Here is a 144,179-nt window from a genome sequence, read left to right as displayed (position 1 = left end):
TATTGTTATGGGGTTGCACAAGGTTTCTGCCGTGCTATTGTTACTATTGATATTTGCACATGCGGCGTGACAAGGTGGGATATATATATATATATATATATATATATATATATATATATATATATATATATATATGTGTGGGTTGCGCATGTGGCGAGACAAGGTAGGAATATTATTATGCATGTGTGGCGAGACAAGGCGGGCATTTATGTTACTATTACACATGTGGCGAGACTAGGTGGGTTGTGTCAGGGATTGATTTGTGATGGTTTATGGCCTGGGGGCATTCTTGTTGTTGATATTTGTGTAGTGGTATACGTACCTGTGTGAGCTTTGTCTTGTGAAAGCTGTGAGAAAATATTCTACGTGTTGTCCGTCCTTCTTCTTCTTTATGCTTATTTGCTGGTATGGACTATGTTAGGACACTTGCACAAGCATACACATAGTTAAGCACTCTTATCGGATAAGAAGTGTTCTTGATATTGTTGAGCATGTATGCTCACCCTTGTTTACTTGTCTTCTATGTGAGAATGGCTCAATTGGCACGTGAGTCGTCAGTGTGGTTATGAGGTGTTATGAGGGCATAGGATGCCAAGTGTTAGGGTTCAGGCATTGAGACCCGTGAGTTGTGAATTGTCCGAGGTTCGGCACCTCATGGAGTTGTTGACTAAAATCTGATGTAAAAGCGGTTATAATTACTGAGTTATTACTTGTCCTTGTTGTATTCGTGATTTCGGATTTAGGTTGTGTTCCATTTACTTTGTCTGCGTCATTTTCATGATATTTCGTTGATACTTGTTATTCCTTGCTTTAATGTCATTACTGTATTGTGAGCCATATTGCATAGTCTTTATGTAGACATTATACTTCTGTTATTCATGTGCTTATATCTGTTCAGTTTATTAGACCACTGGGTGTCTTGACTGTTCCTCGTCACTACTCCACCGATGTTAGTCTTGATACTTACTGGACACCGTTGTGGTGTACTCATGCTACTCTTCTGCACATTTTTGTGCAGATCCAGGTACTTATTCGTTAACTAGCTGTGTGGACTGTTGCTGTGGAGACTCAAGATAAACCTGTTGCTGCGTTCGCAGGCTTCGGAGTCACCTTCCAGTTTTTATTTTGCACTGTTTATCATTATTTCTGGACAATCGTATTTAGAAGTTTCCTAGCAAATACTCTGTAGAGCTTATGACTTGTCCCACCGGTTTTGAAAATTTTAAGAGATTCTATTTAAATAATGATGTTGTTTTAATTATTGTTAGGCTTACCTAGTCCCTAAGACTAGGTGTAATCACGACACCCAACGGAGGAAAAATTGGGTCGTGACACTTTAACAGATTAAACAGCTTGTGGGTTAGAACAGAAAATTATGAAGCAGTATGCTACTTTAAATATTTCAGCAACAACAAACTAAGTTAAATCCCAAGAATGGAATGAAAGGAAGATGCTCAATTACCTATTAGTCTTTTACTCTAATCATCGTTTTCCACACCTGTTTATCAAAGGTTATGTCCTCGATAAGTTGAATATGTGACATATCTTGCCTAATTAATCACTTCTTCCAAATAATCATTTATAATACAGTAGTGTCGTATTAATTTGAACATATCTCGATAAATTTATCGGGTGAGTGTAACCTTCCATTTGTACAAGTACAAAATAAGGTTGCCCGGCATGAATCAGATAAATGGGAAGAACTTATGTAGAATTACTTGAACCATAGTGTCACTGTTATTACTCTAAGAGGTGGTTTGATAGGAGGTATTAAAAAAAATAATGCAAGCATTAGCTCTATGCATTACTAATACCTTGTTTGGTATATTTTTTTAATATGTGTATAATTAATATTTGTGTTAGTTATACATCATACTTGGTATTATCCTATGTATAAGTAATGCATAGAAAACCATGGCATTAGTAATACCAAGGCTACTAATGCATGCATTAGGTTGGTTAAAGACAAAATTATTCTTAAAGTCCCTAAAAGCTTGAGAATATGGAGGGCATTTTTGTAAACAACTATTTTTCTTAAAAATTATGCAATGCATTATAATTTTAATACATCACACCAAATAGTAAACAAAAAATAATCTCTGCATAACTAATACTTGCATTATTAACTCATGTATTACTAATACACATTATTTCGCACTATTCTTATACACCCTACCAACCAAAAGACCCTAATTGTTTGATCGTTGGACCACCCTCTTAGGGACCTCTTTCTAGTATACCATTAAGGGTATAAAATGGAATATCACTTAATTAAGAAAAAAATACTTTTCTCGTCTCGTTATCCGTGATTTCATTTTTCCAAGAGAAAACCCAATATTTATACCAAGTTAAGCTCGAAATTGTTGTCTCCACCATGAATACTATTAAATGACTAGATGCTAGCTCCCACACAGTCGTGAAAAACGACTAGTTGATAGCTTTGAGTCTCATAAAACGGGAGATACTTAACCACATATTTTAAATAAAGCACTGTTCTTTTGCAAAAACAATAGATAATTATAAGCTTTTTTAGCAATGTATGCTAGGACCCCAGGAGTATCTTTTATTTCTTTGTTTTGTTACACTCCCTTTGGAGTTGTTTCTGGGCCTATATTATTGGACAAAGAAAAAGAAAAAGAAAAAGAAAAAGAAAAGAAAGAGGCAAGACTTAAAAGATGCGATTGGAGTTCCTGCCTATTTGTCGTAAAAATGAAATCAGGTAATCACTCTATAAGGTTGCTATGTAGAAATTAGTCACTACTTTATGAATTTTATTTTTTTAGGATAAAAATATCATGAATTATAGTTAAGATTTTAAGTTTAAATTTTATGACAAAATAAGTATTGGCTAATCTCTAAATAGCATTATTGAGAATACTATTTGTGCACTTGCCCCTATTTGTTCCAATTCTTATTGAATCATTCAAGTGGAGGGTCTAAATCTCATTAAAGATTATCCATTCTCCTTCCTATTTACAGGCCCCCACCTTAGAAAAGGCTTTTAATTTAAGGAGAAAAAGAGAGAAGAAAACGAGAAGATAAGATTTTTTTAAATTATTCGGTATTATGTTTATTGGTTTAATTCATTTGAATTCACTCCTATAAGTCATTTTGAGAAGTAAAATGTTCACATATTGATAAATTCTTTATTACTAAATTTGAACCTGAAACCTTTAATTAAAAATAAAGTAATCTCAATCATCACATTATATATGACACTGTGATAGAAGATAAAACTTAAAGAAAGAGGGAATGCATGGAATTAGGGGCAATGCTCCAAAAAAGTATAACCCGAAATTTAAGAAGCTTACTCACGTGGGAATGCCCATTTGTTTTGGACAAACTTGTTTGTGACAACTCTCACCATTTCTTGGCTCTTCTCCACTCTGTCGGTTCTCTCCTTTTCGATAGGTACAAAACCTCTCTTCTATTCCCTCTTTTAATGCTTTAGCAGTACAAGAATCTCACTCTCTGTTCACCTTTCTTATTATTTGTTAGCTCTTCTTTCACAAAATAGCAGGGGCCATTCGTCAAACATCCCATAATAATTGAACGCCCCCTTGTTCTTATAATCTACATTATTAAATTCTTGATTCTTTCACACCTAGGTGAGGGTTACCTTTCTCCCATTTCTTTATTCTTTTTTCTGTTTTTCCTCTCTGGGATTTAAAAATTGTTTCAGATATCACTACCAGCAATACCTTTTGTTCACACTCTGTAACCAAAGATTCACACTATTCAGCTGCTTTACTGAAGCTTTGAGCACCAGAACAAAAGTTGATATAAAATAGAGATAAAAAAGCTCAACTCTCTGCATTAGTTTAAAGGGTAAGCTTCATTTAATACATTTGCTCTAAAAGTTGAAACTTTTTTGTGCTTTTGCTGCTTCCCTTTCTCCCTTCCTCTTTAGGATGCACTTTTTCCTTTTTAACTTTTTATATAGAGGTACATAAGTGGCAATTGGAATAACCAACTTTCTTCCTGATTGGTTCTTTTTACCTCTTGTTCTGAACTTCTGAGGGCGGGAGAGTACCGTTAATGAAATATAGGGGGATTGAAAATCGACTTCTCTGTAAAGTTTTGTCGAGTTTGTTCCATTACTGGCAGTATTTGGCCTTTACAACTCTTCCAGTGGTCCTGACTTTTGAAGTGACCTATTGATTAATTGCCACAGACTACAAAAAATTGACCACAATTTCAAGATATATCTTTTTTTTTGTTAAGAAAAGACTATCTTTATGTTGTTCAAGACAACTTTACTTTTCCTGAGTAGGCAAAATGAATGTGGTGGCTATGCCTTAATGTGAGAATAAGGAACTGAAACTAGTTCAGATTTATGGTCTCTAATTTCTTGCGCACTTGGATAGGATCATTGTTTACAAGATTCAACCAGGGGAACAAGAATGTGACTTGCATTTTGCCACTGTTGAAAATCATGAAGAAGAACTCTACTTTGTTGAGGAATTCGGGTTTATATACAAGCCCACCAACACCAGAATATGGAGATAATCAGAAAGGGTGGAGCTCGGAACGAGCCCCATTGCCGACTCACAGCAGCAGGAGGCATATTAGTGCCACTGCATTGATGCCTTTCAATAGTGGAAGGACAGTGCCTTCAAAATGGGATGATGCTGAAAGATGGATTACTAGCCCAGTGTCTAGTTATGGGGTTTGGAAGACTTCAACCGCGCAAATCCACAGGCGCCCCAAGTCGAAAAGTGGACCTCTTGGGGCTCCTGGCCTTATGTACTTACCAAATTATTCACCCTCCGTGCCGGTCCTAGAAGGTGGAACTTTAAGTAACTATATTGCAAATTCACCATTTACAACAGGTGTGCTAGTGCCTGGTGGTGTATCCCTTCATTATGGTGCTGGTGCAAATCCTGGTGCTCTATATGCTGAGAATAGTATGGCTCGAACAACTAGTGTTCCCAGTCTGTCAGATTTGTGCAGTGAATCTTCGGTGCCAAGCTCCCAAGGTATGCATTTTATCCCAATTGCAGAAATATGTTCTAACATAGAGTAGAATTGAACGGGAGCCTTGGAGCAACGGTAAAGTTGTAGGTCACGGGTTCGAGCCGTGGAAGCAGCCACTAATGCTTGCATTAGGGTACGTTGTCTACATCACACCTCTTGGGATGCGGCCCTTCCCCGGACCCTGCGACCCTACGTGAACGTGGGATACCTTCTGTACCGGACTGCCCTTTATAAAGTAGAATTGAACATGAAAGAGATTCATTGGCAAAAATTCCTGCTTTATACTGATTATCATTTGCCCCTTCCCTTTTATCTTTCCTCTTTCCTGAGCCGAGGGTCTACCGGAAACAGCCTCTCTAAAAGGTAGAAGTAAATTTTGCGTACACATTACACTCCCCAAACCCCACTCGTGGGAATATACTGGGTTTGTTGTTGTTATTGTATATTGATTATCATAGCACAATTCTTCTACATTAGCCTATGCAAAGTGGATGCATATGAAATGACTGAGTATCATTTGAGGCATTTTGCCAGGAGAAGAAAAAGAGATACATGCATCTGTGGTATGACATAATTAAACCTTTTCATTTGCCGAATGTTCGTTATTATCCAATAGATTTAGAAATACTTTCCTAAGTTTTTTCCATTATTACCTAAACCAATCATCATATCGGTCCCTAGGCCCCATTGCTGGAAAGAACAAGGGTTAGCTCCGCAGCAGGTCTACGGGCGAGTGACTTTAGGGTTCCACAGGTTCCGTCGATACGAAAAGCAAATTGTTGTGTGAATGAATCAATATCTATACATAAGCCTCTGGTCACGTAGATCTTCTATTTCGCCGGAATTCGTTGATTGCTCCGTACGAATTTACAATGGAAAAACTGCACTGCGTGGTAACAAATTTCATTGATTGATCGGATTTCGATCAGAAAGGAAGGGAATCACCGTTGCGCCTTCCCTTCTGCTTACACCATTTCTTTGTGAATGCTCCGCTTTGCTCTTTGTCCTTTTCCCCCAAATCAATGAAGAAGGGAGACGTAAGTTGATTCTTCCGAAGAACCGGGAGTGGCTCCGGGTATAGATAGGGTTAAATCTGCAGGGGTCATGCAAATACATAGGCCCCTTCCCTTCCCTTTTGGGCGAAGGGTTGTGAGGCTGGACCAGGTACGAAGAATGAATCTATATCTGTGCACGGAAGTTGCTGGCCGGCGGTCTTTTTGCCTCATACAGCTCGGGCCGAAGACTTCAACTCTTGAATCTTGATTCTTATCACATAGCATTGGCAATAGTTTTTTTTAATGACGGTGGTTCCATCAGGTGTCTGCTACCTCTCACCCGTACATGTAGCATTAGCAATAGTATTCCTAACTTTTGGAGAAATTCTTAGAACCTTTTGACATTAATCAAGCTTCTTAACTACTTTCGAAGTTCCTTCCTGATTCCAGCCCTTGTTTGAGGCTTCTTAAACATTATCAGGTTGACAAGCAAAAGGTTAATTATAGAACATATTGTGAAATCAATGAGACATGAGGTGTTGGAAGAAAAATTTGTCTTTAGAAAAGTACATCACTATAAATTAATGATTTTTTATTGCTGATGAATCCTATGGCCAGATGATGGGACCAAGGAGCCAGATTCTGTTAGCTGCGTAGTTTCAAGGAGAGACATGGCAACACAGATGAGCCCTGATAGCAGTACCCATGCCTCTCCCAAAGAAAGGTCATCTGGAGTGGAGCAGAACAAGCAGCATTCTGCTAAAGTCGAGATTAGGGATGTGCAGGTGGACAAAGGAGCCCCCATTTCCGGGCACTCTCAGAAAAGCCGGGTGAGGAAACCGAGTAAAGAAACACCAGATGTGACTGGCTCAATTTCACCCTGGGATGTTGCTAATGCAGCAGAGAACATGTCAAAGTATGCCACTATGCCATTCATTTCAAGTTTTTGTTTTTGCTTCTTATGCTTTGCAAGGGCATCTGTTATCCTCATTTTCAAGTGAACCTGTATGCTTATGCCCTTAACGCCTACTTCTCCACAAGTTTGTAGAAACTATTTAGACAAGTAGCAGCAATACTTAGCCTTCACAACACTGGTAATGGTGGTAAGATAGATGGACATTCTTTGGGGAATATGTATGTCACTAAGCAACAAATATTTACTATGGTATAGGTTTATTTATCAAGGGGAGAGAATTACTATTTAAGGGATAACGGTTGTCTTTCCTCATTTTGTGAAGGTCACAAAGAGAGGAAGCAAGGATTACTGCTTGGGAGAACTTGCAGACGGCTAAAGCGGAAGCAGCAATCCAAAAGCTTGAGGTCCGTTGGACATAAAGATTGATATCTGAGTACATCTAATGATTAGTATACATATCTATCCTCTTAAAGAATAGGACAAGCATCAAAGGGCTTAACTATTGTTTGCATTTCAGATGAAACTAGAAAAGAGGAGGTCAGCATCCATGGATAAGATTCTGAACAAGCTTAGATATGCTCAGTTGAAGGCCCAAGATATGAGACGTGCAATCTCAGAAAGTCACTCTCATCAGCCTCGAAGGAATTCCCAGAGAATCATTCCGTTTCGGAACTATTTTCAGATTGCCTCATTTAGCAGTTGCTATGTTTGCCGTATCCGTTAGGTTCTCGTCAGAGCTTAGAGTTGGAGCGTCTTTTATTATTGTTGATCAAAGGAAGCAACTATTTAATCCAGTTTCTGACCTACCTATTCGCTACGTAATTCAAGCCTTGCCACCATCTGTGACTGAATTCTGTACAGCTGATTTCTGCTGGTCCAAAACCTTTACTCAAGAAAAAACTGGAAAATTTTCACTGTAAAATCCTACTCAACAAAAAGTAGAAATCATCTATCCGAGGCAGCGAGCGATTAAATACTACTTGCAATAACCAATTTACTAACTTAATCATGGGGAAAGCATGGGAAAATAGACTCCCAAAACACGAATCATGTCCACGACCACTCAGTCTCTCAGACGATTTCACAAATACTCCAGCTGTAATAATGTAAAATATTACCCCAATTGATTATGTTGCTTAACTATTTTAATACTTTCGGATATGAAAAAAACAAAACAATTCTCATCTCCGTTTCTATTGCACTTCCAATTCAATGGGTCGAGCAGGAAGTGAATTACACAATCCATCAATACAGATCCTTGATTCAAATCAAGGAAATACCAGTAGCACATATATCATAATGTCGCATAATAAGCTGAGTCAAATATGACATAGTATATAAGTTGACACCCAACACCTATCATTTAGAAATTCAGACAGCTTCCAACTTCATGCCACACAAGCTACTGGGCACACCCGCTAGTAGGGCCTGTATCTCATATCTGCTCTTGAAGGTCGCCCTCCACCCAGGCCGTAACCCCACTGTCGAAAACAGAGAAGTCACATATGTAAAGGTTATATCATCAGAATTATCATCTGTTGAATTAAGGACAACCGAGAAATAGACAAGTCATAAGCCTAAGGTTGAGTATATCTGTTATCAGTAGTTATGCTATACATGTGAAACAAACCTAAAAAAAATCAAAGAGGTATGAACAAATAATCAAATAAACTACGCCTAAAGTAAAAATCATTGCACCAAAGCAATAGAAAGATGCAGTCAACAGGAGAGAGAGATCTCTTTCATTCACAAGAAAAGCATGACGTTGCATTGTCATATCCAGGTCAAACAGATAAGCGGAACAAATTTCACCAACGGGATTGTTTCCAGGCAGACCAGCTGAAAGATGCAGGACAAATGCCCAGTAATTGACCATTTCTTGGAAGGGGGAGGGAGGGTTGAAAAATTAAAATCACCCGGATGAAAAAGGATGTGATTAGATAATGTTAACAATGAGAAAGCAATTATATCACGGATGTAATAAGCTGAAGATAACAGACAGAAGTTTATCAAAGTAAGGTTCAAATACTTACATCATCATAGTCTAGGCCCCCATACATCCTACCATAGGAACGCATAGGACCACCATATCCCCCATACGGTTCAGGAGGAGGAGGAGGAGGAGGATCCATCATGTACTGACTACTTGGACCAGCATCATCAAGGGGAGTGGCAGAATCTATTGCAACCTAAAAAGCAAGGTAGAACTAGGAATAAGGATCCTCATAGCGAAACAGAAAAATCATTTATATTAGTGAGAAGCCAAAAGGGATACCCCAAGCAACTTCTAGGAGGATAAAAAAATTCAATAGGTAAATGTTCAAACTCCCCAAAAGGCTAACTTCACATCAATGTATGTTATAGGTGTTGCAAAAAAAGCAGTTACAACTTTATCGTCTTTAAGAACAATCTTTTCGTGCTACTCGCGTTGCAGAACATCCCAAGTAATGGCCAGGTCAGAGTTAAGGTACTTTACACCAATATATGTTTTAAGTTTTGCCAAAAAAAAAAATCTTCCAGTGCCCTCCTTCTGTCGCAGGACATCCTAGGTAACGGCCAGGGAATTTTAAGATATCCCACACCAAGTGTGCTCAGCAGACAGGAATTTCCCCCACATCTGGTCCTCCGTTCTTGGTTATCCATGATGATCTAGTTAATTTATTCCCTTCTATAATTCTTTGGGGAAGAAGGGGTCTCCTCACCATGGTCTCATACAAAACTTGATCAACTGATAGTTCAGTGTACAGTTTTCTTGGGGTATTGAGTTAGAAAAATAAAGGTAGATCTTGGAATTCCAACAAATACCTGCTGTCCACATATCTCGTGAGGCCTCCGAGAAACACGATCTGCGACACCATCGTCAGCAAATGTGACAAAACCAAACCCTCTGTGTCCTGGTCTCTTGGGATCCTACACCAAATAAGCATTCTCATTTTAACAGAAATAAGCAATTACTAAGTTATATAAGACAAGATCTGTTATCAGAAGGCGATAAAATAAAAGAGCTCTTACCTTTGGAACATAAACATCTAAAATACGGCCAAATCTACCAAAATACTGGCGAAGATCTTCAGCTGTTGCCTCTTGAGGTAGTCGACCAACAAAGATCTTCTTGCCCATGCCACGAGAAGGATATCCTCCTCCTCCTGGTTTATTTAATTAAGTTTCTTTTAGTATATGAATTATGTTAAATGCGAGGCATGATTTCATAATGTTGCAGGATGTTGTATCATGTTAAAGATAAATTTTTCATTATTTACTTACGTCCATACATAGAGCCTGGATGATCATATAATGTGGGAGCACCAAGCGCAGCATATCTAGTTGCACTAATATATGCATTATATGCACCATATCCTCCTCCACCCTGAGGCATCCGACTAACAGGTCTGGAATCTTCTTCCTGGAATCATCAGCAGAAAATGTAAAGGTTAATGAATCATCAGAAGCAAATGTGTAAGTTCAATGACATGTCCTTGAACAGCAGATACATCAAAGTTTGGTTATGCAGAGCTTGCCTTGGGCGTTGCTCGGTCGACCACAATTGTGGAACCTCCCAGTTCGTGTGTGTCACCCATCAGATCATCAACTGATTCTGGGCAAAGAAACCAAGAGTGACTCAATTTAAAGGAAAAGAAGACAAGATAAGCATGCATGTTGGAGACTGGCCCTGTCTTCCCTGGGTACATAAATAAAAACAAGGTGGTAGCTACCACATCCCTACAGCAATTAACAAAACTGAAGTAGGCAGAATTCTTAGGGACGAAGCACAATTACAGGACCATTAAAAGGTGTTAAGATGCATATGCAGCTCAAAATACCTAGAATATATAACTAGACTGCCAGCAGGAACAGTTGCGAATTACGAAATTGACAGAAAAAAACTAGAGGACGAATCAAGGCTGAGATTAAATCAGAACCTCTGTCGAGCAACAATAAAAAACTCTTCAAATGTCATCAAATTACTTCCGGTCATTCCCAGATCAGGTTTAGAAGTAAGCACCTCGAAAGGAAATATATCCAAGTGTAGAATTAAAGAGAAAGGTGTTGTTCCCAGATCGTTTTTCGTTTTCCTGTTTGGGTGACAGGTTAAAACTTATATTTTATGCTAACTACTGAGCTATTTACTCCAAAAATGAGGGAATTATCAACCACTTATATCTAAAAGCAAAATGCACTTTCCTATAGTGAAGCTGGTGAATTTTCTAGGAGTACTGAATGAATGCAGAAAGGGAAGAAAATCTTCATATCTACAGTAATTACTAGAATTTATACCGAATCAAGGTAAATTGTGATCCAGTTTTAAGGAATTAACTGCACTAAAGTGATTACATCCTGGAAGCACTGCAGACAGATTTAGACAAATGCAGGTCTCAGTCACTGCCTCTCATACTAGAGAGAAGAAAAGATGTATCTGCAACTAAGAACACTTCATGTTTCTCCTCCCTGAAATATAAGAACAGTGTCTAAACAAATCTACATATAAAGCATAGAAATGGGTACAAGAAATTCTCACAGATACAGTTCGTATTGAAAACAGAGTTCCTATCAGATACAATTCCTGCCAAATAAGTTACCTATTTTTTTAAAAATTGTTCCTAAAAACAGCTCGATGTTAAGCCGAGGAATAACTAAAGTTGGCCAAGGCACCTGGATAATAGAGAAAAGGTAACAGCAAAAAAAGAAAAACAAAGATGGGACACATACCAGCATTTGCAAAAGTAATAAACCCAATTCCACGATGTCCCTTTGTAGTTGGATCCTGCAGATTGGGAATAGATTAGTTAATTCATGAATCCTGTAATTTAGAGTCAGAACAAGATACCTCAAAATATGTTCTAATAATGAGGTCACAGAGAGATATATGAACCTTTGGCATGTATAGATCTGTTATTTCACCGTACTTCTCAAAATAACTGCAAAAGAAATTCAAATAAGGATATTAAGTTCTAATAGTGAAACAACCGACCAGCTAGAAACAATCTTAATTAAGCAATTCTTCACAAATACCTTCTGAAAGTAGCTTCAGACACCGACGGTGGAATTCTAGCAACAAAAACCCGGGTAACTTTCTTTGCAGGATGCCTCATCTCCTCCTGCAAAAAGAATGAGTAGCATCTGTATTAGACCTTAACTAAGACCTTTAGAGGCAAAATGGCTAGAAAAATAGGACTTTACTTGATGAAAATCATGGTTCTTTCCAAATTAAATTGCAACAAAGAAAGAGAATATGTTTTAAAAAAAAGATTTAGACAGCAATAATAAAAGTTAAATGCAAATTCTAAAAAATAAAAATGATAGAATCCATAAGGAATGCTGGATACTGGATTATAAAATCTTTTAAACACATACCATCATAAACTCCAAAGCCAATTATCAAGCTAAATAATCAAGAAACAATGCGTTTAAGAGCAAGCATATAATGACTAATGAACTTGGCAGACATCCTGGGAGAACTAAAGTTTAAAACATCTGTCGAACAAATAACTGGACAGTAAAGACAATGAAGAGGACAATAACTTTAGGAGAGCAATGTTACTACAAATATTTTGGGCAAGAATCCCTAGAAAAATAACCAAAAAACAAAGGGGAAAAGAAAGTGAAATAGAAACATTTCATATGCAGAACACAACTCATTCCAATCATCCAATGCTCATGTTCAACCAAATAAAGAGATCAATAATAAGATGTTGTCAACCATTCCATTCTAATCAAACATTGTCACAAAAGTGTAAAAAAAGTGCACCTTTGGTGTCGCCACTTTCACTTCCAGCATTCTGTTTCCAAGGAAGTGCTCCTTAGACAATGCATTCTACATCATAATAACACAAAAATACGAATATCATGACAAGAAAATACAATGAGAAAAGTTAGCATCAAAACCACAAGGCACAAGACGGTAACATGTAAACAGAAGGTTTTACTCAAGAGCGGTAAATAAATATGCTCGCGAGAATGGCATGAAAATCAACAAATAAAACCAAGTATCACCTTAGCATCTTCAACTGTAGCAAATGTTACATATCCGAATCCACGAGAACGACCAGTAGCACGCTCCTAGTTGAAACTATACACATTAGTCTTCTTCATATTAAGATGCTAAGAAACTTTGCGCACAAAAAAGAGACATTGACTGTCAGAAGCACTATAATGCAAACATACTATAACTAAATAAACAACACAACACACTTCTGGGAAGTTAGTAAATTAGTAAAAGAGATCAATCTCCAGAGACAAGTGGACCTCCCATCACTAAAGTTTGCACACAATTTTTGGAAAGCAATGGCAACTTATTGTGGTCTCTTAACCCCCCCCCCCCGAAAAAAAACAAGTGTTGGAATTTAAGGTTCTCGGTCTGGATATACACTGATTTCAAGCTTATACTTGTCAAAAAAAAAAACAATCACCATACTATCACAGTGATACGAAAACACACCAGAAATCAAGGGGACAAACATATGACCAAGCTTGGTATAAGTTAAGGCAGTTAACCTATTATTATTATAAACAAATAGTACTGCAGAATCAGTTAACATAAGGAAAGAAAGATGGACAATAAAGAATATGTTGGAGACGAACACAATCCTGTAAAGTAGGAGCCATCCAAATAGTGGCTTCTAGTCCTAACTGAAACTATTGGTATTTGGCCCTTGGCCCTTCAAAAATCCAATGCAATCTACTAGACAAGATTTTCTTTTTAGACCCGGTTTTCATTTGCCAGTATAGTCTACAAGGGATTAGCCTGTTTAAGACATGTTGTTGGTTGAGTCCCAAAGCTGACAACTTTTAAGTGGGATAGTGCTGCTATATTTTCCAAGTAGAGGAAACAACAACCTTTTCCTGACAACAAGTAGGACAAAGAGTTTAGGGGCAATCCGAACGAAATTTCTTAAGTTTTTGTTTCACCATACGACAGCCCTAATTTTTTGTAAGCTTTCCAGCAGATAATAAATGCTTCTGATATAAGGCAAAAAATTCACAGAAAAAAATAAAAAACATTTTCAACACAGTAAACAAGATTGCACCAATTTGTCTATATGTAGCTGAAATAATAGATATCATAAAATTCAAGGTAGCTGTGGGGCTGACCTTCATGACAATACAGTCCTCCAAGTCTCCAAATTTAATCATATATTCCCTTAGACCTTCTGTATCCACGTCCCATGGGATACCTAAAACCTAAAATCACCAAATAATCACATTAATTAAGATGTAATAAAAGGCTCAAATATGCAATGAAAAATCAACGAAGAAGCCAAAACTTACCACCAGCTTCCTCTCCGACATGGTAATGAAGGCTGATTTGATAAATCGATTAGCGGAGAGGGGAAATCGTTGGATGTACACTCAAATGGCTCACGCGATCTCACCAAACCTCTCTCTAGAAATGAATCGCTCACACTCGACGATTCTTCCTGCACGTAACAGACACACAACACCTCTTTCTCACACACAAATATCATCGTTACCATCATATTTTCATAACAAACTCACCGATTTTTCTCTAGAGCTTCAGATGCCAAGGAAATTAAAATTACACAAGTACTCAAAAGATTATCTACACTCAACTGACCTTCGTGATTCCGATTAACAAAACCCTAACTCGCTCTCTCACTCCGCTCGGCTCGCTCGCTCGCTCTTCCTCGCGCCGCTCAGCTCAGCTCCTTCAAACCCCAAAGACACCGCTCCTATCTGTACCGTGCTTTCTAATCCCTTCAGACCCACGCCCCACAAAATATATATTTACCTATATTACAAATTTACAATTATAACCCCTATCGAATTGCATAAACAACAAAATGTCAAAAATATCCTTTATGTTTGGGGTAGATTTTAGAAGATCCTATAACTTCTCGTTTCTCGTTATAACTGGTGTTAACAAACTTAAATAAATCTTATGAAATTATGAGTTGATATATCATATTATTTTAATAAATTTTAGTTATTGTTTTATTTTTTAATAATTAAAGGATACACATCATATGGTAATTAAATAAATTATTTATTTTTTATTTTATTTTTTATTAAATTAGTAAGTATTTAGTACTAAATATTTATTAATGTGATTTTTTATTAACTTGTCAATTGGCTTAGTATTTTATCGCTATTTTTCTATAAGATAACATAGATATATATTTTCTTACTCTAAAAATATTTTTATTATTTTTACTATTTACAATTCTTTAATTGTCTAAATTTATCAATATTTTTTGAGTATTATTTACTTACCTCTTATTTTTATTAATTAATATAAATTATAAATATTCTAATGTTATTTTTATCCCTCTCTTTTCATATATTCTTTTCTACTGCAATATTTGATTTTTTTTCTCATTTTGCATTCTACTTGTAATTAAAATTATGTAATATCTTTTTGGGGTTATAAAAATTAAAATTATTTTTTGAATTCATAAAAAATATAAAAAGATAAGCCTTTTAATTTTATTTTTTTAAAATATACTAATTTTTTTAATAATTGTTATTTATTAAACCATTTTAATAATTGTTAGCTCTGATACCATTTTAATAGGATCAAGTGGCGGGCGGTAATCCGCACGGCCTTCTTGACTGAGCTAAAACAGAGATCACCGAGTTATCGGGAACTGAAATTATTTCACACCTCTGCTGACTTTTAAATGTCCACCGAGGTTTCCACCAGTTAAAGATCTCTTATTTTAACACGATAAAAAATTCTCAATCTAGCTAATTCAGTACCCTTATATTTAAAAACTGGCGGTAATCCGCACAATCAGTAAGGATATAAGAATTGAAATATACTTGAATTTTATATATAGTTTAATGACTATATGGAAGGTTAAAACCTTTACTTAAGCAAGGGGTCTGTCTTAATATAATACATAATTTTATTGAGCTCATGTGTCTAGCAGTTCTAACCGTGAAAGAAGATGCCCTTTTTAATTCCTTTATCGGGCTGAGGTTCACGGCTGGCTAGACGAAGCCACTAAGGCAAAGCCAATAAGAGCAGTGTTATATTAGACTGTACCAACCATCTTGACACCAAGTCAAAACTCTATATATAAAGTTCATTTATATTTAAATAGATGTCGTATCTTTCATGGTTTATATATGATAGAAGTTAGATACTCAACATAGATATGAAGTCTCTTAGCCGGACATCGTCACGGCCAGAGAGGAGAGACTAGAAGAAAAACTAACTAAGAAAGAAATCAGTATCTTTTGGCCGGGATGCAAGGCCTGAAGATGAAGAACTGAAAACTTTATTTATTTTGTTCTTCTGTTACAAACTACAAACTCTTAATTACACTTGAAGAGAGAGAGAGAGAGAGAGGGTCTCGCTTCCCTCCTCTTCTTCTGAACGAATGAAACGTATAAATAGAAAAGAAAAGAATCTATGAACAGTAAAAGTGGGTCCCTATTACAGTATTTTTACTATACAAAACAGTATTTCTACTGTTGATGAACAATGTATCTACTGTTGATGAACAGTGTATCTATTGTTTGAGTGGGGCCTGGCGGCTTCACTGTATTGTGGGTCCGACGGCTTCACTGTGCTTGTGGGGTCCAACTGTTTCACGGTGCTGGTCTTTTGTCTGATTCTTTCATTTTGCGGAGGAATTCTTTCGCATTCTGCAAATCTTCATTAGATAGTATTTTCTCTGATTCAAAGGGTTGAGAATCTTCAGCGATATCATCGTTGCTGGTTTCACTCTGCATAGAAGTGTCTGATTTCTCATATTGATTAATGGAACGAAGTAAATTTCTTTTGACTTCTTCCAAGTAGTTGTTAACCATTTCTTCTTTATCTCCTTCCTGAAAGGAGATCTTTCTGGCAATATGCCGTACTGAGCTGTCATCAATCACCTCTTTCTGAGGTTTGCTGGAATATTCTTGGATTTTTGTCTTGATGGAATCCAAGAGTTCTTGACCGTATAATATCTTCGTTTTGGGATCCTTTTTCATTAGTTTATCCCAAAAATTATTGTAAAAGGTCATGTATAAGCACGGGGCTTGTTCTTCGGTGAATCTAACTTCTGGAGTCCATTTATGAATCCAGGGAATAGAGAATTCCAAAAAGAAATAAATCTGGTCAATTTTTTCTGGGTAACAAATATGATCTGTGTGATATAAATCGTTTATAAATGGAGAAATTTTTATCCATTCTTTGTATAACATGAGAAATGGATCAGGTAAAATTTTTACTGTCGGACCGTGGTATGACCACCAGTTTAGAAACCAATTAGGAATAGTCTCTGCAAATATCTTTACGCATACTTTAATAAACCAAGTATATTTGTGTCGATCATTATTGTAGTATAACACTTTATCAAATGCCTGGATATAATCCCAATAGGTAAAACACATTCGAGATTTGTTAAGGCTTATCTGTCTTTCTTTCATTATGGATATACCCCAGTCTTCAACAGATATAATCTGTTTAATTATAATCTTTGAGAAGTTATAAACGTTCTCGTCAAAGCTATAACCAGAAAAGTACTGAAACTCTGCATTGCCAGTACTGGTGAGTATTGTTTCATAATAAGAGCGGGTTTTGTATGACTCACCCGTATTATATAACCCATTTATCAAATACCTTTGGAATATCTTCCACGGCTCTTCTTTTCTCTGAATATCAGAATTTTCTAAAAGAAATATCATTTTTTTTAGACACTTTCTCATATGACTTGATATCATCATTGTCATCTTTGGTAATGGAAGCAAAAGTATCACTCTGCTTAGCAAAGGTATCCTTTTGTTTTTGAGCAGTCATATATGCCTGTAAGTGTGCGTATAACGGACTATCTTCTGGAATATCTTCCAGATGGACGGATGGTCCGATCGATGATTCTTCTCTGAGAGATATCCTCTCATTGATTAAATTCTTTCTTCCCATTTGTATAACTGGGGAGTTTGATGTGGATCCGTATGACGATCCTGAAGGTGATGATCTTCCTCTGGACTGTGGGGATGATCTTCCCCAACCTCTACCTCTTCCCCTACCCCAGGGGGGTTCTATCCTGTAAATATTCACGAGATAAGAAATCTGGTAGAGAATTATCAATTCCCTTTTTGTATTGTATTTCAAAATCAAAAGGGGCTAATTGAGCCTGTCATCTTGCAAATATCATTTTTGAGGTATCATGTTTAAAGTCTTTGTTAAACATATATTTAACAGATTGTGCGTCAGTTTTTATCAAAAACTTTTGATTGTATAAATCATCTTAAAATTTTAAAACACATTTTACTATGGTTAATATTTTATGTGCCACAGTAGCGTATTTTCTCTGGGCTTCAGACCATTTACCAGAGTAGAATCTAATCAGATATTCATGCTTATTATTGGGATTTATTTGTTTCAAAATCCCTCCGTAACCAATATTAGATGCATCAGTCTCGATAATCTTTTGCCATGCAGGATTAGCAAGGGTCAAGCAAGGTAAAAATTTAACACGTTGCTTAATTCTTAACCAAAGTAGTATGACTATTAGTCCAAGGGTTTTTATAATTCTTTTTTAGCCTATCATATAAGGGGGCTAAATCACGCGACAAATCTTTATAAAAAGGCGATATATAACTTAAACTTTCCAAAAATATTTGTAACTGAGTTCTATCAGTAATAACATCGGAAAATTTTGAAGCAAAATCGATCGATCTTTGAATAGGAGTAATCTTTCCTTGACAAATATAATGTCCTAAAAATCGAATGTTAGTTTGGAATAAACTCATTTTTTATTTTGAGATAAACAAACCATTTTGTATAACAATTCTTTTAAAAATATCTAAATGTTTAATATGCATTTCAAATGTTTTGAAAAATACCAAAATGTCATCGATATAAACAATGATAAAGTCTAGATAGGGGTTGAAAATATCATTCATAATTTTTTGGAATTCAGAAGGGGCATTCTTCAAACCAAAAGGCATAACATTCCATTCATATTGCCCAAATGGAACATTAAAAGCAGTTCTATAAGTATGTTCTTTAAATATTTGAATCTGCCAATATCCAGATTTTAAATCAAATTTTAAAAATATATTGACATCATATAATCTTGACAATAAATCTCTTTTATTGGGAATAGGATACCTAACCCACTTCAAATATTTATTCAAGGGTTTATAATTAATGACCAATCTAGGAATACCACTTTCTTTTTCAGCTGTGTTATTAACATAAAAAGTTGTGCAAGACCAAGGAGATTTTGAGGGTTTTATCAAGCCCTTTTGTAACAAATTATCAATCTCTTTTTTGCAGAATTCCACTTATTCCGCGTTCATCTGACAAGGTCGAGATTTAGTAGGAATATTATCCTCAGAGAAATTATCTTCATAAGGCAGAGTGACAATATGCTTTTTTCTATTCCAAAAAGCACTGGGATGTTCTGCACAAATATAAATAGCAATATTTTCGGAAATCAATTGGATCTTTTCCTGTAATTTAGTAGAATTCAAAGTATCAAATATATTCATACTAAACAATTTTAACTGCAAAGAATCAACATGTTTCTGCTTCATATCAATTAAAACATTAATATCTCTAGTTACTGGATCTGTAATAAAAGTATAACTTATCTCTTTATCCTTATAAGTAGCAGTAAAACCTTTCGAGTCTATGCTGGTAAAAAGATAAATAGCATTAATAAACGGTGTTCCAAGTATAATAGGAGGGTATAACTGGTTTTTAACCAAGAAAAAAAAGTGAGAAATTCAGACTTTATTCTGACAAATACCCGTATTAGACAATTTATACTTTATATCTAAAGCATGTCCGGATGCAGATCTAACCATATGAGTAGTTTTTTGAAAATATTTCGTAGGTATTAAACCTTCTTGAATGCAGCTAACATCTGCTCCACTATCAATCATGGCAATGTTTGTAATAGAAGAACTATTATCAATGAGAATAGTACATTTGATATACCATTTATGAGCAGTAATAATTTGCATCATTCCTAAAAACATATCATGTTTAGGATCAAAACTAATAGGTTTTTCTTCAATATCATTTTTAGAAATACCTTTGATTTTATCATTAGATTTCTCAGCTGGAGAATTGATTTTCTCAATCTGAGTAATCCTATGATCATAAATCATTTGATTTTGTTTAAGAGATTTGATCTCTCGTTTCAAGTTTTCAACTTCAACCTTTAAATCATCGAAAGAAGAATCTCTTGCTGGAGTTGTATTTTTATTTAAAAGACGGTTATTAACCTCTAGCAAAGAATAAGGCGGGGAATATTCAAATTCTTTTTCAATGATACTTAATGATTTTTAATATTTTTAATAATTGTTATTTTGTGTTATATATATATATATATATATATATATATATATATATATAATACTCTTATGTTATTTATAAATATCCTAATATTATGAGTTATATACTTCTATTCAATAATTAAAACTTCCTATATGAAAAATTAAATAAGATATACATTTTACATTATCGCTTAAAATTCTTTCTTTCTTTAATATTCTTCCTTCAATTATTTATTATTTTATTTTATTTTTTACATTACTCAAAGTATAAATTTTCTCACACTATCTCCACCCCCTCTTTCTATATTATTTCACGTACTATAAAATTCGATATAATTATTTCATCTAGTATTTGTCACGATCCAAATTCCACTAAAGGTCGTGATGGGATCTAACGTCGCCGTCAGGCAAGCCAACGGTGATTGGTCAACTTAATTACTCATTTTATTACTTTCAAAAACATAATCTCCATTAATTAAATAGCAAAAATATAATTTATAGGGTAAAATGATAATAATTACGTGAACTGCAATAACGAACAACCAGTAGAAACCCCCAAAATCCGGTGTCACAAGTGCATGAGCATTAACTAGAAAATAGAATAAAATACAACATCTGTCTGGAATACAAGTAAGACATGATTATATAAATAACTCTGATGGAGACTCGATTTATTGGGGATCGTAACATGGAATGCAGCTCATCGTAAAGTCCCCCGCAAATGTTGCACCTCTACGCCCAGAGGAACACAGAAACATATATATAGCTGCACAATAAATACAACAAGTATAGCATGAGTACGTAAATCAGCGCGTACTCGATAAGTGAAGATTTTGACTGCTTATTAGCGTCTTTTAGCTTTTGTTTTAGTCTAAAAGCGTTTAATTGTGTTTTCAAAACTGATGAAATGTGCAAAATTGCAGAAATATTAAAAGTTGGACTCCGAGATGAAATCCGACTCTATAAGGAGTAATCAAAACACAAGGCAACAAAAGGCACAAGAGCTTGCAAAGTGCGGACCGCAGAATTCCATCTGCGGCCGCAAACAATAAAGAAAATCCCAACAATTATTCTAGCAAACTGCGGACTGCACAGGAATTGTGCGGCCGCAAATGAAGAACTGGAGACGAACTTCAGAGGATGTGCAAAATTTTCAAAGTCCAAGTCCCTCAAGATTGCGGATCGCACAAGAATTGTGCGGCCGCAGAAGTAAAGATGCAGACCGCAAAAGACCAGGTTGCGGCCGTAGTGATAAATCTACGGACCGCAGAAACAATGCCTCGCGACCGCAGTGGAAAATTATGCGGTCGCAGAATCACAACTCCTGCAAGATGAAGACTTATGCGGACCGCACATGGAATTGTGCGGCCGTTGAACCTCTTGAAGGGCATTTTTGTCCGAAATTTCCAACCTTGTATAAATAGACGAGTTTTACCAAATTAGGTTAACTTTTGACATTAGCCAGTCCTGTAGCCATTTTTTTTTCTTCTTTTAGTAGTTTTTTATATTTTGGGATATTTGAACATAGATTTTAGCATTTTGACTTTACAATATGATTTTAATTAGTATTTCTTCTTCTATTTCTTCAATTTCAAGCATGAGTAGCTAGATATTTACTAGGGTTGTGACCCAACCCTAGTATGTAAATATTATGGGTATCTAATTTAGTACTTGTTTATGATTGAGTATTAATTATTTAGCCTTGTTCATGCTTTAATTTATGAAATTAATGGTTGCAAACATTAGTTCATGCCTATTTGACTTGGTCTCTACTTGAGAAAGAGAGACTTAGTCTAGAAAAACTTGGTTAATAAGAAATTGTGTCAATCGAGAGACTGATTAACCTAATTAAAGGGCTCAACCTAGAGATAGTAATAACCCGACTTGAGCTTTTATCAACCGTTTTGTGCAATACCTATTTGGTCTTGAGAAAGCCAAATTGGGCAAAACCACTCTATGACCGATAGGTATTGAGTGGGTAATTGAGAGTTGATAGTTATAATATACCCCGATCAACAAAATAAGCATTAAGGTTTATATCCCATTAGGCAAATACCTAGGTGATGGTCATAGCCCTAGGCTTTTTACAAACTTGAAAAACAAAAAAAATAATTATCTTAGTTTTAATTCTTAACTTTGCAATCTTAGTTTTAAAAATATAAATAAAAACAAAACTAATTTGTGAAAGTGTAAATTAAGATAGTTCAAACTCACGTACTAGAATATATACTCCGAACTCCCATATAAACTTCATGTGGATTCGATCCTGACTCTTTGTTGGGTTACTATTATTGCAATCGACTGTATCATATCCTTGTTTTGAGGTGTGATTTGGACGAGATTAATTTTTGGCACCGTTGCCGGGTAGCTAAAAACGGTGTTAGCTATATATTTGAGAATGTTTTTGGAATATCTTCTTCTCCTTCCATGTTACTAACGTGTTGGGAAATTGTAGGTGCAACCATGGCAAATAATGAGTTCGGAAACATTGCTTTAGGGGATGTGGACGTTGAGGATGATCAAATGGATGAGGTTTCTCTTGAACCTCAAGCCAATAGACGAGGTCGAGTGCCTCAAGACAATGTGCCCGCTCCACCCCCACATTCACCAAGAGCGGCTCCACACCAGGTGTTGCCGAATGAAGGATATGCAAGTGCAATAGTCCCTCCCCGTATTAGGGCGGGCAACTTTCAAATAACCAACGTGATGCTCACCTTGCTCGAGCAACGAGGGTTCTTCACCGGTGCTCCGGGTCAAAATGCATATAAATATTAAGGGTTCGTGGATACGTGTTGGGGGAGTAAACAAACAAATATCTCAGAGGATGCTTTGAGGCTAATGTTTTTTCCCTTCTCTCTATAGGGGAAAGTCTTAGATTAGTTGGAACGTTTCCCAAACTATTCCATTCATACTTGAGATGAATTGGCAGAGAAATTTATTTCTAAGTACTTCTCTCCCGTGCACATGGCTATACTTCGGGATTAAATTCTAGTATTCAAGCAAAAGCCCAATGAACCACTACACGAGATATGGGAACGATATAGAACAATGGTTAAAGAGTGTACCAACAATGATATGACGGAGAACATGATTCAACAAACCCTCTATCGGGGGATCAACACAACCGACCAATGTGTAGTGAATCAACTTGCCGGTGGGAACTTCATGACTACGCCTTATGCGGAGGCGTGTGATATTTTGGATGAGACAAAGGACACTTCTTCGACGTGGCAATCCCAGGCTAATGTTCCACAAGGTGATCCCAATGCGATCACCTTCACAAAGAATTGCATGACCATGGGCAAGCCATAGCCGAATTGACTACCACCACGAACCAATTGGCAAAGGCTCAACTTCAACAAGTGTAAAACACGAGGCAAGTCAATGCAATGGAAGGATTAACATGATGGTGAACAAACGGAGACCAAAGGGTCCACAAGTACAACAAAGAGTGGACTATTTTATGCAAGAAGATAGTGGGTTTAATCAAGATGAATCTTATAATGACCAAGAAGAAGAGGTACAATATGTGAACAACTTTCAAGGGCAAAGAAACAACTTTCAAGGCACAAGCCAATAACAATGGCGACCTCAAAACAATCAAGAAAATTGGAATTCTCACAACCAAGGTAATTGGAGTGGTGGAAACAATCAAAGCAATTGGAATAACAACAACAATCAAGGAAGTTGGAGTGGCGGTAATAATCAAGGGAATTGGCATAACAACAATAACCAAGGCAATTGGGGAGGCAACAATCAAGGCGGTTAGAGTAGCAATCAAGGAAATCAGGGGTAGCTCTTCCAACAATAAAATGGGATGTATTGAGAACATGTTCAAGCAAATGATGGAGAAGAATGCTGATTCTGATGCCCAAATTGCCTCACACAACACATCGATCCGCAACTTAGAAGTGCAAATGGGGCAAATCTCTCAAGCTCTAAATTCTTGTCCTAAGAGGGCACTACCAAGTGACATGGTGGTGAACCCAAAGGGTGGGAACAACACGGGGCATGTCATGGACGTTACTACAAGAAGTGGAAAATGTGGGAATGCACCAACCTCAAGTCAAAAGGTAATTTGTGGATGATAAGCAAGTGGTACAAGAAGAAGAGACCCCGAGCAATGTGATGCAATCAAATGATGAAGTTCGGATTGATATTAATGATAATGTGGAAGAGACTCACGGGGAAGTGAACCCGTCTAGGGATCATGTTATTGACATACCAGAACTGGTAGTGCAAAAGGCTAAGGCACCCTTGCCTAAGCCTCCTCCTCCGTATCCTCAAAGGCTTGCCAAGAAAAATGGTGAGAATCAATTCAAAAAGTTCATTGACATGATGAAGAGTTTCTCGATAAATGTGTCATTAGTTAAAGCTTTGGAACAAATGTCCGGTTATGCAAAGTTTATGAAAAATTTGGTGACAAAGAAGCTGTCGATGAATTTTGAAACAATCAAGGCCACTCATCAAGTGAGTGAAATTGTGCATTCAATGGCCCCTAAATTGGAAGATCTCGGTGCTTTCACAATCCCTTGTACCATTGGAAGTGTCGAGTTTGCTAAAGCTCTTTATGATCTTGGGGCAAGTATTAATTGGATGCCATATTCGATTTTCAAGACTTTGGAAATTGGGCAACCAAGACCCACATCTATGACATTACAAATGGCCGATCGTACCATGAAGAGACCGTTGGGAGTGATTGAAGATGTATTGGTTCGTGTTGATAAATTAATTCTTCCGGCGAATTTTGTCATTCTTGATTGTGAAGTGGACTATAAGGTGCCGATTATTCTTGGAAGACCTTTCCTTGCTACGAGGAAGGCTCTTGTTGATGTGGAAGCCAGAGAACTCACTTTCCGGGTGGATGATGAAAAAGTGGTATTCCACGTGTGCAAATCAATGAGGCAATGGTGACCGATGTGATTGTTGATGACACAAATGCCACGATTAATGTGGGTGATATGTTGGAGGATGTCTTGCTCAACTTTGATGATGACGAGATGGATGGCTTTATGGAATGTGTGAACTCATTGCAAGGGATGGGGTCGTACAACTATGCACCCCGAAAACTTTCCTTGGATCTTGAAAATAGGAAAACTCCTCCTACAAAGCCTTCAATTGAAGAGCCTCGTATGTTGGAGTTGAAGCCATTGCCTCTACATCTTCGGTATGAATTTCTTGGCCCTTGTTCTACTTTACCAGTTATTCTTTCCTCTTGTTTGACTAACGTGCAGGTTGACTCTACATTGGTGGTGCTCCACAAGAGGAAGAAGGCTATTGGGCAAACTTTGGCGGATATTCGGGGAATAAGCCCCGCATTTTGCATGCACAAGATTAACTTAGAGAAATATGCCAAACCATATATTGAACATCAAATGAGACTCAATGAGGCTATGCAAGACATGGTCAAAAAAGAGATTATCAAGTGGTTGGATGCGGGGATTATCTACCCCATCCCAAAGAAGGGGGCATGACGGTGGTCACCAATGACAAGAATGTGTTGATTCCTACAAGAACGGTGACCGGGTGGAGAGTGTGTATGAACTATCGCAAGCTAAACAAAGTCACAAGGAAAGATCATTTTTCACTTCCCTTCCTTGACCAAATGCTTGATAGGTTGGCCGGACGTGCTTTCTATTACTTTCTGTATGGATATACGGGATACAACCAAATCCTTGTTGCTCCGGAGGATCAAGAGAAAATAACTTTTACATGTCCCTATGGTACTTTCGCCTTCAAGTGGATGGCATTTGGTCTGTGTAATGCACCGTCAACTTTTCAAAGGTGTATGATGGCGATCTTCACGGACATGGTAGAAGACTACCTTGAAGTTTTCATGGATGACTTCTCAGTGGTTGGGGATTCCTTTGATGATTGCTTGGCAAATTTAGATAGAGTATTAGCAAGGTGTGAAGAAACGAACTTTGTGCTAAATTGGGAGAAGTGACATTTCATGGTCGAGGAAGGCATTGTCCTTGGCTAGAAGATCTCAAAGAATGGAATATAAGCCGACAAGGCAAAGATTGAGGTGATTTCCAAACTTCCACCTCCGACTTCGGTGAAAGGCATGCGGAGTTTCTTGAGTCACGCGGGGTTTTACCGGTGCTTCATCAAGGATTTTTCTAAAGTGGTAAACCAGTTGTGCAAGCTCTTAGAGAAAGATGCAAAGTTTCAATTCAATGATTATTGCATGAGAGCCTTTAAATTGCTAAAGTTCAAGTTGACAACCACTCCCATTATCACCGCTCCTAATTGGAGTATCCCTTTTGAGCTCATGTGCGATGCTAGTGATGTAGCGGTTGGGGCCGTTTTGGGGCAACGCATCAACAAGATTTTTTCATCCAGTCTACTATGCTAGTAAGACCATGAATGGTGCCTAAGTCAACTACACCGTTACGGAGAAAGAGCTCCTTGCCATTGTGTTTGCAATTGAGAAGTTCCGCCCGTACTTGATGGCTGCAAAGTTTATTGTTCATACGGATCATGCGGAACTTCGCTATCTTATGATCAAGAAGGATTCAAAAGCGCGGTTGATGAGATGGGTGCTATTGTTGCAAGAGTTTGATATTGACATCTAAGATCGAAAAGTGAGTGAAAATCAAGTGGCAGACCACTTGTCTCGTTTCTAGGAGGAGGGGAGGCCGCATAATGGCCTTGAAATCAATTACTCCTTCCCCGATGAGCAACTCCTGGCTATCTCAATGAAGGAGATGCAATGATTTGCTGATCTAGCAAACTTCCTTATGTGAGGAATCATCCCGGATGAGTTCTTTTCAAATCAAAGAAAGAAGCTCAAATGGGATTGTTAAGATTATTATTGGGATGAGGCATACCTTTTCCGGATTTACACAGATGGGGTAATTAGAAGATGTGTACCGGAAGAAGAGCAAAGTATTCTTGAGGCTTGCCATTCTTTGCCTTATGGTGGTCACCATGGAGGAGCATGAACGACGTCCAAAGTGCTAAGTTGCGGTTTTTATTGGCCCACTCTTTACAAAGATGCAAGCGATGTGGTGAAAAGATGTGATGAATGTCAACAGGTCGGTGGAATCTCGAAGAAGAATGAAATGCCTCTCACTACCATTTTGGAGATTAATATCTTTGATGTGCGAGGTATTGACTTCATGGGTCCTTTGTGTGTTCTTGTGGAAACACCTACATCTTGGTCGCGATTGATTATATATCTAAATAGGTTGAGGCCATTTCTCTACCCAATAATGAAGCGAGGAGTGTGGTGGTGTTCTTGAAGAAGAATATTTTCACAAGGTTTGGTACTCCGCGGGTTATCATAAGCGATGGGGGTCGTATTTTTGCAACAAGGCTTTTGACACTTTATTTAGCAAGTATGGTGTCACTCATAAAGTTACGACTCCCTATCATCCATAAGCTAGTGGTCAAGTGGAAGTCTCCAACCGGAAAATAAAGAGTATCTTGTCCAAAACAGTGAATGCTAACCGAACGGATTGGTCAAAGAAACTTGATGATGCATTATGGGCTTATCAGACTGCTTTCAAAACTCCTATCAAAATGTCTTCATACCGGTTGGTGTTCGTCAAAGCTTGTCATCTTCCGGTGGAACTTGAGCACAAAGCCATGTGGGCTTTAAAGAAGTTGAATCTTGATTGGGATGTAGCTACTAACTTGAGAGTTGCACATTTGAATGAATTGAATGAGTTCCGATACCATGCCTACGCAAGTTCGTCCTTGTACAAATAGAAGATGAAGTACCTTAATGACAAATACATTCGGAACAAGGAGTTCAAGGTGGGCGATCATGTGTTGTTATTCAACTCATGGTTGAGGATGTTTCTCGGAAAGCTGAAATCTAAATGGAGTGGTCCCTTTGACATTGTGGGTGTGACACATTTTGGTGCATTGGACTTGAAGAACAAAAACAATGAAGTATTCCGAGTTAATGGTCACCGGGTGAAGCACTATTTGGGAAAGGTTGATGATGGTCACGTTATGGCAGTGATTCATTTCAAATGATGGTAATTTGCGTCGTGCCGCGACGTTAAATCAGACGCTTCTTAGGAGGCAACCCATGTTTCCTTTTATTTTATTTTCTTCTTTTGTAGATAGGTATTATTTTTATGCTAACTGGATTTTAAGTATGTTGCAGGGATAAGTGTACTTTACAAAATTATGCAAAAATTGGCTAAGTATGGAAAGAATTACAGGCCGCACAATTTTGGTTGCTCAAGCAAAAGGTTCTTTGCAGCCGCACAAATACACTACTGACCACACAAGTTGAAGGTGGAAAATGTCAACTCTCTGAAGTTAGTCCATCAGAGAAATGGTCGATCTACGGCCGCGACACGAATTATGCTGTCCACAACAAAACCTGTGGCCAAACAACTAATTTTGCGGATTGCAAAATGCTAGGGAAACTGGGGCCCTCAGGTAACAGAGTGCAGACCGCAATGGGAATTGTGCGGCCGCACTCAAGCCCTCTTACTTTGCCAGAACCCGTTCACTATAAATAGCAGAAGCTAGAGCGTTGTTTCCCTTTTCCCTCTTTGAGCTCACAAAGTGCACAATTTGAAATTTCATGTTAAATTAGCTGCTCACAAGCTTAACAATTGTGATCACTCATCTCTTGCACAAATTCATATCTGGTATGCATCATCATCTTGATTAATTCCACTGAAATTTTAGATTTTTAGTAAAATTTTGGACTATTTGTCTGATTGAATCTATTTGAACAACCATATGGGGTAAATATATAGTGGGTAGACTGGTAAATGCTCTAAGGAGAATGGGTAAATTAATTTTCATGCTTAGATGTTGTTTCCATGTCAAAATTGTGCAAACACTTGAAGTCCTAGGTGAAAAATGATCTTTTGTTCATAATTGTTAGAATCTATGACTACACAAGAAATTGTGCGGTCCGTAGAAGTTAAAGATTAGGGCACTATAGTAAGGCATGGTTCTGCGGCTGCAATGAAAAATGTGTGGACCGCAGGAATCCCATTGCAGCCACAGAACAGCTTAATCCCTGTGATCAGAGAGTTGTCAATTTGGTGACTCTCAAGTGCGGTCGCAAAGCAAATTGTGTGGACCGCAAAAAATTGAGTGCGGCCGCAAAACAACCAATTATCTATCATGAGAGAGTTGGCATTTTGGTGACATCTCAAGTGCGTCCGCAAAGCAAATTGTGCAGACCGCAACCCAGTTATGCGTCTGCACTAGAAAATTATGCGGTCCGCACTGCCCATTATGCAGCCGCAATAACAATTCTGCGGACCGCACTTCCCTAACCTGCAAGCATGTGTCTACAATGTTTTTCACTGCAATCTCTAGTGTGTCCTTGCATTCTTTTTGTATCTGAAATTGAATGGCAACTAACAATCACCCTTGCTTGGTACAGAACATGGTTCGATCTAGAGGACAAGGTGATACTTCAAAAGGAAGGGGTGACCCTTCCCGAGGACGAGGGAAGAGACCCTTGCCTAGTACCCAACAACTTGAAGTTAAAAGAAGATAGCAGCTGGCAAAGGGAGAGGTATAGACCTTTTCGAGACCAGTTCTTATGCCCCATCTCGGGAAGCATCAGAGGGCAACTCAGCCTCTGTACATGAGCATCCAGCTATCCAATCAAGGCCATAAGGGAGATATCAGCTCAGGGATGAGCCGTCTTCATCACATAGCACCTCCGAGGGTTCGGAGAGTGCCTGTCAGGCTTCAGAGCCTTCCACTACACCTACCCCCCAGGCACCAGAGACTTCAGTTCGGGACATCCCAGATGATGGCCGAAGTGGAGATACTACAGTTGCTGACCTTGAGTGGTCGAAGAAGAAAGAGGTATGGGAGGACATGTTCGTCAGTTTGGCTGCCTTCTCTAGCTTCCGTGGATGGTGGCCAGTGAGGTCGCTCACTCTTGAGCGACAATTCCAATTGAAAGATCTAGAAAATTACAACCCTACAGCCTTGAGGCAGTTCCAAGAGCGTAAGGGATAGATGTGGTTCACCCAGAGTGTGGTGGATGCAAAGGAATACCTTGTCCGGGAGTTCTATGCCAATGTGGTGCATATTAAGAAAGGGACAAAGGTAACTAAAGTGAGGAACCTCAAGGTGCGCTTTGACCAACACACATTGAATACCTACTTGGGGTTTGATGATGTCGAGCCCATAGAGTATTTTGGAGAAGTTGGCACTTGGGGATGCAGCTCGCCCGTGGCTAGCTGAAATTCTAGTAGCTCCTGGGGCACCACCACCATGGATCACAGCAGGGGTGGCTATTCACATAAACACTTTGAGTTTTGAGGCAAAGAGGTGACAGACCTTTGTATGCAGCCGACTAGACCCGTGTCAGAATGAGACAAATCTTCCAATCTCGCGGGAAGTTCTAGTCGCCTCCATCATGGCCGGGTACCCGATCAATGTGGGTGCCGTGATGTCGGCCAACATCTTTGTGGTTGCCAGGCAAGCTGACACATCCTATCCTTATCCCAATACCATTACTGAGTATCTTACGGATACGAGGGTGGATCTGAGATATTTTGATATGAAGGTGTGGGTAAAGAAGCCCTTTTCATGGTACTCGTTGATGGATGCACAAAACCCTAAGAAAAAAAATCAGTCGTTTACCACCACAGGCCAGTCTGATAAACCATCGGTGGTAGCTGCAGAGGCAATTGACATGCCATCCACTTCAGTCGAGCGTTCAGCTAGTACAACAGCTATGCCTCTACCTCCAGCCTTAGTGCCTACAATTGTCCCTGCCACAGGTTCCCTCTCGACTTTGAAGCCGGTGCCGATGCCTACTGCTCTACTCTCTGCGCTGAGAGTCTCCCAGACATTGGCAAGCCTTAACAACTGGATGCAGACAACCACTACAAAGCCGTCTGACATATCCAGTACTGTTGCAGCAAAGTCCTCCATTCCGGCACCTCAGATGCCCCAACAGTGAAAGAAACTTTGAAGAAGCTCCTGGACAACCAAAACACTATCATGGCTATACTGGTACAACATAGGTCAGTGATAGAAGAACTGGGCAAGGAAGTGGAAAAGATGAGAAAGTCCCAGGCATCCAAGAAGTTAGTGGACAAGCTCTAGAGACAGGTTACCAAGCTTGCGGCAACCAAAGATATTCCATTTGATATGCTGATTGACCCACACCATCCAGGCCCAGATCTTACAACACCAGTTGGCCAGTTTGAGGAGCCAGACTCTACTAAGGCAGTGCGTCAGATGTTCACCAACCGAGTCACTCCCAGAGTTGAGGACGATGAGATCCAGTTGAAGGAGACTGAGGGTGGTGATGCTGTTGTGGACACAGAGATGGCAAAGGAGTCATAGGGAGTTCTCTTTACTCTTACCCTTCTGTTACTCTTATTTTGTTAAGCATTATGGACAATGCTTATTTTTATTCGAAGGGATGGAGTTTATTTGATCTGATTTGATGATTTTGAGACAGTTGGTTTGTAATAACTGGCAGTATTTTCTTCTTTTTCCTTAGTCTGTATATATTCTCTCTTTTATTCTCTCATTATGTATATATCTTCTCTCGTTATGTATATTCGTGTTGCATTCGATAGTTTTTGTTTGTAGCTTCTTTATGTTTGGTTCTATTACTAGTTAGTGTTTAATTTAATAGCTTCTTTTCTATTTAGTAACTTTCTTTTTTTGAATTAGTAGCTTCTTTTCGATTTAGTAGCTTCTTTTCAGTGAATAATAAGCCTTTGGTTTTTTTAATGCCACATTTTTTTTCAAAGCTAGTTTTTGTATGAACCGGGTGACTCTTCTAACGATGGATGTCGTGATAACTTTCTTGAGGGATTGAGTCTATTTTTGGTTTTTAGGTAATAATAGTAGTAGTAATGAATAAAAAGACCTAATTAAGTGATGCTCGAAGAATCAAACATGCTTCACTTGGTACCAACATACTTAACTACGTGCTTATGGTTAGAAACAAGTTTTTTTGAAAGAAATAACTCTAGTTAGTGACTTTGTGACTCTTATGTTGACTTAGGCAATCTTCGAGTGGTTTAATCGAACCATAATGATTTTCTATCTTGAATGTGGTCATTGTAGGCCCTCGAATCTATCCTCATCAATAATCCAGTTGCGTAAGGGGTGAGATGTTTTGTGGCTAGTCCAAGTACTCGTGCGAATGGTCTATAACTTTCCCTGAATGTGTTTCAAGGCAAAATCTTAAGTTTTGCTTGGCTTGAGAAGTGATTTTAGGCTTTCCTTGACCCGGTTGAATTTTTCTATTGCCTACCAATGTTGTTATCTCTAGTCAACCCAATTGAGCCTCAAGCCTGTCTCATTCGATAACCATGTTAAAAGCCTTTACCCATTTTGTCGTGACCCTCTCTTGGCACCCGAGCTTTCCTTAACACTCTTGTGAGACAATTGGCTAAAAACGTAAGTTTGGGGGAAGACGAGGAGCTTGAAAGAGGTATCAAGGCACAAAAAAAGAGAGAAGAAATGATGAGAAGGAAATGCAAGAAAAGGAAAGAACAAAAAGAAAAATACAAAAGAAAGTGAATAAGTGGAGGAGTTGAAGGGATTCAAAGAAAAGTAATGATACAAATCATGGAGAAATCAAAGAGGGTGATAATGAATGCAATGATCAAGAAAGAGTAATGTTAAGTCGGTCTAGTTTCCCAAGAAAAAAAAGTGCTTTAAGGAATTGGCAAAGCATGAGCCGAGAATAAAGAAAAAATAAAAAATAAAAAAATGGAGTGCTTAAGGAAAGGTGAACCCACTCAACCATAGTGTATCCAACCTTGGTCCAAAAGCTTTCATTACATCCCGAAAAAGTCCTACGTGATTTCAACCCGAGTGAGCTTACATTAGTGGAGATCTACATGAGGGGCAAGCCTATGGTACTTGAAGTCGTACTTGCGACATTCTCCTGAGAGAGATGAGTGAACCTTTCACAAATCTTTGGATTGTGTGCTAAAATTCTTAAGTGAGCTAGGCAAATGGAGAGTAGAGGAGAGGAGTTTGAGATCCACAATGACCTATAAGAAAGAATGAGCTTCTTTGATGAATAAAGTCAACTCCTAATTCTCAAGTGTCACATTAGAACTATATATGCATAAAAGTTTAACTTGTCGCCTTGTTGATAATACATAAGTAGTTTGGGTAATTATTGGTCCCAATTAATGTGTGAATGGCTGACTTTTGATTGGTTGGAATGGCCCTTAACTTGTGGAGGTGAAAACTATTTTATTTGCTCGAGGACTAGTAAAAAAACTTAAGTTTGGGGGAGTTGATAAGTGGAAATTTTGACTGTTTATTAGCGCCTTTTAACTTTTGTTTTAGTCTAAAAGCGTTTAATCGTATTCCCAAAATTGATGAAATGTGCAAAATTGTAGGAATGTTGGAAGTTGGACTCCTGAGATGAATTCCGACTCAACAAGGAATAATCAAAACACAAGGCAACAAAAGGCACAAAAGCTTGCAAAAAGCGGACCGCAAAATTCCATCTGCGGCCGCAAATAATGAAGAAAATCCCAACAGTTTTCCTAGCAAATTGCGGACCGCACAGGAATTGTGCGGCCACAAATGAAGAACTGGAGATGAACTTCAGAAGATGTGCAAAATTTCCAAAGTCCAAGTCCCTCAAGATTGCGGACTGCACAAGAATTGTGCGACCGCAGATGCGAACCGCAAAAGACCAGGTTGCGGCCGTAGTGATAAATCTGCGGACCGCAGAAACAATGCTTCGAGGCCGCAGTGGAGAATTATGCGGTCGCAGAATCGCAGCTCCTGCAAGATGAAGACTTTTGCGGACCGCACATGGAATTGTGCGGCCGCAGAACCTCCCGAAGGGCATTTCATGTGCGGTCCGCAGAACCTCCCGAAGGGTATTTTTATCCGAAATTTCTAACCTTATATAAATAGATAAGTTTCACAAAATTAGGTTAACTTTTGACATCAGCAAGTCATGTAGCCGTTTTTCTTTGCTTCTTTTAGTAGTTTTCTATATTTTGGGATATTTGAACATAGATTTTATCATTTTGACTTAACAATATGAGTTTAATTAGTATTTCTTCTTCTATTTCTTTAATTTCAAGCATGAGTAGCTAGATTTTTACTAGGGTTGTGACCCAACCCTAGTGTGTAAACCTTATGAGTATCTAATTTAGTACTTGTTTATGATTGAGTATTTATTATTTAGCCTTCTTTATGCTTTAATTTGTGAAATTAATGATTGCAAAATTAATTCATGCCTATTTGACTTGGTCTCTACGTGAGAAAAAGAGACTTAGTCTAGGAAAACTTTGTTAACAAGAAATTGGGTCTATCGAGAGATTGATTAACTTAATTAAAGGGTTCAACCTATAGATAGTAATAACCCGACTTGAGCTTTTATCAATCGTTTTGTGCAATACCCATTTGGTCTTGAGAAAGCCAAATTGGGCAAAACCACTCTCTGACCGAGAGGTATTGACTGGGTAATTGAGAGTTGATAGCTATATTACACTCCGATCAACAAAACAAGCATTAAGGTTTATATCCCATTAGGCAAATACCTAGGTGATGGTCATAGCCCTAGTCTTTTTACAAACTTGAAAAATAACAAAAACAATTATCTTAGTTTTAATTCTTAACTTTGTAATCTTAGTTTTAAAAATAAAAATAGAATCAAAACTAATTTGTGGAAGTGTAAATTAAGATAGTTCAAACTCACGTACTAGAATATATACTCCCTTTGGATTCGATCCCGGCTCTTTATTGGGTTACTATTATTGCAATCGACCGTATCATATCCTTGTTTTGAGGTATGATTTGGACAAGATCAGTACCCAGTAAGTATCTAGCCTAACCCCAAAGAAGTAGTAACGAGGGGTCGACATTGACACTTACTAGTGGTCCAATAAGACAGGCACAACAAGAAGTAAATAAATATGGGACATAGAAGATAAACAGTATGAACAAATATAAATACGAGGTACAATCCTTCTCTGAACGATAAACTCAAGCTCTCACTAAGCAGTTACCTCCTCAAGCGGAGTGTATATATAATGGACCTACCAGATAGGTCGTCACATTTCAAATCAGGAAAAATCACATATACACTGTCTTTTTGTCAAATAATATGCACGATTCCCTAAGAGTATTTTATAGAAATGTCGAGGCGTACGACCCGATCCCATCAAAATGTGTGCACTGCCGAGGGTCGAAAGACACGAACCATAGATACATCTATTATATTGCCGAGGCGAATGACTGTAATATCCCATAATTTTAAACAAGGATATAGTAGTCATTTAGCAAACTAACTAAGTAAAAAAAAAAGCAAACAAAAAAAAGTGAAATGCACAAAAAGGGCTGAAGCCCACCAGATGAAAATCTGGCAGAAAGGAAAAGGAAGAAAAGGGCTAAGGGGAAAGGGTACGCAGTAGACAAATAGAGAAAGGGAATTTGGGTGAAATCATAATCAAATTAAAAGGGATTAAGGGAAGGGGAAATCCACGGCAGAAAGATAAACAAAGGAAGGGTTAGGTATTGAAGCATATCAAGCTTCGGCGGAAGCTATTCAACACAGTAGAAGGAAAAAGAAAGGAAGGTTCTATCTATTCTCGTTGAAGGAATTTATAAAGTGGGGAAGAACAAGGTAAGTAAATTTTACTCAACCTAGCGTATTTAACGTTTGTTTCGTTAACTAGAAACAAGAAAAGGTAAGTTACTTATAATTTAGCACAAATATGAATTTTAAATTAGATGAATAGGTATTTTATTAATTTCATAACAAACAATCTAGCCTAGTGAAGAACCACTAGTGCTTGTAAAGCACTACGTAAGAACAGGAATACAATCCTTTTAAAACAAATCAATTCCTTTTACCTTATTTCTGTATATAGAAGTATCATAGTATCAATCTAAAATAAATAAATAAATAAATAAATAAGAATAAGCAGAAAACTGTAGTTCCTATTGATTTAGGTACTACTAAATTGATTAACAAAGAATCAGTAGCTATATTTTCGAGGATAAAAAAATAAGAGGGAATTAACTAGATGTGTCATGATAAGACCAATTATGCCGATTGTTCACAAAGCTGATATATAGACCGGTTTTTTGATAATATAGGTAGTTGAATGAGTCTTATGGACTGCTCGAGGTGACACGTTTGGTATTTCGACACGAGTACTATGAGTAGTAATCTTACTACAATTTGTGTTTTCATAACCTGCATGGTTTATATGTTATTTTGAAAATAAAATATGTTATCGAATGTTTGAAATTTGCATGTGGGACAAGTCCTTTACTCGATATGCTACTGAATAGTTTACTGGAGATGTTTACCGTTATTTAAAATATTTTCACTGTTACTAGACATGTTTTACTGTTACTTGAGATATGGTTACCATTACTGAAATAGATTTACATGATTTGATAAGAATTGATATGCCCTTTATTATTTTGAAAATACTGTCTTATGAATATTTATCGGTTACAAGAAAAAGTATAAATGGGAGGAGACTTTGAAGGATACCGTAGCTAACAGCGGGTTCGTTAGACCTAGTGCACCTTGTATTTACAGATTACCGATTACAGTTATAGTCCTCGCTAGTGGGAAGGTAGAACTAGCATGCAGGTTTTCCTCGAGTAGGGACCTACAAGTTATATTTGACTTCTTTTATGAATGGGTCTACACAGTGACACAAATTGCATGATCCTTTCTTGGAAACCTCCCAAACATAAGTATTTGCTATGAGACAGTGTTTACCGAGTTTATTACCGATTTGCTAAATTGATTTCTGTTACAGAAAGCACATGAATAGACTAATTATATTTACCGTTTTTGAGAGGGCAATTTATTTTTATGATAACTTATGATTATTATTATAAAGTCATATTTTCTGACTTGTCCCCATTAAAAATGATTGTGGTTAAGTATTATTACTCATTGAGCTAGCGGCTCACTCCCCGTTATTGTTTTTACAGAGACAGCAGTAGAAGCAAGCGAGGATTCCGTTATTTAGAGTACATGAGTTGACAGTTTTTGGTGAGCCCCGTATTTATTCGCGTGGGCAAAGATTGTTATTTATTTGTTATAGTCTCTTTCTCAAAACTCTTAGAGTCGCTCCATAGTCATTTTTATTAGAGTCATGAGTATTCATTCATTGTATTGGATTATTTACTAGTATTGCACTTTCTTTCCGTATTTGTTTCTTACATGGGTTTAGTGTTATAATGTTGGTAAGGTTGGTAATGTTTGTGAAAACTCGTTATTTTGTTAGTTGATGAAGATTATGACAATTTTAGGTGAATATTGGTTGGTTGTTATTTGTTTATGAGACATAAAAGTTTTTTAGATAGTCCTAAAATAGGGAAAACTCTGTCCGATTTTCTATAAAATACCGAGGAGGCTTATTTGGGGGCACTTGCTCCCAGACGCCGGTCATGATCCTAAATTGGGTTGTGACAAAGTTGGTATTAGAGCCCTATGTTATTCTTGTGAATAATGGAGCACATGTCGGTAGTAGAATCTCAATTATGGTTATGTAGCCATCCATTCCCATAATCGTGATTCTGCGAGGGCGTGATAGGATATTTCTTGTCTTTCTTATTCCTCCGTGCATTTGTGGCGATTAGGGTCAAATAACTGAATGTCACCTTTTATCTTGTTCCTGTATAGTGCAGACCAGTCATTCAATAATAACGTTTGACTAGAGGTATAAGGACGTTAAAATGCTATCATTGGACAACAATTGTCTCCTAACAAGAAAAGGAATAGAAGTAGTAAACAAGGCCAATGAAAAGATTATTGTGCCACAATGAGGAGCTTTCATACCGCTAAGATATATAATAAAATTCACTCTTAGAATTAAGTACTAGACCACCACCATGGCTAGGAGATTATTATCATTGAGGTGCTTACCTCCATGTAGAGAATAATTGAGAGCTTGATAGATATAATTGGTAGACATGACCAAAAAAAATGGATAATAGATTAGGGATATAAAAGCTTTAGGCATCTGGTACTAAGATCGTCTGGAGCAAAGATGTATTCTTAATAGAGTTCCAAAAATTTAAACCACAAAGTTTGTTGTTTTTTCTTTTTATATTTAATCATCCTTAGAGGTTTTTGGCGAAACACTTAAAGCATTATGAGCTCTATAATGTTCCAACGAGAGGCTTGTGGATCTAGCAACTTATTGACTTGAGTACATGATGAATATATGGAATAAAACCTTATTGTTAAGGATGCGGTTAGGAGTGACACAACTGACTTAAAAATAAGTTTAGTGAACTTTTTATGAATCGTTTACTTCTCGATAGTCGAAAGCGCAAACTAATATGTGCTTAAGAAATTAATTTAGACGATGGATGTACTTACATGTGACACCATGCTTTATCAACTTGCTAGGTACGCGACGCCTTAGGTTTAGAGGCCTGTCTAAGGGTTGGTTAACCGTTTAAACAAGGAAATACTCTCACATACGAAGACTCTGATCTATTATGTGGAAGTTGAACTTGCTAGACAAAAGAATTTGAGAATTAGATGTGATTGACATGCAACTAAGAATTCATTTAAGAAGGTAGAGACTAGAAAATCTCGCAGTATTAATTTATTTTTCTTATATGGGACGGAGAGAGATAAATAACATCTTGAGATATTATGAGATCCTTTAATAGTTGCTACTTTTATGAAAGATTCTAGTACAGTTGAAACTTTGTATTAAGCTTATCAGCTTCAAGTTGAGAGAGAATATACCATATCTAGCCAAATTGTACTTGACCTTTATAATTTTGACGTGCTTACAGGTGTGATTGGTTAATATCTCATTACATTACTTTTTATTACCATGCAAAGGTAGTTAGAGTGATATATCTAGCAAACCTAGTTGTAAAAAAAAAGAATCATATACCAGTGATAGTCGAGGTTATACCATTTAAGAAGGCTCTAAAATTATTGAATAAGAGTGGTTAGGGTCTCGTAATTTCTATAAAGAGATCCAAGAGATATTGAAAAATAAAAGTATCATCCCTAAGGATTTACCGGGACTACCTCCAATATGAGAAATAAACTTCGATATTGATTTGACACCTGACACATAAACCATATTATGTAGCATCAACGAAGTTGAGAGAGCTAATGAACGATTTCGAGACCTACTGGATACGAGTTTTATCATATATAGTGTTGCGCTATGAGGTACACCAATATTATTATTTTTTTAAAAAAAGAGAGGGGATAAGTCCTTAAGAATGTGCATCTACAAATAATTAAATAAAATAATAATACACAATAAATGCTCATTATTTGTATTGATAACTTGTTTGATCCGTTACAAGGAGCCATTGATCTTTAATTCGGTTATCATCAGCTTAGAATAAGAAAAAAATATATTTTGGTGTCCACCTCTAGAAACCGATACATACGTTAGGAGTTACTTATGATGCTTTTTACATTGGCCAATGCTCCAGCTGCATTAATGTATATAATGTATATGGTGTTCAAGTTATTTTTGGGAAAAATAAATTCTTAGTTTTACTTACGATATTCTGGTATATTTTCGTAGCCAAAAAGAACACGAGGATCACTTGAATAATGTATTAAAGACACCAGAGGAAAATAAGGTGTTTACTAAGTTCTCGAAGCATGAATTTTGGCTAGTCTTCGTGGCATTCAGGTTGATCAGAACAAATAGATATAGCAAATAAATGGAATTGGATGCTATGTCAATTCCTCGGGTATATTGTAACTAAGGATGGTATTACGGAAGATTCTAATAGGATAGAAGTAGTTCAAAAGTGGAAAGGATCAACTATTTCTATGGAGATTCACAACTTCTTGGGCTAATGAGGCTACTAGAAGCTATTTTCTATAGAATTTCTCCATAGTAGAGGCACCATTTACCAAGTTAACATAAAAAATAAAGAAGATAATTCAAAGTTTCAGTGGACGAAGAAATATGAGTAGAGCTTTTAGAAGCTCAAGACATGTTTGACCACTATCGGTATTAGCTTTACCATCAAGTTCTAGTGGATTCACGATATTATGTAATGCTTCAAAAGTCGAATTGGGATGTGTTATCATGTAGAATAATTGAGATATATTGTGATTTAATACAACTTGAAAAATAAATATGGCAGAGCTATTCTACTTATGATTTGGAGATGGCCGCAATGGTATTTGCTCTAAATATCTAGAGACACTACTCATACGATAAAACTTGCGAGATTTATATTGACCGTAATAGCTTGAAGTAAATTTTTAGCAGAGAGATTTGAATCTTCGATAGTGTCGATGTATTGAACTTCTCAAGGACTAAGATTATTCTATTTTATATCATCTTGGGAAAGCGTATGTTGTGGCTGATGCATTGAGCAGAAAATCTATAGATAGTTTGGACATATAGCTGGAGACATTTAGCTAATGATATGCGTAAACTAGAGGGTACCAGTATCAAATGTAGTATGGGGAATTCAGAGGCATTGATGGCTTGTGTTAAAGCCAAGTCTTCACTAGTAGAGTATATATAGGCCACTCAATATAAAGATGAATGACTATGTAACGTGATGAGGTCCTGGGTAGTTAAAGTAAGGATATGATTATTAGTAGTGATGGTATTCTTTGACTATATGTCTGGTCACGTGTACCAGGCGTAGATGGGTTAAGACAAGTTATTCGTGAGGAGCTTATAACTCTTGATACACTATACATTCAGTGTCTAATAAGATGTACCATGACTAGAAGAAAATTGTATTTCTGAGAAAAGAAAGAACAAATTTCAAATTTTCTTAATTTGTTTCTAATTATTTGACTTGTTGGCATGTCAAGGCAAGCATTTGCAACTTGCAGGACCACTACAACAACTAGAGATTTTAAAATGGAGATGAAATATAATTATAGCAAAATTTTATGACGTAACTACCTTAAACAATAAGAAGTTATGATTATAGGTTGGAAATTTTAAATAGGCTTTCATAGTAAACATACTTCTTACTTGTCAATACTTTTATAGTAAGGTGATATATGCACAAATATACATAAATTGAATAATTGTCCGACTCCATATGATTTTATTGTCCATCATTTCTGAAATAGGATCACAATTTACTTCACGCTTTTGGAAATCTTTTCAAGAATTATCGAGTACACGGGTAGATCTTTGTAATGCATTTTATCCACAGACAGACAAGCAGTCTAAAATTACTATACAAATCTAGGAGGACATGTTAAGAGCTTGAATATTTTCTCTTGAAGGTAGTTGGGATGATTCCCAACGTTACGCTAAATTTACCTACAATGATAGCTTTCAGTTAGAATATTAAGATGGCATTGTATGAAACTCTATGACGATGACGCTCCTTTATTAGATGATTAAAAACAATGAGGCTAAGGTATTAGGTTCAAACTTGATAGTATAAGAAGCTATTGATAAGGTCCAGTCAATCAGGCAGATATTACTTACATCACAAAGCAGACAAAACTCTTGTGCAGACGAGAAAATTAGACTTAGAATTTACAGTTATAGACCGAGTGATCATACGAGTCTCTCTTGTAAAAGGTGTGGTGCAATTTGAAAAAAGAGGAAAGATGAATCCAAGGTTTATAAGATTAGAAGAGATACTTGAAGGAATGGGAGTCGTCGCTTGCCGTTTAGTCCTGAGTTATTATTTTTATTATCTAGTATTCCATATCTTTATTCTATATATAAAAAAGGTATATTGGACTCCTCCCATATGCGTGAAGCACCAATTACACAACATGATGAGATATTAACTTATGACGAAGAGTCGATCACAACTGCTGACAGACACAAGAAAGTTACGATCAAAAGAAATTTTGTTCGTTAAAGTCTTATGGAGAAATCATACCATTAAAAAAACTACTTGGGAGTAGAAGATGATATGCGCGTCAAATATCCTCATTTATTTCAGTCTACAGGTGCGTACTTGAGTTAAATTCGGGGATCGAATTTTATAAGGTGGGAAGGATGTAATATCCCATAATTTTAAACAAGGATATATTAGTCATTTAGCAAACTAACTAAGGTAAAAAAAAAAACAAGCAAACAAAAAAAAAGTGAAATGTACAAAAAGGGCCGAAGCCCACAAGATAAAAATCTGGCAGAAAGGAAAAAGAAGAAAAGGGCTAAGGGGAAAGGGTACGCACTAGACAAATAGAGAAAGGGAATTTGGGTGGAATCATAATCAAATTAAAAAGGGATTAAGGGAAGGGAAAATCCACGGCAGCAAGATAAACAAAGGAAGGATTAGGTATTGAAGCATATCAAGCTTCGGCAGAAGCTATTCAACACAGTAGAAGAAAAAAGAAAGAAAGGTTCTATCTATTCTCGTTGAAGGAATTTATAAAGTGGGGAAGAATAAGGTAAGTAAAATTTACTCAACCTAGCTCATTTAACGGTTGTTTCGTTAACTAGAAACAAGAAAAGGTAAGTTACTTTTGATTTAGCACAAATATGAATTTTAAATTAGATGAATAAGTATTTTATTAATTTCATAATAAACAATCTAGCCTAGTGAAGAACCACTAGTGCTTGTAAAGCACTACGTAAGAATAGAAATACAATCCTTTTAAAACAAATCAATTCCTTTTACCTTGTTTCTGTATATAGAAGTATCATAGTATCAATCCAAAATAAATAAATAAATAAAAATAAGCAGAAAACTATAGTTCCTATTAATTTAGGTACTACTAAATTGATTAACAAAGAATCAGTAGCTATATTTTCGAGGATTAAAAAAAAGGGAATTAACTAGATGTGTCATGATAAGACCAGTTATGTTGATTGTTCACAAAGCTGATATATAGACCGATTTTCTGATAATATAGGTAGTTGAACGAGTCTTATGGACTGTTCGAGGTGACACGTTTGATATTTCGACAGGAGTAGTGTGAGTAGTAATCTTACTACAATTTGTATTTTCATAACCTGCATGGTTTATATATTATTTTAAAAATAAAATGTGTTATCAAATGTTTTGAAATTTGCATGTGGGACAAGTCCTTTACTCGATATGCTACTGAATAGTTTACTGGAGATATTTACCGTTATTTAAAATATTTTTACTGTTACTAGACATGTTTTACTGTTACTTGAGATATGGTTACCATTACTGAAATAGATTTACATCATTTGATAAGAATTGATATGCCCTTTATTATTTTGAAAATGCTTTCTTATGAATATTTATTGGTTACAAGAAAAAGTATAAATGGGAGGAGATTTTGAAGGATACCGTAGCTAACAACGGGTTCGTAAGACCTGGTGCACCTTGTATTTATAGATTACCGATTACAGTTATAGTCCTCGCTAGTGGGAAGGTAGAACTAGCATACAATTTTTCCTCGAGTAGGAACCTACAAGTTATATTTGACTCCTTTTACGAAGGGGGTCACACAATGATACATATTGCATGATCCTTTCTTGGAAACCTCCCAAACATAAGTATTTGCTATGAGACAGTGTTTACCGAGTTTATTACCGATTTGCTAAATTGATTTCTGTTACAGGAAGCACATGAATAGACTAATTATATTTACCGTTTTTGAGAGGGCAATTTATTTTTATGATAACTTATGATTATTATTATAAAAGCATATTTTCTGACTTGTCCCCATTAAAAACGATTGTGGTTAAGTATTATTACTCACTGAGCTAGCGACTCACTCCCCGCTATTATTTTTATAGAGACAGCAGTAGACGCAAGCGAGTATTTCGTTATTTAGAGTACATGAGTTGACAGTTTCTGGTGAGCCCCGCATTTATTCGCGTGGGCAAAGATTGTTATTTATTTGTTATAGTCTCTTTCTCGAAACTCTTAGAGTCGCTCCATAGTCGTTTTTATTAGAGTCATGAGTATTCATTCGTTGTATTGGATTATTTACTAGTATTGTACTTTCTTTCCGTATTTGTTTCTTACATGGGTTTAGTATTATAATATTGGTAAGGTTGGTAATGTTTGTGAAAACTCGTTATTTTGTTAGTTGATGAAGATTATGACAGGTTTAGGTGAATATTGGTTGACTGTTATTTGTTTATGAGACATAAAGATTTTTTGGTTAGTCCTAAAATAGGGAAAACTCTGTCCGATTTTCTATAAAATACCGATGAGACTTACTTGGGGGCACTTGCTCCTAGGCGCCGGTCATGATCCTAAATTGGATCGTGATAATGACTCATTTCCATAAAAGTGTGATACATAATCCCGCCGAGACGAACGATCCGATTCTATCATAATGTACGCACCGTCGAGGGTCGAACGGTACGAACCAGCAAGGCGGTGATTGAGAAGGACAAACCCACACGCAATGAAGAGAGTTTGTGTGATTTCAAACCAAACGAAAAATAGAGAATTTGTGAAGGAGTAGAAAAATAATAGTGGAAGACACATGTCCTACAAAAAATACAAAGAGCGTTTCATAAAATGAGTATGATGTAAGTTTGTGAAATTGAAGATTAAAATATAAAAATACCCTTGACAAACAATTGTAATTTTGATTTTACCCTAGTTCGTCCACCCATGTTCGTCCTTTTTAAGTGTCATTTCTATATAATAGTAAAGTAAAGTAAAGTAATATTTATATCATGATATAATCTTGGTTATGTTGACATTTGGTTGATAAACCTTTATAGTGCTGCTACGACAGCTGGTTGGTGCCTTTTGAAAGGATGTGGCATTAAAATGCATTTTTTTTTTTGTAAAGACACGATCATTCATAAACGCGCGTGTCTACTAGCAGAATTGTTGATTTATTACTTAAAAAGTTAAAATACATTAATTTGTGGTATTTGTACGGAATATGCAAATATACCAAAAAACAAAACTCATTATAAGAGAACTAGAGAATTCTTCAACATTGTTAGTTGACTTGAGACTAATAACTTTCTAAATATAGCGACTACATCATGCCTTGAAAAAGATGCTCTTATTTTGTATCTATCAAACATCTTCTGCCGAACATTTTGGTTAACAATGTCAATGGTGATTATAAAAGCATTTAATGAATCTTTGTGCATAGGTCTCACTTCTCAGTGGAACTATTTTAAAAACGCGAAATACCTTCACAAATACTTTCGTATTTTTTACTCTTTTAAAATATATTTCATATTTGACAGAATAGTCTTTTACATAATAATTTTTTAATAGTTAGGAGATTAAAATCTACTAAAATTTAACTTCTTAAATCATTCCTATGTAAATTACACAGGAAATCTAAATATTTAGGACTACGAGACTAATTAAATTTTTACCTAATAAGTTATTAAAAAATCAGTTGTTTGAAACGTTACTCCAAATTTTTTATATGAAGGTATTGAAGTTAGACATCAAATAGAACTCTGACAGATTCCGTCGCGTTTTATCTATTCTTTGAAAACAAAATCCACAACTACCTTGTGACTATGTGACACATAAATATTTTTTAATAAATTACAATCACCCAAAGTTTAGGTAATAATTACAGCTCTAATTAAGTTGTCGCTCCTATTTTCTGCTCTTAAACGTTGTATCTTACATGCTTGTGCTATTTTTTAGACAAATATCTAAAATTTTAATAGTTTATCTGTAATTATTATTTTATCTAACATATAGCATATTTTTGAAGGATATAAAATAGTCGTCTATTTAATTTGAAACGTTTTTTGGTCAATGCTTTCTTTAAAAAAAGTACTTTTCAAGAGTAGTAGTTTGTGTTTGACCAATAAATTTAAAATATAATTTTACCAATATTAGATAAGAAATTCGTGCTTGAGCGAACTTCTAATTAATTTTTCAGCTCCTGCTACTACCCAAAAAAATTGTATATTTCTCCCTTTTAAGGTTTGTACAAACACCTTAACTCTCAAAAATAAGAATTTTAGGAAGGATATAAAAACTAAATTGACAGAATTATTATCACTTAGAAATTCTTATTTGAATACTTTGTAGGCATTTAAAATTTATTAGAATTAAATCCGTAAAATAATTTGGACTATATTTTAAATTCAAGATATATTAGTTCAAATAAATTTATTGGGCTAATATAATTAGATTAGTTATATAAGTCCAACAAGTATGGATTAAATAAATAAGTCTTAGTCCATTAGGCTAGCCTATTTTATTGGGCTAAAAGTGATGAGCCCACTCTATTAAGCCCAACATGTCATCTTCTTAGAGGCCCAATTTGTTGCCACATGTCAAATGACGTGGCACGCCAAGTCAAACGAAAGAGCCAATAGGATCGTGCCACGTGTCAAAATGACAAGGCATGCCAAGTCAAATTAAAGGGCCAATGAAACCGCGCCACGTATGCAAGTGACATGTTCTGGCCAATCAAATACGGCCTTGTCATACTTCAATTTGATTGGACGGAAACAGTTTGTTCTTATCATAATTCTTCCCTTCCACAACTATAAATAGGGGTCTTCATAACCCAGAAAAGACACCAGAAGTTATAACAAGAAGCAAGAAAGAGCTCGTGGATCAAACGCCACAAATTTACAAGTTTCAAGCTTCAAGTAATCAAGTTCAAGTTCAAGCTCAAGAACGAAGAACAAGTCAAGATTCAAAGAGTACGAGTTCAAATCAAAGTTCGTGCTAGTTGAATTCAAGATCATCGTTCGTGGAAACAAATATAGATTCAAGATCAAGCTCAAAGGCCCTTGAATTTATTTACTATTGGAAAGAAGAATCAGAGGATTCATAGAGATTGCACACTCAAATATTTAAAATAAAATACTACGATTGTTGCAATATTTTTCAGTCTCAGATTATTTTCCTGACGCAAATTTATTGTCTGTGGCACGCCTAGTGGGACAATCTCTAACTCTCATCTCAACTTTTCAATCACCAAAGTTCAAGAACATTGAAATGGCTTCAAAGAAAATTAACTCCAGTTCAACTTCCACCAAGGCTGCTAATTCCAAGTTCTATGCTGATGTGGAAAGCATCCTCGATGTTACCTTTAGAAGCTTTGGACCAGTTACGAGGAGCAAAGCAAGCTCGTTAGGACAACAAGCATCCCAAGTGCCGTCTGTATCAACCCCTATTTTCGGATCTTCATCCTCAAAAGGAGAAAGATCTTCCACAAACGTACCCGAAGGAGGAAGCGATGTTGATGAAAAGATCAAGAAAACTCTTGCTCTGCTTGACCTCTCCGGATCCAAGAACTCGGCTATGAAGGAAGATGATGATGCTTCAAGTGATAGATCCTCCCCACTTACACAGCATAGCGTGAGCCATTCGAGAATCAATCTGTGTGACAATCCATGATACTCCCCATTATCTACAACAATCATGCAAGCTATGGTGACAAACACTTCATCTGTGGAAGAGCAATTGGCGAACTTGACGGAAGCAATCACTGGCTTGACCAAGTGCATACAAAATCAAGATGCTAGAATTGACAAGCTAACAGACAGGGTGGGAATCTTGATGGAAGAAGAATTCACCCATGCACCTGGCAAGCTTCTAGAAGTTTCAGAGATTGATTCTCCCCCGATACGAGTAGCATCCGCTAAGGCTATCCCTGTCTCATCTGAAGGGATGATTCCCATCGATTAACTGAAGGATTTCATTGAAGGAACTATTAAGAATAAATACGAAGTTGTTGCCAAGTCCTCCCTTACATACGCAAAGCCGTACACTACAAGGATCGATATGTTGAAGATGCCTGCTAACTATCAACCTCCAAAGTTTCAACAGTTTGATGGTAAAGGCAATCCAAAGCAACACGTGACGCACTTCGTTGAGACATGCAACAACGCTGGGACTTATGTAGATTACCTTGTCAAATAGTTTGTCTGCTCGCTAAAAGGAAATGCTTTTGATTGATATACAGACCTCGAGGCGAGATCTATTGATAGCTGGGATTAACTAGAGCAAGAGTTCCTCAATCGCTTTTATAGCACAAGGCGTACTGTGAGCATGGCGGAACTCACAAATACTCGTCAACGGAAGGGTGAACTAGTTATCGACTTTATCAATCGTTAGAGGAACGCAAACCTCAACTGTAAAGACAGGCTTAGTGAAGCTCCTGGCATAGAAATGTGCATCCAAGGCATGCATTGGGGATTGCGCTACATCTTGCAAGGTATCAAGCGTAGCATATTTGAAGAACTTGCAACTTGTGCCCATGACATGGAATTGAGCATGGCCTCCACTGGAAATTACAGGTTGTCCATCTATGAACCTCGCAAAGGGAACGACAAGCAAAAAGTCAGAAAATGGAGCAAGTTTGTACTAAGATCTGAAAACAAAGAAGCTATGAATGTCAACACATCACTTGTGAAGTTCACGACGAAGGTGAGCAAGAAGTAGAGTATGAAATCCACTTTGTTTCAAGATAAGCCAAGTGGAAAGTTGACTCTAAAAGAAAGAAATGCAAGAGAAAGAGTACCCATTTCTGGATTCTGATGTGCTAGCCATTTTCGAAGAATTCCTCGAGTTAAATCTCATTGAGCTTCCGGAGATGAAGCGGCCAAATGAAGCTGGGAAAACTGACGACCCAAATTACTGCAAATATCATCGACTTGTGAGCCACTCTATGGAGAATTGCTTTGTCTTCAAGGACAGAGTTATGGACTTGGCTCATGAAAAGAAGATCGTGCTTGAAGATGAGAAAGCAAGCGCAAATCAAGTCTCTATCATATTTGGCTCATTCAGTCCGACGAATTATGCAGTTTTAAAGAAAGTAAAGATGAAGAATTACTGGAGAACAACAAAGTTGAAGACGATCAACCTGAGGATGATGAAGGTTGGACGTTGGTGACTCATCGTAGGCACCACAGAAGGAGCCCATGAAAAGAATCAGTAGAACAACCAACAAGGAAAATGATGGTAAAAAGACCAAGGAGATGGAATCCAGTTAAGCACTTAAAGAAAGAAAAAGTGGAGGTACACCACCCTCAAAAGCCACGACATCCAGTGACCTTGGAGCATTTTTATACCAAGTTGGTTCCGCACGAAAATTTCCCATGGGGGTATTGATGCCTTCTGTTTCCATGCTGACGAAGGGGAAGAAAAGAGTGATGACCTACCGTTGGCACCATATTCAGAAAAAGCTCATCGAGTCCACTTCTCAAGAAGTTAATGCTTGTGAGGAAAAAGTCACTTTCACAAATGACGATTTTCTTCTAGGTGACACTCTTCATAACCGCACATTGTACCTGGTTGGCTATATGCGTGATGAAAGGGTAAATCGAATTTTGGTTGATGGAGGATCCTCAATGAACATTTTGCCAATTCGTACTGTGAAAGAACTTGGTATTCCCATGAACGAACTCTCAGAAAGTCGTGTGATGATCCAAGGATTCAACCAAGGGGGCAAAGAGCCATATGCGTGATCAGGCTTGGAATCACCATTGAAGATATGCAATAAAGTGCATGGATGCATGTGATTGATGCAAAGACTTCATACAATATCTTGATTAGAAGGCCTTGGATACATGAGAATAAAGTGGTTCCATCTATGTACCATCAATGTTTGAAATACTACGAAGGTGAAGTCGAGAAGAAGATAATTGCTGATGACGAGCCATTCACCGAAGCTGAGTCACACTTCGCCGATGCAAAGTTCTACTTGAAGAACCGCATTGTGAAGGAGCTAAAAGCTGATGATGTCATGAATGAAAAGGATGACGAGTCCACGGCTAAGAGAGTTGAGGTGGTTGCCGACAAAATCAAAGTTGTTGCTGAGAAGGTACACCCTAACTCAAATAAGTCTCATAAAGGGAACATTGTGTCTCACGGCAAGAAAGTAACTCCTCAGCTCCAATACATCCCTAAAAAGAATAAAGATGAAGATGAATCATCTAATCTCCAAACTAACATGCTAAGGGGTTAACTCTTCCAGTCAAACAAATTGAGGCAGTAAAGTCGTCCTCAATACCGCTTGCAGGGTTTGTGGCTCAAAATCGTTTGCAGAATGTGGTACTCCTTACAAAGCGAACAGATGAAGGTTTTGATCCTAACGCTTACAGGCTATTTGCAAAAGCTGGATACAATCCTAATGAGCTATCAAAGTTAGGGAAGCTACCATCAGAAGCTGCGACGAGACAACCACGTGAAGGTTTGGGATACAAGCAATCGTCACCAGTGCGCATCCTCATAAGAAGGGTGAGCAGCAATTATATCACTGTAGAAGATGAATCTGCCGCTTCTAACAAGCCTTCTATCTTTGATCGACTTGGAAAATTAACTGTGAGGACTTCTGTGTTTGAGAGATTGTGTCCATTAAAGAAGGGAAACAAGTTCCAGAGAAACTTTCAAAGCATAAGAACACCTGTTTCGCCCAAAATCCAGAAGATCTCTAAGGATTTCCAAAGTTTGGTTCCTTTTAGAATAAGGCGATAAACAAAACTTGTGGTTTCATGCAAAGAAGTACTAAAGGTAAAGCCATATACTGTAGTCTACACTAAGGAACGTGACGAAGATGAAGAAAGTGTGGGTTCTTCATATCATGTTACTGTACAAGGCGAGAATGGTGTTCCATCTTCAATGGAGGATAATGCAGAATTGGAGGATGTTTCACCGTGTTATCACATATCCTTTAACTATGGGGACTCTCAAGAAGATGAAGATGCAGAAGATGCTCCACCTGAACTTGAAGAAGGAGTGAAGACTATAGTTGATGCCTTAAAAGAAGTTAACCTTGGCACCGATGAAGAACCAAGACCCACCTACCTAAGTGCTTTACTAGAAGTTGATGAAGAAAGCACTAATATTGAGTTACTCAAAGAGTTCAGCGATGTCTTTGCTTGGAGCTACAATGAGATGCCTGGCTTGGACCCGAAAGTAGCAGTCCATCACCTTGCCGTCAAGAATGGTGCTCACCCTGTTAAACAAGCCCAAAGGCACTTTAGGTCGGACTTGGTACTCATCGAAGCTGGCTTTATTCGTGAAGTTAAATACCCAACATGTGTTTCAAGTATTGTCCCTGTAAGGAAGAAAAATGGCCAGATTCGAGTGTGCGTTGACTTTAGGGATCTCAACAATGCGTGCCCGAAAGATGAATTTCCGCTTCCTATTCCAGAGCTGATAATAGATGCTACTACTGGTTATGAGGCAATGTCGTTTATGGGTGGTTCATCAGGCTATAACCAAATTCGCATGGCACCAAAAGATGAAGAGCTTACTGCATTCTGCACCCCAATGGTATTTATTGCTATAGGGTAATGTCTTTTGGCTTGAAGAACGCTGGTGCTACTTATCAAAGGGCTATGCAGAATATTTTTGACGACCTCTCCACAAAAATGTCGAATGCTATGTGGACAACTTGGTGGTAAAATCAAGAAAGAGGGGCGACCACTTGAGAGACTTGAGAATGGTGTTTGAGTTGCTCCGGAGGTACTAACTTAGGATGAATCCATTGAAATGCGCCTTTGGAGTTACTTCCAGAAAGTTCCTTGGTTTTATTGTCCGACATCGAGGGATTGAAATTGATCAAGCCAAAGTAGATGCAATTTTAAAAATGCCTGAGCCTCGGGGTATTCACGAATTGAAAACTCTGCAAGGAAAGTTAGCGTACCTTAGGAGATTCATCTCAAACCTAGTTGGGAGGTGCCACCATTCAGCCGCCTTATGAAGAAAGGTGTCTCTTTCAAATGGGACCAAGCGTGTAGCAATGCCTTTGAGAGCATTAAATCCTACTTGATGAAGCCTCCAGTTTTGGCAGCCCCTAAACTTGGAAAGTCGCTGATACTATACATTTGAGCACAAGAAAGGTCTGTTGGAGCGTTGTTGGCCCAAAAAAATAGTGAAGGGAAAGAAAATTCCCTTTACTACTTGAGCAGGATGATGACACCAAATGAGCTGAATTATTCGCCAATTAAAAAGTTATGTTTGGCGCTAGTCTTCTCAATCCAAAAGTTGAAGCACTACTTTCAAGCTCATGTTGTTCGTTTGGTTTCTAGAGCAAATCCCATCAAGTTCATGATGTCAAAACCTGTCCTTAGTGATCGACTAGCAAGGTGGTACCTCTAGTTTCAATAATTTGAAATCGTGTACATCCCTCAAAAGGCTATAAAAGGACAAACGTTAGCAGACTTCTTGGTAGATCACCCTATACCTGATGATTGGGAGTTAACTGACGAACTACCTGATGAGGACGCAATGGTTATTGAAGTTCAGCCTCCATAGAAGATGTACTTTGATGGTGCTGCATATCGCGAAGGAGCTGGTGCTGGTGTAGTATTTGTCACTTCTCAAGGTGAAGTTCTGCCCTACTCTTTTACATTGACGCAACTCTGTCTACTAACGTTGCTGAGTATCAAGCACTAATACTTGGGCTTGAAATGGTTGTCGAAATGAAGCGGTTGCAATTGCAAGTCTTTGGTGACTCTCAGTTAGTGGTCAATCAGCTTTTAGGTAGTTACGAGGTCAAGAAACCTGAACTACGCCCATATCATGATTATGCTAAAAAATTAATGGGATGGGTCGGTGACGTGACTATTCAACATGTGCCAAGGAAAGAAAATAAGAAAGCTGATGCTTTAGCTGCCCTAGCTTCATCGTTAACCCTGCCTGATTAAGCGCAAGTTACTGTCTGCCAAAAATGGGTAGTACCGCCGCCAAATAAGGTTGGAAGTGAAGGAAATGAACTCAAGCATCTTGTCGCTATTTCTGAAGCTGAGAAAGAAGAATGGCGACAACCCATTATCGACTACTTAAGCTATGGTATACTTCTAGAAAATTCGAGGAGAAGGACTGAAATCCGTTGTCGTGCACCTCGCTTCCTTTACTACAAAGATACTCTATATAGAAGGTCATTCGAGGGAGTACTCTTACGATGCTTAGGGGAAGAAGAAGCATTCCAAGCTTTGCTAGAGGCACATTCTGGGGTATGTGGGTGTAACGACCCGGCTGGTCGTTTTGAGAGTTATAGCCCTGTTTCCCTCATTTCTGCTTCCTTTTGTGCTTTTCATCTATATTATGATATACCAGGTTAGTTGATTCGAGTTCGGAGTGGTTTCGGAGTGGATTGAGACACTTAGTCTCTAAAGTAGAAGCTTAAGTTGGAAAAGTCAACTAAATGTTGACTTATGTGTAAATGATCTCAGATTTGAATTCTGATGATTCCATTAGCTTTGTTAGGTGATTTTGGACTTAGGAGCACGTCCAGAATGTGATTTGGAGGTCCGTAGTGGAATTAGGCTTGAATTGGTGAAAGTTAGAAATTTGGCGATTTTGATCGGCAGTGAAAAATTTGATATCGGGGTCGAAATGGATTTACGGAAGTTGGAGTAGGTTTTTGGTGTCATTTGTGATGTGTGTGTAAAATGTGAGGTCATTCGGACGTGGTTTGGTTTGTTTCGGCATCGGTTGTCGAATTTGGAAGTTTAGAAGTTCTTAGGCTTGAATCCAAGGGTAATTTAGTGTTTTGATGTTGTTTTGAGTGTTTCGAAGGTTCGACTAAGTTTGTATGTTGATATATGACTTGTTGGTATGTTTAGTTGAGGTCCCGAGGGGCTTGGGGTGATTCCGGGTGGTTAACAGATTGTTTGAAGTTGGAAAATACAGCTGAAACTGCTGCTACTGGTATTTCTGCACCTGCCGAAGGGGAGCCACAGGTGCGAGGTCGCAGGTGCGCGTGGGAGTTCGCAGGTGCGGACAATATTGAGGTAGGCTGGGTCCACAGGTATGTAGGAGAGGTCGCATCTGCGAGTCTGCAGATGCGGATAGATGCCCGCAGAAGCGGAATTAAAGAGGTCAGGCAGTGGCCGCAAGTGTGAGGTCTTTTCCACACCTGCGTGGTCGCAGATGCAGATATGGAGTGCAGGTGCAAAGTTTTGGGCTTTAATGATTTTCCGCAGGTGCGCATATTTGGCCGCAGGTGCGAAAGACCTGGGCAGAAACTATAAATTGAACACTTTGCGAATTTTGGTTTATTTCCACCATTTTCGAGTCGATTTTTGGAGTTTTTGGAGTGACTTTTGAAGTGGATTCAAGGGTATTCACTGAGGTAAGTTTCTTGAGCTCTATTATCATTAGCTATGCTAAGGGTAAGGTTTGCTTTCCTTTACCCCGGCCTCGGGAGGATTCTACACTCCCCTTTGAAGTGTCTCCTCCCCCACGAGAATGCACCATTTTCTGCAACACACAAGTAGTGAAAGCCAGTTAGCATTGGGGTTCAATCATGTATTAAAGCAGTACATATGAAATGAAAAACAATGCTTCTCAGAACAGGGCATCGCGGACTGCATAAAAATGAGTGCGGCCACGAACTGCCCGTCGCGGACCGCGTAAAAGTGAACGCGGCTGCGAAGAGGCCAGGCTCAGACTACTAGCTCTCTGAACTTGATCAACCGCGGACCCCACAAAAATGAGTGTGGCCGTGAAAGACCAATCGCGGACAGCATAAAAATGAACGCGGCCGCGAATTCTAAATAACCATCAGTGCCTTGAAGCTAGGGTATCATGGACCGCGTAATTTTGGACGCGACCGCATACCCTATCGCGGACCGCGGCCCCGGAATTAAAAATAAATCGGCACTGATGAACACTTAAAACTAAGGTTTTCACTAATTACCCAAGAATTGTAGCAATTAAACATGCAATGTTACTAACCCCAACCCCCATTATGCATACAAACACTACCCATATGTTGTTAATAAAAAATTAAGCATTAATTTGATAATTTTGCATGATTCTAACCCCATCTAAAAAGAAAAATTAAAACAAAGAGAAAAGAAAAGAAAAAGATAAAATCAAATTATTGAAATGAACATACCAGTTGTAAGGATAAGTTTAAAACCAAGTAAGGATGCACAATGCTTTAGGTGAGTTTGAGAGGTTAGGGTTCGTAAAGTGTGAAAAGTTTCAAGAACTCATATTTATACTCAGAACCCAGTGACCCCACCGCCTAACCTGAGTGCGGCCACAAAATTTTGTCGCGATACGCACTTTTTACCTTTCTGTAGATCTGCCTCAGATGCACGGGCGCGGTCCGCGAAAAACTGGCCGCGACCGCACTTTTTGTGCGGACCGCAAAAATTTGAACGCGGCCGCGAACTCTGAAGGTATTTTGACAGGCCAACTTCAAAAAGTTGGCATTTTGCCCATTTTAGCTATGCGACCGCGCGCAAAATTGTGTGGCCGCGAAGTGCTCATGCGGTCCGCAAAATTTTGAGCGCGGTCCGCGAAAGTTCACCACTTAGCTAAATTTTTTCCTTGTCAATTTCTTGCACTGCATAACCAATACCTACATACACTTCACAACTGGTTAGTCCAAAACAATGTCTAATCTACGAAGAAAATCAAAAGAAAGAAAAACACATGGGTTGCCTCCCAAGAAGCGCTTGATTTAACGTCGTGGCACGATGCATGGTACCATCATCATTTGAGATGGATCAATTCCACAATGTGGCTATCATCAATCTTGCCAAGGTAGTGCTTCACTCAGTGCCCATTGACTCAAAAGATCTCACAATTCTTGTATTTCAAATCTAGAGCACCGAAAGGAGTCACATGTACCACTTCGAAAGGACCCCTCCACTTCGACTTGAGCTTTCACGGAAACATCCGTAACCGAGAGTTGAATAGAAGAACTAAGTTACCTTCCTTGAATTCTTTCTTTCGAATATACTTATCATGTAAGTACTTCATCTTGTCCTTATACAAGGACGAGCTGGAATAAGCATGGAATCGGAACTCATCAAGTTCGTTTAGTTGCTCTACCCGTAGATTGGCAGCTACATCCCATTCAAGGTTCAATTTCTTCAGCGCCCACATGGCTTTGTGCTCTAATTCAATTGGAAGATGACATGCTTTCCCAATTACCAACCGGTATGGAGATATACCAATTGGAGTCTTGTAAGCTGTTCTATAGGCCCATAAAGCATCGTCAAGTTTCATTGACCAATCAGTCCGGTTTGCATTGACATTCTTAGATAGAATGCTCTTGATCTCCCTATTGGAGACTTCAACCTGTCCACTTGCCTAGGGATGATAGGGGGTTGACACCTTATGATTGACACCATACTTGGAAAGTAAAGTGTCAAAGGTTTTGTTGCAAAAATGAGAACCCCCATCACTAATGATAGCCCTTGGGGTGCCAAGCCTTGTGAAGATATTTTTATTTAAGAAAGCCACCACACTTCGTGCCTCATTGTTGGGCAAAGCCACAACTTCAACCCATTTGGAAACATAATCCACAACAACAAGAATATAAGTGTTCCCACATAAACTCATAAATGGTCCCATAAAGTCGATGTCCCACACATCGAAAATATCAATCTTAAGGATGGTGGTGAGTGGCATTTCATTCTTCTTGAAAATTCCACCGGCTCTTTGGCACTCATCACAATACCTAACGAGCTCACTAGCATCTTCGTACAAGGTAGGCCAATAGAATCCATAACTTAGGACCTTTGTAGTGGTTCTCGCCCCACCAAGGTGACCACCATAGGGCAAGGAATGGCAAGCTTCAAGAATACTCAATTGCTCTTCTTCCCGAACACATCTCCGGATAACACCATCATTGCAACTTTTGAAAAGATATGGCTCATCCCAATAATAATCCAAGCAATCGCGTTTGAGATTCTTCCTTTGGTTAGAAGAGAGCTCATTCGGGACAATGCCGGTCACAAGAAAGTTAGCCACATCAGCAAACCAAGGTATCCCAGTTAAAGACACGGAGAAGAGTTGTTCATCCGAAAACGAATCATTAACCTCGAGGCCATCATGGGGCCTCCCCTCCTCTTCCAAGCAGGACAAGTGGTCCGCCACATGATTCCCACTCCCTTTTTGGTCTATGATTTCAAGGTCAAACTCTTGTAGAAGAAGAACTCATCTCATCAACCTAGCCTTAGAGTCCTTTTTACTCATCAAATAACGAAGTGCCGGGTGATCGTTGTGCACAATCACTTTGGTACCCATGAGGTACGGGCGGAACTTTTCCATGGCGAAGACAATGGCTAATAGCTCTTTCTCAGTCACCGTGTAGTTGACTTGGGAGTCGTTCATTGTTTTGCTTGTATAAAAGACCGGATGAAATATCTTGTTGATTCTTTGCCCCAATATCGCTCCTACCGCAACGTTGTTAGCATCGCACATGAGCTCAAATTGTAAGCTCCAATTGTGTGCGGTAATGATGGGAGTGGTAGTCAACCTATACTTGAGTAGCTCAAAATCTTTCATGCAATCATCATTGAACACAAACATGACATCTTTTTCCAACAACTTGCACAAGGGGTTCACCACTTTTGAGAAATCCTTGATGAACCTACGGTAAAACCCCGCGTTACCAAGAAAGCTCCTCACTCCCTTGACAGAAGTCGGAGGAGGGATTTTTGATATCACTTCAATTTTTGCTTTTTCCACTTCAATACCATTCTTGGAGATCTTATGGCCGAGGACAATGCCCTCCTCGACCATAAAGTGTCACTTCTCCCAATTAAGCACTAAGTTGGTCTTTTCACATCGGGCCAACACTTTATCAAGATTATCCAAGCACTCTTCAAAGGAATCCCCCACAACACTGAAATCATCCATGAACACCTCGAGAAAGTCCTCCACCATATCCGTAAATATTGCCATCATACACCGTCGAAAAGTAGCTGGTGCATTACACAAAACAAACGGCATCCTTGAGAACACAAATGTGCCATACGGACAAGTGAAGGTGGTTTTCTCTTGGTCTTAAGGTGCAATGTGAATCTGGTTATATCCGGAATACCTATCCAAAAAGTAATAATAAGCACGTCCGGCAAGTCTATCCAACATTTGGTCAAGAAATGGCAATGGAAAATGGTCTTTCCGGGTCACTTTGTTCAGCTTCCTATAATCCATGCATACCCTCCAACCGGTGACAGTTCTTGTGGGGATCAATTCATTTCTATCATTTGTGATCACAGTCATGCCCCCTTTCTTTGGGACACATTGTACCGGCGAAGTCCATGAACTATCAGAAATGGGGTACACAACCCCTGCATCTAGCCACTTGATGATCTCTTTCTTGACTACATCTTGCATGGCCTTGTTCAACCTGCTTTAATGTTCCAGGGAGGGTTTGGCATCTTCCTCCAATATGATTTTGTGCATGCAAAAGGCGGGGCTTATACCCCGAATATCCGCCAATGTCCAACCTATTGCCTTCTTCCTTCTTTGAAGCACTGCAAGGGTGGAATCTACCTGCACGTTAGTTAAGCACGAAGAAAGAATAACAGGTAATGTGTAACAATGGTCTAAGAACTCATACCTGAGGTGTGAAGGCAAGGGCTTCAACTCCAATGTGGGTGGCTCCCTGATTGAGGGCTTTGTTGGTAGAGTCTTCCGGTTCTCAAGGTCCAAGGAAAGTTTTCAGGGTCCATATGTGTAGGATCCCAGTCCTTGTAAAGCATTTGCACATTCTACCAAGCCTTCCTTCTCATCCTCATCATGATTCAATAACACAGCTTCCAAAGGGTCTTCCATATTAATCATAGCACTTGTGTCATCAACAATCACCTCATTCATAAAATCCACAAACAAACGTACTTCGTTGCAATTAGGCTGCCTCATTGACTTGCACACGTGGAACACAACTTTTTCACCGCCCACCTGGAAGGTGAGCTCCCCAGCTTCCACATCTACTAAGTCCTTACATGTAGCTAGGAAAGGTCTCTCCAATATGATTGGCACCTTATAGTCAACCTCACAGTCGAGTATCACAAAATCTGGGGGAAGTATGAACTTGTCGACCCGAACTAGCACATAATCAATTATCCCCAATGGCTTCTTCATTGTTCGGTCCGCCATTTGCAACCTCATGGAAGTAGGTCTTGGTTTCCCAATCTCCAATGTCTTGAACACAGAATATGGCATCAAATTAATGCTCACTCCCAAATCACACAAGGTTTTGGCAAAATCGGCACTACCAATAGTGCATGGAATTGTAAAGGCACCGGGATCTTCTAGCTTTGGAGCCATGGAATGCAAAATGGCACTCACTTGATGTGTCATTTTGATCGTCTCATAGTTCATTGACCTCTTCTTTGTTACCAAGTCCTTCATGAACTTGGCATATCCCGGCATTTGTTCTAGAGCTTCAACCAAAGGCACATTTATGGACAAACTTTTCATCATATCAATGAATTTCTTGAATTGGTTCTCGTTGTTTTTATTTGAGAGCCTTTGAGGATATGGTGGAGGAGGCCTTGGCAAAGGAGCCATGGCTTTGGGCACTACCGGATCCGTTATGTCTATCACGTATTCCCTAGACGGGTTCACATCATCTTGGGTCTCCTCCACATTTTCATCAATGTCTATCCTCACTTCATCATTCACATTCTCATCATTTATTGTCTCATCCTCTTCTTGCATAACCACATCATCATTCACGATCTTTCTTGGATTGGAGGTACTAGCAACTCCACCTCTACCACTTCTTGTAGTCACCACCATAACATGGCCAATATTGTTTCCACCCTTTGGGTTTACTACCGTATCACTTGGTAGTGCCCCCTAGGGCGAGTATTCAAGGCTTGAGAAATTTGACCCATTTGGACTTCCAAGTTGCGGATAGATCTATTGTGGGAAGCTATTTAGGCATCGGAGTCGGCGTTTCTTTCCATCATTTGCTTGAACATACTTTCTATCCGTCCCATCTCATTGTTGGAAGAACTTTGCCCTTGTGACAGATATGGAGGCGGGTTGTTGGGTTGCTGATACATCGGGGGCCTCTGAAAGCCCGCCCCAGATTCCCTTGATTATTGTTGTTCCAACCTCTCCTCCCCAATTACTATTATTGTTGCCACCCCAATTACCTTGGTTATTTCCTTGATTCCCCCAATTTTGATTGTTGTTCCCCCAATTGTTCGGATTGTCGTTGTTGCCACAATTCCAATTCCCTTGGCCTTGGTTGCCCTAATTTTGATTGTTTCCCCGTGTTCTCCACCATTGTTGATTTGGAGCATTGCTCCGTTGACCTTGGTAATTGTTCACATATTGAACCTCTTCACTTTGATCGTCATAAGAGTCATCTTGGTTGTACCCACTTCCACTTTGCTCAAATTGATCCTGATTGTGTTGAACTTGTTGACCTCTTTGTCTCCTCTTGTTAACCATTACATTCACTCCTTCCATGGATTTACTTGCTTTGGCCCCTGAACCTGCTGAAGCTGTGCCTTGGCTAACTGATTCATGGTAGTTGTCAACTCTGTTATGGCTTGTCAGTGATCATGAAGTTCCTTGTGAAGGTGGATAACATTAGGGTCACCCTGAGGAACGTTGACCCGACTTTGCCAAGCTGAAGAGGTGTCCGCCATATCATATAATATTTTATATGCTTCTGAGTATGGCGTGTTCATGAAGTTACCCCATGCGAGCTGATTCACCATACACTGGTTAGTTGTGTTGATACCCCTATAAAAGGTTTGCTGGATCATCGCTTCAGTCATATCGTTGTTGGGGAATTCTTTGACCATTGTCCGGTACCGGTCTCAAATCTCATATAATGGTTCATTTGGCTCTTGTTTAGAAGCAAGGATTTCATCTCTCAATATTGCCATATGTCCCGGAGAAAATAACTTTGCTATGAACTTCTCGGCCAACTCATCTCAAGTGGTGATGGAATGGTTGGTTAGCCTCTCAAGCCAATCCAAAGCCTTCCCTCTAAGTGAGAAAGGGAAAAGCCTTAACCTCAAAGCATCCTCAAATACATTCGTCTGCTTGCTCCCCTAAGATGTGTCTACAAAACCTTTGAGATGCTTATATGCATTCTGATGTGGAGCTCCGGTGAAGAAACTCCTTTGTTCCAATAGAGTAAGCATGACATTGGTTATTTGTAAATGCCCGCCCGTATCCGGGGCAAGACAATTGCACTTGCGTAGCCTTCATTGGGAAATACCCGGTGTGCTGCCCTTGGAGGAGGTAGGGGAGGTTTTGGAACGTTGTCATGAGGCGGACGACCTCTTCTTTGTACTTGAGGTTCAAGATGAACCTCATCCACTTCATTTTCATCTACCTCCCCCCCGAGGAATATGTCTGAGGGCCCATTTGGTACCTAAAAGCAATTGACACACAAAAATTAGAAAAATGGAAGGAAAGAAGAACAGAACACACAAATAGTTAGATATATAGCTAAGACCGTCTAACTCCCCGGCAATGGAACCAAAAATTGATCGGGTCCAAGCCTGCACTACTATTGAGAAGCGAGGATGGTCGATGCAGTTTTATCTAAGTCTAGATACGTGTTTTGTTCCTAATTACGCTTCCACATATTTTGGTTTTGATTCTACTTCTAATTCTATTCTATTGTATGCAATGATTAAAGCTAAGTACAATATTGTTTTTGATGTTGGTTTTCAAGTGTTTAAAAGGACTAGGGTAGTGACTTTCGCCTAGGTGGATATCTAACGGGTAGCAAGAATCTAGGGCAAGCTTGATTAATTTGGGGTCGTAATATAGCTATCACACCCAAGTACTCATTTATACCTCTCGATAGTTTGAGTGATTTTGCCCAATTTGGCTTTCTTAAGTCCAAATGGGTATTCATGCAAGTCACGTGATATTAGCTCAAGTCGGGTATTACTGTCTCTCGCTTTAACCCTTTAATTGGGGCTATCAATTTCTTGAGTTCGCCCAATTCCTTGTTAGTCTAGTTTTCCTAGACTTAGTCCCTCTTTCTCAAGAAGAGACTAAGTCACAAAGGCATGAATTAGTATTTGCAACCACTAATTCTACAATTCTAGCAAGAACTAGGCTAAATATCACTAACCCATAAACATTCAAGTCCTAAAATTCAGTACCCATTAAATACCCACATTGGGTTGGGTCACAACCCTAGCTATGGGTCTAGCTACTCATAGAAATAGCAGAAATCAAATATGAAAAGAAGATAAAATTCATAATACTTGATTAAAAGATGAAAATCTAATGTTATAAGGTGAATCTAATATAAAATTGCCCAAAAGAGAAGTTTCAGCCGTCTCACGTGCTCAGCTAATACACCCCCCTCTAAAAATGACAAAAAGTTCTACTTATACTAAGCAGAAATTTTTAGACAAAAATACCCCTGCAGAGGTTACGCAGCCGTGTAATTCTGACCGTGGCCGCACTCTTGCTTTAGCGGCCGCGTAATTCTATCGCGGTCCACGTTCTTCACTTCTGGATCTGGGTTGATCATGGTTTCACGGACCGCGTAATTTCCATCGCAGTCGCGTAGAAGACTTCCGCAGCCGCATAATCTTGACGCGGACTGCACTTCTTGTTTTTGCTTAAAATGTAAGCTCTCTGAACCTCAGCAACCGCATTCCACGTAATTCAATCGCGGCCGCGCAATTACTTTAGCGGCCGCACCTTTCTGACGCGGTCCGCGTTCATGTTTTAGCCCAAAAAATCCATCTCTCTGAATCTTCCTTTTGCGGACCTCGAAATAGTGCTCGCAATCGCGTTGTAGCTTTTGCGGCCGCACAATATTTGTGTTGTCCGCATTTCATATCTTTTGGCCCAGTCTTGGTTTTTGTTCTAGTTTAGACTCCTTTTTGTCCGCGTAGTTGAAGGAAAGAGAGAGGGTCATTATAGAACGGATAAAGGCTTGTAATGTGGCTATTGAATGAAAAAGGCTTAGGCTCAAAGGGGTTGACTAGGGATATCATATTGGTAGGCTACGAAAGCTTTCAAAGTTCAAATTGGACCAAGGAGAGCCTACAATCATTTCTCAAGTTGAGCTACACTTAGAATTTTGCCTAGACAAACATTCAGGGCAAGTTCTAGACTTATTGGCACGGGACTTGGACTTGCAATTCAATACCTCACCTCTCAAGCTGCTGGATTGTTAAAGAGAATACAGTCGAGGGCCCACAACAACCCTAGCTAAGATTGAAAATCACAAATGGCTCAAGGAAACCATCGATTATTGTCTTAGTCAACTCAAGAGTCTAAAGGTCACAACTAGAGCTAATCTTTGCCAATCAACTTGTCTCTAATCATGGGGTCGAAGGTAAATGTGTTAGTACCAAGTGAATCCTGCTTGAGACACTTTTATTCATTACTACTACTATATACACCAAAACAAAAAGAGAACGGACTCGATCCCTTAAGAAGGTTGTCACACCATCCATCGTTGGGAAGAGCCACCCGGTTCACACAACATCCACCTTTGGAAAGAACCGTGGCATTAAGAAAACCAAAGGCTTATTGCTCACACAAAATGTAAAAAGAAGCTAAAAACTTAAAAAGAAGCTACTCGAGGAAATAAGAAGCTAAGCTATTAAGGAAAAATAACGAAAGAAGTTATGAAGTAAACTACAGAAAGTAAACTGAATATGTACAAAATGGAGTAAATGAATATATACATAATGAAAATGAATATATACATCGAATGGTAAAATTATGTACATACCAAAAGTGAAAATAATGGTAAATAAGGATAAAGAAAAATAGTAGCATAGTTAGTAGATACCAAATATCATCACAAATCAAATTAAAATGGATCACCCCCCCCTCCCCCAAATAAAAAATAGCATTGTCCTCAATGCTAATATCAAAATAAGACCAGGGAAAGGTTATAGAGTAAAGAGAACTCCCTATGTGGTCTCTGTCTGCATCGGGTCAGGAACATGAGTGGGATCCTCAGACTGCATAGGATCATCAGCTACCTCTGTGTCCTCTAACTGGATCTCCACATCCTCTAACTGGGGGACCACGGGTTTGCTGAGCATCTGGATCATCTCCTCAACAATATGTGTAGTGGCAGCCGACTCCTCAGACTGGCTAGCTACTGCATCTGATGCCTCATGCTCTGCTGCCAGTGCTGTTGGGGCTGCCTCCTCTATGAGCAGGTCCAGTGGGCTATCTCCAACAGAGGCAATCTTCTCTACCTCCCTTTTCAGCATTTCCAGTGACTCCTTTGAGGCCTGAGTCTTCCTCATCTTCTTCACCTGCTTGCCCAGATCCTTGATAACCTTACCATGTGCATCCAAAGTCTCCATGATCTTCTTTTGGTTGTCCATGAGCTTCTTCTGGTTGCCCAGAAGCTCCTTCAATGAATCCTCCACTGTTGGAGGTACCTGAAGCTATGCTAGGGCTGATTGTGCTGCTACTGCACTGGATAGGGCAGTCAGCTTTGTGGTAGCAGCCTGCATCTAGTTGTTGAGGCTGGATGGTGTCTGTGAAACCCGCAGTGCAGTCTGAGGGTAGGTGGAAGATGAAGGCACAAATAATGGCAATGTGATGGATGGCCTGGAGGAAGGAGGAGGCATGGCAGCTGAAGAACCTTCTGTTGTGGAAGGCTCTGACCCGGTGGCCACTACCCTTGGCTCTTCAGACTGGCCAGTGGAGGTAGTGGCTTTACCCTTGGCTTTAGGGTTGTCCGCTCCTTGGAGGCTATACCATGAGAAAGGCTTTTTATCCTTCACCTCTACATCAAAATGTCTCGGCTCTACCCCTTGGTCTTGGAAATACTCTGTGAGGAAGTTGGGGTAGGGATACAATCTCTCTTCTTTCTGGACTGCATTGGAGATGTTGTAGGACATCAAGTTTCCCATATTAATAGGATAGCCGGCCATGATGGAAGCTACCAATACTGCCCGGGGGAGTGGAAGGACATTCTCAGGTTGGCACGAGTCAAGACGGCTGCACACGAATGTTGCCCACCCTTTTGCTTCAAAGTTAAGGGTGGGTCTGACAATTTGAACTCCTGTTTTGAGCCATGCAGGTGTTGTCCCTGGAATAGCAAGTATCTCATCTAGCCATGGGTGAACTGCATCACCCAATGCTAGCTTTTCCAGGTATTGCACTGCCTCGACATCCTCAAACCCTACATATGTGTTCAGTGCGTGGCCATCAAACCGGATTTTCAAGTTCCGGACCTTTGTTACCTTTGTACCCTTTTTGATGTGGGCAACATTGGCATAAAATTCCTTGACATGGTATTCATATGCATCATGCATCCAGCAGGTGAACCATTTCCATCTTTTTCTCTCTGTAAATTGCCGTAGGATATTTGGATTATGCTGGCTTAGGTCTTTGGTTATGAATTGTCGCTCAAGAGTGAGCGGCCTTTGGGGCCACCATTCCCGAACTTTTCCATACACCTTCTCACTTACAAATCTATCATCCCACACCTCTGGCCTCTTTGATCTAGCCAGGACTCCCATAATTGTGTCACCCTCTCTCCCCTCATCCGGGACCTCATCATCCTCATCTAAAATGATTGGGGTAACTGTTGGGGCAGTTGTTGTAGCAGGTGAGGAAGATGGTTCGGATGCCTGACTACCTCCCTCTGAGCCATTAGAAGAACTAGAGGAGGAGGTAGGTTCATCGACTAAATGGAATATATCGGGGAATTGTTGTGATTGTGCCCTCCAGTTGTGGTTGTACAGAATCCCCCTCAGAAGTCTCCCGGGATGAGAGGTATTCACTTGTGTCAGAGGAAACAATGCTTCTCAGAACAGGGCATCGTGGACCGCACAAAAATGAGTGCGGCCATGAACTGCCCATCACGAACCGCGTAAAAGTGAACGCGGCTGCGAAGAGGCCAGGCTCAGACTACTAGCTCTCTGAACTTGATCAATCGCGGACCGCACAAAAATGAGGGCCGCGAAAGACCAATCGCGGACAGCATAAAAATGAACGCGGCCGCGAATTCTAAATAACTATCAGTGCCTTGAAGCTAGGGTATCATAGACCGCGTAATTTTGGACGCGACCGCATACCCTATCGCGGACCGCGGCCGCGAAATTCAAAATAAATCGGCACTGATGAACACTTAAAACTAAGGTTTTCACTAATTACCCATGAATTGTAGCAATTAAACATGCAATGTTACTAACCCCAACCCACATTATGCATACAAACACTACCCATATGTTGTTAGTAAAATATTAAGCATTAATTTGATAATTTGGCATGATTCTAACCCTATCTAAAAAGAAAAATTAAAACAAAGAGAAAAGAAAAGAAAAAGATAAAACCAAATTATTGAAATGAACATACCAGTTGTAAGGATAAGTTTAAAACCAAGTAAGGATGCACAATGCTTTAGGTGAGTTTGAGAGGTTAGGGTTCGTAAAGTATGAAAAGTTTCAAGAACTCCTATTTATACTCAGAACCCAGTGACACCACCGCCTTACCTGAGTGCGGCCGCGGAATTTTGTCGCGATCCGCACTTTTTACCTTTCTGTAGATCTGCATCAGATGCACGGGCGCGGTCCGCGAAAAATTGGCCGCGACCACACTTTTTGTGCGGACCGCAAAAATTTGAACGCGGCCGCAAACTCTGAAGGTATTTTGACAGGCCAACTTCAGAGAGTTGGCATTTTGCCCATTTCAGCTATGCGACCGCGCACAAAATTGTGTGGCCGCGAAGTGCTCATGCGGTCCGCAAAATTTTGAGCGCGGTCCGCGAAAGTTCACCACTTAGCTAAATTTTTTCCTTGTCAATTTCCTGCACTGCATAACTAATTCCTACATACACTTCACAACCGGTTAGTCCAAAACAATGTCTAATCTACGAAGAAAATCAAAAGAAAGAAAAACACATAGGTTACCTCCCAAGAAGCGCTTGATTTAACGTCGCGGCACGATGCATGTTACCATCATCATTTGAGATGGATCAATTCCACAATGCGGCTATCATCAATCTTGCCAAGGTAGTGCTTCACTCAGTGCCCATTGACTCTAAAGATCTCACCATTCTTGTATTTCAAATCTAGAGCACCGAAAGGAGTCATATGTACCACTTCGAAAGGACCACTCCACTTCGACTTGAGCTTTCCCGAAAACATCCGTAACCGAGAGTTGAATAGAAGAACTAAGTTACCTTCCTTGAATTCTTTCTTCCGGATATACTTATCATGTAAGTACTTCATCTTGTCCTTATACAAGGACGAGCTGGAATAAGCATGGAATCGGAACTCATCAAGTTCGTTTAGTTGCTCTACCTGTAGATTGGCAGCTACATCCCATTCAAGGTTCAATTTCTTCAGCGCCCACATGGCCTTGTGCTCTAATTCAATTGGAAGATGACATGCTTTCCCAAACACCAACCGGTATGGAGATATACCAATTGGAGTCTTGTAAGCTGTTCTATAGGCCCATAAAGCATCGTTAAGTTTCATTGACCAATCAGTCTGGTTTGCATTAACAGTCTTAGATAGAATGCTCTTGATCTCCCTATTGGAGACTTCAACCTATCCACTTGCCTAGGGATAATAGGGGGTTGACACCTTATGATTGACACCATAATTGGAAAGTAAAGTGTCAAAGGTTTTGTTGCAAAAATGAGAACCCCCATCACTAATGATAGCCCTTGGGGTGCCGAGCCTTGTGAAGATATTTTTATTTTAGAAAGCCACCACACTTCGTGCCTCATTGCTGGGCAAAGCCACAACTTCAACCCATTTGGAAACATAATCCACAACAACAAGAATATAAGTGTTCCCACATAAACTCACAAATGGTCCCATAAAGTCGATGCCCCACACATCGAAAATATCAATCTCAAGGATGGTGGTGAGAGGCATTTCATTCTTCTTGAAAATTCCACCGGCTCTTTGGCACTCATCACAACACCTAACGAGCCACTAGCGTCTTCGTACAAGGTAGGCCAATAGAATCCATAACTTAGGACCTTTGTAGTGGTTCTCGCCCCACCATGGTGACCACTATAGGGCAAGGAATGGCAAGCTTCAAGAATACTCAATTGCTCTTCTTCCGGAACACATCTCCGGATAACACCATCATTGCAACTTTTGAAAAGATATGGCTCGTCCCAATAATAATCCAAGCAATCACGTTTGAGATTCTTCCTTTGGTTAGAAGAGAGCTCATTCGGGACAATGCTGGTCACAAGAAAGTTAGCCACATCAGCGAACCAAGGTATCCCAGTTAAAGACACGGAGAGGAGTTGTTCATCCGGAAACGAATCATTAACCTCAAGGCCATCATGGGGCCTCCCCTCCTCTTCCAAGCATGACAAGTGGTCCGTCATATGATTCTCACTCCCTTTTTGGTCTATGATTTCAAGGTCAAACTCTTGTAGAAGAAGAACTCATCTCATCAACCTAGCCTTAGAGTCCTTTTTACTCATCAAATAACGAAGTGCCGGGTGATCGTTGTGCCAATCACTTTGGTACCCATGAGGTACGGGCGGAACTTTTCCATGGCGAAGATAATGGCTAATAGCTCTTTCTCAGTCACCGTGTAGTTGACTTGGGAGTCGTTCATTGTTTTGCTTGTATAAAAGACCGGATGAAATATCTTGTTGATTCTTTGCCCCAATATCGCTCCTACCGCAACGTTGTTAGCATCGCACATGAGCTCAAATTGTAAGCTCCAATTGTGTGCGGTAATGATGGGAGTGGTAGTCAACCTATACTTGAGTAGCTCAAAAGCTTTCATGCAATCATCATTGAACACAAACTTGACATCTTTTTCCAACAATTTGCACAAGGGGTTCACCACTTTTGAGAAATCCTTGATGAACCTATGGTAAAACCCCGCGTGACCAAGAAAGCTCCTCACTCCCTTGACAGAAGTCGGAGGAGGGATTTTTGATATCACTTCAATTTTTGCTTTTTCCACTTCAATACCATTCTTGGAGATCTTATGGCCGAGGACAATGCCCTCCTCGACCATAAAGTGTCACTTCTCCCAATTAAGCACTAAGTTGGTCTCTTCACATCGGGCCAACACTTTATCAAGATTATCCAAGCACTCTTCAAAGGAATCCCCCACAACACTGAAATCATCCATGAACACCTCGAGAAAGTCCTCCACCATATCCGTAAATATTGCCATCATACACCGCTGAAAAGTAGCTGGTGCATTACACAAAACAAACGGCATCCTTGAGAACACAAATGTGCCATACGGACAAGTGAAGGTGGTTTTCTCTTGGTCTTAAGGTGCAATGTGAATCTGATTATATCCGGAATACCTATCCAAAAAGTAATAATAAGCACGTCTGGCAAGTCTATCCAACATTTGGTCAAGAAATGGCAATGGAAAATGGTCTTTCCGGGTCACTTTGTTCAGCTTCCTATAATCCATGCATACCCTCCAACCGGTGACAATTCTTGTGGGGATCAATTCATTTCTATCATTTGTGATCACAGTCATGCCCCATTTCTTTGGGACACATTGTACCTACAAAGTCCATGAACTATCAGAAATGGGGTACACAACCCCTGCATCTAGCCACTTGATGATCTCTTTCTTGACTACATCTTGCATGGCCTCGTTCAACCTTCTTTAATGTTCCACGGAGGGTTTGGCATCTTCCTCCAATATGATTTTGTGCATGCAAAAGGCGGGGCTTATACCCCGAATATCCGCCAATGTCCAACCTATTGCCTTCTTCCTTCTTTGAAGTACTGCAAGGGTGGAATCTACCTTCACGTTAGTTAAGCACGAAGAAAGAATAACAGGTAATGTGGAACAATGGCCTAAGAACTCATACCTGAGGTGTGAAGGCAAGGGCTTCAACTCCAATGTGGGTGGCTCCTCGATTGAGGGCTTTGTTGGTAGAGTCTTCCGGTTCTCAAGGTCCAAGGAAAGTTTTCAGGGTCCATATGTGTAAGATCCCAGTCCTTGCAAAGCATTTGCACATTCTACCAAGCCTTCCTTCTCATCCTCATCATGATTCAATAACACAGCTTCCAAAGGGTCTTCCATATTAATCATAGCACTTGTGTCATCAACAATCACCTCATTCATAAAATCCACAAACAAACGTACTTCGTTGCAATTAGGCTGCCTCATTGACTTGCACACGTGGAACACAACCTTTTCACCGCCCACCCGGAAGGTGAGCTCCCCAGCTTCCACATCAACTAAGTCCTTCCATGTAGCTAGGAAAGGTCTCTCCAATATGATTGGCACCTCATAGTCAACCTCACAGTCGAGTATCACAAAATCTGTGGGAAGTATGAACTTGTCGACCCGAACTAGCACATAATCAATTATCCCCAATGGCTTCTTCATTGTTCGGTCTGCCATTTGCAAACTCATGGAAGTAGGTCTTGTTTTCCCAATCCCTAATGTCTTGAACACAGAATATAGCATCAAATTAATGCTCACTCCCAAATCACACAAGGTTTTGGCAAAATCGGCACTACCAATAGTGCATGGAATTGTAAAGGCACCGGGATCTTCTAGCTTTGGAGCCATGGAATGCAAAATGGCACTCACTTGATGTGTTATTTTGATCGTCTCATAGTTCATTGACCTCTTCTTTGTTACCAAGTTCTTCATGAACTTGGCATAACCCGGCATTTGTTCTAGAGCTTCAACCAAAGGCACATTTATGGACAAACTTTTCATCATATCAATGAATTTCTTGAATTTGTTCTCGTTGTTTTTGTTTGAGAGCCTTTGAGGATATGGTGGAGGAGGCCTTGGCAAAGGAGCCGTGGCTTTGGGCACTACCGGATCCGATATGTCTATCACGTGTTCCCTAGACGGGTTCACATCATCTTGGGTCTCCTCCACGTTTTCATCAATGTCTATCCTCACTTCATCATTCACATTCTCATTATTTCTTGGCTCATCCTCTTCTTGCATAACCACATCATCATTCATGATCTTTCTTAGATTGGAGGTACTAGCAACTCCACCTCTACCACTTCTTGTAGTCACCACCATAACATGGCCAGTATTGTTTCCACCCTTTGGGTTTACTACCGTATCACTTGGTAGTGCCCCCTAGGGCGAGTATTCAAGGCTTGAGAAATTTGACCCATTTGGACTTCCAAGTTGCGGATAGATCTATTGTGGGAAGCTATTTGGGCATCGGAGTCGGCGTTTCTTTCCATCATTTGCTTGGACATACTTTCTATCCATCCCATCTCATTGTTGGAAGAACTTTGCCCTTGTGACAGATATGGAGGCGGGTTGTTGGGTTGTTGATACATCAGGGGCCTTTGAAAGCCCGGCCCCCGATTCCCTTGATTATTGTTGTTCCAACCTCTCCTCCCCAATTACTATTATTGTTGCCACCCCAATTACCTTGGTTATTTCCTTGATTCCCCCAATTTTGATTGTTGTTCCCCCAATTGTTCGGATTGTCGTTGTTGCCACAATTCCAATTCCCTTGGCCTTGGTTGCCCCAATTTTGATTGTTTCCCCGTGTTCTCCACCATTGTTGATTTGGAGCATTGCTCCGTTGACCTTGGTAATTGTTCACATATTGAACCTCTTCACTTTGATCGTCATAAGAGTCATCTTGGTTGTACCCACTACCACTTTGCTCAAATTGATCCTGATTGTGTTGAACTTGTTGACCTCTTTGTCTCCTCTTGTTAACCATTACATTCACTCCTTCCATGGATTTACTTGCTTTGGCCCCTGAACCTGCTGAAGTTGTGCCTTGGCTAACTGATTCATGGTAGTTGTCAACTCTGTTATGGCTTGTCAGTGATCATGAAGTTCCTTGTGAAGGTGGATAACATTAGGGTCACCCTGAGGAACATTGACCCGACTTTGCCAAGCTGAAGAGCTGTCCGCCATCTCATCTAATATTTCATATGCTTCTGAATATGGCGTGTTCATGAAGTTACCCCCTGCGAGCTGATTCACCACACACTGGTTAGTTGTGTTGATACCCCTATAAAAGGTTTGCTGGATCATTGCTTTAGTCATATCGTTGTTGGGGAATTCTTTGACCATTGTCTGGTACCGGTCTCAAATCTCATATAACGGTTCATTTGGCTCTTGTTTAGAAGCAAGGATTTCATCTCTCAATATTGCCATATGTCCCGGAGAAAATAACTTTGCTATGAACTTCTCGGCCAACTCATCTCAAGTGGTGATGGAATGGTTGGTTAGCCTCTCAAGCAAATCCAAAGCCTTCCCTCTAAGTGAGAAAGGGAAAAGCCTTAACCTCAAAGCGTCCTCAAATACATTCGTCTGCTTGCTCCCCTAACATGTGTTTACAAAACCTTTGAGATGCTTATATGCATTCTGATGTGGAGCTCCGGTGAAGAAACTCCTTTGTTCCAATAGAGTAAGCATGACATTGGTTATTTGAAAATGCCCGCCCGTATCCGGGGCAGGACAATTGCACTTGCGTAGCCTTCATTGGGAAACACCCGGTGTGCTGCCCTTGGAGAAGGTGGGGGAGGGTTTGGAACGTTGTCATGAGGCGGACGACCTCTTCTTTGTACTTGAGGTTCAAGATGAACCTCATCCACTTCATTTTCATCTACCTCCCCCCTGAGGAATATGTCTGAAGGCCCATTTGGTACCTAAAAGCAATTGACACACAAAAATTAGAAAAATGGAAGGAAAGAAGAACAGAACACACAAATAGTTAGATATATAGCTAAGACCGTCTAACTCCCCGGCAATGGAACCAAAAATTGATCGGGTCCAAGCCTGCACTACTATTGAGAAGCGAGGATGGTCGATGCAGTTTTATCTAAGTCTAGATACCTGTTTTGTTCCTAATTACGCTTCCACATATTTTGGTTTTGATTCTACTTCTAATTCTATTCTATTGTATGCAATGATTAAAGCTAAGTACAATATTTTTTTTGATGTTGGTTTTCAAGTGTTTAAAAGGACTAGGGTAGTGACTTTTGCCTAGGTGGATATCTAACGGGTAGCAAAAATCTAGGGCAAGCTTGATTAATTTGGGGTCGTAATATAGCTATCACACCCAAGTACTCACTTTATACCTCTCGATAGTTTGAGTGATTTTGCCCAATTTGGCTTTCTTAAGTCCAAATGGGTATTCATGCAAGTCACGTGATATTAGCTCAAGTCGGGTATTACTGTCTCTAGCTTTAACCCTTTAATTGGGGCTATCAATTTCTTGAGTTCGCCCAATTCCTTGTTAGTCTAGTTTTCCTAGACTTAGTCCCTCTTTCTCAAGACGAGACTAAGTCACAAAGGCATGAATCAGTATTTGCAACCACTAATTCTACAATTCTAGCAAGAACTAGGCTAAATATCACTAACCCATAAACATTCAAGCCCTAAAATTCAGTACCCATTAAATACCCACACTAGGGTTGGGTCACAACCCTAGCTATGGGTCTTGCTACTCATAGAAATGGTAGAAATCAAATATGAAAAGAAGATAAAATTCATAATACTAGATTAAAAGATGAAAATCTAATTTTATAAGGTGAATCTAATATAAAATTGCCCAAAAGAGAAGTTTCAGCCGTCTCACGTGCTCAGCTAATACACTCCCCTCTAAAAATGACAAAAAGTTCTATTAATACTAAGCTGAAATTTTCAAACAAAAATACCTCTCCGGAGGTTACGCAGCCGCGTAATTCTAACCGTGGCCGCACTCTTGCTTTAGCGGCTGCGTAATTCTATCGCGGTCCACGTTCTTCACTTCTGGATCTGGGTTGAGCATGGTTTCACGGACCGCGTAATTTCCATCGCGGTCGCGTAGAAGACTTCTGCGGCCGCATAATCTTGACGCGGACCGCACTTCTTGTTTTTGCTTAAAATGTAAGCTCTTTGAACCTCAGTAACCGCAGTCCACGTAATTCCAATCGCGGCCGCGCAATTACTTTCGTGGTCGCACCTTTCTGACGCGGTACGCGTTCATGTTTTAGCCCAAAAATCCATCTCTTTGAATCTTCCTTTCGCGGACCTCGAAATAGTGCTCGCAACCGCGTTGTAGCTTTTACGGCCGCACAATATTTGTGCTGTCCGCGTTTCATATCTTTTGGCCCAGTTTTGGTTTTTGTTCTAGTTTAGACTCCTTTATGAGTTGATTATGACTCATTTAGCTCATTTTGAACAATCCCTCCAAGAAGCATATTACAGTAGTTTTCGGGAATACCTTCACGCATTTCTGGCCCTAAACACAATTAAAAGAGAGCAAATAATAGGTTAAAATCCCTACTTATCAGTTACGAGGGGCGTAGGCCTGTTGGCGCAGCACCCCTTACTTGGCAGCAATTTTCCGTGGTCTTTTTGGAGAAGTTCGTGCCTCAGTCCCACAGAGAGTAGCTGCGCAGACAGTTTGAGCAGCTTTGCCAGGGTGATATGTCTGTGACAGAGTATGAGATGTGATTCTTGGAGTTGGCCCGTCATGCTATCTGGTTGGTTCCCACAGACAGGGAGAGGATCATGAGGTTTATAGATGGTCTCACTTTTCAACTACGGTTGCTTATGACCAGAGAGAGGGTGTTTGGTGCTACCTTTGATGAGGTTGTCGACATTGCTCGGTAGATTGAGATGGTTCGCGGTTAGTAAAGGGTTGAGAGGGAGGCCAAGAGGCCTCGTAGTCAGGGTGGATTCAGCGGTGCTCCTTTTGGGGGTCAGTTCCAACACGGTAGAGGTCGTCATTTCAGACAAGCTCAGACAGCTCGGCCATTTCACCGTGGTACATCATCTAGCCATGGTTCTCACAGTCATCAGCAGGGCCAGTCATCATTCAGTGCACTACCAGCGCAGAGTTCTCATCATGCCCCGCCCGCTCAAGTATCCTTGGGTAGTTCTTTTGGGCATCAGGAACAACAGTTTCATCAGGAGAGGGGTTGTTTCGAGTGCAGAGATTTTGGTCATATTGTGAGAGATTGCCCTAGGCTATTGGCTGGGACTCCACATCGGAGTACTCGGCCGATCGCACCAGTACCAGTTCCTCCACCACCCGCCCAGCCAGCTAGGGGTAGAGCTCAGCCAGCTAGGGGCGGAGCCCAGTCAGCTAGGGGTCGCCCGAGAGGGGGAGGCAGATCAGGGGGTGGTCAGGCCCGTTTCTATGCCCTCCCTGCCAGACCAGATGCTATTGCTTCAGATGCTGTGATTACAAGTATTGTCTCAGTTTGTCACAGAGATGCCTCTGTATTATTTGACCCTGGTTCCATGTATTCATATGTTTCCTCGTATTTTGCCCATTTTCTGGATATGCCCCTGTGAGTCTTTAGTTTTTTCTGTTCATGTATCTACTCCTGTGGGTGATACTATTGTTGTGGACCGCATATATCGGTCATATGTGGTTACTATTGGGGTTCTGAAGACCCAAGTGGACCTTTTATTGCTCAGTATGGTTGACTTTGATGTGATATTGGGTATGGATTGGTTATCTCCATGTCATGCTGTTCTAGATTGTCACACTAAGACCATGACGTTGGCGATGCCGGGATTTTCGAGGGTTGAGTGGAGCGATTCTATAGATTATTTACCTAGTAGGGTGATTACATATTTCAAGGCTTAGGGTATGGTTGAGAAGGGTTGCCTATCTTATTTGGTATTTGTGAGGGATGTTAGTGCAGAGACTCCTGCCATTGATTCTATTCCGATGGTATGTGATTTTCCGGATGTGTTTCCTGCAGACCTGCCGGACATGCCGCCTAACAGGGATATTGACTTTGGTATTGATTTGGTGCCGGGCACTCAGCCCATTTCTATTCCACCGTATCGTAGTTGAAGGAGTTGAAGGAAAAACATCAGGAACTCCATGATAAGAGGTTTATTCGGCCTAGTGTGTCACCTTGGGGTGCACCAGTTCTATTTGTAAAGAAGAAGGATAGTTCTATGAGGATGTGCATTGATTACAGGCAGTTGAAAAAGGTCACAGTCAAGAACAAGTATCCTTTGCCTCGTATTAATGATTTATTTGACCAGCTTTAGGGAGTGAGGGTGTTCTCCAAGATTGATTTGAGGTACAGTTATCACCAGATGAAGGTTCGGGATTTGGATATTCTTAAGACAGCTTTCAGGACTCATTATGGCCATTATGAGTTCTTGGTGATGTCTTTTGGGCTGACCAATGCCCCAGCAACGTTCATGCATTTGATGAACAATGTAATCCAGCCCTATTTGGACTTATTCGTTATTGTATTCATTGATGACATCCTGGTGTACTCTCGTAGCCAGGAGGAGCATGCCCAGAATTTAAGGTTTGTATTGCAGAGATTGAGGGAGGAGAAGCTTTATGCAAAGTTCTCCAAGTGTGAGTTTTGGCTCGGTTCACTAGCATTCTTGGGGCACATGGTGTCCAGTGAGGGTATTCGGGTGGATCCGAAGAAGATAGAGGCGGTGCAGAGTTGGCCTAGACCGTCCTCAACCGCGGAGATTAGGAGATTTCTTGGTTTGGCGGGTTATTACCGTCTCTTTGTGGAGGGATTTTCATCTATTGCATCGCCATTGACCAAATTTACCCAAAAGGGTGCTCCATTCAGGTGGTCGGATGAGTGTGAGGAGAGCTTTCAGAAGCTCAAGACTACTTTGACCACAACTCCAGTGTTAGTTCTCCTATCATCTTCAGGTTCTTACACCATGTATTGTGATGCCTCGAGGGTAGGTATTGGATGTGTTCTGATGTAGGAGGGTAGGGTGACTACCTATGACTCACACCAGTTAAAGACCCATGAGAAGAATTATCATTTCCATGATCTTGAGTTAGCAGCCATTGTTCACGGCTTGAAGATTTGGCATCATTATTTGTATGGGGTTCATTGTGAGATCTATACTAATCACCGGAGTTTGCAGTATCTGTTGAAGCAGAAGGATCTTAATTTGTGTCAGTGGAGGTGGTTGGATCTTCTTAAGGACTATGATATCACTATTTTGTACCATCAGGGGAAGGCCAATGTGGTGGCCGATGCTTTGAGTCGCCGGACGGAGAGTTTGGGGAGTTTAGCATATCTCCCAGTAGCAGAGAGACCCTTGGCATTGGATGTTCAGGCCTTAGCGAGCCAGCTTGTCAGATTGGATATTTTGGAGCAGAGTCGGGTTTTGGCTTGTGTGGTCTCCAGGTCTTCTCTTTATGATAGTATCAAGGAGCATCAGTATAATTACCCCTACTTGCTCATTCTTCAGGACAGGGTTCAGCGAGGTGATGCTAGGGATGTGACCATTGGTGATGATGGTGTGTTGAGGATGCAGGGCCGGATATGTGTGCCTAATGTAGATAGGCTCAGTGAGTTGGTTCTTGAGGAGGCCCACAACTCGCGGTATTCCATCCATCCGGGTGCCGCGAAGATGTACCAGGATTTGAGGCAGCACTATTGGTGGAGGCGGATGAAGAAGGATATATTTAGGTTTGTGGCTCGGTGTCTCAACTGTCAACAGGTTAAGAATGAACATCAGAGACCGGGTGGCTTGCTTCAGAGGTTAGAGATCCCAGAGTGGAAGTAGAAGCTGATCACCATAGACTTCGTAGTTGGGCTCCCACGGACTTCGAGGAAGTTCGATGCTATTTTGGGTGATTGTGGATCAGCTGACCAAGCCCGCTCACTTCATTCCAGTTGGTACTACTTACACTTCAGAGCGGTTGGATGGGATTTATATCCGAGAGGTTGTTCGCCTGCATGGTGTTCCGATTTCCATCATTTCAGATAGAGGTACCCAGTTTACATCGCAGCTTTGGAGGGCTGTGCAGCGAGAGTTGGGTACTCAGGTTGAGTTGAGCATAACTTTTCACCCTCAGATAGACGGGCAGTCCGAACGCACTATTCAGATATTGGAGGACATGTTGCGTGCTTGTGTCATTTACTTTGGGGGTTCATGGGACCAGTTTTTGCCGCTCGCGGAGTTTGCATATAACAATAGTTATCAGTCGAGTATTCAGATGGCTGCGTACGAGGCTTTATATGGGAGGAGGTGTAGATCTCTGGTAGGATGGTTTGAGCCGGGTGATGCTAGGCTCTTGGGTGCAGACTTGGTCCAGGATGCATTAGATAAGTTGAAATTAATTCAGGAACGGCTTCGCACGGCGCAATCTAGGCAGAAGAGCTACGCAGACAGGAAGGTCTGTGATGTGTCTTTTATAGTTGGGGAGAAAGTTTTGCTGAAGGTATCACCCATGAAGGGTATTATGAGGTTTGGAAAGAGGGGCAAGTTGAGCCCCCGATTCATTGGGTCTTTTGAGGTGCTTCAAAGGATATGAGTGGTGGATTATAAGCTTGCCTTGCCACCCAGCTTGTCGAGTGTGCATCTAGTGTTTCATGTTTCCATGCTCTGGAAGTATGTTGGTGATCCGTCCCATGTTTTAGACTTCAGCACGATTAAGTTGGAGGGTGGGATGACTTATGATGTGGAGCCGGTGGCCATTTTGGATCGGCAGGTGCAAAAGTTGAGGTCAAAGGACATAACTTCGGTGAAGGCGTAATGGAGAGGTCAGCTTATGGAGGAGACCACGTGGGAGACCGAGCGGGAGATGCGGAGCAAATATCCACGCCTATTCGAGACTCCAAGTATGTTTCTAGCCCCGTTCGAGGACGAACGGTTGTTTAAGAGAGGGAGGATGTAACGACCTGGCCGGTCATTTCGAGAGTTATAGCCCTGTTTCCCACATTTCTGCTTCCTTTTATGCTTTTCAGATATATTATGATATACCGGGTTAGTTGGTTTGGGTCCGGAGTAGTTTCGGAGTGGATTGAGACACTTAGTCTCTAAAGTAAAAGCTTAAGTTGGAAAAGTCAACCGTATGTTGACTTATGTGTAAACGATCTCGGATTTGAATTCTAATAGTTCCATTATCTTCGTTAGGTGATTTTGGACTTAGGAGCGCGTCCGGAATATGATTGGAGGTCCGTAGTGGCATTAGGCTTGAATTGGCGAAAAGTGGAAATTTGGCAATTTTGGTCGGCAGTGGAAAATTTGATATCGGGGTCGGAATAGATTTCCGGAAGTTGGAGTAGATTCGTGGTGTCATTTGTGACGTGTGTGTAAAATTTGAGGTCATTCGGACGTGGTTTAGTTAGTTTCTGCATCGGTTGTCGAATTTGGAAGTTTAGAAGTTCTTAGGCTTGAATCCGAGGGTAATTTGGTGTTTTGATGTTGTTTTGAGTGTTTCGAAGATTCGACTAAGTTTGTATGTTGATATATGACTTTTTGGTATGTTTGGTTGAGGTTCCGAGGGGCTCGGGGTGATTCTGGGTGGTTAACGGATTGTTTGAAATTGGAAAATGCAGCTAAAGCTGTTGCTACTGGTATTTCCGCACCTGTGGAGGGGGAGCCGTAGGTGCGAGGTCGCAGGTGCACATGGGAGTTCGCAGGTGCGGACAGTGTTGACGTAGGCTGGGTTTGCAGATGCGGATAGATCCCCGCAGAAGCGGAGGTGAAGAGGTCATGCAGTGGCCGCAGGTGCGAGGTCTTTTCCGGACCTGCGTGGTCGCAAATGCGTATATGGAGCGCATGTGCGAAGTTTTGGGCTTTAATGATTTTTTGCAGGTGCGGAGGTTTTTACACATATGCGGCACCGCAGGTGCACATATTTGGCCGCAGGTGCGAAAGACCTGGGCAGAAACTATAAATTGAACACTTCGCGAATTTTGATTCATTTCCACCATTTTCAAGTCGGTTTCTGGAGCTTTTGGAGTGATTTTTGAAGGGTATTCACTGAGGTAAGTTGCTTGAGCTCTATTATCATTAGCTATGGTGTTTTCCCGTTAATTTTTCACCTAATTAGTAGGATTTGTTTGGAGTGAAATAAAGGGGTTAGGGCTTGGGATTTTGGAGAGAGTAATTTGGGGATTTGAGGGACCAAATGAGGTCAGATTTTGATGAATTTAGTATGGGTAGACTCGGGAGTGAATGAGCTTTCAAGTTTTGTAACTTTTGTCGGATTTCGAGACGTGGTCCCGGGGGCCGGGTTTGAGCCAATTTCGGGTTTTTGGTCTAAATTGGTAGTTTTTCTTGTGGAATTCATTCCTTTAGCATAAATTGATGATATTGCACTGATTGCGAATAGATTCAGAGCATTTGGATACTGAATCGAGGGGCAAAAGCATCGCGGAGTAGGGATTTTATCGGTTTGAGGTAAGTAACAGTTTTAAATCTGATTTTGAGGATATGAAACCCGAAGTTTGGTATGATATGACTTTTTGGAGGTGGCACCCATGCCAGATGACGGACGCGTGGGTGTACGCCATGAAGGATTCAGACTTGGTCCGTCTCGGGAGACTGTGAAGTCTAATAGCCTTTAATTGTGTTTACATGCATTCCTCTCTACTAGAACTTTACTGCTTTCATGTTAGAAATCATGCTTAGGCTATATTCCTGCTCATGGTAGTTATACTCAGTCATAGTGATTTCTGTACATGTTTACCTCAGTCTCTGTTATTTGTTTTCCCTGATGATATACTGTAACACTTTGATTTGGGTTGTTTTCCCTTTCTTTATTAAGAGCTGTAAGACTAGAAAGGTTCATGACTGAGTAAGGCCGAGGGCCTGGTTGTGAGGTATTGTTATATGGCACGTGAGTTGTCTGTGCGGATCCTTATATTTATACTATGGCACGTAAGTTGTCCGTGCAGCACGTGAGTTGTCCGTGCGGATCCAGATATGATATTATAGCACGTGAGTTATCTATGCAGCACGTGATTTATCCGTGCAGATTAGCGCTTGGGCTGTAGGAGCCCCTCATAAGTCTGAACATCCCCAGTGCACGCAGGTACCTATTGAGAGTGTGTGTATTGAGGGCTGAGAGCCGAGAGTGTGAGCTGTTGAGATGGGTTGAGTGACTGCTGCCTTGAGAGGCTATACTTGCTTTTATTTATTGTTGCACTCAGTTGTTATCTGTTATTGTTGTGAAATTTCTAGAAGATTCATATCTGTTTTACATGAACGCGAACTGATTTGACTTATACCACAAGATTTGAAAGCATGTTCACTCTTTACTGAAAACTTTGAAAATGAACTGTACTATATAGCTCGTCAATGCTTCTCAGTTCCTTATTTATTTCTGTTACTTGCTGAGTTGGTTGTAGTCATGCTACACCCTGCACTTCATGTGCAGATCCAGGTGTGTTTGATCATGGAGATCGTTGAGTTCGGGCGCGAACGAGTACCGGAGACTATGAGGTAGCTACCGGCATCCGCAGGACCTTGTCTCTCCTTCTATATTTCTTTCTGTCTTGTATTGATACTTAGACACTGGTTGTATTAGTTTGGTTATCTAGATGCTCATGACTTAGTGACACCCCGATGTCGGGCTATTTGTTTTTTCCGCACTTATATTTTTATTTGGGTTTTACCCCGTATTTATGAAAAACTACGGATATTTTAAATGTCTTAATTCACTTTTATTAAATTTTGAAAGAGTTTTGGAAAGGTCGGCTTGCCTAGTACCATGATAGGTGCCATCACGACGGGTTAGGTTTTGGGTCGTGACAGTGGGTCACATCAGTCTGGACCAAAGCTCCACTTCTATATAAAAAGGATAGGATATTATTGGCCAACGACCGTAAAAGAATGCTTGGACTACGCTCGAAGATGCAAGGCTTGTCAATTCCATGCGAATTTTATTCATCAACCTCCGGAAGTGTTGCACCCAACTGTGGCATCCAGGCCATTTGACACTTGGGGATTGGATGTTGTTGGACCACTGCCAAAGTCCTCTGGTGGGCACCTATACATCTTGGCTGCAACTGACTACTTCTCAAAATGGGCTGAAGTTGTTGCTCTTAAGGAGGTAAAGAAGAAAATGTTGCAAGTTTCATCCGAGTAAACATAATCTATCGCTTTGGCATTCCTCGTTACATAATAACGGATAATGAAAAATCATTCAATAATAGGTTGATGAACAAGATTTGTGATCTCTTTGGCTTCAAGCAACGTAACTCTTCGATGTACAATGTTGCCGCCAATGGTCTAGCTAAGGCATTCAACAAAACTCTATGCAACTTGTTAAAGAAAGTCGTCTCCAAATCCAAACGAGATTGGAATGACCGTATGGAAGAAGCTCTATGGGCATATAGGATGACTCACTGCACGCCAACACAAATGACTCCTTATTCACTCGTGTATGGAGTCGAAGCCGTCTTGCCACTCGAGCATCAAATACCTTCATTACTACTGGCTATTCAAGAAGGGATCACTGATGAAGAAAATGCTCGAATTCGATTAGCACAGTTGGAGGCTCTTGATAAGAAGAGGTTGGAAGCTCAATAGAGTCTTGAATGTTATCAAGCTCGATTGTCTCACGCCTTCAATAAAAGAGTTCGCCCGAGATCCTTTCAAGTAGGAGATCAAGTCCTTGCAGTACGAAGACCCATAATTACTTCCCATAAACCTGTAGGGAAGTTCACTTCAAAATGGGATGGGCCATATGTCGTATAAGAAGTTTATTCAAGTGGGGCTTACAAGCTAGTTGATGCAGATGGCATGAGAATCGGCCCTATCAATGACATATTTTTGAAGAAGTATTATCCTTGAAGCTGCAATGCTCCTTGACGCATGAGCCTAAACTGCATGTTCCTACACTCCTGGCCCGCATGAGTCTAAACTGTATACGGATCACCCAAAAAAAAAAGTTCGCTAGGTTGAAAACCTCGAAAAGGGGCGGTCTAGGTAAAAGTTAGGACATAAAAATAAAATAAAAATAATTAAAAAAAAAGTCCTCTAGGTTAAAAACCTCGAAAGGGGCGGCCTAGGCAAAAGTTAGGACATAAAAAAAAGGAAAGAAAGAAAATCCGCTAGGTTGAAAACCTCGAAAGGGGCGGCCTAAGCAAAAATTACGACATAAAAAAATAAAAAAATCAAAAAATATCCATGTATTTTGAACTACGGTATGACTTGATCCTCTTCACCGAGGTACGTAGGCAGCTTAGAGTTTCATTCTGAGTTCAGTCGCATAAGTTCAAAAGATACATATTGCCCTAGTCATTGTCCAAATAAAGTATGATGGAAGTAATTCATTCAAACAACACTTGAAAATCAGGCTGAAATTTCATTCTTCTTTTGAACTTTGGATCTCATATGACTTAGAGGGGCCAAGCCTTCATGATAAACCAGTGTCTTCAATAGAGTGATTATAGTCTTTTAGGAGGCTACCAAATATTTGCACTGAAGTTTAGAGATTTACTATGTCTTCATGTATACCAAATCTTTAAGTCCTCCAGTCTTCAAGTTTGTTGCTCTTCAAGTTGAAATGTTTAAACCCTCCAAGTCTCCAAGTTGAAGTCTTCAAGTCTGTCGGTCTTCAAGTTGAAGTCTCCAAGTTGAAATCTTCAAGTATGTCGGTCTTCAAGTCGAAGTCTTCACGTTCGCCACTCTTCAAGTTGAAGTCTGCAAAGTCCGCCAAATCTTCAAAGTTTCCAAATATTCAAGTCAATGTCGTCAAGTCCACGAAGTCTTCGAGTTGAAGCTTTATAATTTTCCAATCTTAAGGTGGACATATAAGTTCCTTTGCACCTTAAATTGGCCTCTTCGTGAGTTTGTCCTTAAAAGGAAACTATAACTTTCCAATCTTAAGGTGGACATATAAGTCCCTTTGCACCTTAAGTTGGCCTCTTTGCGGGTTTGTCCTTAAAAGAAAACTATATTTTTCAATCTTAAGGTGGATATGTAAGTCTCTTGAGAGTAATCTCTCCGATAGTCGAGGCACATTGAGAGTAATCTCTCCAATAGTCGGGGCACATTGAGAGTAATCTCTCCGATAGTCAGGGCACATTGAGAGTAATCTCTCCGATAATCGGGCCACATTGAGAGTAATCTCTCCGATAGTCGAGCCACATTGAGAGTAATCTCTCCGATAGTCAGATCACATTAAGAGCAATCTCTCTGATAGTCGGGTCGTTTTGAGAGTAATCTCTCCGATAGTCGAGCCACATTGAGAGTAATCTCTCCGATAGTCGAGCCACATTGAGAGTAATCTCTCCGATAGTCGGGCCATATTGAGAGTAATCTCTCAGATAGTCGGATCGTTTTGAGATTAATCTCTCTGATAGTCGAGCCACATTGAGAGTAATTTCTCCAATAGTCGAGCTACATTGAGAGTAATCTCTCCGTTATTCAGGCAAGGATGAGTACTCATCCCCTCACACACCCCAAAATTATCTTCTTCATGCATGAATTATCTCGTTAAACAAGAACACACATTTAAAAAAAGAAAAAATTACCTCAGCGTTGACGCTCTTGAGTTCACAAAAGTAGACTCAAAAGGTTTGCAAATAAAGCGAATTGATGCTCAACAAATACGAGCACATGAGGTTATATAGGTTTATAAAAGATGGCATGGAAGATTTATTCCCGATGTGGGATCAACTGGTAAGGCGGCTGGAACGAGAATTTGTTCCCAACACGAAAAGGGAATCAGTAATTGTAGTTGCCTCCTAAAAGCTCAATAGTCACGACAATATTTCCTTGTTGGAGACAAATAGGATTGCTTTGCCACAAATAAAGATTTCCAATCAAATCCATTATGCATTACAAGGCCACACAAATATAGTGGGACAACACGTAAAATGCAAGTGCAATCATTGTTGTTTAGCCTTGTTCTTGTTCAAAATGTCTATCAAATTGCAAAATTTATGAACTAATTGATTGGTTGGATTCTTTCCCCTGGAACATCGTTTAACTCGAGGCCAATGTTTAATGCTTCACTGGTACTTCAAGAATTTATCGCTTCAAGTTAAAGGTTATGTCTGATAAATCTTCAAGTAGGGGCATTTGTAGGTATTTAAAATTTATTGAAATTAAATTCATAAAATAATTTAAATTATATTTTAAATTCAAGATATATTAATTCAAATAAATTTATTGGGCTAATATAATTAGATTAGTTATATAAGTCCAACAAGTATGGATTAAATAAATAAGTCTTAATCCATTAGGCTAGTCTATTTTATTGAGCTAAAAGTGATGAGCCCACTTCATTAAGCCCACGATATCATCTTCCTAGAGGCCCAGTTTGGTGCCACGTGTCAAATGACGTGGCGTCGTGGCACGCCAAGTCAAACAGAAGAGTCAATAGGATCGTGCCACGTGTCAAAATGACAAGGCATGCCAAGTCAAATTAAAGGGACAATGAAACCGCGCCACGTATGCAAGTGATATGTTCTGGCCAATCAAATGCGGCCTTGTCACACTTTAATTTGATTGGACGGAAAGAGTTTGTTCTTATCATAATTCTTCCCTTCCACAACTATAAATAGGGGTCTTCATAACCCAGAAAAGACACCAGAAGTTATAACAAGAAGCAAGAAAGAGCTCTTGGATCAAACGCCGCAAATTTCTCTATAAGTTTCAAGCAATCAAGTTCAAGTTCAAGAAATAAAGTTCAAGCTGAAGAACAAAGAACTTCAAGCTCAAGAACGAAGAACAAGTCAAGATTCAAGGAGTACGAGTTCAAATTAAAATTCGTGCTAGTTGAATTCAAGATCATCGTTCGTGGAAACAAATATAGATTCAAGATCAAGCTCAAAGGCCCTTGAATTTATTTACTATTGGAAAGAAGAATTAGAGGATTCATAGAGATTGTACACTCAAATATTTGAAATAAAATACTACGATTGTTGAAATATTTTTCAGTCTCGATTATTTTCCTGACGCAAATTTATTGTCTATATACTTAGTAATGAAAATTTTAAAATAGACTTTTAACAATAAAGTCTTTATTTGAATACGTAGAATGCCTATTTTGATGTCAATTAAAATTTTATTCAAATGATCGCAAAGTAAAATGTCAAATATTCTTTTACCATTATTTTAAAATAGAATTTTTAGTGGATAAAACTATAATTTCAGTTAAATATTTAAAACATAAGATACAATAATATTAATAATTTGAATCAAGAAAAAATATTTATTGACTTTAATGTTGAGAACGAATAATTAAATCGGGGTGAACTAATATTAATAATTTGAATCAACCAAAGATATTTATTTTTGAGAATAAATAATTAAGTCATTGAAAACTAACAACACAAAATTATACATTTGACAGCACGACTAAAATATTTACGGTCGCTAGTCAATATGCATATATTGTACACTAAATATACTACGTATATTATATATTTTTCGGCTAATTTTTTGAGTGGACGATTATTTAAGTTAATTTCTCAAACAATTAGCAAATGAATTCAATTCATTTTTTTTTTCAAATTCATCATGCAAGTAAACTTAACTTTAAGTTAACAAAACTCTTAGGGGTCGTTTGGTTTGAATATAGGTTATGCTGGGACGCGTTATGCTGAGATGCGTTATGTTGGAATTATTTTTATCCACTGTTTGGTATGTTGTATTAAAAATGATATTTGCATAATTTTTAAGAAGAAGGTATAAGTTATCCTGACACTAATTACCCCACCCCTTACAAGGTATAAGTTATTTCGGTATTAATTTTAATCCCGGGATAACTTATCACAGGTTTGCTAACCAAACAAAATATTAAGGTGGTATTAAATTTTTATCCCAGCACTATTTGTACTTATACCTCATACCAAACGACCCCCTTACAATACATAAATTTAGTTCCAGAAGATGAAAGTAGTCGAAATGAGGATGTTGAGATGGATGTGTGGGCACACTAGGCTGGATAAGATTAGGAATGAAGTTATTCGGGAGAGGGTGGGCGTGGCTCCCATGGACGTAAGATGCGGGAAGCGATGCTTAGATGGTTCGGGCACGTGCGGAGGAGGAGCCTAGAGGCCCCGGTTAGGAGGTGTGAACGGTTGACTTTGACAGGTACGAGAAGAGGTAGAGGGCGACCTAAGAAGTATTGGGGCGAGGTGATCAGGCAAGACATGGCGCAACTTCAGATTTCTGAGGGCATGGCCCTGGATAGGGAGGTGTGGAGGTCGAGCATTACGGTTGTAGGTTAGGGGGTAGTCGAGCATTTTTCCAGCTAGTCTGATAGAGTTTGGTCTAGGTCTGCTAGCGGTTGTTGTTCATCACACGATTTTTATTTCCATAATTTATTTATTTTTCAATTTTATTATTGACATACTTTTTTCCCTTCCACGTATTTGTTGTCTCTTACGGTGTTGATTCTATTTATCTGGTTTCTGTGTGGTTATAGATCTTTTGTTTCTGAGCCGAGGGTCTCCCGGAAACAACCTCTCTACCCCCGGATAGCGGTAAGGTCTGCGTACACTATACTCTCCTCAGACCCCACTAATGAAATTACTACTGGGTTGTTGTTGATGTTGTTTTAATTCCATCAGAAAGCATTGCGGGTGAAAGAAATAAGAAAATAGAGCAAAGTGGGTTATATTATAATATTATGATAGGTCAAATTGGTACAAATACAAATTTGAAGCAATAAGCAGAGTATAAAATATCTCTAAATGAACTGTCATTAATTATAAATTATTTCCTTTTTGCATTCAGTCCAACAAATAATGACTACGTATATTTTTATATTAAGTTATTTGTTATAAACTATTAATTAAATATTACTTATTTTAGAGTTTTTATTGTCGAATAGCTATTTATTCTAGAAACTATATCCAACCTCTTCATTCGAAAATCTCTAAAAGACAGTAAGATTCGGATTTTCAATTAGCATTATTTGATAAACTAGATAATTTGTCCGCGCTTCGCGCGATCGTAAAATACCTTTTTAAATTTCGAAATATATCATTTAGCTTTAACAGTGGAGATTGAAGATATAAATTTTTTCAGCAGAATGATAAAGACAACTATCGTTAAATCAATTGAACATTCACTTGAAACTACAATTAAAATTGTGACTTTGAGAATTAAATAAGTCACTAACATATCATTTGAGGAAGTACACACTGAAGAATCAAGTGTAGCATAAAAGATATCTTAGTGCTTTAGAAGGTTTACTAAATGCTTTGATCTCTCAACATCTTTGTAATAAAAGTGACAATCGGAGGTAATGCATTTGAAATGAATATAAGAGCAACAAAATTCACCTTTTGCCATATGAGTTCAATGTTTAGTTTATATAGAAATCATGAAAACTGCATATTCTTTCTGGGCATGTTAACTCAAGAATAATATACAATCACTGATCAAAAAAATAATGATACATATTTGCTTGGATTATGTGATGATTATAAGCTTTTCTCGCAACATCTTCCTCACTTTAGTACTAACTTGATAATTTGAGTTTGTTTCAATGGTAATATATGCATTTTTTTTCAACAAAAGATACAAGACTTCATTGTTTCTTGTCAGACTTTTTGTAAGCTGTGTATGGTCTTTGTAATATTTACTACATAACTATTTCCCATTTCTCGAGTGTCTCACAGTTTGTTATTGCTTTGAGGGTAATTATTTGAATGTTCAGTTATAGCCCTGCATAAAAAAAGTACTTATTTCGTTAATAAGTTGCAGTAACATCATCCAAGTAAGACTGCACTATAAATATGCTCTATGTTACGAAATATCAAGCAAAAAACCAAGAGATCGTCTATACTTTAATACTGAGTGCAGAACATTCAACTTGAAGATTAATAAGATATGGAGAAGGTAACAGGAAGAGCTCTCGATCAGCATATCTAATTTAGGGAAAACCTTGTCAGAATATTAAAGGTTTACCTTTTGTACTTGAATAATATTAATTATCAAGTATTGTACAATATCGAACAAAAAAAAAAGATCAAGGAATCATGAAGCTATAAGGTACTCGAGCTTTTTGATCCCTTGAAATCCTTTAAACCTTTGGATTCAACTCTCATTTTTAACATGGAAGCAATATAAGTCTGAACTCTAACCCATTAGACGGGGCATCAATCAAATGATCATTTGAACTTCTAGACCTTAAACATGAAATGGAGCTACTAATAATTTTTCTCACTCGCTGCGAACAGAGCAAAGAGCTATATAAACAACAGAGGTCTAAAAGTATGTTCGAGGAAACTAACATGCAACCCATGAGATCTATGATTAGAAAAAAAGCTTACATGCTATTAAATTGATAGGCTAAAATAGAGATATCAACACCGTCCCCGCTATTGCCAAAATAAGCTCGAAACACCAAGTGAGGAAATACACATAGAGATGAGAATAAAATCATATACAATGCAAATCCAAAAGAGATAATAAATAAATTATTGGTTATTTGATGATAGTGAAATGTTTTGAGAAATAGACTGAAAAAATGTGTTTTGCTACGTTTCTATCAAGGCTTATGTACTACTGCTGAACATCATAAGAAACCTATGTATTTTTTCACTTTAAGTATCCGATCTATTATCTTTGAAACCCTGTTTGGATCCTTTTGCACCCACCCCCTCTCCCCTCCCCGCCACTTCATATCTTTTTTTCTTTCTTCATCCAATTTTTTTGTAGTTAGTCACTATTTGGATTATTATCTTAAGAAGGAAAGGTGAAGAGAGTGATAATTCGTATTGATTGTGCTTTCTATCTTTTCAACAATCATACAACGTAACATAATTATCTTAGTTTTCCTTTTTTCAATCTTTGTCTCTTACAAATCACTCTCAAAAAAATATTGTGACATCCAAATGGTAAGGAGGAGGAGGAGGAAGAAGAAGAAGAAGATATAAAAGTTTCACCCAAATCCATATGCTTAAACTGATACCTTGCCAAAACCGAATATCAATTTGAAGACGAACACTGTGAAATCCAAATGAAATGGAAAATGACAAAGAGTAAAGAATTTCACTGGAGTACCCCTAGCGACTCATACTCTCTCAAAACCTGATATAAAAAGTGAAAAAGAAGAAATTTAATACAGAGACACATAAGATAAAACACCAATTGAAGTGCAAAAAAATTGTACCAAATTTGAATAGCATAATGATGAATGTATCCAATTCTAATATTCATAAAACACACATTCCTACACAATTACGCAACTTAAACTATAAATACAAAAAATAAACAACCAAAAAGAAAATCCGATAAACGCAAAGTCATACCAAAGATGGAATCTAGAATATTGTTTAACATCAAAATATAAACTCATAATTAGGATAACTAAAGAGCAAGAAATTCTGTGCAAAGATCTTAGGAAATATTCATTCTCAAATTTGTAATGATTGACTGGTGTAAACTAACAAAGAAATGCAGGAAGCAACAAAATATATACATACCAACCAATAAGGAAAATAAAAGATTGTATCAATTAAACCTTACGAGACTCTCATGGGCTCATGGCCCTTTGATCATGTTGAAAAAGTAAAAGTTCTAAATCCATATCAATGAATGCATCAATGTCAATCCAAAAAATAAATCTTTTAAAATGCGGGTATGAGAATCAAAACCTCAAAAGTCAAGCAGTAGACTTGAACAACAAAGGAACACACATTAGAAGCGAATCAAAATAATGAGCAATCTAAACGGATGAATATGGAAGTAATTAAGTTATGAAATAATAAGTTTAAATGGATGAAGGATCACATGTAGGGGTTACTTATTTAAATTGGACGCGTATTTAGAAGAGATATATAAAATTAGTTTTTATCTTTTAAATAATAAATCAATATATCTAGAAAATAGAACAAAGGCAAAATATTTAAGAAGAAAGATAAATAGATCCTTGAAAGACTTTAAATGATGATAAATAAGCGGAGAATGTATTTCCATTTGAGTAGCACATAATGTATCTTCATTTGGGTCCAAAATTTATATATACAAATGACATATCAACCGTAAGAAATGGATTATCAAATTTACTGCACTTAAAGTAAAGTTTCAGGTTTCTCAATCATTATTATCAAAATTAAGCTGCTCAAAAAGGTAAAACACTCCAGAAGGTTTATTTCTAATGGGTATCCTAAATAAAACATGATCCTTATACAATCCAACCAAAAAGTATAAACCAATAAATTCAAGAAAAGTAAAAAAATACAGAAATATCATTTTTTATGGAATTACCCAAAGGACAAACCTCAATGGAAGAAGTAGGGGTAGAGCCACCATCACTACCACCAATCTACCTTGTACTTCCGATGTTAAACTTTGTCACAAATCAACACTATTTGTCTGTCACAAAATCAACACCATTTGTCATTTATCACAAAAATCAAATAAAATAAGATCGGCAAAAGAATCAGCAAAATTAATATGCATTTGTCTACTTTCCATCTAAAAATTCATATTGATCGAATATAAGTAAGTGCTAACAGATTATGTAAAGAAACATATTAAATATTCTCTGAGTTGATGGAAATATCGGGTGGGAACGATAAAATATGTATCATTAAAACTATTACTCGCAAGTTTATGTTAGTGTCTAAGTGAAGCAAATTCGGGCAGTAGACACAGTAATTAAGTAGAAATAGATCTTGGTGCAAAAATTAACTTAGAAGAGAAAGGGGAGAAGGAAAACATTACCAAGTAATGATAATAGTGGTTGATCTTTTACTGGAAAAAAATACTTCTCTTCTTCTTTGTGATTGAAGCACCAAAAAAGTGAGGCCAAGTGACGAAAAGCTTGAAATTGTTGTGACAACATCTACTGAAATCACAATCAAAAATTATTTTTCCAATTAAAAAAATCAAGAGAGAAAAAAATGAAGAACAATCTGGAAAATACACTTTCAATTTTTGATATTTTTTAAAAAAAGCAAAAATATTTACCAGCCTTTTTTGTCGCTTAAGTTACCAACTTGAATGACAACTATTGGATTTCAATTCAGATCACCACATGTGATGCAATTTTGACATTAGCTAGGGTTGTCCAAATTGCAAAGAAAGGAAAGAGTAACAACTTTTTTCCCATGGAAAAGAGAGTAGCAGCAGAATAAAGGGTTTGTTAGAAACGGTTGAAAACCATTATAAGAGGAAATGTTTGGGTTTCCCAAATAATTTAACCGTTTACTTTTTCAGATATAAAAGGGAAAAAATAGGAATAAAATGCACATAGGTTCAAAATATGTAATAATCGGATAATCGAGCTAAGTGTAATTGTTAAGCGAGCGTGCTAAAATCGCAAAACTCGGGAGTGCCTCACACCTTTTTCTTGGTTAACAGAATTCCTTACCCAATCTTCTGTGTTCGCAGACCATAAAAATAGAGTCAATTTTCTCGATTTGGGATTTTAAAACAAACCGGTGACTTGGGACACCATAAATTATTCTAAGTGACGACTCTGATCAATAAACAATCCAATTTCGATTAATGTCATTTTAATTGGACAAACTCCCTGTCCCCTATCCCCCTCGGAAAAAAGGAGTTGTGACACCTCAATGCACGGGGATTGCCTTTTTCTTTTCTCTCAATTTTTTTGTGCTTACTGAATCGGAGTTCTGCCGAAAAAACTGGTGGCACCGATTACTAATGTTGGAATCTGAACCATCATTGGTGAAATATTTTTGAGATAAGATGTAATTAGATGATGATGGAGTTAGACGACGAGAGAGGAGGCCGAAGGGGATGAGTCTAAAGATGAAGGGCGGGGTTGGGGGGGAGGAGGTTGTGGGTCTGATTTTTCTTTTTTCCTTTTTTTTTTCGTTTGGCTCAAAGTGTTTTTTGGATTAATTGTAATCAAAGCCACGTGGTTTTCTCTCATTTGTGATTTTTGCTTTGTCATTGCGCGTGAAAGTCACTCAATTTATATTTTTTGCTGGCAAGTTATGAAGGGTTTAATAGGCACACATTCATGGGAGTTAAAGTGTTCAATAGGTATAACTCTCGGTTAAAGTATTTAAGTAAAAATTGGTGTCAAGTTTAAGGGGATGGCTATGTATTTGGCCAATAAACAACAAGTGAAATAGGCATGTGCCTATGGATAGGTTGGCAGAGAGACTTGGAGCCAAAGGCTAAATTTGTGGAGGAGAATTAACAGTTCTCCTGTAGCCCAGAACCAAAATGTGGTTCTTTTGGATTCAAAGAACCAAAATGTGTGGAAAAAAAACTTGCTGACCATTTTATATATAACGCCTTTTTAAAGGGCGCTATACCTTAACGGTCGTTTACCCAGTTAAGTATTACGCCTTTTTAAAAGGTGTTATATGTATAAAGCCTTTTTGAAAGGCGTTATATGTATAAAACCTTTTTGAAAGGCTCTCTCTTTCTCTCTCTCTCTCTCTCTCTCTCTCTCTCTCTATATATATATATATATATATATATATATATATATATTATGTGGGCCCACCAATAATTCTTCTGGGCTTAATTGATATATCAATAGTTCAACTGGGTATAGCGCCCTTATTTAAGGCGCTATACCTTAAATAATTGTACCCCCGGACTGATTTTTGCCTTATTTAAAGATGATAAGGATTTTGTAAAAATCCATTCATAAATATTCTCAACTCTTCAAATAATTATTTGTTAAGTTGTTTTGCATTTTGTTGTTTCATACATAATTTTTTAACATATTTCGTTGATCATAAAAGATTTTTGCCATATTGAAATATGAAATGGTGAAAAAAGGTCAACGTTATAAATGATTCAATGATATACTATTGCAAATTTTAACATACTATTACGAATTACCATGGTATTTATTTATATTAAGCAAACATTATTATACAGACATAAGAAATAGTTTGATTTTTTTTTGAATCGTATTGCATAGCAATTAATGAAAGATTTTAATAAAGTTTCATATTAAAAAAAATTTCGTGAATAGAAATAAAGTATTTTATATCTATTCATTAAAATAATATAATTAATAGTTGTCACACCTCCTTTTTTTCGAAGGGAATATGAGAATTTTTTCAATTTAAGTGACATTAATCAAAATGAGATTATTTATTTAGTTCAGAGTCGCCACTTGAAATAATTTATGGTGTCCCAAGTCACCGGTTTATTTTAAATCCCAAATCGAGGAAATTTTTACTCTGTTTTAAAGTCTGCGAAACCAGAAGACCGGGTAAGAAATTCTGTTAACCCGGGAGAAGCTGTGAGGCACTGCCGAGTTTCGTGGTTTTAGCACGGTCGCTCAACTATTAATAATTGGCCTAATTATCTGACTTATTACATGTATAAAATCTATTGTGTATTTTTACTTTTTAACCGCTTATAATTATTTATGAAATTATTTCTGGAACAAGTCACGATGTCGTACACTTGTTGTTTTGGCACGCGTCTCAAACCGCGCCACATGAAATGCACCCGCGATTTATGACATGCTTATTTTTATTATTATTCGAAGTTATGGTCGAGTCACGTGAAACACACACTCGAATTGGGGATTACGTATCATGACTATGCCACGAGAACCGTACCCATAGTCACGATGATTTCTTATTAATCGCGCCTAAAGCAAGCTACGATGTTTATGAACTATTTATTTCCTAAGATTTGAGATTTGTTGTGAGGTCATGACTTATGGAAGTGAATTATTGTGGAAAAATGTATGATTTTAACTATTATGAATCTATTCAAAAAGATACTAAAAATCAATATTACAACCCAACAATTTACGCCTATATCTTTTACTAATGCGACTAGTAAGAGGATGAGACACAAAAAATATTTTAAACTCTAAGAATTAGTAGATCAATCCAAGACAACAGTAAACCTGCTAAGTGACTAAAATCGAAATAAATGCTATTTGAAATTAATGAAACTTCAACAGACTCATAAGGGGTACCAGGAACCGTAACTTCCTTGTTAAGCAAAGAGCAAAGATAAATACAAGTTAATATGTATATCAATGGGGAAGGAGTCTGCTAGGATGTCGACATACTTAAGGACACTGATTCATCAAATTCAAATGACGCTAACCAAACCAATAGCAGAAAAGATATCAAGCCATCTATCGTAAGCTCGGTCCAAAGAAAGGAAGATAAACAAGAAAAACTTGCGAAGATGCGAATGATGATAACAACTCTATTGTTTCCAATACATAGAATCAACTGACTAACTAGCTGAAGCACAATAGCTAATGCAATCACGAATTTTCACCTCGAAACAAAATACTTAACACGAATTCAATCTCCATGCTCAAATAAATATCAATTCAACTAATCCCTCAACAACCTTGAAGGTAGAAGTCTTAACAGATTCCGAAATTTAACAATAAGTACGAACAAATCATTTATGGCAAAATGAACAAAGGACAACTTCAAGCCAAAATTGAAACGACCTGAGGAAAGGAAATAGACTCAATGTTCATGTGCGGTGCTTCAAAGCAAATATAAACCAAAGTAGTAATCCCAAATAATTAAGCAAAGCACAGAAAATAAGTCATTGCTCACTTAGCATTCGTCAAACAATCCAGTCTCATAAATATTTCAAAATGAATTGAGCCGTGTCATCCCATATATATATTCACATCACCAAAAGTAAATTATATAAGAGAAAGAGATGAACCTGTTTAGTCGAAATTCTTTTTAATAACAGTAAAGGAATCAACAGATACAATATTTTGCTCCAAAGTTTCAACTGAAAACAGCAAAGTTATCGAGCAGAAGCCGCGAGCCAAATAGAAACCACGAACCTCGGATGGAAACTCCGATCGGCACCGGAATTTCGAATCCAAACACGAACTCAAACTCAAATTTCAATCAAACTCTATCTTCGAAAACTGGAAATAGAAAGAAGAAATATATATTTTTGTTTTGTTTTTCTGAGATTCAAATTAATTTACAAGCTGAAAAAAATGAAAACAAAAGCAGAGCCCTTCCTTTTGTAAACCCTATCTCTTACTTCTCTCTTTTTTTTTTTCCCTAAAAAAACGTTCTATCCGAAATTCTCCAGCCAAACCAAATCCCCCTCTGAAAAAAAAAATGACCTCTAATATATAGAAGCTCCAGAAGCTTCTATACTTCCTCCCCAAGTCATGAAAATTCTTCCTCTTTCTAAAAAATCCGAAAATTTATTTCTTGAAACGAGTAAAGGACAAGTGGAGGGAGTAGATTGAGTGAGACTCAATCCTACGCCCCTCATTCATCCTAATCTCGTATTCAAATTGATTTTCGGATGGGATGAGCGTGTGAGGGAGAATGAGGAAGATTCGATTTGTACGAAATCCGTTATTTGTCAGGCCACGTGGAAGGGGATGAGAGGAAAGACCACGTGATTGGTTAGAGGGGAATTTTTCGGTGGGTTTGGGCAGACGGGTCACGGGTCTAAGGGATTGGATAGGGGCTGATGGGTCAAGGGAAATTGGGCCACTGAAAAATGGCTTTGGCCCAAACCGGAACCAAATAAAGCCTTTCTTTCATTTTTTTTCTTTTTCTTGAATTTTTAAATCCTAATAAAATTAATTAAAAATCTAAGTTAAGTTCGAAAATAATCTAATATGTAGAATTGAATTAATTATCTATTTCTAACATTAAAATAATTAATTAACCTAAAACTAATGAAAAGAAAATACTAATTTTAAAACTAAAAGCTAAATATGTAAAAACGACCATTTTTTTGTGATTTTTGTTTAATAATATAATTAATTCATATAATTATATCCTAATATGCAATTAAATCTAAGATGTTACGCAATGAATATTTTATACATTTTGGTATTTTTCATAATTTTAAATATTAAATATGCAACTAAATCCAAACAAAATTAACCAGAAAATTCTAAAATTCTATAAAAACGAAAATAATTTAGAAATATCTATTTTCGAACTTTGTATGAGTAATTTTAGTCGGGCAAAAAATCACGTGCTCACAGCTGCCCCTCTTTGCTCGGAAACACGAAGAGTTTTCGGGCAAAGATAAAGTGAGCAAATACGAGCAATTTTTGCCCATTTTGATACTCCATGGGAAGCGTTTTGAAAGCGTTTGACCGAACCTTGCTTCATAGGTTGCCTACATATCCTTGGCTATAAAGGAATCGGGTCAGTGTAGTTCTGGAGAATGATGGAAGGACGAATTGGAGAGTCGAGTGAGGTACCGTTTGAGGCTCCGGTCCATGGTCCTATTATTACATCAAAATCAAAATGGAAAGAAAACTAAGCAAGTCTAACAGCTATGAATTACAAGAATCCTATCTATAGGTCTTCAGAAACTTGATCTTGAATCCTCTACAATTCTGTTGTGCATCTCGAACTATCGACTCGCATTCTTGAGTGGACTCTTGCTACCTCTGATTTGAACTTGAAATAAATTCCCTCATTCTTCAGGTGGGCGCCTACTGACTTAAAACTTGAAATGAATTCCCTCGTTTTCCAGGTGGGTGCCTGATGTTGACTTAAAACTTGAAATGAATTTTCTCATTTTTCAGGTGGGCACCTGCTGTCTTAAAACTGAAATAAATTCCCTCATTTTTCAGGTGGGCGCCTGCTGTCTTAAAACTGAAATAAATTCCCTCATTCTCCAGGTGGGCGCCTGCGCTGACTTAAAACTGAAATGAATTCCCTCATTCTTCAGGTGGGCGCCTGCGCTGACTTAAAATTGAAATGAATTCCCTCATTCTTCAGGTGGGCGCCTGCACTGACTTAAAACTTAAATGAATTCCCTCGTTTTCCAGGTGGGCGCCTGCTGACTTAAAACTGAAATAAATTCCCTCATTCACCAAGTGGGGGCATGCGCTGACTTAAAACTTAAATGAATTCCCTCATTTTCTAGGTGAGCGTCTGATGACTTAAAACTTGAAATAAAATCCCTCATTCTCCAGGTGGGCGCCTGCTGACTTAAAACTTGAAATAAATTCCCTCATTCTCCAGGTGGACACCTGTGCTAACTTAAAACTTAAATAAATTCTCTTGTTCTCCAGGTGGGCACATGATGTTGACTTAAAACTTGAAATGAATTCTCTCATTTTCTAGGCGGGCGCCTACTGACTTAAAACTTGAAATAAATTCCCTCATTATCCAGGTGGGCGCCTGTGCTAACTTAAAAATTAAATGAATTCCCTCGTTCTCCAGGTGGGCGCCTGATGTTGACTTAAAACTTGAAATGAATTTCCTCGTTTTCCAGGTGGGCGCCTGCTGACTTAAAACTTGAAATAAATTCCCTCATTATCCAGGTTGGCGCCTGTGCTAACTTAAAACTTAAATAAATTCCCTCGTTCTCCAGGTGGGCGACTGATATTGACTTAAAATTTGAAATGAATTCCCTCATTTTTCAGGTGGGCGCCTGCACTGACTTAAAACTGAAATGAATTTCCTCATTCTTCAGGTGGGCGCCTGCGCTGCCTTAAAACTGAAATGAATTCCCTCATTCTCCAGGTGGGCGCCTGATGACTTTAAACTTAAAATAAATTCCCTCGTTCTCCAGGTGGGCTCCTGATGACTTAAAACTTGAAATGAATTCCCTCGTTCTCCAGGTGGGCACCTGATGACTTAAAACTTGAAATGAATTCCCTCATTCTCTAGGTGGGTGCCTGATGACTTAGAACTTGAAATGAATTCTCTCGTTTTCCAGGTGGGTGCCGGATGCTGACTTAAAATTTGAAATAAAATTCCCTCGTTTTCCAGGCGGGCGCCTGATGTTGACTTAAAACTTGAAATGAATTTCCTCGTTTTCCAGGTGGGCGCCTGCTGACTTAAAACTTGAAATAAATTCCCTCATTCTCCAGGTGGGCGCCTATGCTAATTTAAAACTGAAATGAATTCCCTCGTTCTCCAGGTGGGTGCCTGCTATCACGACAACATAGACAAAACAGAGAAACGTTTCTGCCCCAGTTTGTACCAAGAACATTCATTGATTGTTAGTTGCATCCCATTATCCAGGAGGGTCCTGAAACTTTAAAACTAGATCCCATTATCCAGGAGGGTCCTGAAAACTTGAAATTAAATCCCATTATCCATGAGGGTCCTGAAAACTTAAAATTAAATCGCATTATCCAGGAGGGTCCTGAAAACGTAAAACTGAACTTATCTGGAACATGCTTTCTCATAGAGGATTCCACGCAAAGCAAACAAGATTTCTTGCCCCTGCTTGAAACAAAGAAAATTTTTCAGTTTGAAACTGTGGCCGTTAGTTTGTGGCATCCTTGCTGAAGGTGTCTGCTTCTGCCATTATCCCGCTTCATTCTAATTAGCTGCTTTGGGCTACAAAGAATTAGTTTGACCTTTTGATCGGACCTCGGCCACAAAACCTCTGAATGACTTGAATCCCTTACGCTTAACTCGTCGTATGGCACTTTTATTCTGACAACTATTGAACCTTTGCATTTCCTACAAATTCACGAATCACATGATCACCTGAACTTCAGTTACCACCACATTGCTTATTCTAAATCATGTCACTTGTGATGTGCCTGGCCGAATTTTGCTTGGTGCAAATAAAAAGCTGGTAATGAGCTTTGAAGTCCTTTCTTGCTTGCTTAACAAAGACTAATTTGACAGAGACTTAGAAAAATAGACCCAAAAGAAACGAAGCGAAGTGACTTTGAAAATTAGAAAGAAAAAAAATTTAAAAAAAAAAGATGACTATTTGAAGAAAAATGGAAAAGAGACTTATCTGAATGAAGCAGCTGGCTCCAATGATCATGATATGTATTTCGGATTGATCAGCCTAATCCATCCAACTAATCACATTTCAATTTATGCCTTGTCTTCATACTTCAAAACCGGGGTTTCCATAATTCATTTTCTCTGTAAAGTCATGAACCCCATTCAGCTTGTAATGCCCCGAGGGTTTTTCACCAGCAAGCCTCTCTCATTTGTTCCTCTCTCAACTCACTGTCGCCTTACAGTGCCCGTAAGAGTTTTCACCAATAAGACTCTCTCATTTGAATTTTCTCTCAACTCACCATCGCCCTATGCTGCCCGTGAGGGTTTTCACCAATAAGACTCTCTCATTTATTCACTTTTTCTTGTGCCCATGAACAAAGGTGCTACCCATGATGCAAATAATACCTCCATCTCACTTGACTTGGCATCCTCAAAGTTGATCAGAACGTCTTTATTTGGACTGTAGTGTAGGTTTTGGACAGGGTTAGAAAGAAAGGGTGGCATGCAGGCTCAAAATAATTTAAGATGAAGGGGTTCAAAATTACAACTTTTGGAATCAGATCTTTTTACAAAACTAAAACTTTTGCCCCAGTTTCTTCGAATCTGGGGAATTTTGGATTTTTATTTTGATGGGACCGAACCGTGTAAGGCTGCCTACGTATCCTTAAAAGGAATCAGGTCGAACGTAGTTCAAACTAGTAAAAGTTGTTTTGTTTTTGTTACTTTGCTTTTCTTTTTGTTTTTCTCTTTTCTTTCTTTTGCTTTTCTCTCTTTTTTTTTCTTTTCTTTTTCTTTTCTATTTCCAGCTCTACTTCTGATTCCAAAAGAGGGGTATGAAAGAACATAAATAAGGCTCAAAAGGGGTAACAAATGATAAAAGTGTTTGGGATAGCAGAATAAAATGCCTTCGTCATTCCAACTTTGAACATGCCTAGTACAAAATGTGATTGAAGATAAGCAAAGAAATCATACATAATATCTCTTGACTACATCAGAATTGATGGCCATATCCACACATTTACCTTATATGTTTATTAAATACAAAGCACCATTGGGCAACACCTTTGTCACAATGAACGGCCCCTGCCAGTTTGGGGCGAACTTGCCTTTAGCTTCAGCCTGATGTGGAAGGGTGCGTTTCAACACCAGCTGACCCACTTCAAATTTCCAGGGACGCACCTTCTTGTTGTATGCTCTTGCCATTCTTTTCTGATACAATTGACCGTGACATACTGCTGCCAATCTTTTTTCATCAATCAAACTCAATTGCTCTAGCCGGGTCTTGACCCACTCATCATCATCAATTTCAGTTTCAGCAACGATCCGCAGGGATGGAATTTCAACTTCCGCAGGTATAATTGCCTCGGATCCATATACCAGCAAATAGGGAGTTGCACCTATTAAAGTGCGAACAGTGGTGCGATAACCTAGTAAAGCAAAAGGTAACTTTTCATGCCATTGCCTGGAACCTTGCACCATCTTACGAAGTATCTTCTTTATGTTCTTGTTAGCAGCCTCAACAGCTCTGTTTTCCTTAGGACGATACGGAGTGGAGTTTCGATGCATAATCTTGAACTGTTGGCATACCTCTTTCATCAAATGACTGTTGAGGTTAGCAACATTATCTGTGATGATTACCTTGGGAATTCCGAACCGGCAAATGATGTTTGAATGAACAAAATCTACCACCGCCTTCTTGGTCACGGACTTGAAAGTTACAGCTTTGACCCACTTGGTAAAGTAATCAATGGCCACCAGAATAAACCTATGCCCATTTGACGCTGCCGGCTCAATTGGTCCAATGACATTCATGCCCCAAACAACGAAGGGCCAAGGTGCAGACATTGTGTGCAACTCAGATGGCGGGGAATGAATCAAATCACCGTGCACCTGGCATTGATGACATTTGCGAACGAAGCTGATGCAATCTCGTTCCATGGTGAGCCAATAATAACCTGCTCGAAGAATCTTCTTCGCCAAGACATACCCACTCATATGTGGCCCGCAAACCCCGGAATGCACTTCGGCCATGATAGTCGAGGCTTGTTTAGCATCTATACACCTTAGTAATCCTAGATCTGGAGTTTTCTTGTACAATATTCCCCCACTTAAGAAAAATCCACTAGCCAGACGTCGAATGGTTCTCTTTCGATCGCCTGTGGCATGTACCGGATATACCCCCGATTTGATGTATTCCTTGACATCATGGAACCAAGGCTCACCATCAGGTTCCTCCTCAACCACATTGCAATAGCCATGCTGATCACGGATTTGGATATGCAGAGGGTCGACATAAGTCTTATCCGGATGGTGTAACATTGACGCTAGAGTATCCAAGGCATCGGCAATCTCATTATGAATCCTGGGAACATGCCTGAATTCTACCGACCTGAATCGTTGACAAAGATCATGCAGACATTGTCGATACGGTATGAGCTTCAAATCCTGAGTCTCCCATTCTCCCTGAATCTGGTGAACCAACAAATCTGAATCTCCTAAAACCAATATTTCTTGAACTCCCATGTCTATATCTAGCCTCAAACCCAGAATGCATGCCTCGTATTCAGCCATGTTGTTAGTGCAATAAAATCGAAGCTGAGCTGTTACGGGGTAGTGATGCCTTGTTTCAGAAATGAGTACAACCCCTATTCCGACACCTTTTATGTTAGCAGCTCCATCAAAGAAGAGTTTCCAACCTAGCTTTTCATCATGATCAGCCTCGTCAACATACATCACTTCTTCATCAGGAAAATAAGTCTTCAATGGCTCATATTCTTCATCTACCGGATTCTTGGCCAAGTGATCGGCCAAGGCTTGGGTTTTCATCATGGTCTGAGTCACATAGATGATGTCAAACTCTGTGAGTAAAATCTGCCACTTTGCCAATCTTCCTGTGTGCATAGGCTTCTGAAAGATATACTTTAGAGGATCCATGCGAGAAATGAGGTAAGTATGTGTAGGATGCCAGATAATGCTTCAACTTTTGTGCTACCCAAATCAGGGCGCAACATGTCCTTTCAAGAAGAGTATACTTAACCTCATAAGGAGTGAACTTTTTGCTGAGATAATAAATGGCTTGCTCTTTCTTGCCCGTGATGTCGTGTTGACCCAACACAAAACCAAAAGAATTATCCATGACCGTCAAATAGAGAATTAAAGGTCTCCCAGGTTCTGGTGGGACCAGCACAGGTAGGTTTGACAAGTAACTCTTGATCTTATCAAATGCTTCCTGACACTCATCAGTCCACTTAACCACGACATTCTTCTTCAGCAACTTAAAGATGGGCTCACAAGTTGTCGTGAGTTGAGCAATAAACCTGCTGATGTAGTTTAACCTTCCGAGAAGGCTCATCACCTCGGTTTTGTTCTTTGGTGGTGGTAATTCTTGGATGGCTTTTATCTTTGATGGGTCCAACTCAATACCGCGTCGACTGACTATGAATCCCAACAGCTTCCCGGACGGGACACCAAATGTACATTTTGCCGAATTTAGCTTGAGGTTGTACCTGCGGAGCCTTTGGAAAAACTTTCTCAAGTCTCCAACATGGTCGGACTGCTTCTTTGACTTTATGATCACATCATCTACATAAACCTCAATTTCCTTGTGTATCATGTCATGAAATATGGTAGTCATTGCCCTCATGTAAGTTGCCCCAGCATTCTTCAAACCGAATGGCACTACCCGGTAACAATATATCCCTCATGGCGTGATGAATGCTGTCTTTTCTGCGTCTTCCTCATCCATCAGGATCTGGTGATATCCCGCATAACAATCCACAAAAGACCCGATCTCGTGCTTGGCATAATTGTCAATCAGAATGTGGATGTTAGGCAACAGAAAGTTATCCTTTGGACTTGCCTTGTTGAGATCACGATAATCAACACACACCCTGGTCTTACCATCCTTCTTTGGTACTGGCACCACATAAGCTGACCATATAGGATATTGAGTGACCCGAATGACTTTTGCCCCAAGTTGCTTTGTTATTTCTTGTTTAATCTTCACACTCCTATCAGTCTTGAACTTTCTTAACTTTTGCTTGACATGAGGGAATGCAGGATCAGTTGGCAATTTATGAACTACCAAATCAGTGCTCAAACCTGGCATATCGTCATACGACCATGCAAAGACATCTTTGTATTCAAATAGTGCTTTGATTATTTCTTCCTTGATTTGCGGTTCCAGATGCACACTTATCTTGGTTTCCCTGACATTATCTTGATCTCCTAAATTGATTGCTTCAGTTTCATTCAAATTAGGCTTGGGTTTTCCTTCAAAGTGTTTTAGTTCTCTACTGATTTCCTCAAATGCTGTTTCTTCATCATATTATGTTTCATCATCACACTCTACTTCTTGGATTGTTATTTCAGAATTAGATTGTCTTTTAAGATTTGGTTGAAAATTCCTCATGCATATCATGTCATTGAAACTAGCATAAAAAGAACTGTACAAAGAAAATAAAAATAAAAAAATAAAACGCTATCAGGAATAATGGAAAACAGGAAATTGTATTTCATTGAAAATAAAAGGATAGAAGGGTTTGTACATTAAAACAAGCAAAAAATAAAAAAATCTGGATTACAACCCTGGAATAACCTAGATAACAGAAAGGAAAACAAAGCAAACTACCAAAACACCTTCCGGGTGGGGAGAGGAGTAGCTTTCCAATTGCTAAGCTTCACATTTGGCCCAACGAGCTGCACATCGGCATTACTGGAACCTTCCCCGATTTCCACCATATTAACCTCATCAAACAGACTTTGGAACCTCTTGATCAGCTCTTCATCAAAGTCGATCACAGGTTTTGGGACCGCTGATATTGGGCGTTTTGCGACCCCTGGCTTGACAAAAGACTTGGAGATATGTGGAACAGGCTTAGGAAGTGACCATGCCTTTCTTTTCAAATTTTTAGCCTTTTTCATGTCCTTCCTTGTGAGTGTGAATCCCAAACCAAATGTACCAAAACTTTCACGTGGACACACCGGATATGCAATACCCTGCAGAGACGAACCCAGGCCTTTGCCCAGCAATAAACCATTCTTCAACATTTCATTTGCTACTATGACGGACGCGGAGGGTAGCTTTGGACCTGGAATGCATTCTCCTTCAGGAATCTTCTCAACAGATATTGTTTCGAACGTTTGGTACACCCAAGGCCCTTTATCATCTTCAACTTCAATAAATGGAACAATTGTGTCATTGTAAGCAGATAAGTTCTCATCACCGTGCACAACTATTTCCTGCCTGTCCCATTCGAACTTTACCATTTGATGCAGAGAAGACGGGATTGCCTTGGCAGCATGTATCCAGGGCCTTCCCAATAACAAGTTGTAGGAGACAGCCACATCTAGCACTTGGAACTCCATAGTGAACTCAACTGGCCCTATTGACAATTCGAGCATTATATCACCGACAGAATCTTTCCCTCCTCCATCAAAGCCTCGAACACATACATTGTTCATGTGGATCCTTTCAGTGCCGATCTTAAACTTTTGCAAAGTGGACAGAGGGCAAATATTTGCACTAGAACCGTTATCAACCAATACCCTTGAGACAGCAGAATCCTCGCACTTCATTATCAGATAAAGAGCTCGGTTGTGCTCTGTACCCTCCATAGGAAATTCATCATCTGAGAAAGTGATCCTGTTTGCTTCGAAAATCTTGTTAGCAATCTTTTCTAAGTGGCTCACCGTGATCTTATCAGGAACATGGGCCTCATTCAAAATCTTCATCAGGGCTTTGCGGTGTTCATTTGAATGTATCAGCAAAGAAAAAGAGAGATCTGAACTGGTGTTTTCCTTAACTGCTCTACAATGGAATAGTCTTGCATTTTCATCTTTTTCAAGAACTCTTCAGCCTCTTCTTTGGTGACCGGCTTCTTTACTGGGATGTGGCCATCCTTGAATGGCTTGGCTTTCCTCAGTTCTTCTGGGATAAAACATCTCCCAGAACGAGTCAGTCCTCCGGTTTCATTGACTTCTTCCTCTACTTCTTTCCCTTTATATGTTACTATCACCTGTTTGTAATTCCACGGGACGACCTTTGTGTCAAGCATTGGTAATTGGGTCACTAGCTTAATAATAACGGGGGTAATACGAGCCTATTCTGCGATTATGATAGGCTTGCCCAGGACCCCTGGCATGACCACTTTTTGCTTTTTCTGGTTCGCTTCAACATCAATCGGAGGCCCTTTCACAACCAATATAGATGGCTTCACGTTGAGCGTGCTTAGCTTCTCCGACACCCCTTCAACTGTCAAGGGCATTGCTTTTGCAAAATCTGGAGCTTTAACTGGATTACTTTCGCTAGCCCAGATCATCATGACAGACTTGGAAGAATTCTTGGGCTCCCCGTCCTTATGAACTATCTCAATCATATGTGTCTCTGCATGGGCCGGCAAAGGATTTTGGTTGATGTTTGGCACCTCCAGGCTCTGGACCACAATTTGATTTGTATCAATAAGCTCTTGGATTACCTCTTCAAATGCTAACACTTCTCTGTGTCGTGTCCTGGGGAATCAGAACAATATGCGCATCTGAGGGAATAATCAAGGTTCCTTGGAGGTGGATTTGGTGTCTTTGGCTCAATCGGCCTCAAAACGTCCAACTGCCTCAATCTTTGAAACAAACTGGTATACGACTCTCCAAGAGGGGTGAAGGATTCTTTCCGCTGTTGCCTCTCTTTTCTATAATCCGGCCTTGATCGAAAGCTTGGACCAGTAGGGTTTCGGTATGGTTGTGGGGGTGGATAAGGATTTTGTGGAGTTGGAGCACGCCATTGCGGGTAAGGAGGGGGTTGCGCATATGACTGTGCATGGTGAACAAGGTATTGGGGTGGTCTGACTGAATATTGAGGGTCTTGTGGTGGGAAATAATATTGGGATGGATTATACGGAGCTTGGGTGTAGGCTTGAGGTTGGGGGAGAGGTTGGGTGTACTTGTGAGGCGAACCCCTTGGGCCACGCCCTGATCTAGAGACAAACATAGCGACATCATCTTTCTTCTTTTTGCCTAACAGGCTTCAGGTGCCACTTTGAATTGCCTGTGTGGTTGCTTTTATGGCGGATTAGCTCATGATCTTGCTTGACTTAAGTCCCTCTTCCACCATTCCTCCCATCTTTACCATATCGTTGAAGGACTTACCTATGGCTGAGATCAAATGGCCAAAGTAAGTAGGTTCTAAGGCTTGAAGAAAGTACTCGACCATCTCATCTTCTTCCATTGGAGGATTGACCCGTGCAGCTTGTTCTCTCCGTCTGAAACCATATTCCCTAAAGCTCTCACTGAGCTTCTTCTCTACCTTGGTCAAAGATAGGCGATCCGGGACAATGTCTATATTGTACTGAAAGTGCCAAGCAAAGGCCTGAGCCAAGTCATCCCATGTGTACCACCTGCTAGCGTCTTGGTGGGTGTACCATTCCAAAGCCGCCCCACTCAAACTCTGACTGAAATACGCCATTAATAATTCGTCTTTCCCTCCGGCGCCTCTCATCTTGCTGCAAAAGCCTCTCAAATGGGCCACGGGATCTCCATGTCCATCTTACAGGTCAAACTTGGGCATCTTGAACCCAACGGGTAGTTGGACATCAGGGAATAAGCATAAATCCTTGTAAGCCACACTTACTTGGCTTCCTATCCCTTGCATGTTCTTCAAAGATTGCTCTAGACTCTTCACTTTCCTGAATATCTCATACTGCTCCACGTTCCGGGATGGTTTCTCAGTTTCAACAGGAGGTTCAAAGTGAGGGGTGTAGGAATAAGGATCCGTGACTTTGAAAGTTGGTTTTGGAGCATAATATTGGGTATCTGGAGCTTGGAACGCGAGTTCACTAGAAGATCGGTGGAGGGTAGCTCGCGGAGGGGCTACAAAAATAGGAGAAGATGTCAAAGCCGGGTATGCGGTTGTTTTGGCTGGTGGAGCATGGAAAGTTTGGGACGAGGTGCCGGGGTAGTGGTGGAAAGGGGTAAAACCCGGTGCATGCTGAGGGGAAAGATCAATGGTAGTGGGATTCTGGGTTTGTGCCAGTGGTGGGATGAAAGCGGGATTTTCTGTGTAGTTAGCGGGAAATGAAGGTGGAGGATGCCCCCTGATCCAGGCTTGATACATCTCAGCCATTTGATGCTTCAATCTGTGGACCTCCTCTTTCAATTCAGACTCTGATTCTACAATCTCCCTCGGCGGGTCAACAACACCCGTGTCCTACTCTTTGCTAGTCATGACTGCCTTGCGCTTTGATCTGGTGTTATAAGGGTGACTTGCCAGGATGCCAACATACTAACTACCTAAACAGAACCTGTCTTTTTATGCACACACAATAACTTGGTCAGTTTTGAAGCATTTAACAGATAGGGAATCGCATATTGGGGATGCAATGCACCTGAGCAATTAAACGTTTCTAAATGCTTTGCGACGGCTTATGTGTTTCATCCCGGCTCTTTTCCCAAATTTCAAATCTTGATTTTTTTCCTCTCCTTTTTCTGTGTTTCGCTCTTTTAATTCTCATTCTCTTTTCTTCCTTTTGTTTGGCCCCTCTTTTCTTTCTTCCCACCCTTTTCTCTTCCTCTCTCTTTTTCTCTTTTTTTATTTATTTTAAGACTATGATCGAATCCTATGGGGATTGCCTATATATCATGACGCCGCATGAATCAGATCATTACGTAGTTCAGGGATATAAATGCGAAATGATTTTTTTTTATTTTTAATATTTCATTAATAAAAGACATCTTTTTGGATTTTTTATTACAATGACTTAAAAGTAGTAATGACTACAAAAGAAAAATCTACAGACTCGAAATAAAGTAATAAACGGCCTTGACAAAGACGAACAAAACTCGAGGAAAGTAAAAAACAGACTCAAAAACTAAAAAAAAGAGTCAAAAATACATAAGAGCATCCACTGGTACTCCGGGGGCTTGCGGGACATCAGCCGGTCTCCGCACGGGCCTACGGGCAATATCTTCTTGAAGGTGGTCTAGGTCAACCATCACCTGTCGAACGAATGTCATCGCAGAAGCTAAAAATATAGACTTGGTCATGTCTTCACATTTATGGCATTTCATTACAACATAATCAGCTATCTCTTTAATCCTCATTCTGATGACACCCTTTTCTTGAAGCAAACGTCCAATCTGCTGGGCCCGAGCCTCCAACACTTGTGTATCTGTGTTGTTTTGGTCTTGTAACTACTGCAGGCTTTCTTGTAGTTGGTAAATCAATGCATAACAATGCTCTCTTTCTGTCTTGAAATCCTTTGTTTGCTTGACCATTTCATTTTCCAGGGCAACCAGCTTTTTCTGTAAAATTGCTACTTCTTTGTCATATTTCTGCTTCAACCGGTGGGCTAATCTAGCATGTTCTTCTGCACTTTTGGCCAACTTTGCTTGAGCATTTAACAAGTCCCTTTCGGCCTTTGTCAAGTCAAAATCATAATCATGCACTTTCTGCCTTAGGTTGGTTATAATTTTCTCATCTCTCTCACTTCTTGCCGGTGTCTCGGCGGCTATTTTCATTCTCTGGATTTGGGCTCGAAGGGCTTCATTTTCCCTAGCCAACCTCTTCTTTTCCCTTTCATCTTCAGCTGCCTGCAAACTACTATCAAATTTGATTTTTTCAATTTGTTCTTCTAGTTTGTTTATAGTAGTCCGGTATTCCTTTTCTTTAGCTAACCAAACACATTGCTCTCGTGCTCCATCGGTGAATTGTTGGACTTGGGGCCTTTTGGCGGGCTGTTCTGGCTCTTGATTGACCCGACTTCTTTTACCATACCATATGGCGTAGTTGGATCCTACTTCACCCATGGACAAATCTCGTACTTGAGTCTGTGGTTCCAGGAACCTACATTGGTGCCAAATCTGGCGAACCCTTTCTTCTGGAAATGTGGCTTTTGGGTATAGTTCAATAACCTGTGTACTCAAATCTTCGCCATAGGGGACTGTTTGGTATCTGACCAATTGGCGTAGGACCCCATGCGGGGCATATGGCTGAATACTCTGAAGACCCATTAATAAAAGAAAGCACACTCTGGCGGACATGTAAATAACTTCGTCGACCGGTAGCCAACCAAAAGTCCACTCAATTCGATTTGCGTTTAAAGAACCCAAATACGCGAACCATGCCTCAGTACCTTCTGGCAACTCATGACCGTTTACCTGATTTTCATATTCTTCGATGCAATTGAGTCCAGTCAGACCATAGTTCATGTAACCTGGGCGATGACAAAGATGTTCTACCAACCACATTTGTAAAAGCAAGTTGCAACCCTCAAAAAATTTTGTTCCGGCTCGACAAGCGGTTAAAGCTCGGTAAATTTCTGCGAGAATCATCGGTATGATAGTGCCATTAGCCTTTTTGACCATAAAGTCGGCCACTCCTGCGAGCCTCAATTCTATATATTTGTCACTCCTTGGGCATATCAGAGTGCCTAAAAATGCCACCACAAAGGCCAAACCCCTGCGTGCTTCCCATTTGTCTTTATTTCCCTAATGATTCAAACCAGTGTCCGGAGCCTCAAATCCGTGGGGGTCCCCATACCGGCTGTATAAGAAATGGAATGTGCAGAATCTTCCTGCTAAATTTTCATCTTTAACCTGCCGGCTAATACTCAAGAGGTCCAAAACCTTATAAGGGGTTACAGTTCTTGGTGCTACTGGATATTGATACCTTAACTTCCCTTCGAAACCAGCATAACCTGCTATCTCCTCTAGTGTAGGGGTCAACTCGAAATTAGAGAAGTGGAAAACATTGTGTGACGGGTCCCAAAACGGTATCAAAGCTTCGATTATATCAACCCTTGGTTCCAGAAGACCAGTGAGCCCACCTAAAGCCTTTGTCACAGAACGCTTGCTGACCTCCCCCAGGTCGTTCCACCACATATGGAGTCCTAGTGGAATCTCGTCTACGACTCGAAAAGGTATATTTTCAACAGTGCTCATCCTCCACATTTTTATTTAAGGCGACTGGTGAAAAACAAGTGACTTTTTATATATGTTTTTTTACCCCAAAAGAAAGATTATTTTTGCAAAATAAAACTCAAACAACTCAAGGCCACCTTTGCAAATACGGCCCTTCAGCCCTTCAGAAATGAAGATTTTAAAGCTGTGCTTGCTAAGTGGCCAAAATTAGGAAAAGAGCCATAGGTGGCTATTCTGGTAAAACAAACTTCATGCGTCCCGTCGGGACGTTTCTGGCTATTTGGACAGAAAATGACATCCCCTAAATTTATTTATGACAAAATGACGCATTTTTATATTTTCTGGTTATTTTTGCAAAAATGGGACCGGACCCGATGAGGGTTGCTTACGTATCTCACATCCGGTGAGAATCAAACCCGCGTAGTTCGGTCAATTTTGATGCACAGAAAGATATGATTTGTTTTGAAATGATTTTCTTTTTTTCTTTTGTTTTTGAAACTTTGGCAGAGTAACGGGATTTTTGAATATCGGGATTATCAAAACCGGGCATTTTTCTATCCTACCTCACTCTTAGTTTTTCTTTTTTTCCTTAATTTTCTTTCTTTACTCTAGAAACCGGTCAACATACAAGCTAAGTAAATTAATGCGCAAGTAGCACGTAAAGAATGCATCAGGATGGTCTTTTAATTTTCGGGTGCACCTATCTTAGACGGACCCAACTCCTGTGTTGAGTCCCCTAAGTCAAATGCACGTGATGCAAGAAAACGTACCTACTAGGGATCCGGCATGAGACTGTGTTATTCTAAGTTTAAATCTTGGGTGTATTGTTCTAGACCTGACTTACTCGAGCGGACAACTCGAGCCAAGGGGGCGCAGCGTATCGGGAATACAGAAGCTTCACCGGCTTTGCAACTTGTCCGAACCTCGTTCTAAAATTAGGATATGACTCTAACAGAAAAGAAGCCACTCGAAGCGCACGCTCCCTAGAAGATTTAGAAGACTTAGAGAGAAGGAGGGTTTTGTAGCAATTTATATACAGTTCAAACAATATCAAAGCGGTAAAAAGCGGCCTTTAGCACATTAGGCTCAAACACGTAAAAAATCAGATAATAGATAAAAATCAAGTATAACAGTTATTCTAAGCTCGAATTCTGAACCCTGAACCAGAGATTCTGAGTTCGATCCCCAGCAGAGTCGCCAGAGCTGTCACACCTCCTTTTTCTCGAGGGGGATATGGAAGTTTTTTCAATTTAAGTGATATTAATCGAAATAGGATTATTTATTTAGTTCAGAGTCACCACTTGGAATAATTTATGGTGTCCCAAGTCACCGGTTTATTTTAAATCCCAAATCGAGGAAATTTTTACTCTGTTTTAAAGTCTGCGAAACCAGAAGACCGGGTAAGGAATTTTGTTAACCCGGGAGAAGGTGTGAGGCACTCCCGAGTTCCGTAATTTTAGCACGGTCGCTCAACTATTAATAATTGGCCTAATTATCTAATTTATTACATATTTAAAACCTATTATGCATTTTTACTTTTTGATCGCTTATAATTATTTATGAAATTATTTTTAGAACAAGTCACGATGTCGTACACTTGTCGTTTTGGCACGCGTCGCAAACCGCGCCACATGAAATACACCCGCAATTTATGACATGCTTATTTTTATTATTATTCGAAGTTATGGTCGAGTCACGTGAAACGCACACTCGAATTGGGGATTACGTATCATGACTATGCCACGAGAACCGTACCCATAGTCACGATGATTTCTTATTAATCGCGCCTAAAGCAAGCTACGATGTTCATGAACTATTTATTTCCTAAGATTTGAGATTTGTTGTGAGGTCATAACTTATGGAATGAAATTATTGTGGAAAAATATATGATTTTAGCTATTATGAATCTATTCAAAAAGATACTAAAAAATCAACGTTACAACCCAACAGTTTATGCATATATCTTTTACTAATGCGACTAGTAAGAGGATGAGACACAAAAAACATTTTAAAATCTAAGAACTAGTGGATCAATCCAAGACAACAGTAAACCTGCTAAATGACTAAAATCGAAACAAATGCTATTTGAAATTAATGAAACTTCAACAGACTCATAAAGGGTACCAGGAACCGGAACTTCCTTGTTAAGCAAAGAGCAAAGATAAATACAAGTTAATATGTATATCAATGGGGAAGGAGTCTGCTAGGATGTCGACATACTTAAGGACACTGATTCATCAAATTCAAATGACGCTAACCAAACCAATAGCAGAAAAGATATCAAGCCATCTATCGTAAGCTCGGTCCAAAGAAAGGAAGATAAACAAGAAAAACTTGCGAAGATGCGAATGATGATAACAACTTTATTGTTTCCAATACATGGAATCAACTGACCAACTAGCTGAAGCACAATAGCTAATGCAATCACGAATTTTCACCTCGAAACAAAATACTTAACACGAATTCAATCTCCATGCTCAAATAAATATCAATTCAACTAATCCCTCAACAACCTTGAAGGTAGAAGTCTTAACAGATTCCGAAATTTAACAATAAGTACGAACAAATCATTTATGGCAAAATGAACAAAGGACAACTTCAAGCCAAAATTGAAACGACCTGAGGAAAGCAAATAGACTCAATGTTCATGTGCGGTGCTTCAAAGCAAATATAAACCAAAGTAGTAATCTCAAATAATTAAGCAAAGCACAGAAAATAAGTCATTGCTCACTTAGCATTCGTCAAACAATCCAGTCTCATAAATATTTCAAAATAAATTGAGCCGTGTCATCCCATATATATATTCACATCACCGAAAGTAAATTATAGAAAAGAAAGAGATGAACCTGTTTAGTTGAAATTCTTTTTAATAACAGTAAAGGAATCAACAGATACAATATTTTGCTCCAAAGTTTCAACTGAAAACAGCAAAGTTATCGAGCAGAAGCCGCGAGACAAATAGAAACCACGAACCTCGGATGGAAACTCCGATCGGCACCGGAATTTCGAATCCAAACACGAACTCAAACTCAAATTTCAATCAAACTCTATCTTCGAAAACTGGAAATGGAAAGAAGAAATATATATTTTTGTTTTGTTTTTCTGAGATTCAAATTGATTTACAAGCTGAAAAAAATGGAAACAAAAGCAGAGCCCTTCCTTTTGTAAACCCTATCTCTTACTTCTCTCTTTTTTTTCTAAAAAAACGTTCTATCCGAAATTCTCCAGCCAAACCAAATCCCCCTCTGAAAAAAAAAATGACCTCTAATATATAGAAGCTCCAGAAGCTTCTATACTTCCTCCCCAAATCATGAAAATTCTTCCTCTTTCTAAAAAATCCGAAAATTCATTTCTTGAAACGAGTAAAGGACAAGTGGAGGGAGTAGATTGAGTGAGACTCAATCCTACGCCCCCCATTCATCCTAATCTCGTATTCAAATTGATTTTCGGATGGGATGAGGGAGAATGAGGAAGATTCGATTTGTACGAAATCCGTTATTTGTCAGGCCACGTGGAAGGGGATGAGAGGAAAGACCACGTGATTGGTTAGAGGGGAATTTTTCGGTGGGTTTGGGCAGACGGGTCGTGGGTCTAAGGGATTGGATAGGGGCTGATGGGTCAAGGGAAATTGGGCCACTGAAAAATGGCTTTGGCCCAAACCGGAACTAAATAAAGCCTTTCTTTCATTTGTTTTCTTTTTCTTGAATTTTTAAATCCGAATAAAATTAATTAAAACCCTAAGTTAAGTTCGAAAATAATCTAATATGTAGAATTGAATTAATTATCTATTTCTAACATTAAAATAATTAATTAACCTAAAACTAATGAAAGGAAAATACTAATTTTAAAACTAAAAGCTAAATATGTAAAAACGATCATTTTTGTGATTTTTGTTTAATAATGTAATTAACTCATGTAATTATATCCTAATATGCAATTAAATCTAAGATGCTACGCAATGAATATTTTATACATTTTGGTATTTTTCATATTTTTAAATATTAAATATGCAACTAAATCCAAACAAAATTAACCAGAAAATTCTAAAATTCTATAAAAACGAAAATAATTTAGAAAGATCTATTTTCGAACTTTGTAGGAGTAATTTTAGTCAGGCAAAAATCACGTGCTCGCAATAGTATATTAATATATTATATTTTTTGATATAATAAATAATAAGAATTAATTTTTTACATAAAATACACATACATAACACTAGGTATTTGAAATGAAGTGATAATAACTGATATTACTTAACATCACTGGAGACAATTTTTTCACAATAACATCTGATAAATACAACTTTATAAATATTTAAAACATCATATTTTGTTTCTTTTTTTTTCGCTATCTATAATTTTTTTACTATTAACATCAAATACTTAACCCACGTTCACCGCACCAATAGTTCATAATACTGTGCATAAGTTAATCGCAGGAAAGATGTAGTATGTATAATTATGCATAGATGTAGAGCCTGACAATAAATAAATACTTACAAGGTCAGACAAAGCATGTAGCATAAATTATTTATTTTGAGAATTATATTTTTATGTATTATTATTAATATAAAATAGTGCTGGAGATAAAATTGTGAATAATTTAATAATATAAATTTGAAAAGTTATTTGTTTTGATAATACTGTTCAATTAATCATTAATGGTGACACATAAATAATTAAGTATGTAAATACATTTTTAGTATATCTTATACATATGAATCATTATTGCAATGTCAATTAGAATATAAAAAATGATTTGAGCTAATGTATTTTTATTATGTTTAATATTATTAGTTCATTTGAAAAAATCCCCTTAATAATGAAATATTTTTTAACGTAAGTCATGTATGTATATAACTAATGATAACAAAAATAATAAATGCATGTCATATAGCAAGTACCATGTAAAATGAAAAAATTATTTATTTAAAAAAAAAAATACTAACATTGATGAAAAAATAATATTATACATGAAATAAAAACATCATAAAAATTCTAGTAATTCAACTAGTCAGTTAAGCCCAGAAGAATTATTGGTGGACCCACATAATATATATAGAGCCTTTCAAAAAGGCTTTATACATATAGCGACTTTTAAAAGGGCGCTATACTTAACTGGGCAAATGGCCGTTAAGGTATAACGTCCTTTAAAAGGGCATTATATATAAAATGGTCACCAATTTTTTTCCCACACATTTTGGTTCTTTGAGTCCAAAAGAATCACATTTTGGTTTCGGACTCTTCTTGGAGGCTACGTATTTTTCTCCTATAAAAGGAGAGCTCTTTCACTTCTTTCAACACACCAAAAAGCAGAGAGAAGTAACAAAAGTTAGAGAGAGTAATTCACAAATCGTAGTCTGTGAGATAAATAGTGAATGTGAGTAATATTGTAGTGAGATAATTAAAATAAAAAGTGTTATTTTCTTTCGAAGTTTTAGTAGTCTCTTGACACTACTAAGTTGTAATATTATAGTGGTAATATTGCTCCGCTCGGTTATTGTATTTTACCCTGTTAAAAGAATTGGTGTCTTTGTTACTCTCTTGTGTTATTATTATTTATCGCGGATATTATTCCTAGGCGAGCTATTATTTTCCCAACAATTAATTGACCACCCTTCGTCGAAGTATTACGAAAAATTACACTGTATATATAAATAAAATATTAGATTTTAGATGTGTATAACATATATAAAACACTTTTTTGGGAGAAATATTTTTACTTCTTTCGAGTCTGAACACCCTTGGAGAAATTTCTAGCTACGCCCGAGTATGTTTTTATAATGCGCTTGGTAACCAAAATGTTAAGCTGATAGAGTTAATACCCTCTACTATATATAGTATTTGATTTTAATTTAGTGTACATCAATTGATGACTTAGTTAAAATTTCTTTTCTTAATTATTGTTATCATTTAAATTGGTAGGTGATTTGTGAACCCTAGGGATAACAAATATAAATGCCATTATGCATGTAAATTAGGTTACAAAGATCTGCAAACAGATGTTAATTAGAGCACGAAAAGAAAATAAATCGATAGAAGTGAAGCTATGGGAGGCGGAGGCCTGGGAAGAGGTCAGAGAAGGGGAAAGGGACAGATGATCTGATAACTATAGTATAAAGTCAGTACAATCACTTTCAACAGGGGCCTAAGTCATTTTTTAACCATAGATCATATGCTAGCTAGCAAACAGACATAATAGCATCAATAATTCATTGAAACTAAGATATTACTAGCTATTGAATTGACTTATTTTATGTACTTTTAATCCAAAATTACTTTTAAATTATTTTGTAGTGTTTTGATTAAATAAAAAAATATTTTTAAGTACTTGTTTTTAAACTAAAATGAAGAAAGGAAAAAAAAAAAAATTAAAGGCTAAATTCATAACTTGTGGCTTACGCTTAAAAATCATTTAAAATAAAGATCATTCAAACTGGCTCTACTTATTTTTCTGTGGTTGTGTGCACTCAATCACTTAGGCTTTGTGCTGTTTATGTGTAGATCAAGCATCCAATTACTACTCCATGCAGGTATTTTTTCGCTACACTACTTGATCAGTGCAATACACAGTAGGGTTTAAATTTACGGTAACTTTAATTTTTCCTATTTCTTTTTAAAACATTGCCAATTCGTTTCGGGCCGGGAAAAGAACAAAAATATATATTCTCCTTTTCAATTTAGATAATATAGTTTGACTCGATACGAAGTTTAAGAAAAAAAAAAGACTTTTGAAACGTGTGATCTTAAAAGCTTAATTAAGGGGTAAAAGCTTTGTGGGGTCATGACATTTGTGTGGTTATAAAAGTTTTTCATTAAGGGTAAAATAGGTAAGAGGAAGTGTTTAAAGTTGAATTATTTTTAATTGTAGAGATGTGTCATTCTTTTTAAAATGGACTAATAAGAAAACCGTGTCATCTAAATTGAAACATAGAGAGTAGTAATTTAAAAAATTAAACAAATAAGAATGTTGTGTTATCTCCATAGCTATGAGTTTGGAATTTTAGATTCATGATATATCTCATAATAAGTGATAGTAAGGGATTTAGAATTTTATTTAATGGGATCAACCTTTAGATTCTTACAACCAGGGGCGGATTTAGGGGGCGGAAGGGACCCGAACCCCCTTCGTCAAAAAATTACACTGTATATATAAGGCAAAATCTGTTTTTTATATCTATATATTAAGTTTTGAACCCTCTTGACACAGCCCTAAAGTGTAGCTTAGTGGTCAAGGGTGTTCAAAATTTTTGAAAGGTCATACGTTCAATTCTCACTAGCTACGATCTTCTTGAACCCCCTTCGCATAGATCCTGGTTCCGTCACTGCTCACAACACCCACACTTTTGATAATATACCAACCCATATTTAGATATTCCATTGGATATCAGATGAGAATTAATAAGTTAACGCATTAGAGTTACCAGCTATATAGTTGATCTACATTTAGGACTTTTGTACTGAAAATACCAAAAACGCCATAGTGTAAATCTTACGGTATGATTTTATTTCTTGGTCTAAAGTATCAAATTTATAGCTATATAGCTATAAATTTTCTACTAGCTGTTGACTATCGTAACAAATTCATTAAAAGTGGTGTAGGTTGCATCTTTTTCAAGACTAAAAAAGACGAACTTGCCGTAAGTTTGAGCGCAGCTGATACTGCTGTAATAAATTATTATTAGGAGGAGATCACCTTTTTTCTTTTTCATTTTTCTAATGAAAATCAAAACTCACGCATGCATGTAACACGTTTCCACGTGATGATGTTTACGGTACAACTTTGATGGAGTAGTAAAGTATTACTTATTTTAAAAAAGAGTAATCATGGCCAAAGTTTAACAGGTTGGTGGAACAGTATATATGTCTAAGGTTCAATCATTCTAGTCCGCATTAACCGACTTAAAAGATTAGATTACTCGCATTACGTTACTAGCCCAATATCATATAAGTTTTGTCAAACAATATAGAGGAAAAATTGAAGGAGAAACACATGAATTTGATTGAGTTAATAACTTTAATTATTACACAAATGAATCATTTTTTAGTAACTAAACTTTAAGTTCTCAAATTAAGGAGAAAAAACAAATATAAAGGTCGATTCGAGTCTAGTAGGTTAAATTACACCCATACCACTCAATTCATTTTAATATAAAAAAACTTCATATTATCACGTCATATCAAAGTTAAATACTTATTCCACAACTAGTATTTATATTAAACTAAATAATTTAATTGTAGCAGTTAAAAATTAAAGTGATCATATATGTAATTTAGACATATATTTTACATTAATTGATTTGTTGTAAGCCCGTAAACACCTATTAATGGTTCAACTAATAACCCACATGTGAACTAATAATATATTGCATGAACTTGTACTTTTCGGATTCCTACCATTCTTTTCTATTGCTAAGTTTATATTTTGTTTTCATCGATCTATTGCTAAGACGATACCTAATTACTGACCGCATGCAAGTGCTACAGTTTCTGTTTCGTTTTAAACGTGATTCAAAATGTAGTGACTAAAAAGGCTAAAAAACAAAAGGCATGGAGCCCCCTAAGCACTTAAAAAAGTACTACTACAACTTGGAGCTGGCACCTGGACTGAGAGCGAATTACTGTACAACACAGTTTCCTTGTCTCCACATTGTCCACATTCACATTAACTGAATAGGAAAAGTTAGAAGGAATGTACTATTGAGACGGAAATCTGATTGCGGACCAAATATATCCCTTTATTTTCGAAAATAATCTAAAAATAACTTTTCTTATACTATTAGGTTATTTATACCCTTGCAGTCATATTTTGAGTTCAAATATACCCCTTATTTAAACGGAGTACATGCCATCGTCTTGTTGGTCAATTCTAAATATCTCTTAATTAATTAAAAAAACCTATTACCCATACCCGAAAAATAATTTTTTTACTAAAAACTAAAAAAAACGAAAATATTTTTTTTCCAGTTTTTACAAAAAAAAAACTGCTTTAAAAAAACAGAAAAATATTTTCTAAAACAATAGTTTTGTAAAAACTGAAGAAAAAAAAACTGAAAATCAATTTTCTAAAGCAATTAAAAACTGAAAAAACTGAAATATTTTTAACTAAAAACTGAAAAAAAAGAAAATATTTGTTTTTTCAGTTTTTACAAAAACATTGCTTTAGAAAATTACTTTTTAGTTTTTTCAATTTTTAGAAAAATATTGTTTTAGAAAATATTTTTCAGATTTTTTTAAAGCAGTTTTTTTGTAAAAACTGGGAAAATAAATATTTTTATTTTTTCCAGTTTTTAGTAAAACAAATTCAGTTTTTTTTTCAGTTTTTACAAACAAAAAAAAATTACTTTAGAAAATTAATTTTCAGCTTTTTTTTTTTTCAGTTTTTACAAAAATATTATTTTAGAAAATATTTTTTAATTTTTTTTAAAGCAGTTGTTTTTGTAAAAACTGGAAAATATTTTTTTATTTTTTTTCAGTTTTTAGTAAAACAATTTTAGTTTTTTTCCGTTTTTACAAAAAAATATATATATATATTTTTCGGGTATGAGTAATGGGTCTTTTTAATTAATTATGAGATATTTAGAATTGAGCAACAGGACGATGACACGTGTCCCTCCGTTTAAATGAGGGGTATATTTGAACTCAAAGTATGACCGAAGGAGTATAAATAACCCAATAGTATAACAAGGGGTATTCTTAGACCATTTTCGAAAGAATAGGATTATATTTGGCCCTTTGCCGATTGCCATTTTTACTCTACTAACTACTATAAATAGATCCATGTATTTCAAACTTGTATGCACAACCCTCTCTTATCCTTCTTCATTCTTAAATTATGGCAATGGCGAGAACTTGCAACAAGTCTTTCTGCAGCAACTATATGCTGCTAAAACCAGAGGAATGTAGTGTATTAGACTTGGCACGTATCTTGTTTTCCAGTAAAATACTGGGACAAAAAAATTTTGTAGACTGTCCTGATCAAGAAATGACTAAGGTGTCATTTCCACAAAGATGGATAATTTTTATTTCCATCATAGTCCAAAAGATTTTACAGTCTACTGCTAATCCTTTGGCAGGTTTTGGCAATGCTATTGAGCACTGGCTTAACCTTTTAAACGTTAACGGCGGCTTCTTCCGTCTTGTTTTCAACGCCTTAAGAGGTACACAAAAAAAAATTTACACTAAAATTTCATTTTATCTTTTAACTATAGCGCAAAACTATTTAATTTATATTTGTGATTTGTAGGTAAAGTTGTAGAGCCGGATAAGGAATCAGCGACTTTCTTGTCTTTTATTGGAAATATGGATAAAAGGGTTGAGCTAGATAATAAGAGTGTTGAACTTGGACGTAGAAGATACCATGAGGCAATAAGTATGATGGCTGCCAAAGCAGCTTACGAGAACAAAGCATATATTGAAACTACGGTCAAAGATCACTGGAAGGTAAATTAAACTAGCTATCATATTTTTCTCTTGTTTTTTTCTTGTAATGAAAAGGATATGTTTAGATCTTGCGTTCTCATGTTTCAATTTTATATATGCAGATGGATCTCTTGGGCTCCTTTGACTTCTGGAATGGTAAGTTACGTATATACTGTAGCAAACATTACAATTATATAATTCAAGCCAAAGAAAATAAAATTTGCAAGACTAGGGGTGTGTTGGTCGATCATGTGATTGGAAATATTTTTCTGAAAATTGTTTTTCTTGAAAAAAGCAATTTGTTATGGTGTTTGGCTGGTGATTGAAAAAAAAATGTTCATTGAAGATTAACTCAAACCAAAAACTAGTTGAAGGATTGTCCCAGATCAGACCAAATAACTCAGTCACAATCGATGTGGGACTCTGACACCTTGAGTATCAACCACTTGCAATCATCAACAATACTCGAATAGTGGCTATTGTCGTTAATTAATCTCTTTCAATTTGTATGGTAATCAATTTTTTTGTTATGGCGATTTCCAGGCTGAATCTTAAAGCTAAAAGTTCTGCACAAATATTTTAGTGATATGAATTAAAAATTAAGAGAAATTACAGGGAAAATGACTTATAATCATTAGTGAAATAAGTTAATTTTCCAATAACTTTATTCTAAAAATTTGACTTGGCCTCATTTGTCTCCCGTCGGAGTCTTAATATTTCAAATCTCAATCATTAAGTGCAATTATTTTTTTAGATTTGAATCTTAATAATTCAGATCTTAACCATTAAGTCTGTTTATTTTTTTTAATTTTACAACTATTTAATGAGTCTAAAAGATCTTAATGATTAAGATTTATATATAACATAGTCTTAATATTATTAAGATGTTATACATTCAAGAATTTATGTAAAATATGATATTTCACCATAACTCTTACACTTTTACCACTAATCACTACCACCACTGCTACTATTGTTCCCCACCATTATAGACTACCACCATCACCGGCACCACCCATTACTACCAATCCTCAGCCACAACCACCATCGTTGTCAAGCACGAATGTTATTTATCACTATCACTAGACATCAATTAAAGCCATCACCACCAATCACTATTACCACAATAACCATCGATCACCACTATATATCACCCATCGCAGTTATCAGTCACCACCACCATCAATCACCACCGTTAATTGCTACTGTTATCCACCATCTACTACCCATAATCACTACCATCAACCAACATCACCCACCAGCTACTACCCAATCAGCACCACAACCACAACATTTAGTCATCACCACCACTAATCACCATATACTTTTTTAAAAATATTTTACTAATAGAAAATTTTACTAATTAGGATTATTTGATTGGATTTACATTAATTAATGTTTAAATAAAGAAAAAAATGTATACATTCAGAGAAAACAAACGGTCTTAATTATTTAGTATCCAGATCTTAATATTCAAATGCGAATTCAAATTCAGACATTTTAATCTTAATACACACTAATATTCACATGTGTATTCAATGCCTAAATTTCTAAAACATAACGGATCGGATTTAATTTTTATTTTTTTTTCTTCTTCTCTCTTTTGATTTTTTCCTCATCTTTTTTATGGCTTCTACCAGATTATCAAGGAAAAGCAACAACACAAGCATTCGTGCTTCAAGATAAAAAGGTCGACCCCGAGCTTATTGTTGTGGCATTTAGAGGAACAGAATTCTTCAATTCCGATGATTGGATCTCAGACTTTGACCTCTCTTGGTATGAGATTCCTGGTATGGGCAAAATTCATGCGGGATTTTTGAAAGCTCTTGGGTTACAGAAGAACCTCGGATGGCCCAAAGATATTGTACAAACAGATAATAACCAGCCATCTCCAGCCTACTATTACTTAAGAAAATTGCTCAAGCAACTTCTACAGAAGAATGAAAAGGCAAAGTTTGTGGTCACTGGTCACAGTTTGGGTGGAGCACTTGCAATTCTATTTCCTGCAATATTGGCATTTCATAAGGAATCTTTGCTGTTGAAAAGATTAGAGGGCGTTTACACATTTGGCCAACCAAGAGTTGGAGATGCAAATTTCGGTGAATATATGAAGGAGCAATTAGCAAAACATGACGTTCCATACTATAGGGTTGTCTACAGCAATGACATGGTACCAAGATTGCCATATGATAATTCTACCTTCATGTTCAAGCACTTTGGAACTTGCTTATACTATAATAGCCTCTACAAAGAAAAAGTAAGTACTCTTTAATTTGAAGTTATATATATGGATAAGGCTGTCAAATTTAGCCCATGAAGATATAACTCGTTCAATATTGAAAATAAAGCACATTCCATTACAATAAGGCGAATCTATAGAAGACTAATTATACATATAACTAATAAGATCACACTCATTTATTGAATAGAAAAAAAAAATGTTTTACCTCCTTAATCTTTATCTATGTGAGTATATGTGATGATTATATATGCTGTTGGAATGTAGATTTTAAGTGAAGAACCAGACAAGAATGGGTTCTCTGTGTTACTGATTATACCAAAGATGTTAAATGCGGTATGGGAGCTGATCAGAAGCTTTATTCTTCCTCTGCCGTGTTTAGCCGGACGGAACTATAAGGAAGGTGGGCTTCTTCTTCTCACGAGGGTGGTAGGCTTGTTACTCCCCGGCGTACCAGCACATTGTCCTCAGGATTATGTCAATTCCACGAGGCTGGGATCATCTGTACATGAGCAGCTTTATGCTAATGGTGATGGACCAAAGTATCAAAAGATTGGCATTATCACATCTTAAGAATCTAGTCCGTATGTGCTTTTTTGTTCTTATTAATCTTTTTCCTTGCACCAATTTGGATTATATGGTATGTGTTTAGAATCTGAGCCATAATTTGAAATTTATGGGTTTGAGATTCTAGTCCGTTTAAGTTACTGTTCAAAATTAATAATTTGTATATTGAATACCCAAGACAAATATAGAGTATGGATTAGTATCACCATGCATGTGTCTGCAGTGCAGTGCTTATGTAACGCCCGATAAATAATACTCCTATTGTTGCTATTTTAGTTATTGTTTTGAGTTTTATGCAGTGATGATGTTAAAAAAGATATTCCTAGGAGTCACTTAAAAGCAGATAAACTTTATATGATAAACATTTATTAGGAGCCTAGAATTATAAATTGCAAATAGCCTGGTATAACAGACTAATGTTCTTTTAAACCATTGATCACTCTGTATAACTTAAATATATCCTTTCTGGTAATATAGATTCCTTAGGAATATCTTGGTAAAAAGGGAACCCGCCGTCGCTATAACCTCTGGCACACTACAACCTCTGTCACGGTCTCTGCCCGGATAAAGAAAATCTTTATTTAATCAGTGGAATGTGGAGCACGAGCACTTGGGTTCTAAACTTTGAAACTATCCTCGGTGGGAAGTCTTGTGGATCAGGAAGAAAAGATCTTAATTCCCTCACCGTATTTTAATCTATTGGCTTTACTAACATACATGTCAATCATGTTACTCAAAAAGCCGATTAACTAAGACTACCAGTTTGGCCTAATATATACACGCTATTTGTGTAATCAGACAATTATTTCTTGAAGATAACCAACATTCTTTTGATCTGGAAAAGATCCACATAGTGTGTATAAGTGGATTTCCACGGCATCACTCTTGGAATCATTTTGACGTCCCTTCACGAGCTTGTAGCGTGGGACACTTAAAAACGACCAAAAGACCTACACTTGCTGACAATACTAATACATGAATCTAACTTATAAAAACTGATCAGTGTAAATTTATCAGTTGTAACAAGTAACTTATCACCTTTTAATTTGTAGGTAACCAATTAATGATATTCTATATGGAAATTACTTACAATTGAGTTTTACGTGATGATGCAAAAAAAAATCAGCAAGCACTAGATATATAGTTAAATATAAGTAATGCTCCAGTATACTACAGTGCCAGCTGTTTGCACATCTCAAAGTCCATTACAATATTTGCCAGGCATGTCCAAACTGAAAGATGCTAAAGTGCCACTACTCCAACGCAACTTCCATAGATATTTAAAACTATATATAAGAGACCGGAAAGTTTCTTACTATAAGATTAAATCCGCTTTCTTCTTAAGCTAAATTAAAGTAGATCGTACTTATAAACGACCTTGGTTATTAATATATATTTGACGATATATACTGCTATGTTATCTCCATAAACAGAGTTTCAGAAAAACGCCAATTAATCACACACATCATGGATCGTTATAACAAGGTGGAGAAGGTGAGTAGCAACAAATACCTTCAACTAAAACCAGATGAAGCAAGTCTTTTGGATATCCTACGTATTCTCTTTTCCGGCAACCTTGAAAGCAAACAATTCATAGAATGTTTGAGAGTGAAAGAGACAGCTTTCGAGCGTCGAGGATACATCTTCCTCTGAGTGTCCGTGCAAAAAGCTCTTCAGTTCATCTCAAAGCCTCTGTCATTTTGCGGTTCAATTTCAGAGTTCTGCCTAAATCTTCTTGCTCGTAACCAAAGCCTTCTTACATTGTTATTGAGAATCTTGCAAGGTTAGACAACAACAGATATAGAGTCCATATTTAATTTGCCAAATTCCTGTTTTCTATTAGATCTACAAGTTATATATAAGAATTTCACGTATTTTTTGAATTGTTTTTTTTTTGGGCAATTCACACATAGTTCATTAATTACTTTAACGTAACATAAAGTAATTATGTGACTTTACTGTTATAGTGGATAAATTTACTAATATTGAAATTAACCCTGCGTTACTATTGGTAGGGAAGGTAGTGATGCCAGAAAAAGAGTCAGCCAGCTATCTATCCGCTATTGGATTTATAGATCCGAGAGTGGATTGTCATAAGAAGTTCAAACCTTGGGATAAAACATATGTTGTTGCACTTTCTGCAATTGCATCAAAAGTAGCTTACGAGAATAAAGCTTTTATCCGAGCTACCGTTGAAGATCAATGGAAGGTTGTCTAATTAACTTGTATCTCAGTATTTAAGATACTAATATGTTTGATTGGCAAGCTAGCTAGTTCTATACTTCCATTTGACATACTAGTTAATCACTATTTGGTTCGATCACTTCTTGATTCTACTAATCTGCACGAGTTTTGATTCTTTTGCAGATGGAATTACTGGGGGCCTACGATTTTTGGAATGGTATGATATTACGCATATAAACTAAAAAAAAAACAATTCATTAGAAAACTGTGCGCAAAATGTTAATAAAGTAGTGATCACAAGGATAGCTTTCATGGGGCAAATAGGTGCCAAATTCTATTTACATGCCATTAACGTATTCTTCAACTCTTTTCTTACTAATTGAGTCAAGTCGAAAGTGTAATCTAATGGAACAGAGGGAGGACAATCTCCCACGCAATATCTAAAAAGTAGAGTTTTTCTAACACAAATTGTGCTTGGCAGAATATCACCAAAAGAAATCGACTCAAGGCTTCATATTTCATGACAAAACTACCAGTCCGGACAGAATTATTGTGGCATTTAGAGGTACTGAACCCTTCAATTCAGATGACTGGAGTACAGATTTCGACATATCTTGGTACAAATTCCACAGCATGGGCAAAGTCCACAGCGGTTTCATGAAGGCTATGGGCTTACAGAAAGATGAAAGTTGGCCTCCCAATATACCACAAGATGACCAACGCCCAGTAGCATATTACACAATCAGGGAAAAACTAAGAGACTTCTTTCAGAAAAATAACAAAACCAAATTTGTTCTAACAGGGCACAGCTTAGGTGGTGCACTCGCAGTTCTTTTTGCAGCAGTTCTTGCATTCCACAATGAAGCTTTTATACTAGAAAGATTGGAAGCAATTTATACATTTGGGCAGCCAAGGGTAGGTGATAGCAAGTTCGGGGACTTCATGAAAGAACAATTCAGGAACTATGGCATTGAATATTATAGATTCGTTTACAGTCATGATATTGTTACCAGGTTGCCTTATGATAACACTACCCTGCTTTTTAAACACTTTGGGACATGCCTTTACTATAGCAGCATATATGAAGGAAAGGTGAGTACAACAAGAATGTCTTATGAATCAGTGTAATTTTAACCTATTATAGCAGGCAATATAACATTCCTCGTTTTCCAGGATACTGATCTCACTTTTCACATTATGTGCAACAGATCGTTTCAGAAGAACCAGACAGAAATTACTTTTCTGTGAGATCACTAATATCAAAGAGGGTGGACGCATTGTGGGAGTTGGTGAGAAGCTTTCTTCTTCCATATCTGTATGGAACAGAATACAGAGAAAGCTTGCTTCTTCAAGCACTTAGGTTGTATGGACTCCTATTTCCGGGCATGCCAGCTCATGGTCCCCCGGAGTATATTAATGCAATTTGTTTGGGCGATGCTACTTTATTTAAAGCTCCAAGATGATCTATATGATTCTCATCCACTTTTGATATCTTAGTGCAAAAAATGGATATTGTTTCTCCAATTGATCAAGAATTGTTCCATTGAGGTGAACAAAAGTTTGAGACTCTATTACTTTGTATTAAAACGTAGAATGTGTTATTACATTTATACTTTACTACTTTTAGGGTACGCGTTTCGCGCGTGTATCTATATCGATGAGTATATAACTTTGACAAATTATATTCATATTATTAATTAATATATTTAAATTACAAAGTAAACGTTCGAAAAAGTTAAATTCCATAAAATGATGAATACTAATTAGCTAGTTCAATAAAAGAAGAAATCATGTCTGCACAAATTTGATGCCATATTATGATTTGTAAAAGTTTTGTGACAAAATCTTGTGAAACATGTTTATTTCCATGATCAAATACTGAAAAAAAAAAAACTAACACAAAAATACTTTTATCACTTATGGATCTATATATATATTTGAGAGACTTAAGTCCGGTTACGTGGCATGCCTCTGTAAGCACGTAATTTTTGACCATATTTTAATTTCTTAACACTTTTTCGTATGTAAATATATTTCAAGTTTATCTACATATTTTAGCCTTTATTTCACCTTTTAGTAGTTTTATTTGATAAAATAAAAAAAATACAAAAAAAAGAGAGTTATATTTTTAAGATTATTAGTTTTATTTTCATTTACAAAGAAAGAAAAGTTTCAAAAAATATAGTTTTATCTAGTTTAGAACAATTTTTTAAGTTAGAGGTTTGAGTGTAGTAATTTTACCTTATTTTTTATTTATTTAGTAGTAACAGTATTTTATTCTAGTATTTTTTAATTCATCTTTTGTTTAAACAAAAAAAAAAGAACAAAAAGAATTAAGAAGAGAACCAAACAAAAATTGCCACATGTCAAAGATTCCTCTTATCTTTAGTAATAGATTTTGGCCTCACCTGCACACTCTACAGACGACACTCCACACAATTGAGAAAGATGCTTTCAACAATACACCCATCCTAATTATTCATTCACTCTAATCAATGACCTGACAACTATAAATACATAAGGACCTAAAGCTAAGAGAACCTGGAGTGTCGCTGCCTTCTCCAGGAGGACGTTATCTGCCTTAACAAAAAAAACACCAGCGACCCCGATTAGATCTCTGGTTCTCAAATTCTTGGAAAACCCAGCCGCACCCTACAAACAAAATAAAAACAGAAATGAGAGAAGATTGAGAGAGTCCGCTTGAGGCGTTTGGAGTTGACGAGTCCGAGGTGCCGATCGAGGTACGTTTGTGGCTTTTAGTTCTTGTTACTGCTTTGTCGCTTTTCGAACTTTCGTTGCTGCAATTGCGCATGTCATTCTTCAAACAACAAATCAATTAAGGAATCATTTTCAAGGTCCATATTTTTTCTCCTTACTTTTACCATACCTTTGGTGTTGATTATTATGTGATAGAATCACGTTTGAGGGGATTTGAATTCGTTACTTGGTTTTGAGTGAATCTGTCTGGTTTAGACACGCTAGATTGCGGTTTGATTTGATTTTCTGATCATTGATTTGGTATTTGACTTCTTGGAGTTTTCCACATGAATATGTGGCCTATTTGGTTAATCTTCTTATTTAAAATTCATTGTTTGAAGCCGTCCTAATTTGTTTGTTGATAAAAGATTGTTCGTGCCTCTTGAATAGGGTTTGAATTGATTGGTTTAATTCCATGTTTTATAATTATGGTTGGTAAGTTATGCTTTTACTATTTTACCTACAATGAGGTTTCCTTTGCTGGTTGAAGGCATAATTCTTTATTCATTTAGCTAAGTCACAAATGGGGGCATAAGAGAATTCCTTCACGTATTCTTTAGAATCCAAGCCTTGAAACATAAATCCAGATTTTGATAAGTATTTTTCTTCCGTTCTTGGCGTTTGCCTCTTCTAGCTTTGTGTAAAATTTGAAGTACTCTAGTGTTCTGTCCTTTTGTAAATGGTTTTAAACATGTTGAAACACTCTATTAAAGGAAAAGGTGTTTTCATAAGAGTATTATCTTAAGGTTTCGACGTCATATGGTTTGGAGCTTAAAATTGCAATGTCAGTGACGTTGATATGTTGATATTCATTTCCAGTCGTGAATCTTTCTTGTAGGGTAGTTTTAAAAATGGAAATTATGTAGTTAACTTTGCCAAGGTTGTGATTATTTTCCTCGCTTTGTGTTAGCGGGTCATTACGAGAAATTTTTCAGTTGGCAAATTGCCCATTCCTTGTTTGCATTTAGATATTGTATTTACATTTTAAGTATGCCTTTTATTTGCGCCTTTCTTTCTTTTGTGTTTTTGTCTGTTATGAATGCCATGTATCACGTTGTGCGTATTTCTTTTTATTGATAAATACGGGTTATAGGGTTGGGTTTAAAAAGTCAAGAGAATTTGAGCATGATTTAGAATTTTCCTTTTCTTTAGTTCCCTATTATTTGTTTATTTTGTTATAGTGTCCCCTAGGAGCATGCTAGGTCGTTAACGCTCGGGTAGACAAACTTTAAAATGCTTTAAGCACGATTAATAATAAATCATCGTGACTATGGGTACGGTTCCCGTGGCGTGGTCACGATACGTAAATCTCATTCGGGTGTGCATTTCATGTGACTTGGTCATAACTTCGAATAATAATAAAAGTTAACACATTGTAAATCGCGGGTGCGTTTCACGTGGCGCGATTCGCAATGTGTACAAAAACAAACGAGTGCGCGACATCGTGACTCGTTCAAATAAATTCCATAAACATTAAAATTGGCAAAAGGAATAAAATGCACATAGGTTCAAAATATGTAATAATTGAATAATTGAGCTAAGTGTAATTGTTAAGCGACCGTGCTAAAACTACGAAACTCGGGAGTGCCACATACCTTCTCCTGGGTTAACAGAATTCCTTACCCAATCTTCTATGTTCGCAGACCATAAAAATAGAGTCAATTTCTGTGATTTGGGATTTTAAAATAAACCGGTGACTTAGGACACCATAAATTATTCCAAGTGGCGACTCTGATCAATAAACAATCCCATTTCGATTAATGTCATTTTAATTGGACAAACTCCCTATCCCCTATCTCCCTCGGAAAAAAAGGAGATATGACAGTTCTGGCGACTCTGCTGGGGATAAAAACCCAGAATCTCTGGTTCAGGGTTCAGAATTCGAGCTTAGATGACTTTTATACTTGGTTTTTGTTTATTATCTAATTTTTTTTACGTGTTTGAGCCTAATGTGCTAATTGCTGCTCTTTACCGCTTTGATATTGTCGTGAACTGTATATAAACTGTTACGAAAACCCTTATTCTCTCTGAGTCTTCTAAATCTTCTGGGAAGCGTGCGCTTCGCGTGGCTTCTTTTCTGTTAGAGTCATACCCCTAATTTTAGAACGAGAATCGTACAAGTTGCAAAGCCGGTGAAGCTTCTGTATTTCCGGTACGCTGACCCCCTCCCCCCCCCCGGCTCGAGTTGTCTGCTCTAGTAAGCCTTGTCTAGAACTCCACACCGTAAAATTTAAACTTAGAATAACACAGCCTCATGTCGGATCCCTAGTAGGTACGTTTGCTTGCATCACGTGCATTTGACTTAGGGGACTCAACACAGGGGTTGAGTCCGTCTAGGATAGGTGTACCCAAAATTAAAGGACCATCCTGATGCATTATTTACGTGCTACTTATGCATTAATTTGCTTGGCTTGTATGTTGACCAGCTTCTTGAGTTAAAAAAAAAAATCAAAAAAATAGAAGAGAAAAACCAAAGAGTGAGATAGGATAGAAAAATGCCTAGTTTTGACAATCCCGGTATTCAAAAACAAAAACCCGTTACTCTATCAAAATTTCAAGAATAAAGATAGAAAAGCATTTCAAAACAAATCATATTTGTCTGTGCATCAAAATGACAGAACTACGCAGGTCTGATTCTCACCGGATGTGAGATACGTAGGCAAACCTCATCGGTTCCGGCCCACAATTTTTCAAAAATCCAAAAATATTTTTTTCTTTACTTCCTTCTTTAGAAAAGTCTTTCTCTGAGACCCCAATTTTAAAAAAATCTAAAAATATTTTCTTTTAATCTCTTCTAAAAAATCCAAAAATATCTTCATTCTTCTTCAAAAGTTTTTCTTTCGAAATTTGAAAAGAAAATTCAAGATTCAAAAAAATATTTTCTTTTTTAGAAGTCTTTCTTTCCTAAATTCAAAATAAAAGTCCAAAAATCAAAAAAAATATTTTTCTTCTTTCCGAAGTCTTTATATGTCTTTCTTTCGGAAATTAAAAAAAAAAATCAAAAGCCAAAAAAAATAGAGTTAGTTTATTTACTTTATTCCTGATCTTCCCGAACTACGCAAGATCTGATTCATGTTCCCACATAATACGTAGGCAACCTACATCGGGTTCGATCGAATCATTTTTGAAAAAAAAAAGAAAAAAAAGATGAAGTTGTGAGACGAGGGGAAAGAAAAGAGTGATAATCTGAAAGAAAAAGAGAGGAAAGAAAATGAGCAAACCGAGGAGTGTAAAGAGGAAAGAGAAGAGGGAGGCTAGAACAAGCAAATTGGGATGATGCCCTATGACTTTCGTATCCTCGAAGTCATTTTAGAACCGTTAACTGTGACTAGATGCATTGCACATAATGTGAGATTATCTTATGTTAAATGCCCTAACTCTAACGTGATGACTTCACTTTGTTCCTCTTTGTTGCTTCATTATAGCAGAAGGGTGGTTGGTTTGTGGTTCTTAAACTGGTAACTCTTCCCTACAACATAAAGTCGAAAGGCAATGGCGGATGACAACGAAATTGAGTTGGTTGATACTGGTGCCTAAAAGCAATTGTTTGAACGAGACACTGGGTTGGTTGAAGAGGTAAGGATGTTAAGACATCACATGGCGGATATGTATCAGGCTTGGATGACTGGGAAGGCACCACCCCCGCTACCACCTAGCTTCCTAGATGCTACCCTCACCCAAGCCCCGACCATATTGTCAGATGATCCACCATATTCTCCAGATTTTTCCGCTTATCATAGCTTTCCTAACCTCCGTAGTAGCTCCATTTTTCGTCCTCCAACTACATTTCCCAAAAATAGCCCTCATGTCATGTCCACTATTCCCACAATCACCACTTCTCAACAACCCCTCCTCAGGTCCAACAGTGAACACCAGTTCAAACCTCATGATGCCCAATATTACCCCCCGGAAGCGGTCCACCAGGTCCCAGACTTGTATAATCGTAACCCTCAGAATGAGCCTTATGTTGAAACTAAAAAGTCCACAGGAAAAGAAAGGCGGGATGAGATATCCAGAAAGCTGAAAGGCATAGAACAGTCCTTAAAGAACATGCAAGAGATAGGAAATCAGACTAACATGTCTTACAATAACTTGTGTATGTTCAGTGATGTTCATCTGCCCGAGGGGTTTAAAATACCAAAGTTTAACTTGTATGATGGGCGTGGAGATCCAATGGCCCACCCGAGGGGTTATTGCAGTGAAATGAGAAGTGTTGGCGGGAAAGATGAGTTGTTGATGGCGTATTTCAGTGAGAGCTTGAGTGGGGCAGCCTTGGAATGGTATACTCGTCAAGATGTCAGTAAGTGGTATGCATGGGATGACATGGCTCAAGATTTTGTTCGACACTTTCAGTACAATATAGCCATTATCACAGACCGCTCCTCCCTATCTAAGATGGAAAAGAAACCCGAGGAAAGTTTTAGGGAGTTTGGGCTCAGATGGAGGGAACAAGCTGCTCGGGTCAGTCCCCCGCTTGATGAAGAAGAAATGGTTAAAAAATTTCTACAAGCTCAGGGACCCACCTACTTCAGTCATTTGATCCCGACTTTAGGTCAGCCTTTCAATGACGTGGTAAAAATGGGAGAGATGGTAGAAGAAGGAATCAAGTCAGGCAAAATCATGAGCTATGCTGCATGGAAAGGTAATATAGAAGACATTCAGAACATCTTGTTAAGTTTGGGTAGAAGGAAGAGAAATAGAAAAGATGTTGAGCCTCACCAACGATAAGATCTAGCGGGCGTTCTTGCTCAACGCTTTCAGCCTCAACATCGACCCCATGAATATCCTCGTACTCCAGATAATCCTCCCCAATGCTACTTCTCTCCACAAAATCCCCAAAGTCATACCTCACCCTCCTAATACTCTATCTATAATGCACCGCCATATGCTCCACATCCACAACACCCGCAACGGTCGGCACCACCTCCACAAATGTCTTACCCACCTCTACAAGTATATCAACCACCTACCCACAAGAGGTTCCAACCGAAGCCTGAGTATAAACTGAAAAGGCAGCAACAAAAGGAAAGTCTTTCACTCCTATTGGAGAATCATATGCCAGTTTGTTCCAAAAGTTGAGGCAATCGGACATGTTGAAGCCGATTTAGATAAAAATACCGAACCCTCTTCCAAAGAATTTTGATTATTCTCAAAGGTGCGCATGCTGCTCTGATGCCCCGGGGCACACCATAGAAAAGTGTTGGCATCTGAAAAGAGCAGTCCAGAAGCTTATTGATGCAGGTGACATTACCGTGCAAAATTCAGTCACAGCGGATACTAGCCAAAGTCCTTTGTCTGTTCATAATGAGACGCATATAGTGGGTATGATTTGTGTTGAAAAGGAATATGAGAACTCTTCTGAGCTCCTTGGAGGGCTACTTGCCGTAAAGTTTTCAGCGCTATCAGTCTCGGTTCCAGAAGTTGATCTTAAGAACGAGTCGGCAAAAGGGACCCAAAAGCTATTCGATGAGGTCAATGTGATTGAAATTGGTAATGGTCTTGGTAATATTGATGTGGAACTCAGTGGCTAAGATGCCGAGCTTGGTAATTGGAAATATGTTCCTTTCTTGGCTAGCTAGGAAGGAGTCTTGGTGGTTTTTTTTTGTTGTCATTTCTGTTTGTCCGGGTTATTTCAGGGTTGCAATCCGGATATTGTCTTGTGACTCAAACCCTTTTATCCTTTTGTTTTTCCTAGTTCGTTTAGTTGTAGTAACTCATCTAGTGTTATCTAGGATTGTTTCGGGGTTGTAACTCAAGTTTATTTTGCTTGTTTTTGTTGTTCACACTTTTTCACCATCAGTTTAATGTAATCTCCGTTTTCTATTATTTCTTGTCCGTTTTGTTTAGTTTTTTTCCCTTTTAATAAGTCTTTCCATGCTGACTCTAGTGACATGACATGCATGCATAATTCTCAGCCTGGTCTTAAAAGTTAGTCTAATCATGAAACAATGAAACAAGGTTTGATGATGACATAGACATTTGAGGGAAATAAGAAAAGATTTGGACATTTTGAGATCATTTAAAGACCTAATTGTGTGAAACTGGGGCAAATAGTTTGGGAAGTTAATAGAACGACAAGAATTTGTTACAAGAGAGTGCGTCCCAGACAGTTGAAGCAAGCAACTCTGAGTTCAAGTGCACCTCAAGTAACAAGATAAAGTCAAGGGAGTTTGTCCCAAACTGATGGAAGGTGTCCATTGCGAAGAAGAAATCACCCAACGAGAGTTCTGTACTTGACAAGGCACTAAAAAAGATGGAGGGCATATCTGTGATATCAATATCGATGCTGCAAAAGAAATGTTGTGCATGATCTTCATTTTTCCTCCTCAAGTTGCATGTGTTGTACCCTTTTGAGCTTATGCTAATTTCTTTGACCTCCCCTCTTTTGGAATCAAGTTACAGTAGTAAAAAAAAAAAAAAGAAGAGAAAAAGTCCATGTCCCCATAGGTTTGTTTTAGAAAGTTCATTCCAAAAGAAAAATTCAAAAAAAGGGATTAAAAAATTAAAAAAAAAGAGAAAAAAGAAAGAAAAAAAAAGAAAAAGAAAAATAGCAACAACAAAAAGTATTCTTTTAAACTACGTTCGACCTGATTCTTGTCATCACAAGATACGTAGGTAGCCTTATGGTTCAGTCGCACTAAATAAAATATTTCATAATCCCACGAAGTTAAGAGTGGGCAGTTTTCTTAGAAATTCCATTTCAAAAAAAAAAGAATCAAATTATTTTGTTTTAGAAATTGGGGCAAAGTTTTAAAATGGATTTCAAAAGTTGTAAATAAATTAACCCTGTTGTTTTGATTATTTTGAGCCTTCATGATATTTTTTCTTTCTAACCCCATCCAAAAGCCATGTTACATTCCAAAAAGACCTCCCAGATAATCTTTGAGAGTGCCGGGATAGACATGCTAGGAGCATATGCTGTTTGTACTATGGTCAATGCCTTGCCATCTGCAGAATCAGAGAAGATAAGAAGAAAAGAACAAGATGAGAGAGTCTTATTGGTAAAAACCCTCACGGGCACCATAAGGCGACGGTGAGTTGAGAGAAAAAGCAAAATAAGATAGGCTTGATGGTGAAAACCCTTCGGGCACTACAAGTCGAATAAGGATCGTGAATCAAACAAGGTAATTGGAGCGTTGAAGCCAGTTTCACGGTTTAGAGGTACAACAAGAGTTGAAGATCATACTTGCGTGACAGATCATGCCACTTAATCCAAAATACATGTCATGGTCATTAGAGTTGGTATCCACATTTTATAGGCTTCAACTTGGTAATTTTCTTGTTAGGTGACTTGGTCATAACTTCGAATAATAATAAAAGTTAATACATTGTAAATCGCGGGTGCGTTTCACGTGGCGCGATTCACGTCAGCAAATCGTGCCTAATAGCTACAACTTGATGGAAGTTTAAGTGTTCAATAGGTACAAGTATCAATTAAGGCGTTCAAGTAAAAATTGGAGCCAAGTTTAAGTGGGCCTTTATGTATTTGGCCTTGTTTATTTATTTTAGAAATGGGTTGGACCCCACAATATCTCCCTTAATTTTGATTATTCTTTTTCATTCCAAGTCTTGATCTCAACTTCTGAAAATTTTCAAACTTGAGAGGCTTTGTGAAGATATCTGCAGCTTGATCATGAGACTTCACATATTTGAGCTGGACTTCTGTCACACCTCCTTTTTTCCGAGGGGATAGGGGAGTTTTTCTAATTTAAGTGACATTAATCGAAATGGGATTATTTATTAATTCAGAGTCGCTTGAAATATTTATGGTGTCCCAAGTCACCGGTTTATTTTAAATCCCAAATCGAGAAAATTTAACTATGTTTAAATTCTGCGAAAATCAGAAGACCGGGTAAGAAATTTTGTTAACCCGAAAGAAGGTGTTAGGCATTTTTGGATTCCGTAATTTTAGCACGGTCGCTTTAATCATACCTGGCTTAATTACGTGTCTTAGAACCTATGTGCATTTTCCTTTTACCGCTTTTAATTATGGCGTTTATGGATTTATCTTTGAAACGGATCACATGTGTGCAGATCCGCTTTATTTTGGGGCACTCAAATTATGTCACGCGTACGTATACACAATTAATCACGCTTTATTAATTATTAAGATTGTTTTGGCCAAAGTCGCGCGAACGCGTACTTTGATTTATTTTGGAAATCATAATTATATTACGCGAACGTATACATGATCACGATAATCGATTAAATGCGCGCCTAAAGCATCCTAACGTATGTTCACAAATTGTTCAACATTTAGCTAATTCCAAAGTATAGTTAAGTAGGAGAGTCTAATTTTAATCCTAGGGAACGAACTTATGCTCACAGGGAAATATCTTATTCCAATTAACAGTGTTTGCTTTAAGGAACCTATGGGTCATTAAAGGCTCTTTAGGTGGGGCATAACGTTTGGGGCCAGCCCACAACTCATGCTTGAGTCCACTTGAACTCTGGGGGGAGGGAGGGTCTGGAATTTCGGGATAAACGACCCTCTAAACGCAATCATTTATGACTTTTTGCAAATCTAGGGATGGTAAGGGAGCAATCGAATAATAGCAACATTATAATCCAAAAGTCCAATTTCATACGCCTCAGATATCAATCAATCTAAGAGTATCGTTGCCTTAAAACACAAAATAAAAATTAAACATATAACAAAAAACCAAGCTTCAAATCTAATGAAGTTATATAAAACGAGATAATGAAAAGAAAAATTAGTACATCACTGTGACTATTCCTATCAAATACAACCTTAACCACCGAAGAAAAATATGAAGACAACCCTGTTATGATTTCAAGATTCTTAATGCCTAGACCCTATCAACCCTCAAACTCGACCAACTGTTGATCAAATTTGAAGACTGATAAACTTTAACTCAACAAATGCTTCTTTAAACATGGCTGATGAACTAGACAAACCAAACTAAATTCCAAATCAGGGAAAGAACAAATTCTATTTCAAAGCAACTTATTTAACCATGCTTAAGTAGTGACCGAACCAAATAGTGGATTAACAAGAAAACGAAGTTGATTTGCCATAACTGTTTTTACTACTTAATTTTCTAACATGTATATGAATTCATCACACAAGCTATTTCGACCTAAACTCACATTTACATTCATGAAGGAACATCCCAGCATATACATCAACCAACAAACCAAGAGAGTTTTAAGAACATAATCCCAACATCAATTACATGGCTTGAAGTCAGATCATATACCTTAAAATGCAGTAATGTAGCTCATAACTCATAGTCATATTCCAACAGTAATTAAACAACACATAGTTTAACAAACAACAAACAATAGTCACAAACTCAAACTTGACAGAGTAAACAAAACACTTTTGTAATTCAAGCAAAAGCTGAAGTTTACATTATTTGATCAAGGGTAATACCTCAGTAGCAGTAAGAAGCAAAGGAACAGAAAATAAGTCTCTGAACTTGAGAAAAGAGTAACAACGAGAAACCAAGCAGCAACAGAAAACCAACTAGAACAAAGAAACAGCGGCAAATGAAGTTAAAGAAAACCCAACTTCAAGAACCCCAGAAAGTTTTTCTACTCCGAGATGAAGATGAATGGAATGTAATTTTAAAAATGTAGTCAATTTCTGTGTAAAACAATCTCCAAATGAAAAAGTGGTGAATTTTCAGTGTTTTTTCTCTTGTCCAAAATCCTCCCCCAGAATATGAGGAAGAGTCCCTTTTTATAGAATGTAAGAGGTGTCTCGTATGAGGGAGAGAGAGTGTGAGAATATTCTGCCAGCTCCCTAAAAATCAGGGAATTAGTATCTTTTTGTAACAGAAAGATGGACAGTTGTCTCTTTCTAGAGTTTTCCCTCATTTTCCAAAATATTCTTTTAGGTTAAAAACTTGAAATTCCCACATATTTCCTGCTAATTACCACTCTACCACACAATTGCCTGGGCTGTTTAATCAACCGGCCCAAACCCCTTTTTGTTGGAACCCCTGTCAAACAGGCCCAAACTATAATCGGCCAATTCAGACCCAACAAACATGAAGGAGGTAAGATACAATCTACTACCGGCTCAAACAACTCTAAATGTGCGATTTAAACTTAAATAATCATGAGATCAATTCTAAACTAATAAACACAAGATAAAAGTTATGATAAAAAGAAAGAAAGTTTAATTAATCCTGATTGACCTAAACATCCAATATTAAACTCAAAAATTACTTAGCAAAACAATTATTAGAAAATGAGAAAGAAAAGACTACCAGCACTAAAAATGGGAAAATCCGGGCACGTGAACGTTCTCACCGGTTAGGGGTAAGTCGACCGGATTCCGGCGACTTTGAAGTGAACTAAAACTTACATTAATCAATTGCTCTTGACAAGAGCAATTGATCAATGTCAGTTTCAACTCACGATAGTGAAGAAATCAGAAGGAAACGAAGCAGGTTTTTCTGGCCACTTTTAGATCTAAAGTTCAGGAATTTTGGGTGTTTCTTTGGGAAAATTAAACAGAGATATGAGATGAGGGGAATGTGGTAGTTGTCTGGTGAAGTTTTGGGCGTGTTTGGAGGTCGTTTTGTAGTGCTAGAATAGTGACCACCGATGGAGGTTTGTGGGAGTTTGGGGGCGGCTAGGGTTAGGGGTTTGAGAGATGAAGGGAAGGGGGGGAGTTTTGGGGTTGGGGGGGTAGGGGGTTCGGACATATATAATGGAAATGGGAGTTCAGTTCCCAACCGTTGGATGGGGTAAAATGAACGGATGAGATGGGGTGTGACAAAACAACGTCGTTTGGATTTTAAGTGAGGGCTGGAACGGACTGGGCTTGGGGCGAGTTGGGTTTAAAGGGAAATTGGGCCAACGAAAAGGTTTTGGCCCAATTCGGAAACAAACACATCCTTTTATTTATTATTTTATTTTTTGAATTTTTAAATCCTAACAACATTAATTATAAACCTAAGTTGGGTTCGAAAATAATACAATTTGTGGAATTGAATTAATTATCTATTTCTAACATTAAAATAATTATTTAACTTAAAATTAATGAAAAGAAAATACTAATTTTTAAACTAAAAACTAAATTTGTAAAACGACCATTTTTTGTGATTTTTATTTAATAGTGCAATTAACTCACGTAATTAAATCCAAAATACAATTAAGACCTAAAATGTTATGCAATGAATATTTTAGATATTTTTTTTTTTTTGTATTTTTCTATGATTTTTAAAAATATCAAACATGCAAGCAACAATTAAGAGAAAATTCATAAAAATTCTATAAAAATTAAAATCTGTTTTCGTGGATTTTGTAGGAGTATTTTTAGTCGGGCAAAAATCACGTGCTCACAACTTTCTTCTTGGCAATGGATTCTCTAATAAAGTGATACCTTGTATCTATATGGTTGCTTCGATCATGATACACTGGATTCATTGCGAGTGCTTATGCGGATTTTTTGTCAATACAAATCTCTGTAGCTTTAATCTGTTATAAATTGAGCTCCTTCAATAATCTTCACAGCCAAATAGCAGGACATGTACAGGATATTGCTGCTACATATTCAGTTTCACAAGTCGAGAGAGTAACAATTGATTATTTCTTTGAACTCCGAGAAATAACAGAATCACCCAAGAAAAACACAAAATCGGTTGTGCTTTTTCTATCATCAATATTTCCAGCATAATCACTATAATAAAATCCTACAAGATTGAAATCACTAGAAGAAAAGTAAAATAGCCCAAAATCAATCGTACCTTTTAGGTAATGAATTATTCTTCTAGTGACTTTCAAGTGAGTGGAGTTAGGAGCTTCCATGAAGCGACTTACTACTCCAATTGCAAAGAGTATATCTTGCATAGTACAAGTCAAGTACCTCAAATTTCCCACAAGACTTTTGAAAAATGTGGGATCCACTTTTTCTCCTTCATTAAACTTGGACAATTTTGTCCCACTCTCCATCGGCGTGTTCACAGGGTTGCAATCGAGCATGTTGAACTTCTTCAATATCTCTTTCGTATAGCTTTCTTGAGAGATAAAAATTCCATCCTCTATCTGCTTCACTTCTAGGCCCAAGTAATATGACATGAGCCCTACGTCCGTCATCTCTAACTCACGGGACTTATCTTTCTTAAAAGCTTCAAACAAACTTGGGTTATTACTGTAAAAATAAGTTCATCAACATAAAGACAAACAAGCAAGATATCTGCATTAGTATGAACTTTAAGGTAAAGAGCATATTCATGGAGACAAAGAGTAAATCCATTGTCTTGAAAATACTTCTAGATGAAACTATTCCATTCTCATGGGGCTTGCTTTAATCCATATAAAGCTTTCTTCAACCGCAACACTTTATCTTTATGGTTTTTGACCACAAAGCCTAATGGTTGTTCAGCATAGGCTTCTTCTTTAAGATAGCCATTCAAAAAGGCTGACTTGATGTTTAGTTGATGGATCTTCCACTTCATTTGCGCCGCCAAAGAGATGAGCAAATGAATTATCTCCATGCATGCAACAGGTACATAAGCTTCTTCATAGTCAATGCCTCGCCTTTGCTTGTAGCCTTTAGCCACAAATCGTGCTTTGTATCTCTCCACTTCTCCATCAACATTCTTTTTTGTCTTGTATTTCCATTTCACTCCAATTGCTCGTTGTCCCTTGGGAAGAGTTATTAACTTTCAAGTGTTGTTCTTCTCTATTGACCCGATCTCATCCTCCATGGCTTGTCTCCACCTTTTGTCTGTAACAGCTTCATCAAAGTTTATTGGTTTACTATCAGAAAAAAGACAACATAAAAAATCAAAATTAGTAACTTCTTCTGTGACCTCATAGAGCTCTTGAATACTCCTCATCCTTTGCAACTGTTCATTTGAACTTTCTCGAGAAGAAGGAGATGCAACATTGGTTGGAGAAGGAGGTGGAGTTGTATTCTGCACAGGTTCCCCGGTCTCTGGTTCTTCTTCATCACCAAAATATGGAAGAAAATCATATGAAGTTTCTTCCTAAGCTTCCCAATTCCATGCCAATTCTTCATCAAATTCAACATCGCGATTTACCACTACTTTTCTGCTACTTGGGTTGTATAACTTGTAGCCTTTTGAACTCGTATCATAGTTAACAAACACATGCTTGACACTTCGATCATCAAGTTTCGCTCTCCCTTGTTGTGGCACATGAGCATAGGCTATACTCCCAAAAATTCGTAGGTGCTTGACACTTGATTTTCTTCCACTCCATGCTTCTTGGGGATTTTTATCTCTAACATTTCTTGTTGGAGACCTGTTGTTCATATAAACTGCACAAGAAATAGCTTCAACCCAAAATTCATTGGGCATACTTTTTGCTTTCAACATACATCTAGCCATATTAAAAATTGTTCGATTCTTTCTCTATGCAACTCCATTTTGTTGGGGTGAATAAGGTACCGTTAGAGGGCGACGAATTTCATGAGACTAACAAAAGTCATTAAATTCTTTTGAAGTGAATTCGCCTCCTCTATCGGACCTTAAAGCTTTTATTTCATAGCTACTTTCTTTTTCCACAAGTACTATAAAAATTATAAAAGCAGCAAAAGCTTCAAATTTTTGGTTCAAAAAATAAACCCAAGTCTTTATGCTAAAGTCATCAATGAAAAGTAAAAAGTATTTACTTTTACCAAAGGAAGATGGATTGATTGGTCCACACACATCAGTGTGAACAAGCTGGAGCAGTTTGATTGATCTTGATATGGCCTCCTTTGGAAAACTCCTCCTTGCATGTTTTTCAAGAAGACAAGCTTCACAATTTATTGGGATGGTTGATTGATGGTATTCCATGCACCATATTCTTTTTTTCCATTGATCTGAGCGCTTCAAAATTCAAGTGCCCAAATCGCATGTGCCAACACCATAATTCATATTGCACATTAGCCTTCAAACACTTTGCATCAATTGTCTTAAGATTCAAAGAAAATAACCCATTCTTTGCCATATGTACTTTAGCAATTAGAATTCCACTTGAATCTCTAAGCCAAAGATGCATATTTTTCATGTGGATGTCATATTCCTTTTCAAGAAGTTGGCCCAAACTCAAAATATTATTTTTAAATTTTGGGAAATAATAAACATCTTGAATTAACTTGTGGTCACCGTTTTTACAAGAGATCAGAATCATACATATCCCTTCGATTTGAATCTTTGAAGTATCTCCAAAGGACACATTACCTCTCACCATTTTATTCATCTCCAAAAACTTCTCTTTGCATCCACACATATGATTGCTTGCTCCATTGTCCAAATACCATGAGCTACAATCATCCATGTCTTCTTCCTTGAGTGCCAGCAACAATGTTGACTCATCTTCTTCTTTCTTGTCGTCAACAAGGCTAGCTTTTTATTCAATATTGCTACAACATTCCCAAGAGTAATGGCCAAATTTATGACAATTATAACACTCAATTTTTTATTTGTCATACCTTTGTCCATTATATTCTTGGTAGTAGCCACGTCCTTTTCCTCCTCTTTGTCCAAGACCACGACCTCTGAATATTTGGTGGATTTTAATTTCATTGTTGAAGTTGTTACCATTACTTCTTCCTCTTCCATGACCGCCATGACCTCGTCCCCGTCCATTCCCTCGATAGCTTTTTTCACCTCCATAATCCTTGAAGGATGTATGAGTTTTAAGAAGTTGCTCCAATGGCACTTCTTGTCTCCTTTTGATCTTTTCTTCGTGGTCCTGTAACGAACCTTCCAACTGCTCCATCATCATAGAGTCTAAATCTTTAGACTCTTCAATAGCACACACCACAAAATCGAATTTAGGTGTTAAAGTGCGAATGATCTTTTCTACCACACGGACATCTTCTATGTCCCCTCCCCCGTATCTTCTTAATTGATTCACAATAGCCTTCACTTTTGAACAATAATCCGAAATACATTCGGATTCTTTCATTTTTAAAACTTCAAAATCATCCCTTAGACTTTGAAGTTTTACCTTCCTCACCTTGTCAATTCCTTAGAGAGAATTCTGTAAAATCTCCCAACCTTCCTTTGAGGTGGTAGCATCTGCCACCTTCTCAAACATGGCAGCATCCAAACATTGGTGGATGAGCGTGAGGGCTTGTTGATCCTTCTTCCTTATCTTTGCCAAGACATCTTTTTTATTTTGAGGCAGAACTTTCTCATTATCGGATTTTGCATACCCTCTGTTTACAATTTTTCACACATCCTGGGAGCCAAGAATGACTTTCATACGTAGACATCATTTCTCATAATTATCTGTTATGAGACGGGGGTACTGAAAAGACAACGGACCATTATTCGACATGGCTCTGATACTACGTTATTGAAAAAATAATATCCCGCCTAGGAATAATATCCACAATAAATAATAATAACACAAAAGAGTAACAAAGACACCAAATCTTTTAACGGGGTAAAATACAATACCTGAGCGGAGAAATATTATCACTATAATATTACAACTTAGTAGTATCAAGAGACTACTATAACTACGGAAGAAAATAACATTTTTTATTTTAATTATCTCACTACAATATTACCCACACTTATTATTTATCTCACAGACTATGATCTGTTGATTAATCTCTCTGACTTCTGTTACTTCTCTATGCTTTTTGGTATGTTGAAAGAAGTGAAACAGCTTTCCTTTTATGGGAGAAATATACGTAGCCTCCAAGAATGCTATAGGAGAATTGTTAGTTCTCCTCCACAAATTTAGTCTTTGGCTCCAAGTCTCTTTGCCAACCTATCCATAGGCACATGCCTATTTCACTTGTTCTTTATTGTTTTAGAAATGGGTTGGACCCCACATTAATCACCCTTAGCAAAAGGTGGCTTAGCAAGAGTAATAGCTAGGAATCTCATATGTCAAAATTTATTTTCAAGGTTCCAATTATTCCTACATGTAGATCTATGGCATATGCCATTACATGTAACTAGGACCTCAATCCTCATAACATTCTGTGACAATTCAATTAGGATCCAAAATACTGTTTGTAGGTAATGCATAAACTGTATAACATGCTCATGGGAAACAAAATAGAAGTATAATTGGCTAGCAAGAATCTGATGAATTTGAGACACCGCTAAGTATAGAAGACTGAATACTAATGAAACAAGATTGTAAACAAATAACATTTCCAAAAACCAAAAGGAATCTTGTTTCTATACTCTTTCATAAAAGGAGAACACCTCATGAGGATAACGAAAAAATTGTTGTGTATAG

General features: G+C 38.1%; 10 protein-coding genes and 1 long non-coding RNA gene across 13 annotated transcripts; 4 read left to right on the top strand and 7 right to left on the bottom strand.

Moving 5' to 3' along the window:
* The first annotated feature begins 3,689 nt into the window (after nucleotides 1-3,689).
* On the top strand, nucleotides 3,690-7,710 carry LOC104102564 (uncharacterized). 2 transcript variants are annotated; one of them, XM_009610302.4, is made up of 5 exons: nucleotides 3,690-3,828; nucleotides 4,368-4,979; nucleotides 6,591-6,888; nucleotides 7,211-7,292; nucleotides 7,406-7,710. In XM_009610302.4, exons 2-5 carry the CDS (start codon nucleotides 4,436-4,438, stop codon nucleotides 7,610-7,612), a joined length of 1,131 nt encoding a protein of 376 aa, XP_009608597.1. In that variant the 5' UTR covers nucleotides 3,690-3,828; nucleotides 4,368-4,435; the 3' UTR covers nucleotides 7,613-7,710. The 2 variants fall into 2 exon arrangements, with proteins under 2 accessions (XP_009608597.1, XP_009608595.1); XM_009610300.4 differs by lacking the exon at nucleotides 3,690-3,828 and having other exon boundaries at nucleotides 4,224-4,979.
* Nucleotides 7,711-8,049: 339 nt separating this feature from the next.
* LOC104102563 (heterogeneous nuclear ribonucleoprotein 1) lies at nucleotides 8,050-14,599 on the bottom strand. Its single transcript, XM_009610298.4, has 14 exons — nucleotides 14,462-14,599; nucleotides 14,155-14,303; nucleotides 13,978-14,067; nucleotides 12,880-12,945; nucleotides 12,635-12,700; nucleotides 11,899-11,984; nucleotides 11,759-11,804; nucleotides 11,596-11,650; nucleotides 10,407-10,483; nucleotides 10,153-10,291; nucleotides 9,901-10,034; nucleotides 9,694-9,798; nucleotides 8,922-9,077; nucleotides 8,050-8,369 (listed from the first exon to the last, which is right to left on the bottom strand). Exons 2-14 carry the CDS (start codon nucleotides 14,173-14,175, stop codon nucleotides 8,307-8,309), a joined length of 1,104 nt encoding a protein of 367 aa, XP_009608593.1. The 5' UTR covers nucleotides 14,176-14,303; nucleotides 14,462-14,599; the 3' UTR covers nucleotides 8,050-8,306.
* Nucleotides 14,600-49,441: 34,842 nt separating this feature from the next.
* Nucleotides 49,442-52,191, top strand: LOC138905427 (uncharacterized). The gene is made up of 4 exons (XM_070193951.1): nucleotides 49,442-49,753; nucleotides 49,891-50,377; nucleotides 50,462-51,207; nucleotides 52,072-52,191. Exons 1-4 carry the CDS (start codon nucleotides 49,442-49,444, stop codon nucleotides 52,189-52,191), a joined length of 1,665 nt encoding a protein of 554 aa, XP_070050052.1.
* A 6,159-nt stretch (nucleotides 52,192-58,350) lies between these two features.
* On the bottom strand, nucleotides 58,351-59,433 carry LOC138905426 (uncharacterized). Its single transcript, XM_070193950.1, has 2 exons — nucleotides 59,083-59,433; nucleotides 58,351-58,947 (listed from the first exon to the last, which is right to left on the bottom strand). Exons 1-2 carry the CDS (start codon nucleotides 59,431-59,433, stop codon nucleotides 58,351-58,353), a joined length of 948 nt encoding a protein of 315 aa, XP_070050051.1.
* Nucleotides 59,434-66,635: 7,202 nt separating this feature from the next.
* On the bottom strand, nucleotides 66,636-67,963 carry LOC138905425 (uncharacterized). Its single transcript, XM_070193949.1, has 2 exons — nucleotides 67,520-67,963; nucleotides 66,636-67,103 (listed from the first exon to the last, which is right to left on the bottom strand). Exons 1-2 carry the CDS (start codon nucleotides 67,961-67,963, stop codon nucleotides 66,636-66,638), a joined length of 912 nt encoding a protein of 303 aa, XP_070050050.1.
* Nucleotides 67,964-69,534: 1,571 nt separating this feature from the next.
* Nucleotides 69,535-70,617, bottom strand: LOC138905424 (uncharacterized). Its single transcript, XM_070193948.1, has one exon. It carries the CDS (start codon nucleotides 70,615-70,617, stop codon nucleotides 69,535-69,537), a length of 1,083 nt encoding a protein of 360 aa, XP_070050049.1.
* A 17,054-nt stretch (nucleotides 70,618-87,671) lies between these two features.
* LOC104104829 (uncharacterized) lies at nucleotides 87,672-91,438 on the bottom strand. 2 transcript variants are annotated; one of them, XR_688204.4, is made up of 4 exons: nucleotides 91,189-91,438; nucleotides 90,943-91,066; nucleotides 89,186-89,304; nucleotides 87,672-87,936 (listed from the first exon to the last, which is right to left on the bottom strand). It is a non-coding gene; the product is annotated as an uncharacterized lncRNA (long non-coding RNA). The 2 variants fall into 2 exon arrangements; XR_004509368.2 differs by having other exon boundaries at nucleotides 90,943-91,063.
* Nucleotides 91,439-102,606: 11,168 nt separating this feature from the next.
* On the bottom strand, nucleotides 102,607-104,639 carry LOC138905423 (uncharacterized). The gene is made up of 2 exons (XM_070193947.1): nucleotides 103,868-104,639; nucleotides 102,607-103,223 (listed from the first exon to the last, which is right to left on the bottom strand). The coding sequence occupies exons 1-2, from the start codon at nucleotides 104,637-104,639 to the stop codon at nucleotides 102,607-102,609; spliced, it is 1,389 nt and encodes a 462-aa protein (XP_070050048.1).
* Nucleotides 104,640-119,608: 14,969 nt separating this feature from the next.
* Nucleotides 119,609-123,319, top strand: LOC104085502 (triacylglycerol lipase OBL1-like). Its single transcript, XM_009589552.4, has 5 exons — nucleotides 119,609-119,976; nucleotides 120,063-120,259; nucleotides 120,361-120,394; nucleotides 121,879-122,495; nucleotides 122,745-123,319. Exons 1-5 carry the CDS (start codon nucleotides 119,652-119,654, stop codon nucleotides 123,048-123,050), a joined length of 1,479 nt encoding a protein of 492 aa, XP_009587847.1. The 5' UTR covers nucleotides 119,609-119,651; the 3' UTR covers nucleotides 123,051-123,319.
* A 1,047-nt stretch (nucleotides 123,320-124,366) lies between these two features.
* On the top strand, nucleotides 124,367-126,916 carry LOC104085501 (triacylglycerol lipase OBL1-like). Its single transcript, XM_009589551.3, has 5 exons — nucleotides 124,367-124,827; nucleotides 125,060-125,253; nucleotides 125,412-125,445; nucleotides 125,710-126,320; nucleotides 126,437-126,916. Exons 2-5 carry the CDS (start codon nucleotides 125,071-125,073, stop codon nucleotides 126,689-126,691), a joined length of 1,083 nt encoding a protein of 360 aa, XP_009587846.1. The 5' UTR covers nucleotides 124,367-124,827; nucleotides 125,060-125,070; the 3' UTR covers nucleotides 126,692-126,916.
* A 12,631-nt stretch (nucleotides 126,917-139,547) lies between these two features.
* LOC138905422 (uncharacterized mitochondrial protein AtMg00810-like) lies at nucleotides 139,548-140,057 on the bottom strand. The gene has a single exon (XM_070193946.1). It carries the CDS (start codon nucleotides 140,055-140,057, stop codon nucleotides 139,548-139,550), a length of 510 nt encoding a protein of 169 aa, XP_070050047.1.
* Nucleotides 140,058-144,179: the final 4,122 nt, after the last annotated feature.

Source organism: Nicotiana tomentosiformis, chromosome 2 (genome assembly GCF_000390325.3).
Source record: "Nicotiana tomentosiformis chromosome 2, ASM39032v3, whole genome shotgun sequence".
Lineage (NCBI taxonomy): Eukaryota > Viridiplantae > Streptophyta > Magnoliopsida > Solanales > Solanaceae > Nicotiana > Nicotiana tomentosiformis.
This window is presented reverse-complemented; position numbering and strand designations above follow the sequence as displayed.

What these genes read in the sequence shown, in the direction of transcription:
- LOC104102564 (XM_009610300.4), top strand. Translation starts at nt 4,337, where the DNA reads ATGGTCTCTAATTTCTTGCGCACTTGGATAGGATCATTGTTTACAAGA. An exon ending in TTCGGTGCCAAGCTCCCAAG is followed by an intron (nt 4,980 to 6,590) that starts GTATGCATTTTA and finishes TCCTATGGCCAG; the next exon opens with ATGATGGGACCAAGGAGCCA. An exon ending in GCAGCAGAGAACATGTCAAA is followed by an intron (nt 6,889 to 7,210) that starts GTATGCCACTAT and finishes CATTTTGTGAAG; the next exon opens with GTCACAAAGAGAGGAAGCAA.
- LOC104102563 (XM_009610298.4), bottom strand. Translation starts at nt 14,175, where the DNA reads ATGTCGGAGAGGAAGCTGGTG. An exon ending in AGGACTGTATTGTCATGAAG is followed by an intron (nt 12,946 to 13,977) that starts GTCAGCCCCACA and finishes AGTTTCAACTAG; the next exon opens with GAGCGTGCTACTGGTCGTTC. An exon ending in TCGACCGAGCAACGCCCAAG is followed by an intron (nt 10,292 to 10,406) that starts GCAAGCTCTGCA and finishes TGATGATTCCAG; the next exon opens with GAAGAAGATTCCAGACCTGT.
- LOC138905427 (XM_070193951.1), top strand. Translation starts at nt 49,442, where the DNA reads ATGCATGTGATTGATGCAAAGACTTCATACAATATCTTGATTAGAAGG. An exon ending in TCAAAGTTGTTGCTGAGAAG is followed by an intron (nt 49,754 to 49,890) that starts GTACACCCTAAC and finishes TAACATGCTAAG; the next exon opens with GGGTTAACTCTTCCAGTCAA. An exon ending in GATCTCTAAGGATTTCCAAA is followed by an intron (nt 50,378 to 50,461) that starts GTTTGGTTCCTT and finishes CATATACTGTAG; the next exon opens with TCTACACTAAGGAACGTGAC.
- LOC138905426 (XM_070193950.1), bottom strand. Translation starts at nt 59,433, where the DNA reads ATGGTGGTGACTACAAGAAGTGGTAGAGGTGGAGTTGCTAGTACCTCC. An exon ending in TGTCCATAAATGTGCCTTTG is followed by an intron (nt 58,948 to 59,082) that starts GTTGAAGCTCTA and finishes ATGGCTCCAAAG; the next exon opens with CTAGAAGATCCCGGTGCCTT.
- LOC138905425 (XM_070193949.1), bottom strand. Translation starts at nt 67,963, where the DNA reads ATGACGGACCACTTGTCATGCTTGGAAGAGGAGGGGAGGCCCCATGAT. An exon ending in TGATGAGTGCCAAAGAGCCG is followed by an intron (nt 67,104 to 67,519) that starts GTGGAATTTTCA and finishes AATGCAAACCAG; the next exon opens with ACTGATTGGTCAATGAAACT.
- LOC138905424 (XM_070193948.1), bottom strand. Translation starts at nt 70,617, where the DNA reads ATGGTGGTGACTACAAGAAGTGGTAGAGGTGGAGTTGCTAGTACCTCC.
- LOC138905423 (XM_070193947.1), bottom strand. Translation starts at nt 104,639, where the DNA reads ATGAAGATTTTGAATGAGGCCCATGTTCCTGATAAGATCACGGTGAGC. An exon ending in GTGTCCACGTGAAAGTTTTG is followed by an intron (nt 103,224 to 103,867) that starts GTACATTTGGTT and finishes AATATGATGAAG; the next exon opens with AAACAGCATTTGAGGAAATC.
- LOC104085502 (XM_009589552.4), top strand. Translation starts at nt 119,652, where the DNA reads ATGGCAATGGCGAGAACTTGCAACAAGTCTTTCTGCAGCAACTATATG. An exon ending in CGGTCAAAGATCACTGGAAG is followed by an intron (nt 120,260 to 120,360) that starts GTAAATTAAACT and finishes TTATATATGCAG; the next exon opens with ATGGATCTCTTGGGCTCCTT. An exon ending in CTCCTTTGACTTCTGGAATG is followed by an intron (nt 120,395 to 121,878) that starts GTAAGTTACGTA and finishes GGCTTCTACCAG; the next exon opens with ATTATCAAGGAAAAGCAACA.
- LOC104085501 (XM_009589551.3), top strand. Translation starts at nt 125,071, where the DNA reads ATGCCAGAAAAAGAGTCAGCCAGCTATCTATCCGCTATTGGATTTATA. An exon ending in GGCCTACGATTTTTGGAATG is followed by an intron (nt 125,446 to 125,709) that starts GTATGATATTAC and finishes TGTGCTTGGCAG; the next exon opens with AATATCACCAAAAGAAATCG. An exon ending in GCAGCATATATGAAGGAAAG is followed by an intron (nt 126,321 to 126,436) that starts GTGAGTACAACA and finishes TATGTGCAACAG; the next exon opens with ATCGTTTCAGAAGAACCAGA.
- LOC138905422 (XM_070193946.1), bottom strand. Translation starts at nt 140,057, where the DNA reads ATGACGGACGTAGGGCTCATGTCATATTACTTGGGCCTAGAAGTGAAG.